Below are 134,662 nucleotides of genomic sequence, written 5' to 3'. Positions count from 1 at the left end.
CGGAGTGTGTTTGTGAGTGTGCTGGTCCATGTTCATCACCAGGTCTCAGCTCTAATTCCATGCCAATCATTTGTGATCTTTCATTCCCCATTATCTCCTCCAGTTCCTGTCTCTGGGTGATAGGGAAACAGAAAGAGAAATGGAAGAGGTTGTTTGAGGCTGGAGAGTTAGAGAGGAAATAGAGACAGAGAGAGGAGATTAATTATCGTGGCAAAACTGAGCTGAGACTGCCAGACAATGCAGTCAGCTGTGGAAAAACTTAATGGATGTCTAGACAAAGTCTCAGTGCGGTTCAGTGTTCGGTTCAAATTCAATCCCACAGATTTAAAATGATTGTTAGTATTTGATTCTACTTGTAAAAAAAGCTGTGCATTGAAGCAAAGTGAATTTTAATTATACAGACTAAAATGATACATTCGACAAAGAGTGCTTAGCATCCGTAAGACGCTAAACCCTACACCCTTTGATTTTTATGCTATCACTGAACTCATCTAAAATGTCGGGAGGGGGGTTTATCAGTGTGATCACATGAATCCTTCCAAGCTGCAGAATCAGAAACAATGCTTTTTTTTGCATTGAGAACAGATTGAGTAACTGTCACGGAATAACAAATATCTTCAGGCAAAAGTAAAAAGTAGAAAAATGCCAAAGAAAAATTGACAAGTTAACATATTTAAAAGGTTGATCATTTCTAAGAGTTATACATACGCTGTTGGAAATGGCCTTACATTGAGTCATAATAGCACAGGATTATGGGCAATCCTCAAGGTAACATGGGAGTTATTAAATTACTCATTCATATGAAGAATAGACGTCTCTCAAAAGTCTGAAGGCAGGGAAGACGTCCGATTACGATAGAAGGGAATAAAATAGTGCACACTGAACAGTTGATAGACAGGAACTCAAAATCTGACAGCCAGATTTCTGAAAAGGCACACGTCTGGATGATGCTCTCTGTCAGGACATGTTCATCACACCATGATCATCCTGTAACACTGTCAGCCTGTCTCAGTGGGAGGCTCTATCCTATTCTCACTCTCTGTCTTTTGACATAAAAATGATATGGCAGGAAAAACCCTGCTGTGTGTGTAGTTCTAAAATTAGAAAGCAATAACCAACACGCATCCTTCCCCTCTGCCGGTGTAAAAAGGTTACATACAGTGGGGCAAAAAAGTATTTAGTCAGCCACCAATTGTGCAATTTCTCCCATTTAAAAAGATGAGAGAGGCCTGTAATTTCTATCATAGGTACACTTCATCTATGAGAGACAGAATGAGAAAAAAAAATCCAGGAAATCACATTGTAGGATTTTTAATGAATTAATTATAAATTCCTCTGTAAAATAAGTATTTGGTCACCTACAAACAAGCAAGATTTCTGGCTCTCACAGACCTGTAACTTCTTCTTTAAGAGGCTCCTCTGTCCTCCACTCGTTACCTGTATTAATGGCACCTTTTTGAACTCGTTATCAGTATAAAAGACACCTGTCCACAACCTCAAACAGTCATACTCCAAACTCCACTATGGCCAAGACCAAAGAGCTGTCAAAGGAGACCAGAGACAAAATTGTAGACCTGCACCAGGCTGGGAAAACTGAATCTGCAATAGGTAAGCAGCTTGGTGTGAAGAAATCAACTGTGGGAGCAATTATTAGAAAATGGAAGACATACAAGACCACTGCTAATCTCCCTCGATCTGGGGCTCCACGCAAGATCTCACCCCGTGGGGTCAAAATGATCACAAGAACGGTGAGCAAAAATCCCAGAACCACACGGGGGGACCTAGTGAATGACCTGCAGAGAGCTGGGACCAAAGTAACAGAGGCTACCATCAGTAACACACTACGCCGCCAGGGACTTAAATCCTGCAGTTCCAGACGTGTCCCCCTGCTTAAGCCAGTACATGTCCAGGCCCGTCTGAAGTTTGCTAGAGGGCATTTGGATGATCCAGAAGAGGATTGGGAGAATGTCATATGGTCAGATGAAACCAAAATATAACTTTTTGGTAAAAACCCAACTCGTCGTGTTTGGAGGAGAAAGAATGCAGAGTTGCATCCAAAGAACACCATACCTACTGTGAAGCATGGGGGTGGAAACATCATGCTTTGGGGCTGTTTTTCTGCAAAGGGACCAGGACGACTGATCCGTTTAAAGGAAAGAATGAATGGGGCCATGTATCGTGAGATTTTGAGTGAAAACCTCCTTCCATCAGCAAGGGCACTGAAGATGAAGCGTGGCTGGGTCTTTCAGCATGACAATGATCCCAAACACACCGCCAGGGCAACGAAGGAGTGGCTTCGTAAGAAGCATTTCAAGGTCCTGGAGTGGCCTAGCCAGTCTCCAGATCTCAACCACATAGAAAATCTTTGGAGGGAGTTGAAAGTCCGTGTTGCCCAGCGACAGCCCCAAAACATCACTGCTTTAGAGGAGATCTGCATGGAGGAATGGGCCAAAATACCAGCAACAGTGTGTGAAAACCTTGTGAAGACTTACAGAAAACGTTTGACCTCTGTCATTGCCAACAAAGGGTATATAACAAAGTATTGAGATGAACTTTTGTTATTGACCAAATACTTATTTTCCACAATCATTTGAAATAAATTCTTTAAAAATCAGACAATGTGATTTTCTGGATTTTTTTTCCTCATTCTGTCTCTCATAGTTGAGGTATACCTATGATAAAAATTTCAGGCCTCTCTCATCTTTTTAAATGGGAGAACTTGCACAATTGGTGGCTGACTAAATACTTTTTTGCCCCACTGTATGTTATGATTGTGTGGCATCCAACAGTACTTGTTTCTTTAAAAGTTGTCCTCATTCTCAGTCTTTGTGTGGATCATAATCAAGCACATAATCACTATTGATCTAACTTTTTTGGAGATATTAGACACTTAAAAATTACATTTGGAACTAACTCCATCACTCAATAAATAGTAATTTAACAGCACTATACTTAAACTGTGTTTTTGGACCTTATTTAATAAGAAACACGTATTTTTCTCCACTTTTTTCTCCATGGTTTCAGCTGTATTGATGCTAAGATTAAACACAAATCCATTTTATGATTTTTTCTCTGTCTGACCGAACAAACGTGTTTGCATCTTTAATTTAATTTAACATTGAAAATAAGATATTGCATAATAAATGAGATGAATCAAGTCACATTTACATGTATCTATTACACTTATTTTATAGTTATTCATGTAGGAACTATGCATTACAGTTTGCTGCAGAGGTCTTGTTGCTTAAATCGGTTGGGTAAGTAACGCCACTGTTTCCTGTCCTCCTGCTTTTCCTCTCTGCCGGTTTAACGTGTTATCATCGATTTATGTGGGGGCGCAGGAAGAGGCACAGACTAAGTCATAGAGGTAAAGCAATTGGAAAGGAGGGAGTGATAAGACACAGAGAGAGAGAGATGATTGGATGGATAACACTGCACTCAGTCACACACCAATCTATCTGCTTCTTCTCCCACTTTATCCTCAGTTTCTCTTACTTACCGTCTCAGTTTTTCTGTTTTATTTTCTCACAGATGTTCCGTTTTAATCAAATTCCACTCACTGTATCCTCTCCACTGTACCCATACACCCACAGCAGTGCACCCTGTTGTTTTCTACCCCTCTCTTCTTCTCTGTTTTCACTTCCTCCTCTATTTCTCCTCGATAAACATCCATTACACTCATCACCTCTCCTCTTCACCTCGCCACCTCTCCTGCCCTCTCATCTCCTCGTCTCCATTTCTCACATCCACTCCCTCCCATTCCTTCCTCTCTTCTCCACTGTCCTTTATCTCCTCTCTGCTTACTGCTTAATCCCTTGCAGTATGACGCTTCATAAAACTTTAATGCTATATCTTTATGTGGCAGAAACCCTGTTAATTTGCTGACTGATAGCTCTGTATGGTGTAGCAAATCTACAGGCACGGATATTCATTATCTTTCACTTCAGGCTCATTAACTGCAGATGGTTGGTAAAAGGTTAACTATTTTGTTTCCTTTGCTTGAAATTTACTGGAAACGATTAAAATTCCCCTCTCTTTTAATTATTAGATGTGAGGTTGAATATAACATTTACTCAAGTCTTGTAGTACTATTATTACGTAATTGTACTTTACTTAAGTATTTCCTTTTTATGTTACAAATACTTTGACTCCACTACATTCTGAATGCAAGTAATGTACTATTTACTCTGCATCATTTATTTCACACTCATAGTTACTAGCTACTTTGTACATGTACAAACACAAGATGTGATGCATACTCACATTTTGATTCTCAAATTGGCTCCAAATTGTAAAACTATATTAAAAATCATTAAAAAAGACATTCAATTTCAGTCTTTAAAGTCATACTCCTGAATATTCTGGATTGCATATTAATCTACCAAAGATTTGAACGTTTTCCGGTTCAGTTGATTTGTTATCCATTTTTTTTATTTCACGAGAGGGGTACATATTCAAAGAGCTTGATATTGACAACAAATGAAACATTACATTACGAGGAATACAAGGGCATTCAATTCAAGAGTTCAAGATACTTCACTCTGACTTGCTCCTGATGGCATGCCTCGTGTGAATGTTAGATAACTTGAGCAAGCGACACATTGCTCTGCCTGAATGGAGTGCTTCGAGGGGTTGTAAAGACTGGAAGAAGCAGTATATAGATACAGTCCATATACGATTTGTCTTTTATAATAAATGTTCACAACCTCTCTGTGTGTGCACACTTGAATTGAATGACACATGAGTGCCCTGACAGTGTGTGTGTGGACTGTTCATGTTTGTATAACAGGTGAGAACTCATCAGTAACTGAATTTTCTTTCTGTTATATCCAGTCTCCCCTTTACTCTCTTTCTAACTAAGTGTATAAAGTCAATTTGTGAAGCTAAAGGATGAGAGAATTGTTTTACTCGTGCTCAATAATTGTCCCTTGTGCGGAGGCCGTCTAGAGGGAATATTCATTAATTCATTGCAATCACACTGCTTCAAAAATGTGTACTTCATTTCATCATTACACTTGTTGGCTATGATAATTAGCACATGATTAGCCTTCAGGGTCTTATTTACTGTATATGATAATAACATGTTCATTAGTACAGTTCATTTCTGTTAATTGAATTCACATTTAACTGAACTCAAATTATTTTCTACTGGATGAACAAAGATTTGCTGCTCTCTTGAAATGGATTGGACAGTAACGAGGTTGAGTGACTGGAGGCCGGCAGAAACATTAATGTTTACTGACGTCCTTCTGAATGTCCTTGGTACAAATGACCCAGACGCTCCTATCGTCCAATGGCAAAACACATCCCCTTAATATAAAGTGACCGTGACATTGGACCAGCATCTTCATAACATGTTTCCTCCTGCACATTAAAGCATAGAGGACAAGTCAAGTGTGTGTGTGTATGTGTGTGTGGGTATGCAACTGCATGTATGTATCTATTTGTTCATCTAATTTGTGGCCTATGTAAGAATAAGTCATTATCTGTAGTACTTGCAGCCTGTTTGCGTGTGTGTGTGATTGAGTGTGAGCCGACAGACGAGACTGAGGGGGAATACTAAACAGGGCGCCACACAGCACCGTGACTGACGGGAGAAGATAAGGGTAAAGAGACATACATGGAGAGACGGACAGAGAGACAGATGGAGGTATGAAGAGGAAAAGAAGCATGGCAAGAGAGCAAATGAGATGGGATGAAGGAATGGTAGGGAATATTGATTGAGAAAGAGAGGAAGACGTGTACCAGCTTGTAAATGTAAAGTAGAATCTTTATAGAGTCACAAACGGGCACATAACTGGTCTTCTTTATTGGTTGTCAACGGTCATATTGTTAAGTTGTTGTATTTTTTGTTGTATAGAACAGTAATGGTGAAAAATGAACACAGTAGAATCACAACAGATGGTAAAGGGGCCCTATTATGACCATTATCATGATTCATATTTATATGTTGTGCCTCTACTATGACATGTCTCCATGCTTTAATGTTCAAAAAGCTCTTTATTTTACTGCCTGTGCTGCGGCACCTCTTTTCACCCTCTGTCTGACCGTGAGGGTTTGTGAGGCCAGATGGGATATGTAATCCCTCTCACTTCTTCTAGTGCTGCCCACATTGTTGTCTTCCCACTTAAACATGAACAGAATTCCTTCTTATGATTAGTACAAAATCATATATCTTGTCAGGCAGTGGAAGATCATTTCAGGTCAGGAATGATTTCTTCCGACTGTAATAAAAGATGTCTTTGTGGATCGATTACTTCCTTAGCTCTGCAAAGATTGAGCTGTTCTTTAGCCATCACATTAAACCTCTGCAGGGCCATCCGCCAATCAGGGCGATGCCCTTTAGTGCTGTCAGTCAATAAAAAATAAATAGGCATGGTGTTATTTGTGTATGGGAGGAACAAACAGGAGTTATACAGAATAATTGGCTCAGACAATAAAGATGTGTGAGTGTGTCGAACAGAGTCGCCAATGTTTTACAATGCTTCAGTCAATTTCTCAAATCAATACCGAGTGAAAGTGCATAAAATACTTCCTGACATTGAACAGGAGGGATTTGAACACACACACACACACACACACACACACACACACACACACACACACACACACACACACACACACACACACACACACACACACACACACACACACACACACACACACACACACACACACACACACACACACACACACACACACACACACACACACACACACTCAAGCACACACACTGTTGTTTGCCTTCTATACTTTAATATTTCCATCAAATAACAACAGAATTATCCGTGACTGCCTCGTGTGTTATCAGGATGTTACATTTAGATGTAAATGGAGGTGAAGGAGAGTGATGCCACAGAGACCACTTAAATATCACAGTGAGTACGCCCACAGGTGACTGGAACAACAATAATGAATGAAAGAGTCGTGTGTCTCCAGGCAGACTGACAGAAAAAAAGGAAGTGATGGAGAAAGTAACAACGGTGGATGAGGGTAATTTAGAGGCAAAGAAAGGACTGCAGACAGAGACGGAAATAAACCAACAGCCAAGGAACAAAACAAAATAAATAGATACGAAGTCTAGAATCAAAAGTGCATGTAATAAAAAGATGGGATGAATGCGTGTTTCTTTAGTACAGATGACAAAAAGAAAACGGTGTAAAATAATGTGAGAAATTGCTAGATAACGGGGGAACAGACTCAAGGGCTTTATGTCATATTTGCGATAGCTACACTGTAGAAATGACAAGGAGAATCTTGAGTCCCGAGCTCCGCCAAAAATGCAACATAGTATACATAGGACATAAACAATAAGACAATTAAAGAAACAGAAATGCATTACTTGTTTTTTGTAATTGGACTAACGCTTCTCTCTGCCTAGTTGAACCCATGTGAGAGAAGACAAAGCATACTCTCCTCATTAATCTCCTTTCCATACTGCTCTGCCACTGAGCTGCTTCTCTTTTGTTTTTGTTGTCTGACTTCAGCACTGCAGAGAAAACCGCCTGGGAATAGATGACAAAACTGCAGCGAATAACATTCAGTGTGTCAAGTTTGTGCAACTCTTTCTCACTGCGCTGAAACTTAATTATTTTTTTGCCTAATGTGGATTTTCCCTCCACAAGTTATTGTACTCTGCAGCATCATAAATCAGCATAATGAGACACTTTCTCTGCAGCAGCTCAACTTTCTGATTCAGATTTATGTAATTGCGCCTGATGTTCATCCTTGTTGGAGCTTTAATTGTTACAGCAAGGCTTTTATATACACCATGGACTCATTAGAGAAAAGGCACAGAGACAGTTACATCCAGAAGGGTATTTTTATGTGGCAGGAGTGACTGGAGATAAAGGCATTGTGGTCCCAAAGATACATTTTCCAACACCTTTAAAGTGCACAACAGTTGGACTTCACAGATACATGTGCTACAGACAGAGGTGTTTAGAAGAAATGAAGAAAAGAGCAGCAGTTGATATTCAAAGACCAGGGTAAAAACATTGAAATACTAAGAGGTGGATTCACTGGAATTCGCTGATCTAGCTTTTCTTTTGACCAGCGAGAGAAAACTTTGATTTTTGAGACCTCCAGAGTAGACTAACTTTGCTACAAACATCTTTGTGTCCTATTTGCTGAAATTGTGGCAATATCCTGACAGTAGTGTGTGATAATAAAAAAGAAAATCACGTGCCTATATTTCTTCCGAGCTCTCCTAATCACATCTGGGTTCCTGATGACATTATCATCTAACCCCTCCAACCCGCAGCATTTCATCTTTGTTTGTTATGTGACATGTTTGTAACCCTAAACCTTTAAATAGCTAGACAAAATGCTATATAAGTTAAGTGATTTATGATTATTATTTATATTTATTACTCCTGGCATTTATTTAATCGCAGCTCTCTGCAATAAAATGCTTCTTATGACCCACTTGGGTTGGTTTTCTCTTTGGACATTCATCCCAAAGTGCTCCACCTTCTCTAGTGTAACTAATATCCAGATCATTGAGACGATCTCAGATCTGTACCTGTGTATGGCGCCAGGCAGCGATCCAATTACCTGTCTGGGTTTGTGAGGCTTCACCTCCCTGCCCTGCCCATCTCCAGTGTCGCAAACGAACAACGTCTCATTTTCCCAGCATAAATTCATTATTATGTTTCACGGGAGAGAATGGCTGTCAGAGAAATAAGATATTGGCAATTAAATCTGCTCCCCTGTCTCTGGTGTTAACAGAAATGATGTTCGAACGCAGAAATGGCCCCAAAACAAATAGACTAATGTTGGATGCCACAATATCTGTTTATGCTTTTGTTGTCATGTGAAGAAGCTAGGTCAGACACTGCTGCAGAGAACTTCAATACAAATGTAAACTCAAAATAATAATAACAAAATAACACAAGCTAAAAACCGCATGGCATAATGTTCATTGCATCATCATGTTTTCTCTTTTACACACACACACACACACACACACACACACACACACACACACACACACACACACTGTATTTACTTCTATGTACTGCATCAGCAAATCACTGAATTGCACTTGATTTATGTTACGTGTGTGCCTGCCTGTGATGTGCGTGTGTGTGTGTGTGTGTGTGTGTGTGTGTGTGTGTGTGTGTGTGTGTGTGTGTGTGTGTGTGTGTGTGTGTGTGTGTGTGTGTGAATGTGTGTATGTGTGTGTGTGTTGTCTAAATGGTCGGGTGGGGGTTGGACCCTTCATCACTTTCTTGTCACCTCAGGAACAAACACTAGACTTTGATCTACACCGCTTCGTCAGGAAGAAACAAGCTGATCAAAGTGAGCATCGAGTTGAGCTATCTCCTTCCCCTCTCCAACCCCACACACCCACGTATACACACATGCTATGTATTTTTATATGTTTTGACCTGGTAAAAGTACACACTTGCACTCCTAGAAGAAATTAGAAAAAAAAGGTCGATTTAGAACCGCATCCAAACACTGCAGTTTGCCGCATGTTAGATTTGCAGTGAAAAGGTTTGAAATTAAATAAATACTGTGAGCTTAAAGTGCTGACTCGCAGCTTTAAGGATCCTTGAGCGACATTGAGCGAGACATTTATTTTGAACATACAGACAAAGCAGCCAAGACAACTCAATATTTATTGTTCCGTCCGAATCATTTTGGTTCATTTCAATGGGGGACCTATGAACATTTGCATAAGCACAGCCAGTGAAGCAAAAGCAGCCTGTTTCTCTAAACTACAGGTACTCCAGGCATCCATCTGTGATGACACAGGATGGATAGGGGAAAGTAATAAATGAAAGGCCACTTGCACAACATAAAAAATGTAATTTGGGCACTTAATGCAGTACAATATGGTAATGGTAATAATGAAACATTAAAAACACAAAGGAAGAAAAGGCCACAAAAAAGTGAAAGCGTTAGGTCAACCTAATGTGGACCTCCAGGTAACAGTCAACATGCTAATGATTAGGACGGCATGTCCACCATGTCATCATAATAACATCTTCTTATTAGTGCTAAACCTTAACTGCACCTGATGCTGGGAGTATGTAAGGGAAATGGTGCAACGAGACATTAAAAGAAACAGAAAAACCGGACCGGGTGATAATGGAGCCCCCGCAAATTGGCCAGACTTCGTTCTGCGAATATTCCAATGAGCCTAATAAGCAATGGTCATGTTATCCCTAGCAGCACGTATTAACGACCTCTGAAATATCCTTATTGACCGATCAGAATCAGAAATAAGCTGTGTAATCACACAATTGAGTGGGTCAATCCTAGACTTACAGTAAATCCTGAGGCAAACATTTCATACCAATCCACTAAACAACCTAGTGGTGACAGTAACAGTCAGGGGATGTCGACAATCTTAAGAATTCATTATCTGGGAATCAAGAATGTCTCCACTAAAGTTCTTGAAAATCCTCCTTAATTGTTGGACCAGCAAACCCACATCACTGTCCCTGGAGGCAAAACTACTAGTGTGGATCAAACTCTGAATCGAAATGTCTGCAGCAAAGCGTCCCAGTTACTCTGGATGTTCCACAGACCTCACTGTCACCAGCCTTTAATTGGCACTACTGCAATAATCCCCATGAGAACGGTTGATAGTGTCCTACGGATTATCTGGGAAGAGAGAATGCTTCCAACGTTTTGTTTTTTTACGTTTTCAATGCCGTGAACAAATTGCATTAATCTCCAAAGTGTTGGAGTGGAAGTACAATATTTTTGAGAGAAAGATATCTGAAAAGCTTAACAATTTTAATGGCTGTGTGTCACTTGGGTTAAGAGAAAAAAGACTGAATAGTTTGTCATATGTTTTATCACCTCATGTTTTAAGTTCTCCAAAAGAAATGCTGTTAATATTTGAGAACCAAAGGCAAGTCAAGTTAATTTATCAGCACCTTTCAACACAAGTCAATTCAACGTGCTTTACAAAAATGAAAGACATTAAGAGCATAGAAGTTAAAATAAACACAGCAGGTATAAAATACATGATTCATAGAAGTTACAGTGCAATGTTAGATAAGAACAGTTCAATTAAAAGCAGATATTTGGAGCATAATAACTGAACTCTGCTTTTCCTTGTTTAGTTCTAAGTCTGGGGGCAGAAAGCTGAAAGGTCCCAGAAGACCTGAGAGTTCTGGATGGTGTAGCAGGAGATCAGAAATGTATTTTGGGCCTAAACCATTCAATGCTTTATAAACCAGCAGCAGAACTTTGAAATCAATTCTTTGACAGACAGGAAGCCAGTGTAAAGACCTCAGAACCGGAGTGATGTGATCCACTCTCTTAGTGTTAGAGAGTGGATCACATCACTTGAACCAAAGTGAACCAAACCAAAAAGACAGTGAGTGTACAGTAGATTGTAAAGCTGTAGTGGCTCATTCTTTTAAATTGCACCAAAGACAATCACTGCACACCTCTGACTGTGAAGCATGATATGTTGTCTTTAGAAGTATGCTTGCTTCTTCCAACCTGGGGAGATCGTCTCACCAGGCGATCTAAATATTGACTTAGATACTGAGCTTTGATCATCATGTCTCTCCTTCATGTTGTTTAAATTTATAAATGTATAGCTTTAAATATTGTATTTATTCCTCTTTAATCTTTCCATCAACGTCTCACTGTTCACTGGTAATTACACGGGAGATTCACTGCCCTCGTAACAACTTTGGGTCAAAAAGTAGAGATTGGAGCATGAATCGTTACTGGGCAAATCCACCATATCTTTCTATGGGGTTTCCAGGCTGCATGGTTAATGCAATGAAGACGATTTGATTCTATAAAGGGAAAAGGGAAGTGATTTAATAAAGGTGAATTGGTGCAAAACAGCAGAGATTACGTTCGATAACTTCTATCACTCTAATCAACATTCCTTTAAGCCATTACCATAATCTTTCCATCACATTAACCTAATTAACTTGGATGTCTACATTAAGAAATGCTTACCCATGCTGGCTGCATATCAGAAGACATTAGAAGTAGGGGTCATATTAGTTTGCTTTGAAAGGCAATGAAATGTTAACAATGTGGTCCTTAGCGAGATCAGATCCTATCCTATAGCTATGATGACAAATTAAAATCACACCTAGTCTGAGATGAAACAGCTTCACTAAATTCCCCAACACTCTCCACAGGGAGTGTTGGGGAATTGTTCCCTGAGGCCAAATTGGAAACTCTCTAAGCTTACTAAGAGGTTAAGAGTGCTGCAATGAGGCTGTCAACATTTTCAACAATTACTTCAATCAACGTGTTGGCAGCAAATGCAAAGTTACTGAAGGCTTTTCCTATTGATCGAGTGATTCATAGGTAGCATTGCTGCAGAGAGGTTAAAATATTTTTCTGTATTGCAGAGGCGAAACAAGGTTAAGGAACCAGTCTCCATTTATCTTCCAGCTGACAGTCGGATTTCTACACTGCTGGACAGTATGTACTAACAAGTTGATTAATGGTTGTGGTGTGTGGTTTAAATTTCTCTCCCTCACCTTCTTCTCCATCCTCCTTCTGCCAACTACTGTACAATCGGCTCAGTATGAAGGATGTTAGCTAACAGAGGCAAATGAGGTGGTGTAAGTGTGAGGGTGGCGTCTAATGAGACCTCCAATGCAGTTATATTTCTTTCTGCAGGATTAAATGAAGGATGGTCACTTTCACCTCTTTGCTAAAGGACACTAGGCAAGAGCAGACACAGGATGTGCTACATTATTAGAAGTCAACCTGCTAATGAAGCCAGTCTTCGAGCTAAATGTCTCTGCATCCAGACAGTAATCGCAGCATCCTCCATCATTTTTTTATACCATCTGTGCACACGAACACAGATGGTAAAAACAGATTGTCACATTGTTAATTATTGAAATGAGGTCTAAAGTGCTGCAGTAAATATGATGAAAAATGTAGTGGTGAGGTTTCATTTTTGTGATTAGTGTTCTGTTGCGTTTGTTCGATCTACAGCACCGAAGGGTTTATTTCTCACATATTTTTTTAGGTGTTGGAACCAATCTCGCCGAGTACAATTCAGAAATCCAGTCTCCATCCGTCTACTTCCTGCTAATTATTGTGCTCCAAGTGATGGTGGGAGATCGCAAAGTATCCCAGATAAACTCATCTCCCTCACTGCTCCTTCCAGCTCCTCCTTAGGGACACCAAGGCTTCCAGAGATGAGATTGGGTAGATAATCACAGTGTGTTGTAAGTCCTCCTCAGGTCTCTGGATACCTCCACAGAAAGGCATCAAGGTACCTTGACCTGGTGTTTTTTTTGCCTGCAAACGCCTCATTGTGCACTGGAAGTAACAGCTGGTCAGCAATGCCATCAGCAAAATGCAATCTTAAGGTCAGCAAACTGGATGCTCTCCACTTCTGTAGTGATACAAACTACCTTACCATACCTTATTGATTTTTGTCAACAACGCAAAAAACACATTGAAGCTTTGATACGTTGATTGATTATACATTCTAATAAATGCCAGTCACGCGCTCACACTAAATATTTCTTTTACATTTTGCTGCATAGAGAGTAGTATAGTAATGTGAAAAGCTGCTGCCTCGTTTATACGGCAGCTCCACAAAATGAGAAAATATCCGGGGGCGAGATCGCAGTGCATTTGAATCAGTTCTGAAGAGGGAGCTGCAGAACAGACAGGAAAGTACATGTGTGTAAGGTGAAAACTGCAATACAGCTGGGTGGTTTTACTTCAAATAGGGAGTGCTCATTAAGTATGAAAAGTGAAACATTGCTCCCAGATTTTACAGACATGGAATATCATCTTATAAATGTGTTTCTTGCTTCCTGACTTCAAAGATTGTTAAATATTTAAGGTTTCTGAGACATCCATTGCTACTTTTTTGGATTAGTTTAAAGAAAATCTACTTTGTTTAAACAGTTTTTGTAATAGTGCAATGAAGACAGCAAAGGTTCAGGCAATGATAAATATCATCAAATATTTGGAGTGCTTGTTTAGGGTCCCAAACCAGCCCAAAGCCTTGACCCTTGTTCTGGCCTCACCCTCAGTGCAAATAACAAATCCTTTCTAGAGACCTTTATTTTGTGCCCCTTAATGCAGTTGCTTCCCACACCTGATCCTTAATGCCAGAGAAGTGTTGGCTTTCTCTCCTCACAGTTTGTCAAGTGCTGTTCGCCTTTCATCTCAGTTGTAAATGAGTCCTGAATGTTTGTAAGGCTTCGGTGAGACCATTGATGTTCACATTAAAGAGAGTAGGAATAAATAGCAAGTTAAAAACCAGAGTATGGACAGAATCAGACATGAGCAGAGAACAACTGTGAACTGTAGAGAAGAGAAAATAAGAGACAGCAGGGGAGTAGACAGTTTCTCCATGTCAATGCTTCTTCAGTTCATGCTGTACCATTCCTATCAACTGACACAGCTATCAATTTACTGTCTCTAAAAGGCATGTTTAGAGGTAGAACAAGAGGGTAATAGTATTCCTTACTTCCTTTCCTGTGTGTGTTATTTAAGCTTTTGGGCATGTAAATGGTCTGCAAAGGCTAAAATCCCAAAGTTCCCCCTGCCTGAAACGACTCTATTGGACTCCTTTCTTTACTTCTATAACATCGTGACATCACTACGCAACACTTGCGCTTCTATTGGCTAGTTCTGCAATAAATTGTACATGACAGTCTAAGGGGCGGGACATCTGTAAGGAGTGGACCAATCGCAACAGAGCCGGCCAGCTAACCAATCAAAGCAGAATGGGCTCTGGTTTCAGACAGAGGGTGAAAAGAGATGCTGCAGCAAAGTAAAGGCACCAATTACAAATATGAACCTGAAAATAAGCATAACAGGGTCCTTTTAAATTAATATGGTCTGTAGTCATGGAAGCTTAATGCATACCCTATATTTCTCAAAGTTATCTGCAGACCAGTGGCTCAAGCTTCCTGCATTGAGAACCATGTGTAGGGAATCACTCATTTAGATCTATGCTCTGAATTTCATGTAGAGAACTTTTCATGTTACATTTCTGTGTGTCAGAGAATATTCAGTGTGTTTGCTGGAGGCTGAAAACTGAGTCGACAAAGAGATGCTGACGCTGAGAGATGGATAGTGGAATGAGGGATGGAAAAAGAGGGATACAAAGAGGCCACAGCTGTGAAGTAACAAGTGTGTCTCTGTGTTCATCCTCTGGCATCTGGCAACAAACCAGACATCTCTCCTCTGATTCTGTTCATCTCCCTGGCACTCTTTAACGCAGTGCCAAGGTTTTCAAGAGCCACTTTAACACCACCTGCAGGTGCCACACAACTCTTAACTCAAGTCTTTACAAACAGATTGAGTGCTTCCTAGTACGATGCATTGATTAATCAACATGTGAAACAAGTTCTATCTATTCTTCCGTAATCAAAAGATACAACAAGAAATACTTTTACAAAACCACCGACGTTCAAACGTTTGAATACTGCGGGAATATTGACAAACATTTGCATTTCCGTCCATTTGCGGTCAATGTTATTTGCATTAAAATGGTCTATTTCTTATTAATGGAGCCATCTTGAATTAATAACGTATTTACCGATCAAGCTTCACTTTTGTTGTTTATCCTCCCCCAATATTTAGTGTCCTTATCTCCCTTTGTTCTCTCAGAGTGGGTTTCTTTGTCTAATCATATCATGCTCGCTCTCCAGGCTTTTATCAGGAGTAGCTGCACACCTGAGAGCACTTGACACCTTGATTGAAGATGCATCAGGTGTTTCTCCAGAAAAAAAACAGGGCACAAAAACATAATCAGCACTCAAGGTGTCTAGTGGGGGAAAAAAAACAAAAAGCACCAAACATGTTAGAAAGTGAGGAGAAAATCTGAAGTACAGCCCAATTACAAAACTGTTAGAGGTACACACCTCCATTTCAACACACACCTTCCTAGCTTTAACAACCTTACAAGGTTTTAATCTCAATCAGCTTTAAGGATTCTGGGAGATGAAAAAAGTCTGACAAGAAGAAATTGAAACATGTTTCAGTGTATTTGTTTCAGTGTGAACGTCTCTCAACTAGGACGAGTTACATTCTTAAGTCTTTACATTTTTTGTGTCTGTAAGTAGATGAAGATGAAGATTCTGCAGCTTCAAACTGCTCTCCTTTGTCTCTCTGGTTCTTGGTGTTGATTTAGGATTAATGACGCCAACTGGCAATGTAAGGTGGGTTTGATTCCTGCCTTAGGTACAGTATTCCACACATTTATGTTTCATTTATTTGTGGTTTCAGTCTAAACACCAACAACTTCGAAACTTCTGAATCCTAAAGCTGTTAGTTGAGGTTTTGCATCGATTTCAACTTCCACAATTCCAGCATGGACGAATCAGGAGGGATCACCAAGTGAAACCGAGGACCCAAGGTGTTCAGGCTATAGCTAGCTTAGCCAGCTATATGGCCATTTTGTAGTTTGCACTTCTTAAAGGTCTGATCATTTTTTTGCCATTCCAATTTGAAACCTCACAAATTTCACCTCAAACAAATCATTTTAAGGACTAAATTACAAAGAACATATTTATTATCATTAAAAGAGTTTAATCGATGTGGGTTTCAGTAGTGAGGTGTCTGAATACAGCCCTGCCCAACAACAGCAGACAAAACACAGCTGTCATGACAGCATATGATTTCAACACAGTCTTGATGGCTATCTGGAAGTCAGGATGTGATGTCACTGACTGTCCCCGCCCCAAATGAGCGTAGACCAGCAGATGTATCTCAGCAGCCGGTTGACCCTGCAGCCAGCAGTAATAGATACCTAATAAAAACAATTTTAAACAACTTGGAATAAAATGAAATGTTCATTAAAATACTTTAGTATGAGAAATCACACCAGGTTGTGATGAGACAAAGGCAATCCAAACAGAAAACGGATTGAGACAGGTACAGAATATAACACAACTACATGGATGATCGATGGCAGCATGGCTTCTAAATATACACTGAAGATAATGTGGTAATGAGGGACAGCTGTACAGGCAGTGGATGGAGTCACTGAGGTGGGAAACTCAACAGTGACGGCTGGTGGGCAGGTGGGGAACAAAACGATAACGTTTTAAAACAAACACTGGAAGAGGAGTGCGCCATTTTGTGCTGGAGGGTGGTTTAACTGCACTTCAATTCATCACTAAGTTGACCTGAATTTGCAGCTTGGTGAGTAAAGTAAACAAAACACCACTTGCCCAGCAGCAGTATGCATTACCTGAGTCCTGAGTTTTAGCAGGTTTAAACACCAGGTGGTGTCCGGTGTCTATCATCAGCCTTGGGGGTGTGGTGCTGAGGTTAAGACCTGCCAAGTGTTCATCTCTGTAGATGGGTTTAGTTCCTTGGTCCCAGGCCACAGCCATGTTAGGATGTGCCCCGGGACAGCCGAAGACCAGGAGACGGTCTGCGGGGTGGTTCAGGTAGAACACTGGTACCTCCACTGAGGAGGAGGCAGAACTATAATACAGAAAAATAATGGTTTCTTTGAGCGATCAATTTTTTTACCTGGCGCAATCATCAGGCAAAATATGTCAATATCTAAATCTAATGCTATTTTCTGACATTTACTGCCCACATTATTGCTCTCCAGTTGATCAAATATCCCCATTCTTCATGACGATTCCCAACCTACATGCTAAAATCAAATTGATTGCCCAGGAAGTTGCTGAATATCTCCTGACACTTTGATTTTACCGCATATTAACAAGGCTCTACGAAGCAGTCAGCTTATTTTTCATTCCCTGCAGCCCTTTTAAAGAGTTCAATGGCTCCATTTATGTAGTGCTGTTATTGAAAGCGCTTTACAATTCGCCTCTCATTCACCCATTCACAATGATAGCAGGTGGTCTGACCGGAGCAACTTGTTCCCTTCAATATGTTGGCTACCTTCTCCACATCCTGTCTTTCATATCTGCTTCTATATACTTATCTATATACTTACTTGTACCCAAGAAATTCCATCAGAGCACGGATTTTGGAGTATCCACCAGCTTGAGTTTGGCAAGTGACTTGACAGCTTTTGACCTCCAGCTCGGCTCCAGCTCTCCTTTGCTTCAGTTGTCCAAACCCCTTGGGCACCGCCCCAGACCCACATGACGCAACTGTCTGATTGGCCCGTCTGTAGCGTACATGCAGGTAGAGGGAGTGGACGTAGCAGAGTCCCACACGAACCTGCTCTCCGGGTACGCCACAGCGATCGCAGACTGTCCAGGGCCGGAAGCTGATGAAGACCCGGTACAGAGGCTGAGAAGAGCCGAGGTCTTTTCTTTCTGTCTTTTTCTTGCTCGTACTTTCACGAATGAGTCTAGAAACATATAACTTTGCATTAGATTCACCTTAATCAGTGGTTCATCATGGATTTGTCCGTCTGTTAAATTAAAATATAGTCGATTAGGATTAGGGTTAGGGTTATGCATTTGAGAGGAGACACTCACTATAACACTGTACATTTTGCAATCATCGGTTGTTCAGTATCCTTTGAAATGTATGCCATGTAAATCACAAATCGATAGGCCTCTCTTATCCTGGTCTTTTACCCATCAGCATGTTAGGGGTAAAAGGTCCAGTGATGATCGGATGTCTAAATTAGTTTTACCATTGATAATCGACTTTAGATGTCAATACATGTTCACTGGAAATAAGATTTGCTTATCAGTCAAAATAACACAACCATCGCCAGTGTCAGAATTTGACAGCCACAACGTCTGATTTCCAATAAAGCCACAGTCATTGAGTCTTTCTCATCACCTCGGAGTGAAGCTTAGCGTGCGGGCCTCCTGGATGTCCAGGTCATAACCATAGAAGAAGTCTTTGTGGACAGAGCCGCAGATATAAATGCCTGAGTCGTCGAGCCCCGCTCTGAAAATCAGTAGGCTGAAGAGACGTATAGAAAATCGACTCCTCAGATCGCCGCTGTGAGGGACACTACGAAGGTCCAGAAGACTGTTGCCATGGTGATCAGTCAATGCTCTGGTCTCCTTGGAGCCGCCTAGGTGTTTCCTAAAGAACCACACAACTGATTGGATCTGAAACACACAGGTGACCAAATATATATCTGCCGATGGTAGATTTTTTTTCCAGTATATCAATCTCACTCTTTTTCTCTGTTTTGGAAGCAAATTACCCAGTCCTCTTATTCTCTCTTACTCCTCTTTTACCCTGCTCTCTGTAACCATATCCGTCTGGATTCTGCAAAACCTACTGATCTGTACAGCTTAAAAAGGCTGTGGATTTCAGCAGCGGAGCAGTTACATAACAAGTCCAGCCATTTACACAGCTGGTACTGCACAAAGAAAAGAGGATAGGATGTGTTATCTTGCTGTATGTTATATAACTATGTGATTATGCTAATACATCGTAACGTCATTTCTGATTTGAGGATCAGGTCCTCTAAAACTGTACATGTAACTCTAAAATTCAGAGAATACATTTAAACATAAAGTATGATAATACATGCATTAATATGCTGTTGCACACACCTTTTGACCTGCAATTTACAAAACCAATTATTTTTGGGATCCTTTCGTCAAGCTATCATCAAATAATACGTCTTTTGACCTAATATATTTGAGCATTGTTGAAGTCATGTCCACACTTTCAACAATGAATTCGAGGGTGCAAAAAATAGCGTCTGTATTCTGAAACTGGGCCTTCAAACGATCCGTCCGCCCAGGAAATCTGTGATGTCACAACATATACATTGACCTATACTGTTTTTCACAGTCCAAGTTGCAGTGTATGTGAATGACATTAGCTGACAGGAAGTCAACATGAACCCAATAGCTTGCCTGGCATTGCAGTTTCTTTAAAACAAGCTAAAGCAGAGCATATCAGACAGAGGGTCAATACAATTATATTCAGAATCATAAATCCTTTGTTAGTCTCCCAAGTATAAGTTATTAAAGCATGTAAACATATTCTAAGAAACACAAAATCAAAGTATGAACCTGGAGACAAGGGTTAGGGTTAGCATAGCAGACATAATACGTAAAATGTCTGATAAGTTTTTCCATTTCTTACCCGTGTTCAGGATTACATAACAAACCAAGATTCATTGTGATGGATTCTTCAACTTGCAAAGGATTGCCAATCAAATAAAAATCACAAAGACATAAACGTAGTCCAAAACATTCGATCAAAAGTGTTTAAGTTATGGTTGGTACCTGTTCTGGTTTGCAGTGGCAGGGAAGCTCCACAGTGACACCGACCAGGTAGGCCGCATTGGTGAAGGTCAGGAAGGCAGGACAGGCTTTTCCAGCAAACACATCCTGCTTATCCTCTGGAGCCTCATAGCTCAACACCTCAAGACACAAGAAGAGGAAGAGGGGCAGGAGGATGGGAGAGGGCGATGGAGGAGGCATTAGGCTTCTCTGAGGATGAAATGTTCTGACAAGCTGCCACCTAAATAAAATACTTATGCACAAACCCTGAGAAACCTCCAGTGTTTTTGTTCTGTCCTAATTCACATAAGTTGAAATAAGTTGTTTCAAAACAAAACAGCTTTGATTGAATCTAATCAGATCACCAAGGACCCGTCCCCTGTTGTCAACGCAAACATCTTGAAGTTGAGAGCAGTCTTATTACTGTTAAAGCACAAACACAGGCCCTGTTTGCCAATTTCAAACACTTTTGTCTTTTGTCACATCATTCTAGTCAGTTTTAATTAGAATCATTAAAATGTCCTGCTTTTTTCAGACCTGTTGTACAGATTTATGTGGTTGTAAGGCTCTAGGGATGTTCTGTTTGTCAGTCCACTATTTTGGTCCAACTGAAATATCTCTGCAGGATGATTTCAGATTTAAAAAAAGCCTTTTCAGCCAAGGTGCAGCAAACAGCTCATAAAACACACTTAAGAGTTGATATGAGGTGAGATGTCCTGCACGTCTTAACATTGCTGCAGGAGGAAATTTGCAGGAACTTGGTATTGTGATATCATAAGGTAGGAAAAAATGAGGGCAATGAAGCTGCTCCCTGCTGAGCTGCAGGTCCGTGTATCATTGGGCCTCCAGCTCAATGACTGAACACACTCCTGTAAAACTTCACCGCCTGGAGACACAAACAAGTACTGTATGATGTAAGATGGCAGCCTCAGCTAAAGGCATGCATTGGAAGAGGATTTCATGGTGTGTGTGTGTGTGTGTGTGTGTGTGTGTGTGTGTGTGTGTGTGTGTGTGTGTGTGTGTGTGTGTGTGTGTGTGTGTGTGTGTGTGTTGGTGCGTGTAAACGTTGGAAACATTAGTTTCAGGAAGGGATTTCTCTTACAGAGTGTCAGGGCTGCAGGATGACTAACCGTGTGTTCAGAGGGGTACACACTCCGGATGGCCCCTTACAGTTTTCCATAAACAAAATACAATTTGGTATAGTTCCAAAAATCCAAGCCAAGGGTATTATGAAAATAGAATTGGACCCTGGATGTTATATATTTTTTTGCAGATGACACATATTTCTAATTTTGAAACCAAGATAACAATAGTCCTTAAATGTGACTCAATGGTTCAGACATTGGATTATAGTAATTATAATAAGAGGCAAAAATACATCCTTAATAGCAGGTCATTCTAAAACTACTCCATATAAATAAAGATTAACATTTAGGTAAAACATACTCGTTTGGAAATTCATTGACACGCTTAAGAAATGTAACGTTAATACCTAAAGAAGTCTTTGAGTAACAGTATTGGAATAAAATGTCCTCAACTGAGAACATTACATCAAAGATATATCATATTTATGTAATGTCATATTTTCCAAAACTGCTCTACTCTTAAAACACCTCTGATTATTTCTAAATGCGAGGATGTACACACATTTAATCAACTGCTTTTTATGATGAAAATCAAATAAAGCAATTGGTGAAATTTGTTTCTTTCTCAGAAACTCTTGATCTTTAAGTGTTTCCTGCCTACTTTAGCATATAAAAAGCTTCCTCTTGTTGCTTTACTTTGTGAGTGATTACAGAACTGGATTTAAGTAGGGAACATGTTCGCGTTTGCAGTCACGTACCTGCTTTGAAGGATGCAGGAAAAACAGCTATTTTTAAACTTTGCACCTCTTAACACACACAAGTAGTTGTCAACACTGAGGACATGTACCAGCCCAGAATCCCAAGTGGGGACCAATGCAATAACAAAGTTCCTTTCGTCTCTAATATGTTTCAAAGAATCACATCACAGGCTAGAATTATCCTTTCTCATAGCCAATAATAGGTCCAGAAGTCTTCTCTCAGGCCTCTTTGAAGGGATTTGATTACAATAATAACCACCTAGGCCATGGGAACAATCATGCAATAAGTGGTTATTATAGAAAATGCATACTGACTGTTATCAATATTATAATATAATATAATATAATACATTAATATTCATGTTATTGAACTGGTAAATTGAAAATAAACAGCCTCCGTTGTGAAGGACTTTAATATTTCTCTGTTGTAGACAAACAAAGTGTTTTTTTGATTATGCGTGTACCTGCCAATGGACTGCAGAGGGATCTTTTAGCTAAGATCTGGCATATAGTTTCTCTCTTTGAGATGCATGCATTTTTATGTATGTACCTTGATCATCAAGACATACAGCATTACTGCCTTTCTCTCACCTTACAACATCCCTGTTTTAGGGCGCTTGCTTGCAAAGACAAATGCTGTTGTATATCTTGGTGGGATAGTGTTGTGAGGACCATATTTGCCGTAATGCAACCCCAGGTGGGGATGGGAAAAAATGTCCCAACTTTAAGAAGAAACCTCAAACTAAAATAGGCCTCTCAAAGACAGGATGAGCACTCATACACTCATGCACAACACACCGAGAGGTTTTCTACATGTTTAACTATTTATCTTTTTTCCTCTAAATTGTTTATTTTTTACGCTTTCCTTCTCCTATTCCATTTCCGCTTCTGTCCGTTTTCTTCATTCTTCTTGTCCATTAGCTGTAGCCTTAATCCAAACATCATTTACTATCCATTCTGCGACGCCATATAGGACACCATCTGTATCTCATCAGTTTCAATCTTATCCTTTTACTCCTCTCGTCCAATCTGAGTAGCAACAGCCCAATCCCAGAACTCAGCCCTTCTTCCTTTTCTCCTTGAACATTTATCTATTTGATCCTTAACAGCAAATCCAATCCCTCCTTTTTGCACAACCTTTTCTTCATCGTTTTCATCTTCTGTCCTTACGTTCGTCTCCTCCTCCTCCACCACCACCGCTTCCACTTATCGACTCCATCTAATAGCATCCATTCTGAGGCCTGATGTTGAATACCGCCTACTGCTCCAATGTTTGTCCCACTGTTATTATCACCCCTCCTCCTCCCACAAAGGTCCATTAAATGCTGGGAGCACCAAAACATGTCAATATGCCCAATATTTCAGCCTCTTCTGCAACCACGGGTATACAATAAATTTAATGTAATAATTAGTTATTTAAAATGTGCAATTTTGGTAATCATGTATGGCCTCTACATGACTGCCCAACACTTTGGTCCAGATGAATTTATTGTATACATTAATGGTTCCCATCGGATGCATCATAATGTGGTGATCTCACAAATGATTTTGATCACTAAACTGTCTTTTTGAGTCAAGTAAACATCAAACAAATGTGTTGTACATAAAAAAAACACATTTAAAAGAGGACCAAATATATTAATTAGCTTAAACTGCGATGAAAAGAGAAGCATCCTGCCAACACACTCTTCATCAAGCTGAGAAACACGTACCATTAGCTGAAAGTATGTGAAATTAAAAGTGCACAATGATAAATGTTTGCATGTGCTCATGCAACAGTCTGGGGTAATCAAAGAGAGGACTTTTAATTGGTAAAAATAAATGTAATGGTGTAAAAAAGGCCACAACAAAAACAGTTAGAGGGAAAATCAAAAACATGAGAAGTCTGGCGCTGAAGTATCTTTCATTTTATCTTGATTGTATCCCATCAGAAAAAAGCAATTTGCCACCTAACGTTTGTAGTTTGCTTGATGTTGAAAAAAATGATAAATTGTCAGTAACCACAAGGGGAAGAGGGTACATGTTTAACGTACAGGTATGACTATGAAACTTCCTCAAGTTATTAGATAAACAGATGAATGAAGGTTTATTGTAAAATTCCTCACACTTTTCAAGACACTAGCAACTTAGCCTCTTTAGTTGTTGAAGTCTCACTGATATCTCTCACCCTCTACATCACTTCATTTATTAAAGCACCAAATATATTGCTTACATTTACACTTTTCCCCTTATTTATCTTCCTCTAACCTACCTCTTCTTCACCCCACATGTACACCCTGTTCAGACCAAACACACAGTATAACCAACATGTAATTACCAAACCTTTAGGCATACAGACATGTTTATATAATTGGCATTTACTCCACTGTTTAAGTTCAGGTTAATTAGATCTAATATGTGACCTTCTCCTTTCACAGGTTTCTCCTCCTGCTCCCTTTTGGATTTCGCAATTAAGTTGAATGTCATTTCAGCGCTTGTTTTGGGAAAAATGGATTAAAGGTGCCATAGAATGGAAAACTGTGTTTACCTTGGCATAGTTGAATAAGGAGAGTTCGGTACATTGAACTGACATAGGCCTACCGTGAACCTCAAACACCATTGTTTCCTCCTCCACGTGCAAATCACGAATATGCACATCACAGCGGTAAAACGGGCGAATTACAACAACCCCTGTGTGAGGTAACACACGGTAGTCCAGCTCCAACATTTGCATGCACCAGCTGCTGGAAACACTAACGCTAACACTTACCACTCCGTAACGTTGCTCTCCAATCTCAGACCAACTGGCTGTTCTTCAAATTCCTCGGTTTCCTCCTCCGATAAAGGCCCAAACATGTAAGGTTGGATGCCAATAGCCTCCATGGTTCATCTCTCACAGTTTTGCGAACCTCACTTACTTCTGTGTGCTCTGAGGCAGCCATGGATCGCTCCTTGTAAACCAGCCAATCAGAGCAGAGCTCGTCATCATTATTTAAATGAGCCCCCAAATAAGGCCATTCAGCTTGTTTCATTCTATAACCAAATCATAGGGCTGTAAATGAGTCTGTGAAACCACATCTGGACATTTTTTGGATCAACCAAAGTTATATACCTTCTTTGTAGACATCAGAGAACATTTAAATTACCAGATAGATGCTTTCTGTGGCACCTTTAAGTACCATCTACCGTCTCTATAAATTGAATGAATCCACTACAGATCTTGTAAACCTAAAACCATTGCTGAAAAATGTATGTCATACCAGCAGTATTTCATTATAGCCAAAGTCATCAATTACTTTTTAAGAAATGAATTGCAGGCACATCAATCCTTCCCTCAATTTCCATCGGGATAAATAAAGCTTCATGAATCTTGAATCAAAATCAACGTTTGCTGGTGGAAAAGTGTTACATTGACATCTAAAATACTTCATATTATCTCATAAATTAGCAATAAAATGCTAGGCTTTAAAGAAAAGTTTGGACGCCAGGTTGTCATTGGATATACCATGAGGAAGCTTTGATGGCTGTTCAAAATGAGGGAATCTTTAAAAAAGTTCTAACTTGATTACATGTATTTTGGCGTCACTGCTGTGCAAATCACCACTGAGGAACACCATGAAATATGATATCGACCAGGAGGGTTATACAAGCTAGGTAGAAGTTAGATAAAACTGAATATAAAATAGCTTGGATGTTGGGAATGGAACAGTTATAGATGACTGTGGTGGAAAGTTCTGGAGCAATGGAGACGAAACTCAGAGAGACACTGGGAGAGCTGGAACTGTAATGGCAAACACTGAAGGTTTATTCTGGAGTTAACGGCCGGAGAATGGACAAGACATTTGCTGCAGCCACGAGTTGACAGAGCGGTTGCCCGACCAATTTTGAAGATCTCTACTACAATACGAGGTTTTAACCAGTTCCGAGTGGGCAATCAACATTCTTCAGTCGCCAGACTAAACAAATATGGATCCTACGTCTAACTAAAACTGTCATCTAGGTCAATAGAGTACGCGTACAAGAGCACCTGGTGCCAGATAAACCGGCGCCCAGCTGTCCCAAAACAACAAAACCAATCTTAGGTCAGCACGAGCTCGTACCCAGTATGGGAACAACAACGCTCTGGTAGCCCAGGCTGTCCCTCCTTAATGAAGATAACAGCACCTCCAAGGCTGAAAAACTATGCCATGGGAATACAGACAGAGGAAGGAGAAAATGATGAACTAGGTCAAAGGTTAAACACCTAAGCAAAATATTCCCTAACAATGACATGAAGAAAAAGAGGAGGCAGACCAGATGCACGAGGAGCTGTTTTACTTGTGTGTCAATGTTCTAGTACTGTTTGTAATTTTCATGCCATTCATTTAATGCTTAACCATAAACAGGTCATAATGTAATATGTTATGGCGCATTATGCAAACAGACAGAGCTAACACCTTACATGCTTGTCTTTGCTTCCATTCAAATGGACATCTTCCTAAAAAAGTCTTGGGGTGGGAGATTGGCAGCTCAGATTTCCCTGAATATCTATCCCTGCTTCCATATAAACATAAACCTGTGTAGGGCATGTTCCTGAACACGTAAGGGATAGAGCACCTGTGTGAAAGCTGCCACAGGTGGGCTTCTGTCAGACGAATCTAGGGAGAACACGAGAATAGAAAAGCACAACAACCATCTGTCATTTTCGTGTCCCTGGTTATTTGAATCTTCACAACTCTCCGGAGTGCAAACCAATAACAATCTTTTTAAGCAGCCTTGCATCAGACTTGCTTCTTTCTGTACCTTTTATTCATGAGCGAGTCAGTGAGTGTGCATTTAGTGCAGGGCTTGATAAGATTTTGGATTGGTCTGCCAGACACTATTCATCGATCTGTCCTCTCTCTGCTCTTTATTATTTATTTTCAGCCGTTCTTTAACATTCGATGAGCAGAGCCCGGAGACAGGGCTCGAACAGTCGGCATTAGACTCAATCAGTAGATTTGCATTAACCTTATAGTTGTTCCTCCAGCCTCTCTAATGGAGAACTTTGTTTGCTGAATTGAAATGATGCTGTGTGTATGGAAGGACATCTGAGCTGTCTGCAACAAACTTGAATTTTAAAGATCAATACATCGTCCTTCTAGCAGGGTGTGTCCAGAGAAACCCAGACTGATCAATATTAGATTTTTATTCCACAGTCAGGCCTTCAGTATCACCTGGTATAATGTTCTGTTGCCAGTTTTTCTTCCGAAAGTCTAAAAAGCACAAATATTACCACATTATAAAATCGTAAACCTTATTGGTACAACCACAACGATGCAGCAATCTTTCCTTAGAATTGAGTAGTCAAACAAATTGAGATTGCACACCTATTACGGAGAGTTTTTCTTCCTTATGGCCACTGTCAGTCAGTCAAGTCTATTGGACACATATATATATCAATATCTCACAATAACGACCTCCCTCAGTCACCAGCATGGCAACTGAAGACCCTCACTTATTTCAACATGTCCTTCACTTTCCCAATTGCTCGACTTCTTACACACAGCCCTCCACTTGAGCTGTTGGCAGTATAGCAGCTTCGATCAAAGGCCGGTGAAGAGGAGCTGTTGAAGGCGGAGGAGGAGGTGTTACTCATTCATTCTCTGCACTTAACATTTCCCAGCTAGTACTGTGGAGCCTGCTCCTTCGGGGATTTCATTTTCACAGCCTGCACTGCCTTAGGATAGTTGTGATTCATGTTCAGGAGTCTGTTTCAGTGAGAGAATTGACTTCATCGTGACACCTTAGATGGATTGCCGTTAAACTTTCTGTGGATATTAATGTTAGCTCGTGATCCAATATACTATAGGGTTGTTTTCAGGGCCACCATCAGTCTAATGTTTCTCCTTGTAGACATATCCAAATGTAATAAGAACTGTTTGATTGCAAGAGGGTAAACTTTTACATATCCAATAATCTGTTGTGTCAGTTCCTAAGCCATATTGGTTTCTAATCTATTGGCAGAATTTAAATTGATCATTACACCTAAGACAATGACAATATCGGGGCATCTCTAGGGAAAAAAAAGTTAATGAAGTCTTTGTTTTTGTTCAGATTCACAACATTTTAGAGATAAATGTAAAAAATGTAAAAAATGCATATCTTACGTACCTTCACTGCCACCAGTTCTCAATCCAACCGAACCTAAATGGGAGATTTGGGAGCCAAACACATATTTAACACACACACACACACACACACACACACACACACACACACACACACACACACACACACACACACACACACACACACACACACACACACACACACACACACACACACACACACACACACACAGTTTATTGGATGGCTACCGAGTCTTCAGCAGATGAATAGATTTTTCTTTCTCCCTTTGAATTCATCCCATAAACTGCCTTTAAAGGCATTCAGTATTTCAAGAGCACTAATGGAAATGGGCTCTGGTTACAAATGATAGAACGCTGTGGTTATACTGGGATGCTCCCCGACTGAGTGAGCAGCAGGGAACAAGAACATTTCTCAGCTACGTAGTCAAATACAGAAATGCTTATATGTATTCTACCTGCGGCTGCTGCGCTGATAATGGAGGATGGATGCATTTTGTGGAATCTCATGTGCTGGCTGTGTAGCTTTGCAGAGGATGAAAGCCTCGATATCAAGTTAATGCAAGATTCTGCGCTGTGAGGTTGGAAGGAGTCCAGAATGGCACAACCTAATAGAAAACCGTAATGGGAATAATGTCTCTTTGTTTTTTTTTTCATAAATACCTGAAAGAGCTTTTCTTTACTTTGTGGAAATGTTTCTGAAAATACAAGGTTTTCGAACCTCACAAAAACAGAAACGTTCACATCTATAATGTTTGTGGTTTTAAATGTCTGTATTTGTTGTTTTAACCGAGTGGTTCTTCTCCTAGAAGTTTTGTGGCATCTTATATCTGTTAAATTCCACAGTGTACAGTACCTGCTGCTCACCTTACTCAACCTCCAGAATGTTCTTTACATGTTATACTTTGATTCAATCAATATGCAAGACTGAATATTTTTCTAATCGGCATAGACAATATCTCTATTACACTGGCAATCAACTTTGTTTACATGTCATGGGGAGTACTGTAAGTAGCTTTCGAGTAACTTAAACTTAGATGTTTTCAACCTGGAGAAAAGTCACATCATATACAGTATAATGTGGCTCTGGTTAGACTGTTCAAAAAGGATTATTAGGAAAAGGGAATGGAATTGATTAAATCAGGCTCATCTGTAAACTCAAAAGCTTTTCTTTCTAACCTGGAGGTGTAGACTTTGAAAGCAAGGCCATGTCTACCCGGGGAGAACGAACATATCCTATTGTTTTTCATTATGGAAGTGCAGGATCCAGTTTTTTTGAAAGCTAGGGAACTGGTTTTAATTGTTTGTAGAAATAAAAGATGATGCCTTCTATTTATTGCTGGAGCACTTCTTGCTGGTTCACCCACAACCCACTCGTAAAAACCCAATAACAACTAATAAATAATACATCTAATGGAAAACACATATTTGTGGTTGGTAGTTGTGTTTAACGAAGTGCCTCTAAAAGCCAAATTGCCAATGGTTGTTTTTCCTAAAAAAGACCATGTTGTTATGATGCTGCTGGAGATGGTAGGACTAATGCATCACTTTAAAAAGAAAAAGAAGGACTTTCCTCCCAGCCATTTAAAAAACAACAGAGAACAGCTTTTAACTTCTACTAGTAGATAATATATAAAACATAACTTAACAGGGTCCAATGATATCAAAACGATTCATATTATCTGAACAGTTCAACAAGGCCGGAATATACAGTAAGCCTTTAACAGCTGAACCGAACAGCTTTGGACATCAAGTCTGAATCCTACTTTGGGGAAATCTATCTCAAGTTCTCCAATTAGATGCTGCTCAAACCAACATAACCAGCATTCACAAACAAGACTGCAGCAAAGCACACATGGACGCATGTAACAGCAGACAGAGCAGGGAGATGTCCTGAGAGATAGCTCAAGACGGCTCATCAGTTTATTCTTAAGGACTCTTTTTGTGCTTTGTCAAAGTGGATAAATATGAAACTCTCCAAATGGACAAATACCCTGTGGAAAGACTGAAGGACAGTTTACTGTGTTTGTGTGAGGATTCCAAAAGGCAGCCGAAACTCCTAAGGCATGTCCTAAGTTTTCCCAAGTCTCTCCTTCCTAGTTGAAATTTCTGGAATTCCTCCCCAGAACCAACTAAGCTGGATCCTTTCGACACAATGTTTTCTCCCTTCAAGCTATGAAGCAGGGGTGAAAGCCACCAGTCACGGAGAGTGGAGGAGGTGGATAACGTTGCACATGGAGCCTGAACTGACATCAGAGAGTTTAAAAAGTTTGTACACACCAAAGATGACAGGAATGCAAATTTAAAAAAAAAGAAAACTTAAAATCCTGTGTACTTTTCTCCACTTTTTATTGATTTGAATCTATTCTTCTGTTCATTTCAATACAACCCAATCCCCTATGCAGATGCAATTATGCACAGAGGATGTTAGCCTGTTGGGTTAAATATTACTGTTTACTAAACTATGCTCTGACACCATTCATTTAATAGAAACGCCGTTTTCCTGTTTATTTTGTTTATGTTTTTGGGTCCAGTTAGCCACTTCTAGCTGAGGCTGATTTCGGTGATTGGATCTATTATTAATGGTAAAATTCTTGAAAGTACAGGTACTGCATGAATGCAAATCTCACATTCAAGGAACAAGAGACCACTGAGAGGCAATGATTTTAATGATGGCTTTCAGTGCCACAGGTTCACCATCAACCAATCATAATAAGGAGATTTTGGAGCTAAGAAAAAATAGAACACCACCAGCTACCTGGAAGAAATCCAGGTGGGAGGCACAGCAATTGCACTCTTACATTCACACACACAGACACACACACTATATATAATCACCAGGTAATATAAATGTCATTTTGAGAAAGGTCAGTGGGCATTTTCCTCCTCTGCAGCTCTCACTAAGGACAGAACAATCCCAGGGTCATTGTTAGGTGATGTTGCTGCTTCAGGGCAGACGGGGGTCTCAGAGGCTGTTAGAAAGACCTTTGCACCCGACATCCAGCTCTCTTTCTGCTTAACTGGTTTATCTGCCACTCACTTTGTCTCTGTCTGTAGCGGAGTCAATCTTAACAAATGATGCTTTACCTGAAGGAAGGTGATTATAAAAGACTAGTCAGTTACAGCCTCATTAAAAGTAGACATTAGAAGCAATGTAGCCAGTGTTTGCTGCTAGAACCAGCATGCCAAGACTGTTAGCATTATATGTTAGCATGAATCTAAATACTGGATTTTTTAAAAAGAATTGAATCATTCATAGGAAGTTGTTTTACAAAAGATTTGTCAGAAAATGCTCTTTGATGAAACTCCCCCTCAAGGAAAAAAGATATACTGTTTAAATACATCTTTGTAGAGTGCATTTATGATCATATATTATCGCATGAACACAGCCCAACTGAGGAATTGGACCAGGTGGGGAGAACATGAACAGATCATATGCCTTGGTGGAAGTCTGCGCTATAGTAGGTATTGTATGTGTTTTACTTTGGCAGAAGAAGATTGAAAATGTGAAATAATTAAAAAGGACATTTCTTTCTTACCATACCTTTCTCACCATAAACACGGAGGCTCTTTTTTTGTAGTTGCTCTGCAGTTCTAGGCTTCTGTGTTCGTATGGTATAAGAAGAATTGATATTTAATAAAAAATATAAGGCAATCACACACAGCTAGCTAGCATTGACTGTATAGTTCTGTCAAACTGTCTGTCTTCATCTGTCTTTCTCTCTGCCTCCCTCCATTTTTCCTCCTCCCTCCTGGCAGTCATCATTGGCTATTGGTCATAGCTGCTTCTATTTCTAGATCTGCTAATTGCATGGTTACACAATTGAAACAAATACATATGAGGATGTAACAATGTGAGCGACTGCAAAACGACGTTATTGCATCCATGCAAATATCTGTTTATTACTTCTGTTCCAATGTCAGGGTACATGTCTCTGTGTGGTGATGATTATTATGTTTGTACATGTGTGTGCAGGGGTCATATGAATGAGAGACCTTCCCCCACAACCTCTCCAACTCTTCCTGGAAATTATTTCAGCGTAATTGTATTGCGATAATTGTCTCATGGCGACAACTTGGCTCCAGCGTTATCAGTCTCAAATGGAGCATGTCATGTAACGTAGGCGGAGGTACATGGACGATCTTTGTTTGCAACATTAGGGACAATATGAGCAAGGAAAGTGAAAGAAAATGAACAGATACAATGGAGCGAGCATGTCCTTTATTATTGGCAAACTGTCCCTTGTTGCTGGGAAAAGATCTGCTGCCCACGGGGTGAGCCTCCTGGTGCTGTGGTTGAATGATGGTATAATAAAGAGGACCTTGAGATAATAGATCACAGTGGTGGACAAAGATGTGTTGGTGCTGAATGTGTACAGCCCCATGAAGGATCTGTATCTGAATCTGCAATTTCTAAGCTATATAACACAATTGCTTGACTTGAAACTCCTTTAAGTACACAGCAATATGGAATCACCACTAAGTAACCTGCCAAATCCTGTTCACATGTGTTTATCCCTCCTCTTAGCTCACGACACTCTCAATTATATCTCTCTCGACGCTACAGACAGTAGGATAATTACATTTCAAACAATTATTGCTTGTCATGCTCTACACGGGGTGTTTAAAAGCTTTTGACAGGAAGTCATTGAATTACCATCAAATGCAAGTTCAATTTGTATTCAAGATCAATTTATAAGCTACTGTAGGGTTCTAATTTCTATAGTAAGGTGGTCTAAAAGATCTAACTTTAACAGGATTTATTAACACAGAGGTCTTCTCCTATTTTTCTGGTCCACACTCTACTCTAAGGTCCTTCTGGTCTTGTCTTCTCTTATTGGTTAGTAGCAATGGGGCGGCCCGTCGTTGGCACATCTGACTTCGTTAGAGGCGGTGTGTTTAGTATGTAACTCCATGCGTCATTCTCCCTCCACTCATAGGCTATATAGAATATACTATTATCTACATGCTAAACGAGGCTAAAAACAATAACTTCAAATATGAAATGCCCCTCACACTATCACACTATGTGATATTCCATGTCATTCGCCTCTCAGGAGGGCGTTATATTTTCCTCTTAAGATCATGCATTCATCAGAATGTTCCAGCAGAGCCCCAATTACCGAGGACATTCACAATAGCTCCAAGTTCTTAGAATTTGCATCACAGTTATACAAGTGCTTTAGTTATTTATGAATGAGGTGCTACATTCATGCAGATTGAGATATGCATGACTCATTCTGGATTTATATGACTTTGCGCACTGAGCAAAAGATCTCAGCCTTTTGATCTGCTCGCAACTTAAACATCCCGTTGGAGCGGTCTGCCTTTACACATTGAGTTTTTTCATTCAGGGCCATCAAACATTGGAAGTTTGAGGGACGCTATTATAAAGCATGCACAGACTTTCATTTAGTATGTTATCAACTTATATTTATAACAGTTTCTGGATGAATGTGATGTTCTTATGGGAGTTTTTGCATGTCAATATATCTTTGGGCATGATACTAACCCCAAGGCATGGTCAATGATTGTGTGTGAATGTTAGCTTCCTTGAGGCAAAAGGCCCCTTGCTCTGAATGAATGGGTGTTAATGAGTGAATGATGACTTGTTGAAATAGCTTGTTTCTACACGGCTAGGGCATATACAAATCACATGCTAATATGGGTCCAAGGTCAGACAGAGCACTGTAGGTGTACTTTAACAAATATGCTGATTAACCATATTGCTTGGACATTCGTCACAGTTGCCTGTAAAGAATTAGTTCACGACCCCCTGTTGAGGTCAAAGGTCAATATTTTAACGTGTCAGCAGATAGATGAAAGCAATCTATAAATGGTCACATCAGCCCTGTGTGTGTGTGTGTGTGTGTGTGTGTGTGTGTGTGTGTGTGTGTGTGTGTGTGGTGTGTATGTCTACATTTCAAAGATACAATTTCTTCTGTATTTATATTGAGACAAAACTGCTCTTTTTGGCCTCATAGATCATGTTTTTTATTTTTAAAGGCAAGTTAACTTAATTATTCAATATTTTTTTATGGAAACTCTGATAGAATCTACTTACTACCTCCCAAATATGAGGCATAATGCAGCAGCTATAAATCTTGGTAGTGAGGTGGTGGAGACCAAAGCTGAGCTAAAAGAACAGTGAATATTGGCCTCTTTCCTCAGATAGGGAGTCTAGGTGGCTTTCAATATATCAGGAATTTGTTCCCAGCATGTTTTTCAAAATACAAAATACAAATCTGCAGCTTTTAGATTGTGTGAGTAGTTTCTGTGAAAAAGAAATGTTACAAACTAAAATGCTCAGATCTAGCTATGCCTTCTGTGAAAACTATTTCCAGGTAGATTTGGGATGTCAACAGCGTCATAGCTGCAATGTCATTAATAAAGGTCTGACTTTGTGTTCTGTATAGATCACCCATTTATAGCAGATACAGTATGTGCCACAAAGGCACTTAGGCTCTCTGCTACAGAAAAACTGTAAGAAATACACATGTTTTGTCAGGGATACACGCTTGTACTAATGCACAAGTGTACAGTAGGTGCAGTGTTGTTCAAATTGTATTTGAATTGTATTTGAATTGTATTTGAATTGTATTTGAATTGTATACGTTTCCTCCTCACAATTCTTAACAGCCCCCTCAGTCATTTCATCCTGGCGCCTTGCCTGATAGAATGAATGCTAGATGTGGGTTGGCTTTTGTTTAGAAGATGTGCAATACATGCAGATATTTTGTATAACAGTGATAAAAAAGGAGAAAAGAGAAAGTGACAAATACCCCACCAACAGCAACTACTCCTTGTTCACTTTATCCTTCAGCATTGGAGCACTTCATCAGGCCGCCTAAAGCTGATGAATAAAATTGTTCATTATGAAGCACTTAGTCAAATGCTTTTCTCTGCTGAGTGTGTCAAGAAAATGCAAATGTCCTCAGATGTGCTGGACAAGAGTGAGACGGATGTCTGGATAAAACGCGCCCATCAAATTGCAAGGAGAGGCATACAGTATATATAGGATGTTTTCATTAGGGTTACAATATTCATAAAGTACAAGCACAAAGCACCTTGGATGAAAGTGTCTGCTGAATGCACAGGTGCAGGTATAACAACAAAGGTGAGAGGTAAAATTGGACAAGAGAAAGCCAAGGAAAGGGAAAGAAAAAGAATACGCAAAAGTTCTTACAGGAGGGAGAGAAAGCAGGCAAAAGCAATAAGAAGAAATTAAGTATACAAGGTAGGTGAGACAGCTGTCAGAGAGGAGTGTGTATGTGTGTGGGAAAGGTTCAAATCGGTAGAGCAGGGCTGTTATATAATGAAAACAGAAAAGAAGAGATAGAATAGGAGATGGATGATGAGGTAGATCAAAGGGAGAAGCAGAAGAATTGATGGGCAAGGATTTTTCCTTGTGAAGTGAGAAGGCCTTTGTACTCACTAGACACTTGAGAAAGGTAGCACGTGTTTATTTTTTATCAGGCCAGCAATCCGAATTTATGGATATAAATTAGATATGACGAGGGACAGAGACATAGCTGTGAGTCATTTCGTGGAGGTATAAAGTGCACTCAGGAGCGGATCTCTGTCAAGCGCCTGACACAAAGCAACAAAGACGTAAGATCTCCCTGGCAGAGATCATCCAAGGGATGCCTGGGCAACCAGGATGTGCAAAGATCATTGGCTGAGTTCATCTTACGGAATATATACTGATCAGAATCACCAGCCTTATCGATTGAAGTATTACCAAAAGGGGCTGAATCTTCCTGTGACATAAATGGGTGACCAGACGAGCTGAAAAGCAGTAAAGAGGCCTATTATTCATAAGGTATCTACAAAGAAGAAGTCAGTAATCAGTCATTTAAGCATGTATGGATGTGTGAAAATGTTTGCAGCTTCATGACAGCGTCTGCAAAGGAAGACAAAAAGCCGCTCTGTGGGGTGTGGTGAGCTTTTATCAGCAACCACACCGGGCCCAGGTGTGGCTCATGAAGCTGACAAGCCAGCAAGACCAACAAACACAGAGACAACTGGTGGAGACAAGGGAAGAGATTATTGAACAGAACCAACAGCATAACATTAGTTCAGAAAATATGTTTGTGTTGTGTTGTAGATGATGTCTTATTAGGGTAGGGAATGAGGCCTTACCCCAAGTGAAGGAGTTCAAGTATCTTGGGCTCTTGTTCTCGAGTGAGGGAACAATGGAGCGTGAGATGGGTCGGAGAATCAGAGCAGTGGGTGCGGTACTGCAGTCGCTTTACCGCACCGTTTTGACGAAAAGAGAGCTGAGCCAGAAGGCGAAGCTTTCTTTCTACTGTTCCATTTTCGTACCTACCCTCAACTATGGTCATGAAGGATGGGTCATGACCGAAAGAACGAGATTGCGGATACAAGCGGCTGAAATGGGATTTCTCCGCAGGGTGGCTGGCATTTCCCTTGGGGATAAGGTGAGAAGTTCAGTCAACCCGGGAGGGACTCAGTGTAGAACTGCTGCTCCTCCGCGTTGAAAGGAGCCAATTGAGGTGGTTAGGGTACCTAGTAAGGATACCACCTGGGAGCCTACCTAGGGAGGTATTCCAGGAACGTCCAGCTGGGAAGAGACTGAGGGGTAGACCCAGGACCAGGGATTATATCTCTTCGCTGGCCTGGGAGCGCCTTGGAGCGCCTTGGAATCCCCCAATCAGAGCTGGTTGATGTGGCCAGGGAAATAGAAATTTGAGGCTCTCTGCTGGAGCTGTTACCTCTGCGACCCTGACGGATAAGCGGGAGAAGATGGAGGGATGGATGGATGATGTCTTATTAAACATTAAAACCAAAGGGGATCATCTTCTGGGTGTTTGAAGGAAGGGTCAGAGGATCACAGCGTTCATCCTTTGAGGATCCTGAGAAATGTCATGGATATCTAACCAATTGTTGTCAAGGTATGGTGTGGTCCTGACTTTGTCAGATGAAAAATGTTCTTGAAAACAAAGCTATGTAAAAGGAAAGGGGTCATGATCACAATCTTATGTTTATCTGCTCACTTACATATCTCACTGTGCTCCAACTTAAAGCACACACATTTCACAAGAAGCCAACTACAGTATCCGTCGTGCTGCAAATGCACGACAGACCTGGCTAACCTTCAGTGCTGAAAGGGCGACTTGGGGAAATTACTTTAACCTTTATACTCCCACAACCATTTCAAAAACCTGTTACCAAGAACCCAGGAAAACTATTTTCAAAGGTCAAATGGTGTTTATGAAAAACTCCCAGTTGATTATATTTCACATTCTCCTGCTGCTTCCCCTCTGACCCCTAACTGGGCATCGTTGTGAAACACTTTTTCGTTGTCGCAAAAGTAATATTGATTCTTGATTTGTTGACTTCATTATAGAAGTGGTTTCTGCTCGGTTTGCTATGTACCAGTGTCCTAATTATATTCATCAATCCACCCGCCTCCCGTTTGAAGATCATGGAACGACATAAAGTGAAGGGACATTTGCTCCCTGTGTTTGTCCTTAGGCGTGATGCTATTTTATGGGTGTAATTATGTTGCCTGCTAGGAGGCAATACTTTAAAGGGTAAGTCAGGGAACTAAAGTCTCCAGGGCACGGGTAACGGCACTTATTACATGAAAGCCTGTAACATTATGGCCTGCAGTGTTGCTCAGCGGGATGTGCACTGATACCTTCCTTTGGCTATATTTAGGTTAGGTTTAAGTTAGATCTGCCTGCCAATTTACCCATTTCCCCTCAAATTTAAAGAAACTGTTTCATGATATAGAGGATCATTTTAATTTAGGATTATCTGTTAAGTATATCTCTAAAGTGTAAAATGCAACTCTTATCTGTAAAGATGTAAGGATGTGCACTGATTGCATTGAAACCGATCTCTATGAGTGAATTTCTACACCTTTTTTTCCATGATTTCCATTATTAAAAAACAGAAAGCTATGATCAATAAAGTTTCGTTATTGTTGCTCGAAATCTTCCAATGATAATTGTTTGGCCTGCAGGGATAAAGGACTTTGCAACAACATAAATAAATCTGCTTCACAAACACGCATTAATGTGTAGCTGTAGGCAGCGTTATAATATTGATGTAGATCCGAATGCTCACTGAGCTACTGCTGCACTTTTGTTATACCTCCAACATATTGTTAGAAAATGTGAACCTTTGCAGATTATACAGACAACAATTCCTGTTGAATTGATGAAAATCGAGTCGATAAAATGTGAGTTATGTGTCAAAAACAACGGAGTGAACAACATTTGTTGGTGTGCGTCAGCTGCAAACTGTTCTCCATCATACAAACACATCACCATCAATCTTAGTTACATACAGCAGAGTCTAAGCATGTATACCTTTGTGAAAATGACTCAAACCTTTGTCTTTGTTTTAATTTAAAATATGTTGGTTTTTTTTAGCTGACAATATTGGCAACAGGTTTGATTGATTTGCATCTCCCACGTAAAATTGTCCTCCTCCAGTGAGCTGTTCCTTCTTTGTGTGTGTCAGTCCACTGAGACGTGCGTGTGACAGCTCATTATCTTGACAGTTAATTACAAAATGAATTGTTAAACAGCACAAAGTAACCACTAAGCCAAACTTTCCTACAAGGTGTGCCCGAAGTAAAACAGAATACTTGATGGAATAACCAAACAATTTAATAGTAAAAGTTTATTAGTAAAGATATTTGTTATAATTAGCTTCCCTATGGTTGAATACAGACATATTGTCCCTGTATCTAAACATAAGGAAAATGGTAATATATCTCAAAATACTAATGGTAAAAAAAGGAATAAAAAAGGAAGTGTGGTACTTACAGCAACATCGATTGAAAAACTGAAATATATAAATATCTATGTATTTATTGTGAACCATGCATGATGTTTCAAACAAGGTGAATGATGCTATCTGGAGTCCATACGACAAACAGTCAAAAGAATAGATCAATGACTGATACATGGCCATCATTTATTTTATTTTCATTTCATATGCAGAGAAAAATATACAATTTCAAATTCAAGCTTCAGCAAAAACTCTCTATGCATCGACAACAAGCCAGTTAGCATGGTAGTTCAGTCTGCGGTTTGCAGAACAGGAACAAGTCATTTTATGCAGCTTCAGCCAGAGTCATGTGATACAAACAGCTCTGTCACCTGACCCCAACCAATCACAAACCATTATTCAAATCCCACTATCAGCTAATTTTGACTAGACAGCATCGGTTCATTTAGTCACTTAGATATTTCCATCACATTTTAAGCATTGAGTCGATACTCTGATCTAGTCCCAACCCCAGCGTGAGATAAGCAGAGTGAAACGTTTTTGATCACAGCTCAATTGTGTGTGGATTTATGGTTGAAAGTGAAGGAACGTTTAAAAGTGGGGCCTTTTAAGCAACAACAGCAACAATGTAGTTCATTTTTAAGCCTTAAGAACTGTTTCATTTCATAACTCAGGCAGCGAGCAAAATGCGGTCCACAAGTAATACATAAATACATACCAGACAGTCTCCGCACAGCAAAAAAACACTAATGCGATACTGTTTTCTCTTTTGATAGCAATAATATTAAAAACAACAACATCAACATTGTATGTTTTTTTCTTCCTAGATTTGGATTTTCAACAGGTTTTTCATTTGACATTCATGTGGTCTGTAAAATGTAAACGAATGAAAGGACTCTCCCTGCGATCAGATGCACGGAGGTTACAATACGTACCAATACGGTTGGCGAGGGAAAGTTTTCATTTAAACACCAAGAAGGACAAGAGAAAGAGGTCAGACGTTAAAATGATGATCAGAACCATGTTTTATAGTTTCACATAAGTCTAATATTAAACAGAATTTTATTACAGAGCTAACAGACGGTATAATGCACTCTGCATTGTTAAACAGAAAGATTTTGCCCTCTTGGAGTCCTCTTTGTGTAGTTTTGTGCTACAAAAAACATCAAACAGTTATACAAAATATGGTAGCATCTTCAGTTTTAACAGCGACAACAAAGAGCCTCACAGCTGCGTTTATAGCACGTCTTCATAAAGGTGAGTCACGTCGAAGACAGTGTCCTTGGTGCTCCGGATAATTTTCCTACACAAAGTCTGCTATGTTGAACAAAAGACGACCAGTATTCATACAACTATCTCAAAACAGAACAACCAGACTTGATCACCAATGATAGCAGGGTTGTGGCAAAAAATGACAGAGCTTCAAGAAATGATGAAGAATTTAAAAGTGCCTATTAGAGACGGACTATTTTGGAAAAATGTGAACTTAAAAGAATTAAAGTTTCTTCTATTACTGATTCTTTAAACTTAAATTCCCACTCCCATCCCACTGCTGATAATATGCAATTAAATGTACTGTTTTTGAGTTACAACACTCTATATATTTGGGGGTGTCCATCTTCTCGATTAGCATTTTACCAGTTTGTGTTAGTGTTACAGGCAGCATACTTAAAGTTACAATACATATGACAACTTTGTTTGTACTGAGATTATGTAAGAAGATAAATGCCCAATTCTCTAAAATGCCAACTGGTTTACATAAACAACCTCTGATATTTTAGCAATCGGAAGCCCTTAAACCCTTATATAAACTCTCAAGACAGCTTTTCCAAGAAAACACAAACTCAAAATAGGTTTCTGGTCTAGAAGCTCTGTCTTCAAGGGCTTTATGAATACAGGTCTGGACTAGTATAAACTAACAGCGAAGCACCAGTAAAAACTAACACATTTTTATCCAGCCGGAGAGCGAGCTTCAGTTAACAGACTTCACTTGATAGTTAAGGCAATGTAAGTTCATAGAATTGTTCCTCTCAGATAAAAGAAGACAAAATAAAGATTTATATGTGCTGCAACGTTTAACCGCACCAAGTAATTGGTTTGTACATAACTTAAACAATTCAATTTACATCAACAACAACCCTTCATGACAGCAAATGGTGCCACCTTGCTATTTGCAAATACATCCTGAAAAAACCCAACACATATGGTTTGAATTCAAAGTAATTATAGTACATGTTGATTATCAAACCAAATGACCATATAAGGCCTTTATAAAGAGACACACATATAAAACTAAAGGGGAAACCAACCCTAAAACAGAATCCACAAGTGATTCTTAAAGCCTGGACAGTTTATCTATCTAAGTGCCTCACTGAAACTGCAGCCAAAACTATCAGAGCAGTAGCAACATCCAAAGTGTGAAATGGTGTATTTGTTGTTCAGAGTAAATAGTTAGCCTTGAAACAAAGATAAACAATACTACTGAATGATCCACTGTCCTGAAGATGCAGGATGTACACAATATTAAAGGTGACATTCTGTTGTTACTGCACATTTTCAATGCCAGCTCAATGTGTGAATAGTTTTGAGAAATGGTTTGTCCTTACGTGCTTTATGCAAACATTACAGACCAGTTAAAGTGTTTAGTAAAAACTGAAGTGCACAGACAGTATACAAAACTACAATAAATAGAACTACAACTGCGAAAAGGCCTTTTTGAAATTGTTGAATTATGTGAGGGACACATTTCTATTTAGGAGTAGATCAAATGTAGTGCATTTAATTCTAGTAATCCCTATAAGATATTGGCATATCGCATATAGCATAATGCTGTTAGTGTTATTTCCAAAACTGTCCAGGAAAAGAAGAATACCTTATGGTTTCTAAATCAGTGTTGATTTCCATTTTAAGACACTGAGAAGAGAGAGAGCCCCTTTGTCCCTCGGAGTGGGGTCAGACCACTGTGACCCCGTCCTCCAGCTTTGCCACTGTAGCACTGGGGGTCAAAACGACTCACCAATAGAACCCCTACCCAACCCCGCCCAATGTAAATGTCCCAACCTCAAAATACCTTAAAGCATCAATCCAAAACCCCACCACAAACCCAATCCGTTTCAACTCCAATTCCCCAATCCTGACAGCAGCTAGAGATCTATATATATATCTTAAACACTTTGCTTGTATCCAAATGTCTAATTACCATGGTAGGTATCACAGGAAATTTAAATAATAGTAGGAGTCAGGGTAAAATGAACCACAAGCTGCAATACTGCTTATAGGGTATATCAGCTGGTATGTTCCATAACATATGATAGTGTCAATATTAGAACCAATCAGTCAGTTATCACAAAGTCTAAAATGTAGTAGTTTGGGTGAAACTGAAAAGTACCTTCTATAAAACCTGTAAGCGTAAGCCTGTATCAATTACTAGAAACGCATCATGTACCAACAATTGATAATTAAAATGGCCTTACTGTATGTCCGCCATGTTACCCTCAAGACAAACAGAGATTGAGCTGTTGGCAAGTAACCAATTTAGTCCCAAATTCATCACTTGGGCTGGGTATCACATTTTTTTTGAAAATAACTGTACATACATTGAGACGAACCAGACTTTAGAGCTCTACAATTTCACTTGCTAGAAAGTAAACTTTGGTTTCTTTATGCTAATCAACTTCAGTCAACATCGCTCATTATGACTGTGCTTACAGTATGGCGGGTCAGAGTTATTTTTTTTGGTTGTTTTTCCAGGTAACTCTTTCACCAATCTGTGCCCAAATATCCCACGCCCCATAGTCTATCATAGAAAGTCAAAAATCCAAATCCAAAGCTTTACTTGTTGGACAGGGTTTCCCAGGCTACTTTGCTTCAGTACCGCTGAGAAATGTTGCTCCTACAAAAAAATAACATTCATGAGTTCCATATACACAGTTAAGGAAACATTGTTCAATAGTAACTTTTAGCATATACTTCCATTACATTAAACCTTCTGTCTACAGGCTGTAAGATCACATTATACTTTGTGTGCCCTTTTAAGTTCTTAAAAGGGCTCAGCAGCATTTTAACATTATGCATACCCTTTTTTTAGACAACAATAGGGACCCCATAATGGGATCAGCGTCGTACAAAGGGCATTTAAAGTTATTCGAAACTGAAAACATCAACTGTTGAAAATACAATAGACTGTAGTGGGTATTACATATTTCACATTTCATGAAAGCTTTATTCTTCCTTGGCAGGTCTTCAGTCTGTGGTGGTTTCAGAGATGTTGGTATCTGCACTCCTTTTAATCCTGTGCTGCTTCCATTGTCTCTCCAAATGTCTAGCCCCAACACCTACCTTCTAATATACAAGTACTGAGTCAGACATCTTTCTAGAGATGCAGCAACTGGGTACCAGCCTCAGTTGAAAGATTCAGTCCCTTTCAAATATGTCTAATACCCCTTTTGTGTTTAAGTCCACCTAAAGATTGGGTTTGATTCTTAAAGTCTTACATTCCAAAATGCCACTTCCACTTCAGAGGAGTTAAGGCCATAGTCATTCCAAAATGGTTTGGGCTATTTAACCCAAACCCTAATCCAATATCAGGCACCGTCGCATACACAGATGTCCACCACCCATTCTACAGAAGCTTTCAATGTAGCCCATTCCCCTCCCCCTATACTATATGCTTGGCATCACTATCCATATTCCTAAATCCTTTTTCTTTCGTCCCCGTCCTCCTCATCTCCCTCCCCCCCACCCCAGGCCAGTCTTCTAGTTGGGGGGCGGGGGGGCTCGTGCCGCTAGAGAGCTGTTATCTGCGTCAATTCTGTGTTGGAGTTCCCTGTCCCGTGGTTCTCTCCCCTTTGCTCGGGGTCTACCCCAACCAAGGGAAGCTCCACGCCTAGTCATGCGGGATTAGGTGTCCCTCCTGGACCACTACCATCATTCTTGCAACTGTATGCCGCCGCCACCTCCCTGGCAATGCTCCTCATCCTGCCCGACTGCTGGGTGTCCAGGCGGAATGGCGACGGGTTGCAAAACTCACGGAAGCAGCGCTTGAAGTTCTCATCAAGGAAGGCATAGAGCACAGGATTCAAGCTGCTGTTGACGTAGCCCAGCGCGATGCAGAAGTGCATCAGGACCAGCGTGAACAGGCTGCTCAGGTTGAAGCCCAGTGACTGAGCCAGGACCATGATCTGGATCGGGGTCCAGCAGACTACAAATGCCGCCACCACCACCAACACCATCCTGGTGATGCGTCGCAGGTTGCGATCCTTCTCCTTGGAGCCAGACAGGATGCGGACGTTGCGCAGACGCTTAACCATCAGGCTGTAGCAGATGCTGATGATAGCCACAGGGATGAGGAAGGAGAAGAGGAAAACGCAGGTGCCGAAGACAGGATCCCAGTGACTCCTTGGTTCAGGCAAAACCACGATGCACTCGACGCCTAGATGATTTGAGAGGGATGAGAGTTAAAAGAAAAAACATAAACATGTGGTCAGAAAATTGGGAGTCTGGCCTAGAAGCAACAAGGCAGGTTTATGGATGTATTTGGCCTAAGGCTGCATAAAAAGTAGAAGCAGAGACAAAATGTGTCAATCATATGAGCAGTTAATATTGAGCACAACCCTTCCTCAAAGCTCTGGAGACTCATAGATGCACTGGGGATCTAGTTTCTTAGATGATTAATGGTCTAGTTTTTTGCTTTAACTTCACTTTCTTGCTTCCAGTCTAGGCTAAACGGTCTGGTTGCACAAAGAGTATAATCTTCTGATCTTACCGAAGCGCATTTTCAAAACTAAATCTTTGTTTACGTATTACGCAATTAAACCTCTTTCTCAGGTAACAGAGAACAATGTGGGTGAATACTTGAATAATAATTGGTCATTTAAAATGCAAATTGCTTATGCAGATTCAGCAGGGACACTAATACCAGCAGACAGGCACACACTGTGAAAAATAAAACAAGTATGCACCTACAGTGGGATGTGATGACAGAGGTAAAAATGGAAACAGAAGTGTGGAGGAAGAAGACAGAAACATAGTTGTAGAGGAAGTAGAGGTACGCAAAATAAAAGAAAGACTGAAAGGAGTTTTCAGATTTTGCATTGAAAGGTGAAATAGATGTTATGACAGGCAGTAACACAACAGCAAAGCATTGAACAAGTCATTTGCACTGCTGCATATATTTTAACTGTTGTAATATATTCATCCTCATCCGTTTTGAAGGGACTGTTATTTTGATATTTTCTATATTGACTGTTGTGCCTTTTATTTATGCTTCCTAATGTGTGCACATGTATATACTGTCTATGTGTGTGGGTGTACAGTTGTGTATGTATGTATATATACATCTAAAGGTATATTTAGTATTTATTTAATTTATCCGGATTATGAGAAACACCATTTCTATCTCCCACGAACTGAAAATTGACAAAAAGTTGACTTTGATAGAAGTACACATTGTACAATATTTGAATAAAATTACACTTTGTTTCCAGCTTGAAACCCAACAGTGAACACCATCCTAGTCCTCCTGATCACACTGAATAAAATCACACTTTGAACACAGCTGTTGGGTTTGGACACCAGAGGAAAATCCTCTTATCATGCAGGAAGCAATGAATAACAAATTGAAGAGAAAACAAAACGATGACGCCTGAAGAGCAGTGAGCGACGGCTAGAGAAGACAAACACTGTGAACGGCTTCATTTCAAGAGGATAATCTGCTGATCCGAGGGTAGTATTGTTTACAGATTGTTTTAATAAGATCTCTGGAAAATGATGAAACCTTACAGATCATAAATCCTCACTGTCACTGCAGTAGTGGATACCTTGAGACTTTCATTTGATGCACGCTCTGGATGAAAACTATAAAAGCTTTCATCATAATTAATTAATACAAATATTTGATTGCAGTCCATCAATTTGATCCCTTCAGATATTTTAGATTGGGACTCAAGTGGTGGACATGTGGACCGACCGTCAAACAGGCAATGCCGTCCAAAGAGCCATGGTGCAAGAGTCCAAAACCAGATTATACCTTGTAGTACAAATACAACACATATTAAGGTCTAATGTTTTATGTTTGACCATTGATTAACATTTATGTTAAATAAACAGTGTGTGTGGACATCATTCACAGCAATCGGATAAATGTGGTTTTAATGCGGATTAATTCTCTGTTAGAGTAACTGTTGGAGAGAGTGTGTTGCTGCTGCCATGTTCAGATGTTAATGTTACACTGGAAAACCTTGGAGCAATTCGTTTAAGGAGCCCTGCCTTTCACTTTTGTACGCCTCGAGAACATTCTGTGAAACGTCCTCTTGTGTTTTGATAAAAGAACCATTTTCGAATTATACACACAGCTATTTCTGCTGAAAATCTGACAATTTGATCTTAAGTTGTTCAAAGTTCTGAACTGCCTACAGCAGCAGTTTTATACTTTCTTGCCAAGTCAGCCTAGTGGATCAAACGCACACACAGTCTGGTGAAGCACAGAGGGGTGAAAAGAAAATATGTTTTATTTTTTGACTATCTATTTTTCGGAGGATCAACAAAAGTTCTAACCGGGCAACTGATTATGTTTTAAATGTGATCTGTTTTTGGGGGGTTTTGCCATTAGATGAACATAATCATAATTGAGCAAAGCTTAAAGGATTTTTCCAAAGCCAGGATGCTGTTTGTAGGGACAAGAAGTCAGTCTGCCTTAAACACAGTGGCAGAAGAACCGTTCAACCACTCTCTGTGAGCCTTCTTGTGACTGATTATAATATTTCCTCTGCACTAATAAGTATGCTTTAATGTATGAGTGAAAAACCCTCAAGAACTCCTAATACATTCTACCTAAAACATTACTATTCTGCACAGTATATGCTTAGCAGTGATAGTTCTCATATTTCTGAAGCATTATGCTATAAATCAAGCGGTATGTTTTGCCTTATTTTGCTTCCGCTGAAGTCACCAGAAGCTTGTCATATTTACGATGCAGTGTTTGTGGCTATAAAAGAAACATAAATGGAGGGTCTTGTTTTTGAATTAAATCCTTATACAGTGTTTGCAATGGGAAGATAAGGCAAGTACACACACACAGACACACACACAGACACACACACACACACACACACACACACACACAATAAGACTGCATAAATAGTCGAGATAAAGCAAGATCAAACGATAGAAATTGTTACTGTTGAAAAAAAAAAAGTGATATTCCCCTTGGGGGATGCATCTCGCTGGGCAATGAGTGTGCATGATTTATCGTGTGTGTGTGTCCCCTGTATAAATGGAAGCCATATCCGCAGCTCCATTACTGCCTTAATCCAGTCATTGATCAAAAACACAGTAAAGCCCTTTTGAAAGGACAGGAACAGTGCTTACCTTCTTGATGGAGCTGCGATGTTTACATTGTTTATAAGAATTGCTCTCTGGTGGAAATGAAGGTCTTAAACCCTAATGTCAACTACACCAACGTATATAAGAAGAAGAAGAAGAAGAAGAAGAAGAAGAAGAAGAAGAAGAAGAAGAAGAAGAAGAAGAAGAAGACGACATGCTTTATTAATCCCTTACAGGGAAATTGCTTTCTCTACTCTGTTGTGTTGACACACATTAAACACACAGAGGATATACATGCACAAACACAGAGGAAATACATGCACACAACCACATGCAGAGGAGAGGTGGCAGAGCAGAGAGGTAGCCAGGTACCCGGCGCCAAGGGAGCAGATAGAGGTTAGGTGCCTTGCTCAAGGGCACCTCGGCAGTGGCCTAGGAGGAGAACTGGCACCTCTCCAGCTACCAGCTCACTCCATATTTTTATTTTATTTTATTTTTTTCTCTTTTTTTTTTGGTCCGATCGGGACGTGAACTGGCGATCCTTCGGTCCCAAGACCAAGTCCTTACTGACTGAGCCACTGCCGCCCAAATAATAATAATAATGGTATTGATCCCTGAAGGTGATTAATCCTTCCTCAGGGAGGGTCATGGTGCAAGTGGACCGGCAGCCATGGTAACCACCTCTAAATTCAAGGGCAACATCCTTTGAGGGCTGTGTATGTTACGGCATATTGGTTTGAATGAGTAGAAACTAAGAAAAGCAAGGCTGCAGCTCCGATTTGAATCGATCGACCGGTATTGTTTTCTGCTAAAGCATAACCCTAATCTCTGCCTTACTACTTGTGACTAGTACGCTCCATTTTGAATCCATCCACCATTATTGTTTTCTGGTGTGATGAACAATGCTCCGCTGCCCAAATGAAAATCCGCTGTTTGGTTTGGACACCAGAGGGAAATCTTCTTATCGTGCAGGAAGCAAAGAGTTACAAATAGAAGAGAAAACACAAAGATGACACCTGAAGAGCAGTGAGCCACGGCTAGGGAAAACAAACACTGTGAACTTCTTCATTTCCAAACAATAAGAAGAGATAATCTGCTGATCCAAGGGTATTATTGTTTACCTCTAACCCTAACCTTCGCCTTACTGCTAGTACGCTCCATTTTTAATCCATCAGTATTGTTTCCTGGTGTGATGAACAATGCTCGTCTAACATGACTATAGATAATCTCATCATTTCTGCCTCCCATTTCACCTGAGTTCATCTTGAGGAAACTGCCTTCTCTAAGTCTCTCTCCCTCTATTCTTCACCAGGTGCTGACATTTTTTGACAGAGAGCCTTACAGACACCTGATTTATTTGAGACAAGCTGACAGCTCGCCAGTACACTGTTAAAGATCAGAGCATAAAGACCTAAATAACTACAGGTCCAGCTTCTAACAGCTATATCATAATCATAAAACACTTACCACGGATGTTCTAAATCCCTTCTGATGTTTGGGGCTCAGGGGAACTAAATCTCTCAGGACAACAGGCTTTCTACGAGGGGTTTTCTGATGTCATTTAGATTGTAAATAAATGAACAAACTCTCTCTAGTTTACCCAGATGGTCCGCAGAATGAATGCACCCACATTCTTACACAGAAAACATAGGAATTCCCGGAAATACTGGAAATACTAGGTGCGCACAGAAGACGTACACTTTTCTTTCGTTTGACGAGAGACGTTGATTACCTCTGCTTTCATCTTCTGAGGAGCTTATAGATAGAAATCTCAGAGATCGGATTTATTGCGGTGCCATTAAAGCTTCCCTGCATCGCTGGACCCTGCATGCAAAAATGTCACGCAGCAATCACTTGATGGCTGTTACAGTCAATCAATGGCTGTTCTGAAATATCTCACCTTTTGAAATGTCAATGCCTGCCGTTTTCCTTCCGTCCATTTTCAAACCAGGGTTACCATATTTTTTAAAGCCTGCAGTGAATTAGTATTCAAGATTAGTCCAGGTTAACCTTCATTATGCAAGGTTTATTGTCTCTTCGTCATGTTGGAAGAAGCATTGAAGCTGCTTCTTCTTGCTTGCTACAATAATGAATGTTTGGCTCCGGTTCTTTCCACTATGGTCTTAAATGTATTCATCATCATTTCCTTCCTTCTTTATAGTTTGAGTTAATTTGTCCACATTAAAAAGTCAAATTCAGTTGGAACTGTGGTCTTTAGTACTGCTTTCTCTACTGTTTTCCTGTGGAGGACTTTCGAAAGGTTTTACCTCTGTGACACTTGACTTTTCGAGCTGCGTCTTTTTGCCTGTGACTCTGCCAGAGTAGTTGTACATTGATACATGGCATTTCTGGTCTGCAAACACATGAAGCACAATGCAACCCAACCCTTACAATCGCTCGATAAAGCTACCGGTACCATGCCTATGCACCAAACCCCTCTTTGGATTTGAATTCATGCAAACCATAAACATTGTTGCATTCCAATCACCATACCTTACTCGACCCTTTCTCCTATATATCTGCTGTACAAACAAACTATTGAATAGCCAGTGAAGTACGCTAAGGATATATGCATGTAAAGCACCCAATATGTTTGGCGTACTGCATGTGACCCTTCAACTAAATATTACATATTTGTGTACACAGTATAATGCTAAAACTACAGTATGGTAGTATGTCTACTGGAACACTTGCTTAGTTTCAGTACAAGAAGCATTCTCCAAATCTTTCCTTTTATGTGAGCTTTTCCCTGCCCACTGTTTATCCTTTTTTCCTACATATTTCTGTCATCATTTCCCTCCATACTTTTATTTTCCTTTTGTTTGTAACAAGAAAAACTGTGTCTCATCCTGGTTTCCATTTCACAGTTGGCGATTCTCCGCCTCTTCTTTCTTTTCATTTATCACTTCTTTCCTCTGTTGCGTTTTGCCTACCACTTATTTGTCTTTTCCTCCAGCAGTGTAAATTTCTCTCTCGCTGTCAGTGCTCTTCCCCTCTTTTTTTCCCCATTACTTTCCTCACTTCTGGTTTAGACCTGTCATTTTGTCCTTTAGCACATTTCGATTGAACCTCTGTTCACCAGCGTATTATCTTGTGTCTGTACCTCCATTTTCACATCATTTCTTCTCTCTTTTCTTTTGTTTTTCACTTTTAAACCTCTGAACTGTTTCTCTTACCTTTCTCTCATTCCTTCGCTCTCTCTTGCTAAAGAGAACTATGAATTAATCTAAATAAGTGTATTAATGATCATGACATAAGTGCTAGCTAGTATGTTCTATTCTGTATAGAACTGCAGCTCTTTTCAGGTACAGTATCTGAACTCTATTCTTTTCGTTTCTATGATTTCTTCTCCCAGCTTTAAGAGGACAAGGACACCCTATAGTGTGATTTAAAATACTTTCTCAGACAGTGACACAAGAAATGTTTTTCAGTGGTAAATGAAAAAGGCTGAGGACAGAAGGAAAGAGAAAGAAAGAAAGAGCATTTCTATAAGATTTTTTCATGGACGCAAGGCATGCACTCAACAAGCCTAAAGCATTGTTGTTTGTACTTGAGCTCATCCACATATAAAGTATATTTCAGAGGCTTTCATGTGTGTTGGCTCCTTTAGCTCCTGGCTGATAAATAGCTCGAATAGCTATCTTTTGGTGTATTTCACAGATCACTAGGATGCTGTCTGAATTGATGGATTCTGATCCGCATATCAATGAGTCAAATGAGAGTAAAACATTTATTGTCTTCTTTAAAGTTTGAGAGCAGTATGAATGACAACCACTGAACTACTTGATCAATAATTTATAAAACCACAGCCTAGTGAGCAATTCCGACCAGAAATAATGAGCCAATTTCAAAATAAAAGCGGATCTGATGTGATCCTGGCGACTGTCTCCTGTGAAATCAAGAATATATTCAGCCTTATTGAATTAAATGTCTGGTTTCATACCTATACTGCACCTTTTACCGGACAAATGGATTGTAGCAACAGTATTTGTGACTGGACAGTATGAACTTGTTTTTCTCCCCTGTATCCTGAGTTGTGTGTGTGTGTGTGTGTGTGTGTGTGTGTGTGTGTGTGTGTGTGTGTCTATCCTCGGGCTATACAGCACTCTTCATAAAAGTTTTATCGGGTAATGTCAGTAGCGGAGAGGGCACAACATTCTTTCTCACACACCAAAATCTCACACACACACACACACACACACACACACACACACACACACACACACACACACACACACACACACACACACACACACACACACACACACACACACACACACACACACACACACACACACACACACACACACACACACACACACACACAATAAATGGTATTTCTCAATTGCAGTTTTGTGATGGCTTTCTTCCATCACACTTTATTGCTGGAATTTATATTGAGATCATTTCTCTTCAAGGTGTCATCTCTCTGCTGTTTTTTTTATAAATCCTGTAGAATGTAGGATCATGTCCAATGAAAAAACTGTCTTTCTCGTTATTGCTTCATACACCATTACTCTCTCATAACCCATTATATGTGGAGTCAATTCAGTCAGAAACACTTATATTCAGGAATTAACTATTTAAAGCTAATGGCTTGAGAGGGCTCCCAAGGAACTCAAGGAGCAGCACAGATTCTGCTGGGAGAACAACCCCCCATGATGCCAGCAAAACAATTAATTCAAAGCGGTAGGTGTTGTCTGCACGTCAGTCTCTCCGAGAGCACCTGCTATTTAAAGTTCATGTATGAGCAGCAGTGCAAAAGCAGCCAGGGTTCATTTGCGGAGGACTTAATCAAACAAAACGCACTTGACCGCCGTGTGAAATAACCATGAGCCTGGGTGCGGCACATCTCTGTCAGATGTTTCAACACGTGTGTTCTTCTGCCTTCCAATGGCTGCAGGCATTTAATGAAATGAGGAGGCAGTAAGGTTGGTGCAGTGAAATGGCTTCCGGATATAATTGCCTTGGTGCACAGTTGTCAGAATCAGAATCCCTTTATCTGTCCACCAGAGGGGAAATGTGCATTGCATTGTAACAGCAAAGAGACAGTGATAATAAAGACAAAAATTAAACAGAATAAGATTGGATGTTCCCAGTCTCAAGAAAGCCAGATAGCTCATAAATGAACATGTACTTGTGAATCACAGGTGGAACACTTGATGTTGCTCCAACCCTATGGTCCATGTGACACAAACTAATCTTGACTTAAGTAAATGATACATGTGTCAGATCCTTAGAGATAGGTGGGATTGGGATAACTTTGTTAAGCACATTTCTGGAACCAATGTAGCATTAAAGCTAGGGCGATATCCCCTCATGCTTTAATGCTAACCAGTAGCAGATGAGCCGCTTGGTCTTTTGTTCCCTAAAGGAAAAGCTCCCTGGCTTTTAAATAGCCAGCCCAACGTCTCTGTAGCTACATGTCTGATGGTTTCCCATTATTACAGGTAGTTGAGGTATATTTGGTATATGGAAAGTGGACTGCTACTTGGAGAGGTCCCAGTTCACCTCCTAGGCCCTGCTGTGGTGCCCTTGAGCAAGGCACCGGACACCTCCAATCCCCCCTCCCCATTGCTCCCCGGGCGCTGCACGATAGCTGCCCACTGCTCCTAGTACTAGGATGGGTTAAATGCAGAGGACTAATTTCACTGTGTGTGCTCTGCTGTGTGCATGCATGTGACAAATAAAGAGGGTTTCATCCTCCGATTCTATCTATCTATTTTGCACCTGAAAAATCCATCTTACTTCTTCTGCACATTATTTTACTGAAGATGTAACAGAGAGCCTTACAATATTTAACAAGCATTCATACATAATGATTATATTGGGCTGGGAACTAAATAAAGAGTCATTCAGAATTGATAAACGTACAGTTTTTCATCTATGGGGACCATCTACTGTCAGTCAATACTGAGAACCTCTGACCTCGGCTTGCTGAAACCCACATGTACTCTGAAGGTTACCCCTAAGACTCCAGCCGTAAAAAGTGTTGGTACTTAATGATAAAATATAATATATCATACTGTATGTAATGCGACTTTTACAACGACTAACTCATTAAATAAATACAAGGGTAGAAACAATGAGGTTTATCATTCTACCGTGTCATACAAATCTACATTATAAACCATGATTCAATAGACATAGATAAACAGTTTTTATGAAAGCTTGAAGTTATCCTTCTTCCTGTTTGGCGGACATTATTCATGAGTGTGAATCCTGTTTGTTTTTCCTCGGCTCATTTCCTTTTCAATAACTCTGGGTTCAATCAAATATGATCCCTACACCCACGCAACCTGCCTTTTTGCATTTATTTGTGCATACGTTGGCCTGTTCTAAATCTGTTTGAGCCTGGGCTGACTTGAACTGCAGTCATAGTTTGCACTGCTTTATGAAACCATTTTTCTATCTTGTAATAACTAGTAGTACTTTTTGTTTTTGATTGTATTATTTAGGTTATTTTTATGAATATCAAAGTCAAGTGTATGTTATCCTTCCCCTTTTAATCGTGTGACGTTCGGATATATGAATGCATTTACAGCAGAATACTGGTTTTGATGACAAATTCTCTTTCCTAAATGAAGGATGTTAGATAACGGGGTGTTAAAATAACCACTAAATGACAAAATAAATGGTCATCATTCTCCTGCAAATATAACCTTTATGGTTTTGTTGGCTTTAAACACACATCTTGACCAATGCGGTCATTGTTAAATAAAAACATTACAGCTATCTTGGTTGTAAATTTGCCACACAAGGTCTAATGAAGGACACAAAGGATAGTTCATTTGAGGATTTCAAAAATCATTACGATAGTCTTACTCAATCCAGGAAAAACAGACGAGCACTGACAGACATCTCACTGCTGCCAGGAAACACACTGTGACACATTTCATACAAATCTTTTGAATGGATTAGTCAAAGCGTCTATTAATGACAGTGTGACAACTGCTGATTATACCCCTTTTCCTGCCAATGTGTCCTTGGGCAAGGCTTTTGACCACAATTACTGAGAGCGGCGTGTCCCGACTCTTCCTGCAGCTGTCGGGTTACGAAGCCACTCTGCCCCCTCCCTGTTTGTTTGGAGGTGATTGGAAGAAGAAAGGAATAGATGTGAAGTAAAAACCTTAATTATCCCTGAATGTCATTTTGTGGTACAGCGAGAAGGCGTGTGAGAACACAGACGAGAAACCAACAGCTACAGGACCAACAGGTTGTATACTGTACACATAGGAAGCAAAGGGAGAGGAGGGATATACAAAAACATGTACAATTATAAGAATGGAAGATAAAGCAAAGACAGGATTGTGGCAAGGAATGGAATTACTAAAAATGATGAAAGTTGATGTATCTATAATTATTCAAATAAGAAATAACCATATACATCCATAATATACTGTTCTAATATGAATTAAAGTCGACATCACGCAGATGTCTCGAGGACTCGGCCGCTAGCAAACGCGGGAAGTTTCAGGCCGAACGCACACTGTACTTTGGAGTTACAGCAGTAACACAAACATTGTGTTTGATGGAGAGGGATTTGTCGCCATGGCAACGGCATATGAGGACACCCCATACTAGGCTTAGATGTATTTATGTCTGCATCCTCATCAAACAAGGAAGTTGTGGGCCGTTTGGAGCATTTCCGCCGAAGTTATGAGAGAAACTGTGTTTCATGGCAAGCATTGCGTTTCCATGACAACGGCATATGATAATACCCCATAATAGGCTTGGATGTCTTGAGGCTTGCGTCGTTATCAAACACATGAAGTTTGGGGCCCTTTCGGAGGATGTTCAATGGAGTTATGAGAAAAACCGTGCTGCATATGATGAGACCTCTGATTTGACGTAGAGCTGTTGAGGCGTGGACCGGTGATATACATGTGCAGTTTAAAGGCAGTTAATCGGCCATTTTCCTCTGAGTTAAGACAACACTGTGTTTTATCGCGAGTTAGAGTTCCATGGCAACATCATATGTCTAAACCGCACAATTTGAGTATTGAAGTCTCAAGCATGGGCCGAGCAATTACAATAAGGTCTTCGCCGACCTCTGATCTCAGGCCCTCATTCTCAATTAAGTTTTAGGAAACATAATTAGTAAACGTGGACTTTTACTTTCACACGCCACACGGAAGAGGATTAAATTAAAGCAGTTACAGAGGATGACAACAGAGGGACCGAGATGAGAATTAAAGTGAATATCATTCCTACGAAACACAAGTTTAAATACGGTTAAGGAAATGGACTGAGACTAAATAATAAAAGAACAAGGAGAAGGAAATAATTGTGGTAAAAATGAAGGAAAGAGGATAAGCAAATAGGAGGTATAAACTGTAGAGAGAGAAGGAGAGCACAGTATAGCTCAGCTGTAGTGGAGTAGACTAATAAAAATGATTATAGGATTAGGCCGCAGCTGCAGGCAGAGACTGGATCAATATCTAACCACTAGACCTCCCATTCCCCTGCAAGCGACAACATATTTCTCAATTTAACGGTAAAATAGTCCAGATTATACTTGTTCTATGTGTGGGCATGCGCTAAATCCCTGGCTGTTGCAGTCATTTTCATTTGGTTTAACGCTTACTTAATATGAAAGCACATTTATTTTACTTCCCTCTCTTTGTGGCCTACCATTCAATCTTTCAATTTCTCTGTATTAACTTTAATATGTACAGTTATTCACAAAACATCCTTACCATTGGACTGACATTACACAGAGCCATTTGGTCTTCAGATGAAATGGCTTTTTTTAAGGATATAAGTAAAAGTGGTCACCGACAGCAACAGGGGCTCCCAGAGATTCTCCAGCCTCGTTCAGGCATGGAAAGAATATCAATTCACAGACGAGCGAGAGCCTGACCATGCAAACCTTTAAAAAGCAGTAGGAAGATCAATTGTAAAAATTGACAGGCAGGCGGTGAAGGGCAGAAAGGATTGGAATAACAAGAGGCCTCTGAGAGCGTGTTGGCAGTCTGGAAGCAGTGTTCTGCACAAGCCGCAATTGGAAAGTATTTTGCTTGAGGGGTGGAGAGGAACGCTTGTTGCTGTAATTAAGCTGGGAGGACCGATGACCACCTCCAGGTCCGTGGGTGAAATGTTATCTTGACATTAAAAAGAGTCAAGATTTCTTGGAAAATGATGGGTTTCTAACACATTATTCTACAGGCAAACCAGACTGAAATTAGAATCGGAGGATGAAGCCCTCTTTATTAGTCACATACATGCACACAGCAGAGCACACACAGTGAAATGTGTCCTCTGCATTTAACCCATCCTAGTACTAGGAGCAGTGGGCAGCTATTGTGCAGCGCCCGGGGAGCAGGGGATTGGAAGTGTCCGGTGCTCAAGGGCACCACAGCAGGGCCTAGGAGGTGAACTGGGACCTCTCCAAGTAGCAGTCCACTTTCCATATTTCAAGTCTGTTCGGGGCTTGAACCGGCGACCCTACGATTCCCAGTCCAAGCCCCTACTGACTGAGCCACTGCTGGACATTGAAAATATGATAAATTGCAGTTGAATTACTTTGTACTGGTGTAGGAAATGACACAGACCTCTGTTATTAAACCACTTCTAATCCAACGAACAGATAAAGATTAAAGGACCCAAGATTGAACCATGGGGGATCCCAAGAAAATGGAGCAGTAGTTGATGAGGATGTGCTGCAACTAAAGAACAAAAAACCTGATGTGAACTAATCAGAAGCATTTTCCAGAAAATGTAACAATAATTTGTGCATCAGTCGTGTTTTCTTAGTCCGTCCTAACATTCAATAACATCCTCCTTGCCATACGCATGAGCCATTGCAACCCGTTACAACCCTAACTATTCGGTGGGGGTAGAATATATACAATTATAATTGGAATCCTATATTCAGAATGAAAGTGGCCCAAGTCATAACTAATCATTAGAAACCCTCTCTCTTTTTCCCTGTCAATCAAACCAAATCCATTTTAACAGTGGTCAGTAACTATGTAAATGTGAAACAGCTCAAGAGAGTGCTGCCAGGGAAGCACCAGGCATGTTTTCAGGCAGCAGGCAGTCTTAATGTCCGCACAGCATGCCAGCTGGCAAACATAGGGTGCATCATAAGTCTACTAAATGACATCTACATTTCCCTAACCTGTCTTTATAGATAACCACGTGCCTTTATTAGTATTGGCACAGTGCACATTTGTTTTCAGCTGTTTTCGACTACAGTGGCTTCATGTGAGGCCTCAGAAGAAAGGACTTCTCACTTATCTAAATACAATGTTCCGAGTTTTCTGGCGCCTCTCCATGCATCCCCTATGGGACGGACTAAGACGCACATCATAACAACAGCATTATAAATTAGAGCATGAAACTTTCCTCTTCTTTCCAACTTGCTAAACAAGTCATAAACCGTAAGATCACTTTGTCATAACCCAAATGAGTAATTGAGCTAAACAGGCCGTGTGTTCAAACTGCAGTGTGTGGGATTTATTTTGTTCCAAAACAGAGTAGAGGCTAAAAACAAACTGTAGTTTTATAAGCCAGAAGCTGCTGAAGAAACATGTACTAGTACAAATGTACAACCCTGAAGACATTCTTTGTCATTGATGATTTGTTTTTGTAGAAATCTTTATACTACCCCATTGAGGTCATATGAAAGTGTCATAAAGTGCACCTGTTACCGTAGAAACTGAGCAAAATTCTTTAAATTGTTTGGCCTTTTTAGGGCAAGATCTGCCATCTGCGAGCTGTAAACTCCAACAGCAAGTTTGTCATGCTATCCAAGCCTGCTAAACATTTAGATCACACACACACACACACACACACACACACACACACACACACACACACACACACACACACACACACACACACACACACACACACACACACACACACACACACACACAAAGGCTCATCATCACTCTCACACAACCCTATAAGGCAAATGCACTGTCTTGAAACATACACACACACACACACACACACACACACACACACACACACACACACACACACACACACACACACACACACACACACACACACACACACACACACACACACACACACACACACACACACACACACACACACACACACACACACACACACACACACACACACACACATTGTAGTGTGGGTAGAGACAAAGGACCCAGCTGGATCCACGCAGCAGAAACTGATAAGCAGAGAAATTAAGTGAGTCTATTTCGAACTGAGAATGAAGTTGCTGTTATCCTTCAGGTCTGATCGGGTGTTGAAAAAACTGAAATGAACAAAGGATGTGCATAAAGGTCAAACCTCCCAACATTTACATACTTCTTATATATTTTAGCATTTGGTTTGAATCCTCCAGGAAGTTGCAGCCTTTTTGCTAAAGTTCAAACTTAGTTGTTGACTTTTTCACGTAATCGAAATGTAATAACGCTGGTTTTATGACTTTGTTAAAGTAATGGCTCTTTGTCCAAGCATAAGTGTTCTTTACTGAAGTGTTGAATTTGTCTTTATTCAGAAAGAGTATGGAAAAATGGTCTTCTCATTCCTCTTACTGTTTGTTACAGGAGTTTCCCTTTCCTCCTGCAGTGTGTTAACTATGTGTTTGTGCATCTAAATCATCAGCATGAAACGCCTTCATTTCACTCATTTGTTTACATCTGTAACATACTGACATCACTAAGCAATGCTCAAACATAGTGTATGTGGGCGGGACATCTCTAAGCAGTTGACCAACAACAGACCAGGCCAGAGCAGACTGGCCTCTGGTTTCAGACAGAGGGTGGAAAGAGGTGCAGCAGCACAGACAGTATGAGAAAAACAAAGAGCTTTTTGAACATTAAAGCAGGTAAACATGTCACAGTAGAGGCATACAATACAAATATTAACCTGAACATGAGCATAATAGGCCCAAATGACCAACACATGTTGCCATTGAAGCCTTAATCCATAAATCTAATAAATGCAAGGGACACTTAACCTCTCCTACCACTGTGAATCCCCTAAAATATCTCCTCAACAATTTCACAATTTATTCGATAGAAAAGATCTGCTGCCTGTTTTATGATGCCTGACAGTGCACATGCATAAAATGACTAGACATTAAGTGCGCTCATATTGCTTGATGGTCATAAAAGAGCACTGACAATATGGTGAGGGAGTGCTTTCTGATTATTACTGTGATTACGCTAAATTGCCTCCTCATATCACCCATGCTGTTTTTTTCATTTATTTTTTTTCCAGGTTTGCCTCAGCTGACTTTTTGTTGCATGATAAATGGTATTATAGATGTATTTACGTCGTTTCAGAAGGCAAACAGAATTTTAAAATGTATTTTCCTATTTGGACCTTGTGCTGTTGAAGCTGTGATGCTTAACTAAAAGCAAAGAATTTCGACTAGCTCGTTTTGAGAAGCGTTTAAAAATTGTTGTTGCAACAGTGACACTAATAAAACCATAAGCACATTTATGTAAGATGCTGCTTTTAGAAGAGTTTTTTTAGTACATATTTGTAATAACCCTAATCCCAAACCCTCCTTTAAACTCAGTTGACATTTCATGCTCTTATTCCACTTTTCAAGGTTGTGTTCCTCAACCTTTAACAAACCTAAGTGACAGGAAGATGAACCAACCGGACCATAGAGAGAACCATAATGATGCAGACTTCATACAGGCTTCACACACTAGTGGAAAATCGCAACCAGGAATGATGATGAAAACTAAGTCAGGCATTGCAATCTGCTGCAAGAGCAGTTATTCCAAACACAAGATCAACTGTCAAACAAGTGCAAACTTTTAATAAAACAATGGGATGAACCAGGAAGATTAAATGAACCTTGGTTTAATTAAATCATGCAAGTTGTAGGAGATGGGCAGCACACAAGAGGTTAACCTGCAGGGAGAGGTTGAGCACCTGATGGACGAGATCTCATTACAGGAAATTAAATTCAGCTGTGCATCTTTGAAGGGAGCCCGCTCGATTTATTTATGAAACTTCAGGAGAGCCTTGATTCAATTCAGTGTGAGTTAGATTTCCAAACTGAGGTGGTACAAGCTCCTTTTTGAACAACAAGCCAATATACAGATCAATTTAAATAAAAATCAGCCATTAAGTAATATTAAATATAGTCATAAGCTAAGGAAATCTAAATCCTTATCATGGTTAATTGTTCAGATGATAGAAGGAAGGGTAATATAGGCGTTACAACTTTACTCGAACTTAAAGTTTGATCCTCTGTGTATTGTGTCGGAGCTGCAGGTCGACAACGTTATTGAAATACTCATCTCCTCCTCGGGTGGAAACAAAGAGAGGTGTAATTTAAACATGTAATCGTAGAGGCACATTGAAGGAAAACATATTGATTCCTTTTTTAAGTTTTATTCGATCCCTTTCTCTTTAAATGATACAATAAAGTACTTTTTTTTCTGATGTCTTGATTAAAAAGTGGATTGGCCTAACATACAGCTCTGGAAAAAATTAATCACTCTAATTTTTCTTAAATCTTTATCTCTACATGTATGGCAGCCATTCCAGTGTCTGTTGAATTCCAACACAGAGAGATTTTGTCAGTAGTTTATAAAATACAATAGAAAATCATTCATTTCAAAGACATACAGTGGGGCAAAAAAGTATTTAGTCAGCCACCAATTGTGCAAGTTCTCCCATTTAAAAAGATGAGAGATGCCTGTATGAGAAAAAAAAATCCAGGAAATCACATTGTAGGATTTTTAATGAATTAATTATAAATTCCTCGGTAAAATAAGTATTTGGTCACCTACAAACAAACAAGATTTCTGGCTCTCACAGACCTGTAACTTCTTCTTTAAGAGGCTCCTCTGTCCTCCACTCGTTACCTGTATTAATGGCACCTTTTTGAACTCGTTATCAGTATAAAAGACACCTGTCCACAACCTCAAACAGTCATACTCCAAACTCCACTATGGCCAATTCCAAAGAGCTGTCAAAGGACACCAGAGACAAAATTGTAGACCTGCACCAGGCTGGGAAAACTGAATCTGCAATAGGTAAGCAGCTTGGTGTGAAGAAATCAACTGTGGGAGCAATTATTAGAACATGGAAGACATACAAGACCACTGCTAATCTCCCTCAATCTGGGGCTCCACGCAAGATCTCACCCCGTGGGGTCAAAATGATCACAAGAACGGTGAGCAAAAATCCCAGAACCACACGGGGGGACCTAGTGAATGACCTGCAGAGAGCTGGGACCAAAGTAACAGAGGCTACCATCAGTAACACACTACGCCGCCAGGGACCTAAATCCTGCAGTTCCAGACGTGTCCCCCTGCTTAAGCCAGTACATGTCCAGGCCCATCTGAAGTTTGCTAGAGGGCATTTGGATGATCCAGAAGAGGATTGGGAGAATGTCATATGGTCAGATGAAACCAAAATAGAACTTTTTGGTAAAAACTCAACTTGTCGCGTTTGGAGGAGAAAGAATGCAGAGTTGCATCCAAAGAACACCATACCTACTGTGAAGCATGGGGGTGGAAACATCATGCTTTGGGGCTGTTTTTCTGCAAAGGGACCAGGACGACTGATCCGTGTAAAGGAAAGAATGAATGGGGCCATGTATCGTGAGATTTTGAGTGAAAACCTCCTTCCATCAGCAAGGGCACTGAAGATGAAGCGTGGCTGGGTCTTTCAGCATGACAATGATCCCAAACACACCGCCAGGGCAACGAAGGAGTGGCTTCCTAAGAAGCATTTCAAGGTCCTGGAGTGGCCTAGCCAATCTCCAGATCTCAACCCCATAGAAAATCTTTGGAGGGAGTTGAAAGTCCGTGTTGCCCAGCGACAGCCCCAAAACATCACTGCTTTAGAGGAGATCTGCATGGAGGAATGGGCCAAAATACCAGCAACAGTGTGTGGAAACATTGTGAAGACTTACAGAAAACGTTTGACCTCTGTCATTGCCAACAAAGGGTATATAACAAAGTATTGAGATGAACTTTTGTTATTGACCAAATACTTATTTTCCACAATAATTTGAAAATAAATTCTTTAAAAATCCTACAATGTGATTTTCTGGATTTTCTTTTCTCATTCTGTCTCTCATAGTTGAGGTATACCTATGATGAAAATTACAGGCCTCTCTCATCTTTTTAAATGGGAGAACTTGCACAATTGGTGGCTGACTAAATACTTTTTTGCCCCACTGTACCTATAAATAACAAAACCAGAGAGCCTGATAATGCTGAAGTGGTCTCTCAATTCTTTCCGGGGATGTATATAGACATTTGGCAACATATAAAGAGTATTAAAAAAATAGTATTGGAAAAAAATGTGTGGACATTAATGCACAAGAGCAATATCACAAGACATCCTGAATGATGCAGGACGGCTCAAAGAGTGAATTAAAAAAGAAGCAGGGAATCATTTTTGACCAACACCAATGCAATGAGGTTGTGTTTGGTGAGTCTGACGTATGCAGAAATATAAACATTGACTTTATTATTTCTTATGCTCACAGTAAATGTATGTTTTGTGAAATTGAATAACAAGTGTTATGTATATAATGTAAAATAGTTATCGCAAACATGCTTTAATTATGAGCTTCTGCTAGTTGAATTGATATGTGTTTTCCTGATTCAGTTAATCTCAGTCATGCATATTTATTTTATGTAAATATCGGTTCTCGCAATTCATATGTGTGTTTTTTTCTGCCACATTCATTCATGTGGAGTAGAGGTTGATTCAAATCTTCCTTTGTATCTCCTGAAAGTGATTTAGCTTTTAATAATCAAAACACAGCGACTCATGCTGTTGTTATCTCATCACCTCCGCTGATTGAACTCAAAAAAAGAATGGATCACGAGCTGAATGTTTTTTCTATTTTGGTAGATAAATATGCACCTGCTGTGGGAAAGTTCATAACATGGAGCACCATGTGGCGTATTGTATAATATAACAGGCAGACGGCTGACAAAGCTCTGTATTTGTTTGATGGGAAACAAAGAGAAGAAAAGGCATCACGCGATGATGTGTGCTAAACCTATTAGTCAGACGCTGTGCAAGAGAAGCCATAAAAACTGGGACAGCTTCTTTCAAATGTATTTGTGGTGAAGGTGCAAGAACTTTACGTGCAGAGGTCAGTGCATGCATGAGTGGGTGGGTGTGTGTGTTTGTGTAAGTTTGTTTTCATCACTATTTGGGGACATCAGTATGTTTACACAATGACGTCATGGGGAGCTCTGACTCTTAAGGGACAAAAAATTGTGCCGAAAAACCAACATGTTTGTGTGTGTGTGTGTGTGTGTGTGTGTGTGTGTGTGTGTGTGTGTGTGTGTGTGTGTGTGTGTGTGTGTGTGTGTGTGTGTGTGTGTGTGTGTGTGTGTGTGTGTGTATTTGTGAATGACTTACTGTCATGTTCTTGTTCCACCTCAACATTTCCCAGGACCATGGCTGGAACACCAAAGGCTGAGGCCAACACCCACACACAGATATTCACCACCTAAAGACATGATAACATGATGGTCAATGATAGATTTACAACTACTTACACAGAAAAGTGGTTTTATATATATATTATTCAAAAACACTTAAATGTACAAGCTTGAAACGTCTATTTGCATGTGTAAGAACAACAAGCACTCTGAGGGCAGTAAGTCTGTCCCATTTTATTCCCGGTATTCACCAGTAAAACGTCACTACTAATAACAATAACTGTGTTTACTTGAGGCTAACCATTTGAAAAGTAGTAGTTTGAATAATTTGTACCTTGTTTAGCAATGACATCACTGTTCAAATGCACATCAGCTAACTGGTAAACCTAAATCAAACAATCATTGTGCCTCTATACCATTGTGGGACCACCTACATTACCTCAAACCAACTGCAGACATTTCCGTCATTGGGGCGTGCAATGATTATATCATAAGCGAGTGACATCACTTGAAGCAATGAGATAGACATTGCACTGATTAGTTTGAAGCCACAAAAGGACTTTGTTCGAATGTGCATTTGTATCCCCAACAAACTTTGATGTGTAAAATCCATTTCGTTCTAAGTAACGTGGTTTAATCTCTTTATAGCATGTGCATCATCAGTGACTCTGATGAGGAGGATTGTGCAGAAGAGCTGTCAGAACCCTGCCAATCATCTTCTGTTTTGTTTCAGTGTTTCTTCATTTTGTCAGTTCTTATCAGCACGTGAAAAGGTCTGTTTCTCGCAAAGTCATCACATGACCAGAGGCCTACTTGTCAAAGTCAGTTGGAGGAATTGGTCTAATTGATTACACTTTTATTTTCCTATACCCTTATATCTAGAGGTTACCACAGGAATTACAGTTCATGCCAGTATATAGATGTATAAACAGGCCACAAATATTATGTAACACACTGCAATATCAGTTCTGCATTTCTTATTTACCACAATTACTGCACAGCTGTAGACACATCAACAGCTGTGCAGTAATTGCATTAGATAATCTGAGTTATTTGATTATGAAACCTCTTGCTTTATTTACTCTCAGCTTTCTGATTAGGACTAAATGTAAAGACTGCAAAAGCGCATACACACATTTAAAAAAACAACAGGCAGCTTGGCTAAGACATATCATACAAATCGGAGTTTTTCATTCCATTTATCATTCCATCGCCCTATCGCAATTTAAAATGATTTCTAGTTTTCAAACATCTGCAGCCACATCCGCTTGTTCAGCATACAAGTCTGTGGTATTATATCACATTTGAAAATGATGCCTGTATCAGTTAATCTTCATTTTCTTGTGAGTTTCCCAACATGAGAGCACACACAAAGACATTGTTATGGATTCACGGACTGCCACTGCAGGGACAATACTGAAGGTGTGAAGGATTTAAAGAGGGAAATATCTCACTCTGAAATGAAACAGTTTTACCTTGGCCTTGTGAGGAGTCCTCATGTCCAGTGCTTTGACAGGGTGACAGACAGCCACATATCTGTCCATACTCATCACCGTCAGGGTGAAGGTGCTGGTGAACATGTTGTAGTAGTCGATAGACACCACCGCCTTGCACAGAGCATTCCCGAACGGCCAGAAGCCCAGGAACACGTCTGTGCCCTAAAACAAACATCAACAAGTCAAAGAATGAGCATAGAAATACAGCTGCAAGCAGAAGAGAGAACATTCTCTCCTCTGTTATATAACTTTTGCACTCAATTATCCAATGAAGTGGAAAAAACTCATAAACTTGTAAAAACCCTGATGCTGGCGAAGCAGCAGAATCAAAATGAGATTTTATTTTCTCCACAGAACATGTAAAATAAAACGATATCTACATAATATATCACAGTTCAAGTCTGAGTGAGTAGTTATGACCAGGGTAGGACACAATACAAGCTACATGTTTAGTAAAATCAAGGACTCACTAGATAATGCTGCTTTTTTAAAGAATTCAATCATGTTTTAATGCTTAGTCTGCATCGCTTATAATCTTGTTCCCTAAGTCATCAATCATTAATAAATCCTGATTAAAACAAGCCCAATTCTGGTACCAGAACAAGGGTACTTTTTTAGTGCTATCACATAGAGTTACTATGAAACCACGCTGAAGGTGAAAGACATTAGGCTTTTTTCCAGCTTTGAAAAAGATGCCATTACCACGGTGACGAATATTGATGTCACTCGTAATCTTGTCAAACTAATTGAACCAGCAGCAGCATCACACATGAGCAGAATGCCAATTGTACAACTTAATTAATGGTTAGGCTGTGATGGTGTTTGTTGACATTCGTTTGAACTTTCCATCTTTAAACACAGCAGCCCCTTTGGGTATTAAAGCAAAGTGATGCCTGATATGAATGGTAAGCAAATGCGTCTACCACATCTGTACCAACATTTTCCAAGATTAATCCCTAAGGGGAGATTCAGTTTTTCACTCTGGTGTTAGTTTATAATTACAAACATAGGCCCAAATTACACACATGCACAAATCCTCTGATGAAGAGGTGGCAGAGCAAAAGTGACACCGGCAATGTCCAAGAGGCTAACTGGCACCTCTACAACTACCAGTCAACACTATTTTGGGACTAATCAGGACTTTAACTGGCCAAGCGAAGTCCCTACAGACTAAGTGCCTATTACTGCCGCCCAAGATCTTATATATCAGCTACATTCTGAGACCTCATTAAACATTCATTTATATTTTGGTTTTAATTTCATCTTAAGAGTGGGCAAAAAGAGTAGTTGAGGAAATGTGTAATAAGTCTACTTTTAAATACTTGTGTTGTGTGTGTAGTCGACAGTAGGATTCAAGGGTTTTTACTCTGAGATGCACAACAGCTACAGTGTAGTTTTGGAATTGAACATCTTGAAGATCCCGAGCTCCTCCAACATATTATACGTATAATGACATAAGACAATAATAAAATAAAACTAAAAAATAGTAGTAGTTATATTAAATCATCAATCCTTAGAGTAAAATAGTGCAGATATTATGTTACACCAGTCTAGAAGTAGTGCAGATGAAGTATATACATGTAAGAATAATAAATATACACAATAGTAGTACCTGGAAAGGTAAAGTCGCCAAGAACAAGGAGTCAGCAAGAGCCAGGTTAAAGATGTAGATGTTGGTGGCTGTCTTCATCTTTGTGTATCTGTGTGGAGAAAAAAAAGCACAGAAACACAGAAGTTCAGTCAGATGAGAAAGATGGTAACAAGCCGCTTACTGAAGGTCACAAACACATTTTATGTAACACCTTATTCAAGCGTCTGCAGCCAAGTCCAGTCTGCAGTCTGCACAACAGAGACACCCTGGGTCTGTGCTTCGTGCCATTACAATGCACAGAGTGTCTTTGTGAGGTGATGCTGCTAAAATTTATGTTTGTTTTATCTAGATCACCTTGAAGGAGAGTGAGGACATTGTTACCATGAACGTTGACTACTGGTGTAGATCTATCCGAGCAGCTCGTTAGACATTGTGACTTTGGGCTTTTATTTTCAGTTCTGCATTTTACGTTTTATAATATTCAAATGAGATGATAAGTAAAGGATACTGCCACAAGTTCACACAAGACCGTCACTCGCCAGAAAGTCATGCAATGATTCCCTAGTTGTAAAAAGTACAAAACAAATGATCAAATATTTCTCAAATCCGGCCAACTAAAGTAACCTCGACAAGACTCTTCCTAAATCAGGTAATTGGTAAAACATTGAAAGACCTCTTAAGGCATCTATTCAAACTCAAGGTTTAAAGAGCAAGAGGATTTCCAGTGAGCTATAATTGCTTTAACATGTTGTGTTGTTTTGGTGGCACTAGACGAGTCGAAAGGTTAAGTGATCATTGGTTATATGAAAACGGTTCATCCTGTGCCCCCAGGAATTAAAAAAAGATATCCTAGGGGATACGTGGATTTTTTGGACAGACTTTTGTCTTGACGTGTCGTTTCCCCTGAAGTGAGTTCTTTTTGGTTGGGTAAAGGCTCAGCAGCGGTCTGATGTAACCCCGTGGTTTTTGTTGCCACTCTGTTTGTTTGTCTCTTTTATGTGTTCAAGGGTCTGATGGTCCATAGTCTGCGCTGCCCTGAGGGATCCCCGGATTTTATTCAATCTTGTCTCGCTAAAATAAAAACAAGAAATTCGGGTGATAGTTTCTTGGATCATACACAAACACACACACACACACACACACACACACACACACACACACGATAGACATAGATACACGTTTCTCCTTTCTGCCTTTGGACTATGTTGGGAAGAATATTTGACCTGACTCTTAAAAACTGAATGTTGAATTGAAGTAAAAACAGGTTTACTTTAAAAAATGTAGATAGATAATAAAAGAGGCATTCATTTTGTGAGTGTGTGTAGATTGTATCTTGCTGCCACTTTCTGCTTCAGCTGCCCTGAATAAAAACTTCACAAAAACGCATTGCAGTCAAATGTTTCCGCCTCACCCCTCCACCCTCTACTCCTCCCCCACTCCCGTATAGTTTGGCCTCGGGCTCTTTAGCACTTTTCGTTTTTTCCTGAAAACCTCCCCTTATTTCTTTCCCTCTTTTTTATCCATCTTCCCCTTTGACTCCTTTTTTTCTTTCTCATACTCGTCCCCCTCACCCCATCAATTTCAAACTTTAGAAGACGTTCACTGTACTCAACACCTCCTTCCCTTTTTTCAGGTCCTTCTCTCATCTGTTCCCTTGCGTCTCCACATCTGTCTCTTTCAGTCTGTAATCCTTTCATCCCTTGTATTAACCTTCCCCTAACTTTTAGTTCTCTGTATCTTTCCTGCTCTTCACTTGTTATCTTTATGATTGCTCTCATCCTTCCTGCCTTTGTCTGCATTGCATCTGCACATGTAAGAAAGATTACTTCCTAAGATAAGATACTTTTATGATACTCGATGCCTAACATATCTAAGACTCAAAGATCAAAATTAAGAGACACTGAAGAATATGCAAATTCCACACCAATTGTCGAATTGGCAGCATAAGAAGGACAGGAGTGTGTATAGGCACCTGTTGCTTTCAATTTGATTTGACTTGTATAGAAAAAACCTTTTAAAATAGTCAAATCTGAATCTTCTGCTCTTTTGCTTTTTACCTCGTCTCTTTATGTGTTTCTTTTCCCACTTCTCTCCTACCTTCATCCCATCCTGCTAAACCTCCTCAATTGTGTTCAGTTTATGTCCTTCTTCTTAACCTCCCATCACTGTTTCAATTCCTTTTTGAACCCTTTCTCTTCATCTTGTATATCCTTTTCCACCTCCTTCACTTATCCAACTAAATCTCCTTCTTTATTCTCTCTTTTATCGTGAGTATATCTTGCCTCATCGCCTCTGATTCTCCACTTCTCTTTATGGCTTCATGTCCTTCTCCTCTTCCAGCTCTTTCCATCCCAACGTATATCCCCCTTTTCTCTCTGAATACTGAAGACTTGCTGGCAGGAGATTCTTCACAGAGAATATTTCATATCTGTCCGTCTTCCCTCCCCTCTTTACATGAGGGACCAAGCCAAATCCACCCGACCCCTCTAAATCTGTCTTTTTCTCGGCTTCAGAACATCTTGTCATCTCTCTTCATATGTCGTGAGGTCTTTCTTGTCTCCTGCCCTTCTGTCTCTCCGGCTCGAGAGCGATATGCTCTCTATGTCTATTGGCATTTGCTACCTCCCAATATTCAGCCCTGTTCCCTAGACTATGTAATTTCCTCTTACTCCCTTCCTTTCTTTCTCCCTCTTTGTCGTGCAGCGAAGATTTGATTGCATTAAAATTACGAGTTAAAAGCTCCTGGCAGGAAAGGCAGCAGCAGAGAAGAGAATACTAGAAGAAGAAAGGACAGAAAGGCAAGCCCTGAGCAAAGTTAAGAAACAGTCTATAAAGGACCGTGTGTATACGACAAAGATGTATAGGAAACGATCACATATGTTCTTTTAACTTAGCTTCAAGAGGGGAACTTTTGTGCAGCTGTACAGTCGTAACAGCATGCAGGAAGTTGTATCATCGTGTTCTCTTGATCATAAAGAAACGTGTTGTTTATTTCATGAACACTGGAAAGCGTTCAAATATAAAGAATGAAAAGGAATAAAAAATAAGTATTGATGAACAACACTTTTCTGCAAAAACACACCTTAAAAAGCAGAGAAATACACAAGCAAAAGAATAAAGAATAATCCTTACATGTTTTGAAAAATGTGTTTGCCATGCCAAAGACAAGGACAATTTTGCTGCAGCTCAATTAGTTGCCAGGAAGTGTTTATAAATGTACTCACGCATGAGCTTGGTTTTTTTATTGTTCCAAGATCAAGAAAAATAGCTGAAAACCAACTCAAACATGTTCGGTTTTTCTAGCTTAATCTAGCTGGATCTGATCCTCATCCATCAAATATTTTGATTTAGGTTTACCACCTCAGCCAGAGACTGCATGATGAGCAGCTTGCAGAGACTTGTGTACTGATACCATGAATTTGACTTTGTGAGGAGACCCTGTGTATAAAGGTGTCACAAAGGTGATGTAAAAAAAGGAGTAACTGACGCAGGATTTGATCAAAAACTCAGGCTTCAGAAGAACTCATGTTCATCAATTCATTCATTACCTTATTACTTTCATCTGAACTAAACCCCATCAAGGATTAAACAGAGAATCGGAGACGGGATCAAAGTGTTGCTGTGGATTCAAACCGCTCCATCTGTGTGAGCACAGCAGTCAGCCCGGATCTCTCCCCCTCTGTGCATATTACTTACATTCCTCAAAAGCAGCGGTAGCACACTAATCTGTTAGACTCAGTCTTGTTAGCATTCACTGTCTGCTTGCACTTAACGAATCCCACCATCTCCAAAATAAGCATGAAATATTGAGAAATCCTTTAAAGCCGGTTTTCTGCTTGGTGCCACTGCGCTAACACTCCTTCAGCCAGCTAATACCTCAGCTCTCACTCTAATTCTTTTTTGACTACTTGTTATCATAGAAACACTCAGACTAAATGAGATAGCATGAGACAGGCTGCTTATTTTGCCGTACTGTAGGTCACAGACACACCCAACATCTTAACTTAGCGTCGACAGCCAAGTCACATCTGCATGACAGGTAAACACACTGTGGAACTGCAGGTATGTGATTGCTTGAGTTGACACAATTAAAACTATAAATAGGAGAAAAAATAGTAAACTGAAGTCAACTCCACATGTTCTCCTTTGATTAAAGCAATAGAACTAGCGCTTCTGGGTCCCTGCTCTCAGAGACAAAACAACCTATGCATGAATGTTTACTTTTCTGTGTAAAAAAAATGGTTGCTAACAGGTAGCTAAATGAGAATGCTAGATGTCATCAAGCCGACATTAGCCGCCTTTAGCTTTAGAAGTGGTGACGGGAAGCCATGCGACTATTTTGTAGTTTGATTGTAGTGTTACGTTAGCCTTTTACTTCTGATGATCGCAGTGCCTATGCAAAATTATGAAGGGGCGTTAATATGTGGAATTAATCACATCATAAACCTTTGTTGGCCACAGTTGCAGGATTCCAATATCGAATGGAAAAAATGGATTGCTTTGTGTTGAGGGATGATTGGCCTATGGAAATGATTCATCTCTTCAACACTCTATTGGTCTTACATTAACAACCACAATTTAAAAAAAAAAACCTTTAAGGCAACAACAGTTCTAACAACTTTTAAAAGCTTTCTCCTAAAAGTCATGAGGTCTTTAAAACCACATCCTCTCGGGGGCAGGAGTGTTGTCAGAAAACAGTCATGGCATAAAAGATTATAAGATTGGTAGGTTAGAGATGTTTTTCAAAGGAAAGACGATGTTATATGCAGTATATAAAAAAACTTGCAAAAACTACCATGAGGCAAATGCATGATCTGGGGTATGGGGCTTCATAAATGAAACAGATTTGACTTGACTATACTCCCTTTCCCTGGGTCTTTCTTTGTTTCCCCCCAAGAGGTAAAGTGGTCTCAGCCAGGTTTAAGCTCAGCAGCAGCCTGATGTTTCTGCTCTTTGTTTCTGTCATGTTACGTTTCTTCAGCAATCTGTTGGTAAACTGGAGGCAGTATTCCCAGTCCTATGTTCCACTTTCTGATTCACTAAGGCCTGATAGCATTCAGAGGCTGTCTTTATTTCAGTAATACCACATGCTCTCTAAAAACAAAAGCATGAAGTATTGAGCCGTTCATTAAAAGGGCTTACTGCCTCATGCCTATCTTACTCTGTTTTCTCTCTTTGCCGGCTAATTCAAAAGATATCTCCCTAATTCTCATGATACGGGTCCTCATATAAACACAAAGACCGGTATTATCCTTTGAACAAAATGCAATCTGCAGGCTAATACCAGCATGGCTGAAGCTCCCAGCGGTTTGGACAGAGACCAGTGAAATTCAGCTAAAATAATAAACTTTGGGGAAGATAAAAACCCATTTTGAAATGAGTGTGATGTAAGCTAACACTACTTAATTACAGGACAATCAGTGAGCAAATGTACCAAGATGAGCTTTTCATAATTGAAAAACATGCGTCAAACATACCGACTTGCAATCCTGTTATTTCCAGCTGGACAGTAATTATAATTGTCCTTTTGTCAAAAAACCTTTAGCTAATTCTAATCCTAATTCATATCTTCTTTTTTTTTAACTCTACTGTATTCGTTCTTTCTGTTTCCCAAGGATAGAGCAGCCAGCTTTCTGCTCAGATCCCAAATAATTTAATATCCCTCTGTATTTCACTTCTAACCCGGAGCCTGTGATCTATGTTAAGTTTCACTCTCCCCCCTTTGACTGCATCTTTCCCTTTTTTTATATATCACCTTTCATCTTCATGTTAATGACACTGATGTTTGTAATTGTAATAAATGCATTTAATGGATAACGCCTATGAACACATTGATAGCAGATAAGGAAAAGCTTCATGGTGTATAATTGTGTATGGACAAGATTTAGGTATTTATTAATAATGCATATCTACAAGAAGACGGAAAACTTTTAGAGATTATTTTAAGAGACTAAACAGTGTGGGTTTGTTGGAAGGTGTTGTATTTTAGATCCTTATCATAATTTGTTAGGCAATAAACAAGCATATTTTTATATTAATAGCATTTAAAGAAAATTAAAAAACGTAGGTTCAGAAATACAGGATATGAGGGCAAGATGGTTTTAATTGAGAACAAAATGTTAAGTCATGGTTTGGCATTGTGATCTTTATGTATTGTTAACAAAAGATTACTTTTTGACCAGGAACCAATTATTATATCAAGGTGTTTCTTCCACCAATTCAAATCATGTCTGCCTTTCATGCTACCTATAACTTGTGTGATCCTTTCTTAGCAGAAATAATCACACAAGTTATAGGTAGGTCCTTACGACTCACTGAAACCAGTACCATCAGAGGCTCATTTTCTGTCCCCCTCGTTCCTTTCTTCCTCTCTTTACATGTGTATCTCTGACAGACTTCTCTTTTTCTCCATTTCTCACCCCGCTTCTTCTCTCCATTTAAACGGGGAGGAGGAAGAAGGATGAAAGGAGTCGATCAGATGAGTCTTTCATCTGCCGTGCTGTTCCGTTTCAAATATTAATAATCACTTTGAATTATTCACAAACTGCCGGTCTGCACAGTGTCGGCTTGAAAGAGCTGTCGCACACTGGCACAGATGTGTGTGTGTGTGTGTGTAACAGGACATACTCAACTTAATAGGGATCGCTTAATATAGCAGAACATATGGATAAACTACTAAGTAGAATATCTAAGTAATCATCCATGACATTTTGAAAGAAATAAGTCCTTTTGCGTGTATATAACATACAGACAACAGGGAAGCTGTACTCGAAACATAAAGAATGGGGAAAAAATACACCTAAATAAATGATGCAGCAAAGGGAGTAAAAAATTCAAACACTACTCATAGTCTTTCTAGAGGCCATATCATTGAGCCTAGTCAGAACAGGGTTATTGTGAAATGTATAACATGTGCATTTGAGCAGCAAATGTCAGTATTCACCACGAGTTGCATCGACGAAAAAGTCCTGAACGATGGTATCCTGCGTTGTTCATTCAGGAATATATAAGCATTAGCTACTTGGCTCGTTTTGGCACCAAAGAAACTTGACAGCCTCTCAAGGATCAACAACTAAACTTGAGAACATAAAGTCGGCCCCATTTGAAATATCTTCAAAATGAAGATGAGCAACCGTTAGCTCATGTTCAATCAAGACTCCTATGAACAAAAACACAACTGAACTGCTTATGAATGCTACCGGCGTTCACTGCATAAGATCCTTAGAATTAAAGGGAGCACTTTAATTCATCCATCAAGCTTTGTGTCTGACTAAAACCATCATCTCCTCTTTAGTCTACGTCTTTTTTCAGTGTTCTGAGAAAAAGGGCTTCTTGCTGCAGACGAATGCCTCTTTACAACACAAAAAACACTTCAAAATACAACTGTCATCTGACACATTGAAGCAGACAATGAACTGACCCTGGACACAAAGATGAGTTCAAGGTGATCAGAGTGAAAAAAGTTTCCCCACACTTCTTTTCAGCTTTGTAGATGCAGAGGCTTTCATTATCTGGCAAAACGTAATCGGCTGCGAATGTGGAAAATATTGTGTTATAACTCTGAACACTTAAACCACTTTAGTTTGTTTTAATGATTGAATAAGAAGAGGTTGATGTGAGATATCAGCTGCATTCAACTGAATAAATTGCATCTTTTCTTACAGCCGAAAGCTCCAGAACAAAGTATCACCCTTATTTGACGGATCCATCTACCATTAGCCATATTACATATAGAAAGCTACAAATCCCCTTAAAGCCTTGCAGGATATTGTTGTTTTATATATCCCTTGGTTTAAATAGTCACAATGTATAGGAACCAATTAATAGTAAATGTTAATACATGTTTTATGTAGTACTAGCTAGAGTGGATAGCAGACAATGAAAACTGCTCTCCCAAAGACGATCATGGCATGCCCTTAAATTTGTTATTTGACTTCAATGACGAAGGGTTGTATAGAGTAGAATAAAACAAGGTCAGTCTATTATTTTTTTTACAGTCTAAGGTAACTGTCCCCCTAAAGCCCCATTAGAGAGCAGAAGTCTTACATTCTCCCAATTGTTTGCTGAACAAAAATACATTTCACAATAAATCATTTTCTTTCTGCTTTGTCTCTTTGAGCCTTATCCAATCCCTCCCTTTGTGCTTTCATGACAGATTCATAAGGACTTATTATCTGTATCCTGCTCCAATTTAAAGCCCTGTGTGCCTTCGGAGGAAAGAGCTCCTGAAGAATAGCCTTACTTGATGACAATCACAGTATCCAATTCACGGTCCCCGGCTGCAGCAGAGGTACCGCTGCAGTGTTATTATCACAGTTCTCCTCTGGTGACATCGTCAGCCCTATTCTTCAAGGTCTTTAAGAGTCTCTGAAAGCAATCCAAAGGATGTACGATTATCTCTGCCTAGCTGAGGAGGAGGATTCAAGGTGTCGAGCAAGAAGGATTACGGAACATGTATCCTGATGATGCAAATTCAAAGTGTAGGCACGTTTTGTGAGGATTACAATGATCACAGTTCAACCATACACACTTAAGGAATTAACTCATGGATGCTTACAGAGCTGTCCTTTTGTTTTTGTGGCAGCCAGAGTGTTGTACTCCCATAAAGTTGGATGCTCTGGATGTAAAAGGCCATTAAATCTGAAGGAATAGCATCTTTTTGTAAGACTTGCACTGAATCAGTCAGGGGTAGGTGCTCTACCTGATCTGCCCCTGAACTATGGGACAACAGGTTGCTGAGAGTCTGAGAGGGCCGCAATGGAGCACAATATGCATCCTGTGACCACCCGACCTAACTTTAACCTGTGTCTTGCCAACACCTATGCCATTACCATGCATTACCTTCCCTAGTACATTGATCATGGGAGTCATTAAACTCAAAACAGACTACACTTACTGTAGGTATTTTCCCAATTACATTTGAACATTTAATTTCCAGTTTTAATCCCATTGAGCCTCATTTATAAATGGCTATTAACCGTTTGGATGTTGATTCAGTGGCTAGTAATTTGAAGTTGTTCATTGAGAGTAAAGCTCCACCGTTTCCTCATTCATCCCTCTCCCTCTGCAGTCCCACCGGTCACAATAATAGAGCACACACACACACATGAACACACACATGAACACACACACACAATGCTTATACAGACATCGAAATCAAAAGCCCACTTTATTATCATTATCGGAACTTAATCCAGAGGAAAAAAGACTTGAGTAGCTGATAAGCACATGAGAGGACACAACAAGCATGCACACACATACACACACACACACACACACACACACACACACACACACACACACACACACACACACACACACACACACACACACACACACACACACACACACACACACACACACACACACACACACACGATAATTCACCTTCAGGGATAATCACAGATTGAATTAATTCTTTGACACTACTCTACCCACCAGGATTGTGTTTCTTCATTTAAGTATTACCAGTATTTCTACAGTTACAATTAGTGACAGGTCTTAATGACTCCTGGCAATATGAGTAGGAAGCAAAGCCCCAAGGGAAATGTTTATATAATCACATGTAAATGTATTCATAAAGTATGAGACAATTACCTAACGTGTAGCAAGTCTTACTTATCTTAAAAAACCCTTTCATAAATTCAAATATATAGCGGAGATGTATCACACAATTCCCTCTAGCAAGTGAGGTGTTGCTGATTAGTATGTACCTGAGGAACATGGTAAACATGAAGGCATCCGAAGCCACCATTATATTTTCCTCATGTCAACCAAGTAACTAATCAATCAGTCACACGCACTCACGCACACGATTCCATCCACTTCTTGTGTCTCTGTAGTGTTCCTTCCACATGTAATCGTCAATGACTGCTGCAATATAGAATCTTCCTCAAAAGGAAGCTCCAGGGGTGTGTACACCATTAATATCTCTTCGGGTCTGTGTATTGTTTGTGTTCTGGTTGTGAAATGAGAGTACAGGCTGACAGTGAAATGTTGCAAACAATATGGAGCCATAACACTTGATCTACAAGACAAATATCTCAAATGATGCTTTGTGTGTACTGACCATTTGACTCTATGTTCACTTTGTTTGTGGTTAATGTCACAGTATTCTCAATCTGAAACAGGGCTAACTAGCCTGCCTGCTTATTAACTGATTTCAATTCAATACAAATAGCTTTATTGGTATGACCACAATGACATACAGTATTGCCGATAGGGTAATTCAGTTTATTTTCCTCTGCAAGTTATATTTACAGCTACGAAAAGCAATCAGGCTCAGAAACTGTGACGTCTGCTGTCTGTCTGTCTATCAATCTCCCCATCTCCGTTTCAGTAGTGCGGACAACAGCGTACCTTCATTTCACAATTTATTTTTCCTCGTGTCAACATAATAACAAATCGATCAATCACACACACAATCACCGTTCAAACCACTCGCAGTGTTGCTCTTTCATGTTGTCTCCTTTTATCTCAAATTGCAGTTTAGCTGCAATAAGAGCCTTTCTGTTAAGAAAGCTCCACTCGATGATCCGTGTGGAAGGATGGTAAACATCAATTTATCAAAGGCACTGCCTAGTTTGACAGAGACACAACTTTTTTGCATTTCAAATACAAATGTAAACCACTTCTAAGCTCAAAGCCTCGGTGAAACGAAAACATGTAACTGACACATTGATGAAAGTGAAATGTCACAAGTCAGAATGTTCTATTGTTTTTGCATACCTCGATTTCAGGTCTTAAGTTGGGCGTTTTTATTCTCCCATGCAGTGTTTAGTTGGTGTTGGAAATTACCCCAAAATGTTTTCCAAGACATGGCTTAATTGGCTGTTTTAGTTCTTTGTGTGGCCTTTTTAGGCCTGATACATGTGATCCATTTTAATGTGAACAAACAATCAAAACTCTACTTTGTTATTCACCATGGTGCGATTTAAGGTTGTGTGATAAGGACTTAATTGTGTTTCTTACATCAACACATAATCCCAGTTGATAAAATAACAAATTGCCAGCAAGATAATTTTTTTTCTGCGAGAAGATTCTTGAACAACACCAGCTGAAAGTGATTTCCCCTGATGCTTTTAAAGAAGGCTGTAAAAGAACATGGGAGATAAGGGAGAGACGAGCTACTTTTTGTCCTCAAAGAAATTCCTACTACCGAGTGTTTTATTTGGGAACTTCACTTTTAGCCCAGTGTTCAAATGTGCCCATCGCTTGAGAGGGAGCCACAGCGACACAAAACAAGATTGTATATCTTATTGGTTTAATTCTCCAAGCACGGCTGTGAGAACAGGATCTTGCTCTCATCCTTACAGACTGAGATGATGAAGAGCAGCCATTGCTAGCTACACTGAAATTTGGTGTTCGGTAAGGACACAGATGGGACATTTTCCCTTCAAACAGAAGTTGAAAATTGAAGGATAACAGGACTGGAATCACCAGTGTTAGATCTTTTTCCCATCATCTCCCTCAGTGTAAAACATCACAGACTGGCAGATTATAACGCTGACATCAACACTGAAGACCTTTCAAGCAGTTTACCATGATCCCATTTGTTTTATTCAGTGTTGTTCTTCGCTGTACGTAAAACGATGCAGAAAGGCATTGTGATTAAGGCCTGGTTCATGCAAATCCCTGATTGGTGGTTATCTAACTATAAAACTATGAAGCATGTGTGTGTGTCTTTGTTTGTGTGTGTCGTTCCTTCTTATATTTCCTGAAAACATTCATCTGATGCATAGGTATATTGTGTGGGAGCTAAAGAAAAGAGCTGTTGAAATTGGTTACATTTTCCCACACGACAGATTTAATAATATTAAACTTTGAATAAACAAGCGGAGAGCGCTCTGAGCTGCCAGATGCTGGGTTTACAAAACTGAAAAGAAATGGTTGCCATATTGCCAAAACAACAGACGTTAATTAACACACGTCAACACTGCAATTCAAAGAAATGAGCTGCTATTCAGTCTGGCTGGAGAAGATTCTAAATGAGCAGCTAGTCATCCATTGAAATATACATTTAGCTATCATATTAGTCCATATGAAAAAAATATTGAGTTACAAACTAATGTTTTGATCGTACCAGAAGGAGACTCAAGCTTAATTAACAAAAACAAGGATAACGTTTGACTTGAGACAATTCTTAGAAAATATTTGCTTTTGTCACACTTCAAGAAGATACGTAGTACAATTAGAATTTGATTGATTTCTTTCAGCTCTAGTTCAGTCTCTGCTGAAGCGAATATACATCCATGCTTGCCTACAATTCCAGCATAACACTTATTCACACAGGGAAACATTAAAAACGTCAACACTTTAAATTGCATTTAGAAGTTGGACATTCCTTAAATTTTATAGGTCACATTCCCCAAAAGTCGGAGAGTGATACTGGTAAGACGTTTACGAAAAGGTTAAGTTGCCCTTTAACACTGGAATGTTTATATAAAACAGAGTGATCATTTAAATCAACTGACCATCTGTTCATGTTCAATCTGCAAAAAGTGACAAATTAGTCTCACGCTCCTTTCAAAACGATCACAGCTGTGACTTTGCCGCTCGTCTTTCACTTTAAATCTCATGGTCCCGTTTAAGGCGTGTGTCACTTTGACTACCTTCTTTCTTTTTTTGTTCTCTTTCTGTCTCCAAACAATGACACAAACACTCGGCCTTGTCTATTCTTATCTTTGTTTGCCAGGGAATCATCTTAATTGGCGTTAAAACTGTAAGCCATGAGCACAGCACGGAGCTATTCAGGAAACAGTGAGAGGCAGAAAAATGCATTGAAGCTGTTGAAGCAGATATGACTTAAGTGTACTTCAAGATGTTAGACTTAACATAACTTAACAGTAAGAGCTAGAAGTACTAGCTAGAAGTACTAGAGCAAGCGAAAAGGGAAAGGTAAAAACTAGCGAGCAACAAAGTCTTTCCTGTTTAATACAGCAACAAGTACACAAGAGGGCAAATTAAAGCTGATAAGGCTGGTACGAAATTAAAGCATTCCCTGTCAAAACATCTTCATTGTTACTTAGTTCTTGAGCTTCTACAAAAGGCCCAAACTATTTCAGAATGACTTCAATTCATGGGCAGGTTAGCTCAGAAAATAGAGCTTACCAGGAAAAAAAAAGACAGCATGTGAGCCCAATTTATTCTAGATGGCAAAACATTTAAAACAGGCACTGAAAACCTTTGTGAGAAAAAGACCCGGGCTGTTCTGAAAAAAAAGGTAAGACATTTCACAGTGAAGATATTGACATTACTCAAGCAGCCTTGATTTATTCCAAGCTCAGACCATACCTCACTGCTTCCTAATGAGGCCTGCTGCTAATTTATAACCCCTGCTGAATAACAATATTTTGATTAAGTATGCATTTAGAGGCTTACAATCTAAAGCAGGCAAAAAAGGCAATCAATAAGTGTCTCTTTTACAGTGCGGTCATTGGAGAAAACTTTCTTCAAATGGGATTCAATGCTTTCAAGGTCTCTTTAGAGGAAAATTACCTCTCAGCTGAATGTGTTTAGTAAATCATGTGGTGTTAGTGTGCATGCACTGCCTGTCAGCATCAACGTGTTACTTTGTCATACTGTGATTGTGTTTGAATTACTAGAAAGCATTTGCTGCCACATCAACAAGTCCTTCCAATCAATCCCAGACCATGCATAGGTTCATTGGATGGATTAGAAAAAGGGGTCATCATTTTTCTTTCTACCCGGCTACATTAAACGGTGGCGATAATAACAAGGCCTTTAATTTGAAATCAACCATACCAACCCAAGATTTCCTGCAAGGTAATTTAAGTTAACTGATCCTTTAACCAGGACCACTACTACATGCCAGAACCCCAACCCCAATCCTAGCCTGATTATTACATGTAAAGCAAACCTTAACTCAACAGTACATGGTTTATAATAACCAGACTTGGGTTGATGGGATTGGAGTCCCCATAATGTAACTTTGTGAGAAGCTCTATCACAAAAATACATTGAATGCAGTATTTAATCAGACCAACATTTACATTACTTGCTTTTTAAAGCTATGTGATTATCTCTGAAATATAACAGAACTATAAAGACGATATTCTTTGCATTAATCTTATACCCTGACTTGTGTAATATTGAGTTAAACTGCATGTCTTTTGCAACTTAGACGCCTTGACACACAAAGGCCTGATTAAAATTTGATTATACTTGATTAAATCAGTTACACGTAACTGAAAGGGCCCTTGAAGGGATACAGAAGACTTCCTCTCCATCTGGTTCACGCACATCGTGTCATGAGAATGTAAAGCGCTCGCCTCATTATCTTAAAAAGGCAGGCACGAACTGAGATCTGAGGACATTACAGAGAGAAGACTTTACCCTGGGATGTGACGTTCATTAGAGCTTCACCTGCCAATCTGCCATAGTCAGCATCTGCACATGTGTGAGCGTGGACATGCACACACACACACACGCAAACACACACACACACACACACACACACACACACACGAGTCATGCAACACCTCGCACCCACACAGCAGTGCAGCCTAGGTACAGCCATGGCAGCTTGTAAATAATTAACGATTTTCTTATAAATCTCGGTGCGGGATATGGAAGCGCTGTGAGTGCTTGGTCAGCCGGCATTTACTTATTTGACAGCTTTTTCATTGCAGTTGCCAGCAGGCCAGCCTTGCTCAAAGCTCTGCCAAAAACATTAGAATGCCAACTTCCTGATTGCTGACTGCTGTCTCCTGGAATATATTGTGCATTATCACAAAACCTTTTAACTCCAGTGGACATAACACCCAATGCTTTTAGCCAGCCAGGCCCGGGTAAAGGACCTCATCAAGGTTGTTGATGAAGACCTACGGCCGCAGGGAAACAGACCTGTAACCTTTATGTTAACGGAGAGGATGAAGCACCATTAAAGCAACCTCTCACCTCACCTCTTCACTTTCAACCACACACATTGTTCTCTCCACCTCTTCACTAAGCTCTAGCTGCTGACTTTAGATGTTACCACAGTTTATCTGAGCAAGGCTACTCATTTATTTTATTCCATTAAAAGTGTTTTTCAGCTTGGTTTCTTTCAAACATGTGCCAATTGAATTAAGTTGCCCTTACTCTTTTTTTATTAAGCTTTACTAATCTTTCATCTTGCGTGTTTGCATGAACATATCTGGACACTTCCAAAGACCAAAGCATAACTGAAATTCTCTCCTCTCTTCTCTGTTTTTAAGGTAGAAGAACAAAAAAACTGGCTGTCTGAATTAACCTGAAAATGCTCAATTTGATCGGTGCCTCTCTTTAAGCCTAGTCCGTCCTGATTGGTTGTCAAGAAAAATGTTGCACTCCTTTACAAATCAAGTTCTCAAGCCCTTGGTTGAGACACTCACTCATATGATCAACCTCAGAATTACATGGGAAGGGGAGGGAAATCTGATCTGAATGGCCTGACAAAACCTGTGATTTTTTATTTATAAAACGCACAGAAAAACTGACCACAGGTTGTCTTATTTTTCAGTTTATGTTAAATCTCACCAAAAATAGTGTCAGCATGGGTATAGCATATAGTGAACCAGTCTTTGCTTTGGATGATCCTAAATGAAGGGGTGTCTACAGATCCGTTAGCAGGTCGAGCATTGGCCAAATTTCCTCGCCAGTAGCTATGTTGGACTTTTCTGTGAGAATTGAAGACAAAGGAAAAAAATACAAATGAGCACTCAGAGATGGCAGTCGCCACTGCAGACACAGCATGGACAAACAGCAGAGAAACAATCCAACAGGGATATAGTCAATATGCAGCAAACTCACGAGGACAATAATGCCTTTTTCTTTCAGACGTATAAATATGTCAATTTAGCAACCAAAAGCAGAAATTAACCATGCATTTATTACATCACAACTCAGTAACAACTATTTAAAGCGTATCAAGAAATTTCTTTCATTGATCATGAACCCTTCGTCATACTCCCCTGTGCTCACGGTGATGTCAAACATCTAGACAACAAAAAGCAGGTTTTCTGCTTGATCAACAGCAGCTTCCTGCTTGTGAAAATGATTTCAGTAGTCACCTCGTTTAACTCTCAACTTATATCGATATGGCATGTTTGAGTCCAAACATGTCCACCATCACCCTATCATCACGCTATTGCTGGCATGCATCAGAAATTGTGGAAGCGTTTTTGAACCCTGTCATGGTGCTTTGAAGAACGTGTGAGCAGTACCTCAAGTTGTGATGCTTGCAGATCCTCCAGCTTGGCTTGAATGGTGAAAAGTGTTGGCAACAGCTCACCATAATAGCATGCAGATTGCCCTTGAAGCCGATCTATTGAGATGGCAATCGGTCGTAACACTCTGCAAAATTCCTCAATGTAGTCCAGTTCGACTTCCCTGAATGGTGGAAGTTGCAGGGCAGTCATGGCATCAGGGAGCTTGTCACGCAAGAATGACAACTGACTCAAGGAGTCATGCAGAGAATTCCACCTTGTAATGCAGGGTGTCTTGAGTTGCTGCTCGATTACTTTGCCTAGCGTTTCAGCACTCTTTGGTCTGCCAGATGCTGTCCATAATGCTGAGCACTTCGCCATCGTTGAATGATTCAGCCTGCTGAGAGTTGCATTGCTAGTGATCGATTTCTTGACATCAGTAGTTGAGATTAAACTCAGAGTATGTGTCGCACACCGGAGGTGTGGTGGTAAAATGATGGAACACTCAGATGCTTCTTCTCTCTCAGGATCTATGACCAGGAAGGACAGCTCATCGTCCAGCTCTTCAACTTCATCTGGGTCATTTGTTTTTCCAGTGACACTGAACTCTTTAAAGGCCTTTGCAAAGTTGGATGCATTATCAGTAACTGTAGACACAATGGTGTCTGAAGACAGCCCATATTCTGTGTGAATCTCATCCAACAGTTCTGCTATTCGGTTATAAGTATGGGGGCTGGGAAAATGCCTAACGGCAAGAGCGGCTGACTGCCTTTCCAGCGTGTCTCCATTGATCCAATGTACTGTTGCTCCCAAATAACTGGTTTTCTTTGTTGACCAAATATCCACTGTTGTACAAACACGGCGAACATTTTTAAGCGTCTCTTTTAGGAATGCTTTTTTTGTTGCAAATTCTTCATCAATCCGTCGTCCGAGTGTCCGTCTGGACATTACATTGGCACCTGGGTGAAGTCCCTGCACAAGCTCGATGAATTCTGTTTGTTCAACGGTGGCTAATGAGTGCATTCCTTTGACAACAAAGGATTTCACAAGGGAGTCGACTTTACTTTGTGATATTGTTGGGCTAGCATGGTCAAACAAACGAGTCTGCCTTAATGATGTTTTGGCTTTCTTCTGCTGGCCACTTGCACTTTCCTTTTTGTAATTTTCAAATTCCTGTAGATTCTCTGGGTGTTTTCTTTTCAAATGTGTCTTGAAATTTGTTGTTGCTTGATAAGAGCCACAAATAATGGCTTTCTTGGTTGTGCACAGCTGACACTCAGCTTCTATCTTTCCACTTGGATTTTGAGATACTACTTTGAAGAATTTCCCATCCAATATGGCACACCTAGGCCCAGTGGTACCTTCTGAAGATGTGGTGGCTTGAGGCTCACCTGACGCCTCTTCATCATCATGATTGTCACTCATCTCAGTTCAGTGGGACATCCTCTATTTCAAACGAAATTGTCAAAAAAAAAGTTGTTAGTCAGTTACTCTTCAACAGACACACACTTAAATCACATCATAAAAAAAGGAAAAACAATTAAATCCGAAACTGACTACTATATGCACTTGCATGAAAGGGCTCTTCTAACCTGCCAAGTGAAATATTACCTAGGATACTAATGATAAAGCGTTTGGAAGTGGAAAAACTAAAAGCCAGAGGTGTCAAAAGTAAAAGTAAAAGTACATTTTCTGGTGTAAGTACAACACTAGCACGTGGTAGCCTATTACATAGCTGTTAGACCATTTACTCCATTGTACCTAATGGGATAGATAGACTGCGTTGTTACTGAAAAACACTTCTAACAATCTAACAAGGACCCACCACAAACTTGATCCAACCAGTGTAGTCAGCTGATCGTAAGACAAGTACACAGGTCTACTGGTTACTCAGATAAGTTACCTGTGTTGGAAGGAAACTGTGTTTCTTTTCTTTCTTTTTTTTTTAACTTTTACTTTTGACATCTCTGCTAACAGCTGAGCTAAGCTCCATGCACAAAACTAACTACTATGCGCCATAACAGGCAGTGACTCCAAATCTAGTGATCTACAGATACTGAATTAGTTTTCAATAAATACAAATATAAAATAAATAATATGCCCTAGAAATGCTTAATACAGCCTACTGTATTGGTCTCTAATGGACTATTAAAAAAAAAAAAAGCCAAGTGTGAATATGATTTTAGAAGCTAAATGTGTAGTTTAAGATTATATAAAAGTGGGTTTTCAAGGATCCTCCCTAGCTTTGGTTGGAGCTCTAACAGGAACTGAATCTCCATATAATTAGTTAGTATGAATCAACATAGAAGACTTAATATTATTCAGAAATGCTTAGACCTAGCCTACTGCTCTATGATGGACATTTGTCAAGTGGCCCAAGCCCCTAAACAACACAATTTTCTCACGTTTTTTCACAATAAATAAATAAGTACTTTATTGACAGGTTATAGTTATGGATCGTTCTGGGCTCAAAACATTGTTATGAGCCCAGTTTAGCCTATCTCATTCTTTCGTTTGGTAATAGAATTTGGTACCGAGTGGAAAAGGAATTCGCCAGCTCGAGGTCTTGCCGTGGGAGGGAACATGCCTGCGAGGGCTCCTACAACATCACTAGGCCGATACAGGGGCTATTACGGGTTTAAACACAAAACTGGCGTTATTTGTTTTATTGGGGGTCATAGAAACGGGTCCTTTCTCGTTTAACATCAAATAATATGGCCGTGTTCCTCTACCGTTTCATCCAATTTAAAATTGGATCTCCTAACTGTCCTCAGTGAGAGTGACTAATTTAATCACCATATCTTACGTTTAGTACTAGTTTACCTTTTGCGAGTCAAGCATTCATGTTTGACCTCTCTGGTCTATATTTGATAAGCTACCTAGGCTACACTCTCAGAAACTTGCTCAATTTCGCTGACCTAAGCAATTTGACTGACCGTCATTTATCAACCCCTGCCTATCAAACACTCATCATTCAAGAGAAAGCTAACACTCGAAAATAGTCTAGTGCTTATGGTGTAATTCTGTTGACAATGTGTGTGGGAAGACTGTAGCATTTTTTTTATACAAAACATTTCACCTTAGTGTTGTTTCATGCCTCGAAAAGCCAGCAACAGAGCCGTGTAGGTGCAGGTCCTCTTCACTGCTGTAGTAGTGATGACTGCTGACGTCGCGGAGAAAAAATGGTCGCGTTCAAGTCTCGATTGGGCGTGTCACGTGATTTACGTCTTGACCCAAAGATCTCTGGTGATTCGCTTAGTTTTACTGATTTAAAAAAAAGGTTTTTTGCAAAGTATTTTTGTATTTAAAATACCCAAATACAGCACCTCAAAGTATTTAAATACAAACTACATTTCATTTTTTCCAATCTTGTAAAAATACAAAATGCAAAATACTGAAAAGTATTTTAAATACGTATTTCAAATACATGTAGTTAAAATACTGCCCAGCTCTGGGTGTTGGTAGGCACTCCATATTCCCAAATGTGTGTGCAGAGTAACTCAAAAGTGATCTTGGATTATTGTTCAACTCTATATTGGTTTGCCACGATGTTTCCATAACAACAGAACAAAATTCAATTACTGTTAGAAAGTATTTGCTATATTCATTTTTCCTCATGCTTTCTCTATCAAGTGTTTCTAAAGCCATACATAGAGATAGGATGATCAAACTAAATGTATGTGTGTCACATATTCTTAGGACAAAATTCTATTTCTAGAAAACAGCTAACAAAAAACGTAAAGAAAAGGATGTTTTGAAACGCATAAGAGATCTGGAAAGACTTGCAGTCTGCAGGTGAACAGTTGATGCAAGATCAGAACCTAGAAGACAGTACCTTTAATCTCACCCTGTATGTTTGACAGAGTGTGCGTAGGAGGAGGGAGAAGGAAGGTTGCTGCAGTCTTTGAAAGTTTTCATATCTGTGATGTTAGAGTTAGGAAAAAGGTCAGCAAAGGTTTAAAGTTTTCCTAAGAAACTTTCCCCAGAGTTTGATGGTAGACATTTTTTTTTACATGTTTCTAGATTGATGACTGCACCAAATAAATATGAGCTGAGTGGTTATAGCTATAGCTTCCATGCTTGGCTTGATGATCCTAATTTGAAGCGGTAGGCGTTGATTTACTAAGGCAGATCCGTTAAGCAGGTCCGAAAGCATTTGCCATAATTTACCTCATTGAAGTTTAAGCCTAATGTCATTTGGGTTACTTTTTTTTAGTGCGTAATTAAGTATGGAAGAGGGAAATGTAAATTTATACAAATGAGACCTGAAACTGATTGTCGTCCCCGACTGAGAGACGCAGCAGGTGAAAACATTGCATTGAGAAAATGCAGCACTACAGGAATATAGTCAATTGTACAGGCACTTATCTACAGGTTTTATAACAAATGCTATTTCTGTGTTTGTCTTTTCAGACGTTCAAAATGACCAGCAGAACATTTAAACCATGCAGGTGTTATTTACATCACAACTCTCAGTAAACACTACATTTAAAAGACTCATCGTTTAGCAGTCATTTTCTTCTTCATTTATCATGACCCTTAGCTCATACATCCCCTGTGTTTTAAACATCACACAACACAGGATGGATGTACAAAGCACATAGGAAAACAAACAAAAAGCAGGGGGGGTTTTTGTCTTTTGATCAACAAGCTGACCTTCCATCTTTGTGAAAATATTTCAGTCAGTCTCCCGTTCAGTCCAAACTGTATTATCCTCGACTATCACCTGTTTGAGTCAACATTCCCCACCAAGCCATCATCCTACCTATCATCACGCTATTGTTCTGAGGGCATGGGTGTAATCATGTGTGAAATTAGTTTGGATAAGGTTTGATGGTCCTCTGTGTCCCAATGGATACGTTTCAAAGCCCATCTAATTACATACTGGAGCAGAAGAGCAGGAGAGCACGAGACCAATGACCTGTGGCCTGCTTATCTGCTAATGAAGATCATCGGAGAGTTTTGGTACCAATTATTTCTTTCTGTAAATTGTGTAACAATTCAGGGTTGAAAATGGAAATGTAGTTCCAATGTTTACAGTTCAAATGTTTACTTTTTGGACAACTGATAAAAAAGAAAATACAGGAGAGCTCATTTGTAGAAAGTGGGTTTATCTCAATTAAATCTGTATTTTTGTATCACCTATTTGGAAGATCCTAGCAATTCTACTAGATCTGTGTTATAATTTAGCTCAGGTTCAAAGTGCATCAGACCATCACAAGGAACAAACACACAACATAATAGATCAGTAGGATTAGTTGAACTGTGATTGTATGCTCATTTCAACAAACGTGCAAGGTTGTTGTTTGTCTCCGTCTGGCCTAGGCTATACAAATCCTTAGGAGAAAGTCTGCCTGTTTCTTAACCTTAACCATCTCCTGCTGCAGAAACTGTGAATCCTGTCTTCACCCTCCTGAGGGGCTCCACACCGCCCCGTCCTCTCACATCTTTATCTTCCGTGTTTTGTCTTTACCTCCTCCATCTTCCCCTTGATGTTTCCCCTCTGCCTCTTGTCACCTCCGATGTAATCACTATCCCTCGCTCTGCTTTTCGCTATGTCTCTCTTGACCTAAACCTCTCCTTTCCACTGGCTCCACATCTTTAACCTTTCCCTCACTTATCGTTCTTTTTCGTTCTTCAGTCCTCTTTGTCTTTTCTCAGATTGCAGGATTGGAAAACAATCTGAAAAGGTCTTACACCTTTCCTTTTCCACCATTATTTTTCCTCCTGTTTGCTCTGTCTACCCACCACCTCTATCCACATAACACTGAGCCAACAAGTACTCAATTAGGGAGGATGACCCTACCAATATTGGACCAACAAGTACCCAATTAGGGAGCAACAACCTTTCCCATTTGTCCTCTCATGCTCTCCTTCAATCTCATGTATTAGTTCCCTGTTATCTCCTTCCACTCCTCTTTAGTTCTCCTTAGCCCACATAGAGATGATTGGAAGATTTTGGAGGTTAGATTATGGACAGTCTTGGTTTGTGAAAGTGAAAATCTTTTAGCTCGCTTCTGACCACAAACACCTTCCAGGGACCATTGTTTCTGGGACAAGAGAACCGGAAGTGGTTCAATGCTTTGTCTTTTTAGGGGTTTAAGGACTCATTACTGCACTACCTAATTGTGTTTATAGGACGCAGAGGTGATTCATACTGTGAAAGGTGTTCTAAATATGAGTGTCCAAATTATTGTTATGTGGGTAGTTTCCACCTTAATTGCTAAGAATTAAACTTAAATTCAATCCGTGACCGAGACATCTTTGCTCGTGCTTTCTTTGTTCGGAAAGCAAATAATGCAACTGTTTATTTCCCTAATATATTTATATTACTTGTACTGAATAATTTCAATGAAGTACATATTTGTTGCATACGCTCATTAACTGACTCATTCACATATTTGAAGGACTATGGTTTGTGACTATATAGATCTATACTGCTGTCCATTCTGCTGTGTTCCCTCTCTCCCCTTCAGCTTTCCCCTGTCCCTTCCTGAAGGCCTTAATCAGGTGTGCATTGGACTCAGGTGGAGAAAAGGGGTCAGGGCCCAAGGGGAACAAAGGGAGATGGAAATGTTTGGTAGAGGAGGAGAAAAAGAGTTTTGGACGGTGAGGAAGTCAGGAAAAAAGGGGAGCCTTTAGCTAGAGGGGGTTCTTTAATTGTGGAGAGAGTTAACCTGTATGTTAACCTGTATGTTAACCTGGGATATAGGGCTGGCAGGAGGAGCCTTTAGAGCCCCGGAACCAGACTCAAACACAGCGTCAACCCCTATTTTTCCTTTGGACAGCGGCCGGTGAGCATGGTTTTTTTACAAGTTTTTACCCTCCTGGAATATATTTGTGTTGAGTGACTTTGGTACTTTTTTTCGGCCTATCCTAAAGACTGCAATTTAAGTTGGATATTTTATTGAGAAATGTTTGTGCTTTTGTTGGAGGTGTGTGTATGTTCTGGGCTCATTAAACTGTGTATTAGCAGCCAGACCTACATTGATTCGGGTTTAGTTGGGGGGGGGAACATTATTAGTTAGTGGAAACTGAATATCTCAGCCCCACTCCTTGCCAGGTTGAATAACCCTCAGTAGCTCCTGAACCTTCTTTCTTGGGTCATTAGGCTTAGAATACAAGCTGATTTGTTACAGGTTCATACAACTGGTTCTCTAACATATCCCTAAAGGCCAGTGAAAACCTCTAAAATTAAGTGTTTATGTAAGCAGTACCCAAACAGACTCTCCGTACACAACCTGTCTCTCAGATTAATTTAACACTGCTTTCCAGGTTTAATGAAAAGGCTTATAAATGATTAGTTAACTAGCTATCCAGCCTGCAGAGAGACCATCACAGTGCAGTTTTTACAATGTTTGTTTTGCAGTTAGTTCCTCAAGCTGAGGGCAAGTGTTCATGTTAGTAAATTAGATAAAAGGAAGGTAGCAGGAGATCTAAAGCGGGATGTTGTGTTGCTGCTTGGATTAACAACTCCACATACGAAATGCAAACAAGGTTCAAGTGAATCTGTGCTCCTTCAAAGGGAAACATTCCTCTTTCACCATATTTACATAAACTTGTCTGTACCTTTGTGTCTTTTCTTCTTCCATCTCTCATCAGATCTTTTTCTTTTCCGGCATTACTCTTCTTGTTACGTTTCAATTTGCTAATGATTTCCTGTCTCATCCTGTGTCTTGCCTCTATTGGAAACCATTTTCTGTAACATTAAAGAACATGTTGTTGCATTCCAGGCCACTTTGCAGACCCGTCTTGAGCTCAACCGCTTACACCAACAAGTCCCAATTAAGCTGACGGCCACAAATCCACTCATGTGTCTCTTTCTCCTTCCCCTCTCATTTCTGCTCCAAGACATTTTTCCTTTATGAACCTTGTCTTTTTGTTCCCATCCGGCTTTTCTTTTTATACCCTCATGCTTCTGGTTCCTGTCTTCTCTTTGTTTCCTCAATGTGTTTATCCTCCTTTTAATGGCATGCAGCCACACAAACACAACTGATGGGATTTTAATGAATTTCAAAATGTTGTTAATTAGATTCACTAAAAGGCGTGCGTCAACGTCACTGAAAGCGTCACACAGCGCTTTTTCTCATTTCTCTTTTATGTTGCGGCTCGGCTCTTCTCTTCTCCCTCCTCCTGCCTGTATCCCGGCAATCAATCTCAGGACGCCATCTTGAAGGATGTCTCAATTCCTACAATGCATCTCAAGGAGAGAGAGGACGCTTGCTGGAGGAGCGATAAGCAGGGTTGCAGTTTTCATTTTTTTGACTTGCATAAAAGCAAAACAAGCCAGTCATATAGACAACATTTTCTGTTTGTGTTGAATACAAAAAAGATCTTAAGGTGCTCATATTGATTGCATAAATCACCATTTTATTCCATTCATTCGCCATCAAGCTCCATACTTCGTCTTACTGTAATGTAAATGTAGCGCTCCCTGATCACAAATCAGCAAGTCCATTGTTAAAAATCAAGTCCAGATCCGGGAGCCTGCCGGTAAAGGGCGAGATCAGGGTTGGAAGTGGCCTGGCCTGGCAGATACAGCGTGATGATGGTAAATGGGTCTGACTGTTTCACCATCTGAGTCTCTCATTAAGGGAAATGGCTGGCAGAGGCCCAGAGTCGGGATCGTAACACACGCCAGTTACACCATCACAGTTTCGTCCTGTATTCTGTGTGTGTGTGTGTGTTTGTGATTATGATTATGACAAATTAGCCTTCCAGCCAAGGCAAATCTTTTTCGCTGGGTGAACAACTGATATTTCTCTGCTCTGTCCTTAACTACTGCTGGTGAAACACTTGTTTCTGGCCAAATGTTGAGCAGGGATGCCAGGTTTGCACATTTTAAGTAAATAAACAAATGAATTCACCCGACATTTTACATGAAATAGATTTGTCAATGATGAATCCGGTCTGTAGAGCGCTAAATTCAACCTTCAATTTAACTACGTCAATTCTCTGCACGGCTTCATTCTGAAAGTTTATAGATGCCTCTTTAATTTGCTTATTTTCACTTTATCATGATCGGGTTTGTATTCAACGCAGAGTATTGCCAAACAGGTGCTCTTGCTTTCTGCTTATGCAAAATCTGAGTGTTGTTATGTTTGTCTATTACTGTCAAGTGTTCTCCAGTCAGAGAATTATACATGTAGCTCTCAACAATTTCTCCCCTGTCTTTGCCATCTCCCTGCCACGCAACTCAGACTAAAAATATGTGCTGGAATTATAGGAGGAAGTTGGGGTTGAACATGGTAATCTGATTAATTAACATCTACAGCCTGATGTAAAACCATCCAGCTCAATACTGCTTGAACATTGTACTCGAGTTTGGTAATGTGCTTCTAAAATCCAATACTTTCACAACAGTTTGACAGTCCAATTATGAAATACAGTATGCTGAGAGCGACTCTAAGAAGGAAGTTCTCTACTATAACAATTATTTAGCCTGGATTCTCTTTGAATAATGCTGTTAGATTTACCCAGACATGAAGAGTGTTACATTTTAGAACTGTGCACATAGCTGATTAAATGGAACAATGCAGCGGAGCACCCACTGTTGAATTCCTGTAAATGTTTCAATGGGGATTTCCTTTATTCCACCAATAAGCCATATATAGAGTTCTTGTATTCACACTGACAGTCATTTCTGATGTTAATAACTGAAAGTAAATGTTATCAACTGCGCTGATGTTGGAGGTAAGTGCTGACTTGTAATCAACAGGTAATCGCTCAAGTCGAGAAAGTTCCTCAAGGGTGTGACTTAATGCTTATCTGACAATATCTGCAACTAAAACATAATTTAACTTTGATTAAATATTAACACTAGGAGCAATGCTGCTCGTTATAAATTCCCTCGAAAACTTGTTAGGTAGTATAGGTGTGAATTTGCTCTGAGGATGCCAATACTTCCAGGAGCCCTGTGGGCATCTTTGGGTCATTAGGGAGATTGACAAAACTAAATGAGCTGTTGGCAGCCCGTCTCTCTCGCTCTGCTGGCTTACAACCTCTTGTTTTGTTTTTTTAAACTCATGTGCTACCCTCTTTTTTCCAGCTTTTAGCCGAGTGAAGACAAATTACAGATAATTTATTGAAGAGATGGGGTTGCAAATTAAGCGTGACTTTTCCTCTCTCCTACAGTAGTGCACGGCCTCACTGCTTTACTTCTTACACTCCACCAATACACACATACATACGAGTAAGTCACATCACAAGGCAGTTTTAACCCTGATATTTTTATAGAAAATGGAACAATTGGTGAAGTGAAAAGTGAAACAGACATCTTAATATGGCTCAAAAACTGAGGAATTGGATACAGGAGGACTATAGAATCTATTGCTGTAGAAATTACTTTAGGATATTGTTTTTCTGATATTTAAATATGTTAAAGATAACATACTTTAGATTAAACAGGACTGGACTCAGCACACTTTCCAACTAAATTAAAGGCCTGTTTTTCTCTTCCGCTCTATATAAAATCCTTGTATCAATTTCAACCTCTTATAAAGCATGACTGTGTGGAAGCACTTCAAGCACTTTCAACTAAAATCGACAGTTGAAATCCACTTCAACAAAGCATTAGATAATGGACCCACTTTTATTATATTAGACTGTTAAACGAGCCAGAAATAAACATATGGTGAGAAAGAGATTTAGCCAATTATGGAAAATTAGTCCTTTATTCACTAAATACATGTTGAAGAGAACAAGAAGAGGGATACAAAGGAGAGCCCTTTATGAAAACAGTATCATTAGAAAAAATCTCTTCAAGCAAGTGCCATCACTTTGAATCGGATAAAATGCCTTAATTTTGGACCATATATCCATTATTTTAATATCTAGCATGCACAAGAGGAAAAGGAGATGGAACCAAAATTGAAAAGGGAGATGAATATAACAATTACTGTACATCTGATCTGACATAAAAACCAGAGGATGAGCAGATGTCTTACTCAAGTGGGGCTTTTATGACATTTAATACAGGATTGATGTGTCTTTTGTTAATCACAAGCATCTGTATTTTATTTCACAGAATCAAATGTAATGCATTACCAAGAAAGAGAAGAAGAGCTTAACCTGATTTAGGTTTTTCAGAGGAAAGTACATTCTTTCGAATACTAAGACACCTGACAAAAAATGTTGAATAATATCCCAAAAAAGCTGTCAATCAATAACATGTTGAATAGTACTAAATGCCTCACAAAAAGCCTCCGATGATTCAACTTCATTGTCATCAAATAGACAGTTAAACAGAAGCCAGTGAAATACATTTTTTTTAAATGAAGTGTAACACAAAATACACAATTCCAATAAAGCCACCATGTGGAGACTGATTAAATAATCCAGCAAAAATAAACATTGATTTATAAAACTGTATCTGTCCAGCTACACCAACCTAGATACAGAGTGCAGTAAGCTCTCCAGGGTGCTTAGTCATGCTGCAGCAAAATCCAACAAAACAGGCCCGAGACAAAAAGAGACGAACAGATTACTCACAGCACCGCGTTTGTACTCCTTTAGGCACAAACCTACACACCAAGTCTCTTTGACAAGGTGAGGGTCTCGCAGCTGTTCTGACGGGAGCTTTTACCTCGGACTGCGACACAACCTTGCAGCAGTAAGAGGTGTCCTTGTTGCTTTTCGGGGTTTCAGGATTACACAGACAGTGTGAAAGCTGTCCAACCTGAAGGCTGTAAGGTCACTTAAAGGCTTTCTATGCCACAGTCAGTCAGTTAATTGTACAACTGTCAAGCGTCATCATTTCCAAGCCTGTGAGTTAGAGTGCTTTCTGAAAAATACTTAGGACATGAGAGAGTGAAAAAGGAGAGACCCTCCGTTTTAAAGACACTTTTACCATACAAAGTGTGCCATTTATCGTGTTTAGTGACTTTAATGAGGGCGTTTATTTTAACATGAACTCCAATTAAGAGTGAATTGAAAATAAAAGTGAATAAAGAAAGCTGTAGGAGAGAGGAAGCTAGACAGAAACAGGAGCTACAGGCAGGACATGGAGAGTGTGCATGTCCTGAAAATATGCAAATGAGAGTCTGTGTCTGTGTCATAAAGACAGAAGTCATGTGACAAGCAGTTATATTTGATGTCACACACATACACACATGCAAACACACACACACACACACACACACACACACACACACACACACACACACACACACCCTCTGTTCTCGGTACGAGGGATTCATTAGCAGTGCAGAGTAAATGACCTCATAATTCACCGTGGTCATTAGGAAGGAGGAAGGCACAGTCATTAGCTTGTGGAAGACACACACACACACACACACACACACACACACACCCCCACACACACACACGAAAAGCACCTATCAGGTAGAAAGACTTGACGATTTATGACGAGTCATCTAACTGTTTTGGTTTTGATCGAATAATAACATCATTATATTTGCTGTTGGCAGTCTGATGAATATTTATATTGCCAATAAATTGCTTAAACTTTACAACGAATGGACACACACACACACACACACACACACACACACACACACACACACGTCATCAGTTGAGCTGCAGAACAGTCAGGCCACGTGGTCAAGGTCTAGCAGATATGCAATGGCAGTAATTTTTCTCTCTGTGAGCTGTTTCAGTTATCAGGGACCAAAGGACATGCAGTGTGGACTTTATCAGTCGAGCATGTTGTCCACTGAACATGCCGAGGCTCATTGACCAGATATACTGATGTTAGAGCCAAACTTTTCTTCGCAATGATTTAGACCAGAAAAAGCACCACTCTGTGATCGGAACTAAAAAAAAAGGTTAACGCTTTTGCGATGCTCACACATTAGCAGCGATACGGCAGACAGAATAAATTCATGCTGTTCTTTAAACTAAAGGTGTTGCATCAAAGCAAGCGACTCATATCCCTACTTCAAATGAATTATATTACAAGTGGATTTCACGTCTGCTTCTGCAGTCTGCAACGACTCAGGTTTTCGACTGGAGAACTGTGCTGCCTTTTGATGCTCCGGACCAAAAGGAAGGACATTTGTCGAGGAGGGATTCATTTGTGTGAGCATTAATTGCAATTAGCAGTACCAGTGCAATGGTCAACATTTTTACATTTCTGTTTTGAGCACAGTTTTAATAAATTACATACATTGAAGTAGTTACTGTTAATAAATGCTGGTGGGTGTTGGACTTGCTGTTGTTTCATTGCAACCACTGTATACGCTTTGCTATGCTAACCATAGCTCCAGCTTTACGTGAGCCACAAATGCAAAATGTATATTGACATTTTCATCCTACTCTCGGAAGGAAGACGTGCAAGAGCGTTCCCCGAATAATCGATGTGAAATCATATTCCTTTTTTTTAATTTGTATTTCATTCTACTTTGACCTGAAACCTGTGTGAAGGCTGAAGAAGCAAATTAATGAAAAAACAGATTTCATCAGGAGGAGCATTATAATGGCTCTCAGTGAATACAGATCACACACACACACACACACACACACACACACACACACACACACACACACACACACACACACACACACACACACACACACACACACACACACACACACTCTGATTAGTAAAGGGAAGGGCAGATAAAAAAAGAAGAGGATATCAGATAATGCAACACTGGATACTCTCTCTCTCTTTTTCATTTCATATCTGTTTCTCGGTGCCCTTTATGTGTCTCTCCTTCCTTCTATTTTTACCTCTGTTCCCATCTGATTCAATCTATCTTACCCCCAAAACTCAGAATAACACTCCCAGGCTCAATGTCCACACACACACACACACACACACACACACACACACACACACACACACACACACACACACACACACACACACACACACACACACACACACACACACACACACACACAGAATGAGATTGTTCCAGAGAAAACATAAAGATGGTTGTGACCGTTTGAACTGCTGCTTAATGACAACAACACACGCCAAAATAAATTAAATTTCTTTGAAGTCCTCTCAAGAGCTGACTAATGAGGGTCAAAATCGACACCACGGTTGTCCTCAGGTTTTTTGTAGATCCAAACACACACACACACACACACACACACTCCAACTAAGACCATCTGTGCATAATTAACTATTCAGTCAGCTTAATGTCTCTGAGCCAAAGTATAAATGTGTGGGGTTTTCTTTCTATAAAGAGAAACTACTTTGGCTTGCTACACGGGGCCGATGTAAACACAAAAACAACAGAAGGGAAAGAGAGATTGTCATCATGTCTACACACATTGGAGTGCTAAGAATTGGACCCCGCAGATCTGGTTTGTATGCAAAGCTTTTGAAGCCTTATTTTTAGACTCTTGGATTTTGTACAACCAACTGCTTAAGAGGACATTTTAAAGTTTTAACTAACTTTCAGAAAGTGGGAAAGGGTTAAAGTTGCTCTCAATCACAAGCTAGACCCGTTCTAAAGCATAAGAACATATTTAATGATTTAATAAATATCGTGAGAAGTAGGGTGATTTTCTCATTGAGACTTCTCTATTTTTGCAGCCAGTGGAGTAAGGAGATTGTACGCATTGGTTTCATTTCTCAGACATGGTGGCTGCCAATTGCACAAACCAAAGTATTGGACACCAGCAGTCACATCCCCTCAAATAGGCAATGCGGTAACATGTATGAATGCTTACCACAAAGGATTATCTGTAAGCTAGCATGATCAGGGATCATTTGCTGATTTAGGTTTTAATCATTTGTTTTAAAAATGTAACAACAAAAAAACAATAAACTAAAATTAGGAGACAAATCGGATTTTTCCTGTTCAATCAGTCCAACTGAAAAGTCCAAGTTTTACGAGAATCGGCTCATGATTGATACTTTGTGCAGAGAGTTTTTATTTATTCTCGGAGTGGATTTCATTTCATACAAAACAAACCCGACACACCGTCCTTCAGCTCACAAACCAGCAGCCAGTTTACCATTGGAGAGCCAGATAATTGGGCCACTCAGAGCAGCTCAGAGCACACACACACAACCTAATTACACTCTCTGGTACCAAAAGCTTAGTTCAAATGCCAAATATGCTCTACAGCAGATGGTCATAACTGACACAAACTGGGCTGTTGCTTTGTCATTGAAAGTCTGGTCATGTTTAGGGGATCTTAGGCCAAGATCAAATGTCTAACAGCTGGGTTTATACTTTTACATTAACATCAATCAATAATGGCATATTCAAAACAATATGTGAAATAGCTCCATGTTGACAACCACTGTTACATTAATGGGTATGTTGTCATAGCACCCACAAAATATAAGCTCTCAGGAGACGACAACTCACAAAGCTCAGCCATTCTAAGAAATGTCATAGCTAGACACTTTGCTTGTCATATGTAATTGTAGAAGCACAAGACTCATGTCAAAACACTCCTCCAAAGATGATCTTTAAAGGGCAATGTTTAAGCACAAAATCACAAAGGGGCATGATTGAAAAGTGAAATACAGCAGGCTCTAAACATCACGCAATGTAAAGACGAGTTTCAAAAAACCGTGCTTTTTTGGTATGTAAATATCAACTATATTCCAAAACCTCAATAAACATTTTCTTTTCAATGCAAAAGTCCTCTGGTTTGAGCTGGAACCAGACATTTTCCTTTAAGATTTGCTTGAAAAATAACTGAAAAGAATCATTCATATTTATTTCATTATTTAATTAACTTAAAAGTTGTGGCTTAAAACTTCCTTTTCTGTTGATCCACTAACAAGCAACAACATTAAATACAGTTAAAACTATGCTCCAATCAAAAAGCAATCAACAAACACAATAGAACTGCACACTGTGACTAGATGTTTCTTATCGAAATGCGCTTTGGGAGTTTTAGTTCAATTATAATTAAAGAAACTGATATTTGCAAACACAGCTGCTTGTACTGACACGGATTGTACTGATTATTAAACAGTTGGAGCCTTGAATGTTATCCAACTCCTGTTCGCTTAACATTCACAATGAGATGTACCTGATTCAGTTTGTTCAAGGGGCTGGTGGTGCAGTCGTCTGACACCTTAGGTTTAGTGTTGCTCCAAGGAATCACAACATATCGAGATCTCAGAACTGATGCTAAGGGTGATGACGTCCTTAAATTGACCACATGGATCGGTCTGTTGTTATGGTAACTGAACCCTTTTCCAAAATTATCCATCCAGTCAGCACTGCTATGAGCCAGAGAAATGCCTGCACTGCAGTGCTCTGCTGTTAAAACGCTTTGTCTTTGATATCCGATAGAGAAAATGCTAAGCTCGCAGCACCGTCCGGTTAAAATGCTTAAGCAAAAACAAAAAGCAAAAAAACACTGAAATAGGAGTTTGCTGACAGACATGCAACACCAATTAAAGCGGCTTGATGGCTTTTCCTTTGTGGCTTTTATTGTTTGTTTTTGTTTACATGGAGTAGGTGGATTGGACAGCCGCTGCGGGCTGCTTTTTCCTTCCATCTGTTATTTACAGCAATTAAAACATGATTTGCAGATGCTCACTTTAAGTAGAAAAAGTATTGTGTTGAAGCAATCCTCTGCATATATCTGCAGTTTGTTTACCAAATTATAGTCCTGTATTTAGTGTGTGTTAATTGACAAATGAGCATACGTGTGCATGAATGTCCTGCTTTTGTTGGTCAGCGGAGCTTGTGTCAGAACAGGTCAAAGCTTGAATGTAAAAGAGCTTGTTTCATCTAACCTGGTTTGAACTGTCTTCTCACGGATTTTATTTTCTAAAGTATCAAAAAGTTGCTGCCGTCAGAAGACGACGTTCTGCTCTTTATATAGTAAACAAGATAATCTGATTTTAAGGGACAGCTAAAAATACTTGAAAAGAAACCTCAGATAGCTGCTAATGATTATTTATAAATGAGTTAAAATAGCATTAAATGTTCAATGGATAGTTTAGATTTGTTCGACAGTACACAAGGCACCTTGGGAGTTCCTGTTTTCTTCTTCAGCTCCCACCGACCAGAAGGGATCCTTTTTGGGGGACAGTCTACAGAATGCATTCAAAAGTTCAGCCAAAGATAATACAAGGCTTAGACTGTCTCAATCAGATTAATCATGTGGATATTTTTGGCCTGGTAGTCAAGCAGAGGTTTACTGCTGGTGCTATGTTCCAGTAAGAAACCAACATGTGACTAACCCTAGTCCGTTATTGACCATTCTGATCAGTGCAAATTATTTCCAGTGACTAAATGCTCTTAATGGTAAGAGGCCCCCAGTTATAGTGTGGTGGGCTCAGTGATCAAATGTATTTTCCATATAGACTGTTTGAAATATGGATGTTCTCCATCACATCACCTATACGTTTCTTGGCACTGAAAGTTTTTCCAAAATTTGACAGCAGTGATGGCACCGACCTCAATGCCCTTAATTATGGAGAACCTTAAGTCTTAAATTTACAAAGTTTCACATGAATAGTTAATAATCTATTTCAGATTGTCTTTATTTGAAACAGGTCTGTATATAAAACTCCTGTCAGCATATTGATCCATCTATGTTTAGGGTCAATAAGTAAGACACCAACTGGACGAATCCTAGCGTTCCTGTGTGTCTTTGTCAATGTTTCTGTGTCTTTTTTTGTTGCTCCCTAACGATGAAGAACTCCCGGGATCCTTTTATTCCTCCCTCAGTCAAAGGCATGTTAGCCTCGGACTGATCCAGTCATTGTTTGGTTCTGTCCTCCTGCTGATGTACCTTCACCACAAGGGAGAACTTATACAGTACTTCATTATTTCAGTGTAAGCTTGTTTTCTTTGTGGGTGGAATGTCACATGTTTCCATCTGGCTTTTAGTGTGACTAAACTGTCTCTGCTGCTACTGGGAAGACATTTCAAAGGCACCACAGTTTAAGAAAACTAAACAAAGTCTTTGAGATGTTACATTTCCAAGACTTCTTGTGTAAATAGTTTAGGAAAGCATGTTGTAATAAATCCTCCAGACCGAGACAGCAAAGATTTCTGAGCTTAGCTTTCCATAAAAATCGCAATGGATAAAACTATGATTACCTGTAAATATAACTTAAAACCACTCATTTGTGATCCTTATCAAAGCCTGTGGGCTTCATTACCCATAATGCAACTTGATCAACAACATTAAGGTCATAAACGTAGATGTGTTTTGCAAGTAATGACTTTTGTACCCTCCAATGGGCTACTGAGGTCCAGAAAGCCCAATCCTTTTTAAATCCACAACCCCAGATTTTATTGAATTTTTCTAACAACCAAAAATAATATCCCCCTTCAGTGAGGTAAAAATATGCTACAGCTACATTTTTCAATGGTCTCTGGGTAGGAGGCAGTAACTGTGGGAGTTTTACAGTTATTCTTTGGTAGCTTTATAAAAAGAACCCTGGTTATGTGTACACAGTAGTAGTAACATGCGAGAAAAGAAAAGAGTGTGTCTGCGTGTGGGCATGCTTTTGTGTAAGTAAAATGTCACCTCTAGCCATCTGCTTTAATAAAATGACTCAGCTTTTTCAGAGCTGTGACTCTTTCCATATCCAAATGAAAACAGACTGTATCTAAATTAAAACAAATCTCACCCTGCAGTCTCTCTACATGAATAGGAGAGTTGTATATGTATCCCACTGTTATGAGATAGAACCTGCTAAATCCCTCCTGGAAAAAATGCAATTCCATCTCAGGTTATAACCCACAATCCATCACGTTGAAACTGAGTATTGCAGAGCCACATTCAGTCCGGATCTTTAGTTTTCTGTGATGATTATCTTAAATATCAGAGCATTCAGATCTTGCCCCGACCTTCACTGAGTCAGATATTATTCTTTAATGCCTCAAAGCTCCTCGACAGATAGTATTATTCAGTGTTTCCCATACATAGGCTTTACTTCAGCAGACCGCCAAGATGTTCTTTTTCTACTCACAGTTGATTAAATAGCGCTCTAGTGACGACAGGACGCCACTGATGCATGTCTAACACATCTCAATTCTTCTTATTACTAGCATCTGTGAATATTTACGTTTTTTTTTGTTGCCTGAACCCTTAATCTCATTAAGGTGTTCAGAAAGCTAGACGTGTTCTTGTTCTCTTTGGCACTTAACTGCCTGTCATTCAATTTGCTGTACACCTTAGAAAATCTCTGGAGCTGTGTTAGTAAAGGTATCCGATACAATAACAGGAATTCACTGACTGTTTGCTGTGGATTCAAAGCCAAGGAGGGTTGAGACCTGTCCTTGGTCTGCATTATTTGGTAGTGGCAGGCGAGGTTGGCCATCTTGTGTAATTAGCCCTTTCATCCAACATGCCACAGTTAAATAATGGAGCATGCTGCCTTCTGACATTGTAAATGTTGTGAAGTTGTCGAGAGCAGTCATCTGTACTGAGAGGCAATGGCTGAGAGCTGACATTGTTAAGCAGGAAAGTGAGCTGTCTATGGCGGTGAATCATCAGTATGTGTGTGTGTGTGTGTGTGTGTGTGTGTGTGTGTGTGTGTGTGTGTGTGTGTGTGTGTGTGTGTGTGTGTGTGTGTGTGTGTGTGTGTGTGTGTGTGTGTGTGTGTGTGTGTGTGTGTGTGTACATCTGTCCATCTATCAACTTTTTATTGAGAATTCTGACAACATTTCCATTAGACCGTCACTATTCTCCAGAACGTAAACCACAACCAAGGAGAGTGCTGTCAGTCCTGGTTAACACTGCTAACTGTCTGTCTATAAAAATAAAAGGCCTAAATAAATAGCAAAAGTATCCCAACAATAACATGGAAACACACATACATACTGTACTGTAGGTGGGGCTGCTGTGACTCAATGTAGACTCCACCAATCGCAAGGTGATTTTGTTCTCAAGTCAGCATATTATTGGGCAAGGTTCTCCCAATGGCATGGCCAACTTTTGGGTGGATCTGTGTGAGTGTATCATCTTGTATGGCAGTATGAATGTGTGTGAAGAGGGGGCTTCTATATGGAAAAGCGCCATATAAATGTGGTCATTTTCCGCAGGCTGCGGAAGTTCAACATGGACTCCAGGATACTCTGCAACTTCTATAGGTGCACCATCGAGAGTATCCTGACTGGCTGCATCACCGCCTGGTATGGCAGTTGCACCGCCCTCAACCGTAAGACTCTACAGAGGGTGGTGAAAACTGCTCAGCACATCACCAGGACGGAGCTGCCATCCATGGAGGACCTCTACACCCAGCGGTGTAGGAAGAAGGCCGGTAGGATATTAAAGGACCCCCATCACCCCAGCAACAATCTGTTCTGTCTGCTGCCGTCTGGCAGACGGTACCGCAGCATCCGGACCAAGACCACCAGACTCAGGACAGTTTTATACCACAGGCTATAAGACTGCTGAACTCCTGAGCTCTGTGAATGTCTACTCACATCTGTCCAAACCTCCTCATTCAACAGTGTAAAGTATTTAAATACCTCCAATGTATTCCACATATGTATATATTTCACATCCTCAAATCTTTATTGTTGTTATTGTAAATATTCTTCTCTCGTTTTGCACTATTTTATTTATCTTTTGCACCATGTATGTTGAGTTGTTGGAGGAGCACGCGACATAAGATTTTCATTGCCAACATATACGCTGTATCTGCTGTGCATATGACCAATAAAACCTTGAAACCTTGAAATCTTGAAACCTTGAAACAAAGGTAGATACTTGCTGACGGTTCCTGTTGTGCCCTGGAATATCACATTGATTTGTCACAAACGTTTTGAAGGTAGTGCTCTCATGCTTTGAACTGGACAATGTTTGGTCTGGATCAATGTTTTTTGCTTTAATCCCTTGAACACATTTACGGAGAGGTATAATAATTCAGAAGTAGCCGCAGTGACGGGGACTGAGCCTCAGACTGATGAAGTGAGGCAGAGCAGCTGCTTCAACACCCAGCTGTTACTTGAATAACATTCTCTCAACATATTAAAACAACTGAATCAATCTGACAGACTTTCATTTTAAGTATTTTGTCCTTTCCCTGTGGATTGTTATAGCAACAGCGGTCATATCATCAATTCTGACTCCTATATGAAGTCACTAGACTGTAGAGACTTGTTTGTGGAGACCATAAGGACCAAACACAAATCTTCTACAACAGTGGAACACAATTGTAGTCAAGGCGTACTGTAAAATATATGGTATTCAGTCCTTTGTGTAACTTAAATGCTTTAAACAATATCAGGTTAACTTATTTCAAGAGTTCTCTCGAGGGTAGTGTCAGTCTGCCTCGGTCGTTCTCCAATAACTGATGATTTAATTCAGAAAGGTTCCATTTTGTGTATTATTTACCTGAACAAACATATGGTTTTCATACCTTATGATGACATACATGACCAGGAAGTTTCCCACCAGGCCGATGACACAGACAATCATGTAGACGACCACGATGGTGACCTTGACCCCGGTTGGCAGTAGCGCGTCGGTTTCGTTGTAGATACCGCTGAAGTTGTTCTGGAAGTGCGAGTCGTTGAATTGGAAGTGACCCAGCTGGGACAACAGGAGGTAGTCGTCCGGGTACTCCATCTCCAGAGCGAGGGGCTTTACTTCACCTGATGGAAAGAAGAAGATGGGTGTCACACATAATGTCATCATCAAGCTACTGTCAACAATAATGCCATACTGACTGTCAGTTAGTTTGATGATTTGAACAAACATTTGAAGGTAAATTCAATGAACAACTCAACAGACCATCAAATCTTGTTTTGGCTAATCTAAAGTGGTTCAACTTCCCACATTGCACAGTTTTGAACAATGCTGCAGTCTCATAGTCATAAATATGATGTTGTCATGGCCTCACCTCTTTTTTGCTTGACCTCGAAAGAAAACGTCTTGAAGTGAAGGAAAAATGTTAAATAGAATTCATAAGAACTTGGGAAAAGGTTTATTTATAGTACACGTGTTTGTTTTAACTTTATTTAATATGCATGCAAAATGAGTACTCCTACCACTAAATGAAACACTTAATTCTAATCCTTTCAAGTAAAGATTCTTGTCCTGAACACTATCATCACTGTTCGGCATTATAGACCAGGTTGTTGGTACTGCTCTCTTTAATGATATAGAATGAAGGGAACTAATGAGCAATGCTGAACACATAATTAAAACAATAAAGCAGCATATGCCGAGCCATTAATTACTTCTTTTTCTGGATGTAAAACTAAATGTTTTAGGTCAAATGTAGCCACTTTGTAAAAGGCAGAAGCTCTATGAGTTACCACAAGAACTCTTCTGCAAAATTAAGGTTAAGTCTAATTGGTTGAGGTCAGATCATTTCCATGGTTTAGAGAAGCTACAATGATTGCAGGCACATGGTTCTTATCCTGATTTTTGATGTCAGAGTCACATTTTGTGCACACAAGTCAACCTTCACGACCCTGCACTAAACAGTATTACAAGGTCACACTGCTTCCGACTTTTTTCAAATTTACACAAAGGTTGCTTTAAGCGGAAGAAAAGAGGGAGAGGTAAAAATATGAAAAGGACTTAGAAGATAGAAGATGAAGAAAAGCCGAGCAAGATGAAGTTCAAAAGACAATAAAGTAAGAATGGAGAAGCTTGAAAAGGAATGCAATATAGGGAAAGCAGAACGAAAGGGTGAGTAGATGTCGATCAGGGGAAAGTAAAAAAGATTTGAGGGATGAAGGAAACAAAAAAAAAACTAGTACAATAGGAAATAAAGAGGGAAAGATTTGACTTCAAATGTACTATTAATGCTATACCACGTGAGGAATACATTAATGCCAAGATGTGTGGGGCTCAGGGGAAGAATGGGAGGGAGAGAGATTACATGAATATGTATGTGTGTTAATGCAGTGAAAAGAAAAAGAGAGCAAATGCAGTGGGCTTTTACTTTCCCTCAGCAACAATTCTACAGCCGAGATAAAGATTTACATTTTCAACCACCAACCAAAACAGTTTCTGCATTTAAAGGAGTTCGCTGCGTAAATGTTTCCTATTGTTTTATGTATATCTTATTACGTTTACCTTTTATCATCTAATTAATAACATCTAAGAAACGCAAAGCTGTCCCTTAGCCTTTTGTTGTCTGGCCATTAAGAAGCATTACCTTGATCTGTTTGTATTCTTGGCTAAATGAAGACAGACTTAACATCTTTTTGTCTAAAAGGGATTTTTTACTGCCGCCTCTGATGCTTATACACATATTGTAAATATAATTAAATAACATATTCCAACTTATTGGACTTGTCAGAGTGCTTCTCTGACAAAGTCAACATCCGTCAATGGCAAGTAGGGGATACCAAAAGGTAAATTAAATAGTCTGGGTTTGAGGTTACATGATATATTTCATACGTGTTTAACAAAGATTTCGGAAAAGGCAGACATAGCGGACGGGAACAAATACTCATTGAGCTGCAACAGTGATGAGAAACAACATTCATTTCAGACTCTGTTGAACAAAACACCAGATCTATTTGAATTGCTAAACAAATCTAGGATGTTGGCCGCATTATTGAGGTCTGCAACATTAGTATGCAAGTCAGTTTTCACTGCACGGTAGGGTTGACAGTGTTAATCTCCCATATAAAGGAGTAAAAACATTTTGAGTTGTTGTTCATGAGTATAAGTAAGATCAACAAGTGGATTGGCATGGTGTGAGTGGTAACACAGAGGCTGTACTTTGACTTAGTGAAGAGGATGCTAAGCCTAGTCTCCGGTCTACTGCCTAACCTTCATTTACTATTATGCGCTTTTGATGGTCTTTTGAAGTATAAGCTCAAGCATACAAGTAGCTGATATTGATTGTATTTGCACAGAGACTGAGCTCAGACATAATCTAGGATCAGCCTTTGGCTACAAAAGCAACACACTCTTTCTCAGCAACACCTCTTCATGCAAGCCGCAGCAGCAACACCTCAATATGCTGACATGAACAAGGCTCCCTCCCTCTCTCTGCCTGATCATGAATATTCATCAAATCAAAACAGCAAAGTAATTCTGCTGTGCTTCTGAATAGCACAGCAGAATTACAGCAGGGAATACACGTATACTGTATGGGCACCAGAAAATATAATGTTTTCCCATCTCATCCGTTCAACCCTTCCATCTCTCCATTAATCTCTGTTGAGATCTTGTTTCCACTCCTCTTTCCTCTATAATCAATTGTCTACATTTAAGACTCAGTGTATATGAGCTAAATCTCTGATGAAGTAGCAGTGTGTGTGATTTGGCTGCCTAGGCTTTGATGAATAAGCAGTTAAACTTAGAACATGAAGTGTGTGTCCATGTACGGCTGTAGCGGCACTCTGGGTGGGCCTCCGTACCACCAACTACTACGTGTGAGAGGACTACATATCACTAATGAGACTGATATTTTTATTACGGTTACTGCATGGATAGCACAACATAATAATGTAAGGTCATGGCAACTGGTATTTACACTACGGCAATGTGATTTCCTGCATGAGGATCCAACAGTATGACATAATGAAGCAGAAATAACTCTGATTCACTGGGGTATTTCATCACTGTTTCCAACCTCAGATGGCATTCGTGCTATCCCAATCAATTCATCAGTCCCTCTGATGCATGTGTACCATGTGGTGTTTTCATCAACTGCTATTGTGATGGAAAACGGGGGTAACCTGCAACAAGTGTCACCAGTGGATCTCAAGCTGGAGCTTATTAAGGTCCATGTTCTTGGTCTTGAGTCATGTGTCGCAGAAGGAAAGTTTAAGTAGCCGTATGTCAGTGTTGTTTTGAGAAGTGTTGATATATGAGCACATGAACATTAATATAAAGGGAGTGATGTTAAACTTTTGTGTATGCTGCATTCAGATAAGAGTGAGAAAATTGTCAAAGTAGGCCCAGTCAGTTGTTATTTATTTTACTATATAGACACTTGGTAGGGGTTTAGACCCAAACACAGCCCTACAACAGGTGGGAAGGGTCTGGGCACGATATTTTAGACAGTATCACACCATTGACAACCAAACCTATTCAGTTAAAAAATTGACTATTATCCTTTTACACATATTTGAACAGCCATATTTTGTCAAATGTTGATGAAGATGCAGTAACTGTGTGGTTGCTCTAATTGAAGACGTTGACACTGAAAATGCGTCAAAATCATTATTTTAATCCATTGCACGTTTTTGGGCAGTACAGAAAGGCTGCAGTGACACAGAACATTTTCTAAAACGTTGTTGACGATGCCAATGTGTGTGTGTTCTCAGGTTTTGGTATGTTCTACAGATCAATTCAATCTAAATAATATCATTTCTGCCACCATTGAGCCCATTTTCTGTGTATGGAAAACCATAAAATGATGTTTTGTGTGAAATGTTTTGAAGAAAACTGATCTTTTAGATGATTGCAGTTATTGGTAATACAGTTGGTAGATTTATTGATACAACACTGTGTTTTTTTCTAGACTGGCTCCATTCATGTGAATGAGGAGGCTGGATTTTTAAAACCAATTATAAAGTTTATGTGAAAATGGCTCAACATGAGGATGTTCACAATACATGAATTATCTTGTGAAAATGCAAAGACCATGAGTATGGAATCCTTGTTTCAAGTATAAATGTATATATAAATGTATATATTGTATACACCACAGATCAACCAGAACAATTGTTAGAGTTGAATACATGCAGACTCAAAAACCAGCCGCTCAGAGGAAACACATTATACAAACAGCTGTTAATAAGCCCATACAGTTCAGGTAAACTATGGTGGAAGATGTAGTATCTGCTTATTTTCAACCTTCCAGCTTCTTCACGGTAACATAAAAAGCCAATCTTTGTCACTTCTTTTGTCTATGTTGCAGGAAATTGTTTGACTACACTGATAACAAATGCCACTGCTTCCGTTCAGAGTGGAAGTGCTGTTGGTTTGCACAGCATTGTGGACCTTATAAACATTTACTTGTATAATAAACAGTTTTGAAGCTTTTCAAAAAACTGTAAAGTTTTTATACTTTTTTTCCGGGCAAGAAAAGTAACAGTTTATAATCCCAATATGTGATTTGTTTATCCACAATAACACATATTTGGGCATTTCTGTGCTGTGAGGAGCTGCTGGCTGTGTGAGTGTGACCAGTCAGAGTAAAAAAAAGCATGTTGAAAATGGTTTTTATAGTAATTCTTACTGGTAGAAGAGAAGACACAGGTATGCACTTTCTGTTTAACCGTATTAAATCATATTTATATTTTAAGTTATGAAAGCCATCATATGCTGATAGCTAGCTAGTTAGATAGATAGCTAACGTCTGCTAGCTAGCCTGTTGTATAGGCAGCTTTTGCTTAAATACTGCACAATTTATTTAGGATTTGATGGGTTTACTCGCTTCTGTAGCATTGCAAATTTCAGTTTTAATTTGTGGTTATTCTGTTTGTCTGGCCTCTGCACATATAGGAGCAGCAGGATAACATGGTGTCAAGTAGGCTATGACCAGATACAGTATACAACTTGTATCTTTGCTGGTCTCTCTAGCTGATCAGTTCATTTCGCTTTTGTAAAGATCTTTTTCAGCAATTAGTCTCTACAACTTTCTTATGTGGGATTAGTTAATTTAATACATTTGCTCTGGATTCGGTCTAGACTTGGTCTTGTTTCCTTTGGATTGGTCTGGACGCAACTGGTCCTGGTATTGGACTTGGAATACGTTTTACTTTTAAAAAAAAGCCCTGATACAGAGTCATAGGTAGGCTATAGTATAACTTTTGTTTCTCACATTCAAAGTTTACCTGACAGCAAAACTCCACTGGGTGTCATATGTATGAATGTCAACCGTTCTGTAAGACTCCACCTTCTCAGTTGTGTGCATGTACTGGGAAATCATTTTAGACATTGTCAAGACTCATTGAGAACCTGCTCAAATAAATTGCATTTACTTATGTTCTGAAGTTTGTTTCTGCAGTTTGTCATAAAACATATTCATACAGAGCTGCTGCAAAGTCAGTAGTAACACGAGCATTCCCAACTCAGACAAACACACAAGTACAGTAAAGACACATGAGAAAGAGTTACAAATAAGTGCATAACCAAACCCTCCTCTTCAAACCTGACACAACATAGAGACCCCAAAATGCACCACACGTGCACACATACACCACTCACTGATCAGTGCAGGTGTTTGAAGTTAGCACACTTAGTTAGCAACAAACCACTTCCACATGTCTTGGCCATGCAACCTGTCACTAAAACGTACCACAACATGAAGCAACTATAAACACACTTAAATGCACCATGAATGCGCAGACACAGCACTTTGAAATACAAGCACGTCATGCACGCGCTGCACCACGCGCCATCAGTATCTATACAGTGTGTTATGGCAACCTTTCAGCTGAAGCAGCCCAACATAAACACAGTGACGGACTGCAGGCGGACAGAGGCGCGTTTTCACACGCAGCGCCAACAGTGGTGGTCCAGGACAGACAATTATGTCTACATGCATGCACATATAAGTACAAATTGCATTGTTGTAGCAGCCTGTGATATTTCGTACCTTTCAGGTAGAAACACCTCTAGAGCTTCCCTCAGACCACCCCGGGGACACAACCGCTGGAAGTTGTTGTGCTTCGTCCTGCGTTACTGTGCACTGTCTGCTTTCTGTCCGCTTCCTCTTTCGGTGTTGGTTTGCTGTTTTAAATTCGTAGTTTCTTCCTGGTTTCTTCCTGCTGTCAACACCAAGTAGTAACCGGTGTCAACATCCCAAAATCTCCGTCAGTCCGTCCAGATTTTCCCTAAAATGACGAGGGGGAGAAAAAACCTATAGCTCCAGTCAGCATCAGCTGGCAGGCAGACAGAGAGACAGAGGGGGAGAGAGAGAGGGGAGAGTGTGGGGGAGGTGGGGGGGAGGTGTGTGAAGAGGAGGGGTCTGCTGGGATGAAGATGCAGCCAGGCGCTGCGCTTTCTTCCATTCCTCTCTCTCTCTCTCTCTCCCTCTCTCGCTCTCTCTCACTCGACAGATCGATGAGGGCTTTCTCAACAACTCCCCCCTTCTTCCTCTCTCCCTTCTCAATCTCCGTACTTGTAACCCATCTTCTTGTATGAGCATCGGGATCTGCTCTTTCTGTGTACGTGCATAGCTCCCGAAATTCTTTTGCACCACCAACAGGCATTTCCATGTGTGTGTTCGTGGGCGTTTGTATTGTGTTTCTGAAGGAGCAGAACCTGCTGTTAAACATCTAAAGAGGAAGACATGCACTCATGATTAGAGTACTAACTACTGTCATTCCATTTGTTAACATTATCTAAATGTCCAGAGAAAAAAGGGGATGTTCCGGGGGTATTAAAAAATGAATAGACGTTTTGAGCACAGTAATTAGCATGTAAACAGCATACAGTGTGCAGCAGCTTGCAGTCTGGTCCTGTGATGTACTGCTAGATTAACAAACTTCTGATCTTTTGCTGGAGACCGAAACATGACACACATGCTTGAAACTGTCAGACAGAATGTATATTTGCATGATCTCTATGACTGTACTGTAATGCAAGGTTGTGGTATAAGACCAGATAAATAAAGAAAGGACTTGTAATCTAAAATATATAAATCTGAAAGGGACAGTTTTTTTGCAGCTGTTTTTTTGCATCTGTTGCAAGATCAGGCAAGAAGCGCGGGATCACATACTGTATCATTTGAAAATCTATCTGGTCTTGTCTGGGCTTAAAGTTTTCAGGTTACCCTTTCACATGCTGCATTCTCCCACCTTTCATTTTTTTCACCCTCATGTTTTATAACTCAAATATTACTTGTTACCTATGCGATCATATGCCAAGGCCCTGTAAGACTTGAACATATATTTACAAGTGATCAGCAATCCTTTTATGGAATGCAGAGGTGTGTATTTTGTGCCTTTACTGTGACATGTTTATATGTGGTCCGGCAGTGGCCCAGTCAGTAGGGGCTTGGTCTGGGAATCGTAGGGTCGCCGGTTCAAGACCCCGAACAGACTTGAAATATGGAAAGTGGACTGCTACTTGGAGAGGTCCCAGTTCACCTCCTAGGCCCTGCTGTGGTGCCCTTGAGCAAGGCACCGGACACCTCCAATCCCCCCTCTCATTGCTCCCCAGGCGCTGCACGATAGCTGCCCACTGCTCCTAGCACTAGGATGGGTTAAATGCAGAGGACACATTTCACTGTGTGTGCTCTGCTGTGTGCATGTATGTGACTAATAAAGAGGGCTTCATCCTCCGATTCTATCTATATGTTTTAATGTTCAAAAAGTGAAGGCCGTTTACATGCTTAAACTTCTTATTTTATAAGCTGTTTCTCAAAATTAAATCTTGTTTCGTTTCGAGAGGTATTTACTGTGCATGGTGAGAGTGTACTGCACAAAGCACTTACCTACCTGACTCATTTAACTCCTCTGAACTGTGTGAGGTTCGAGCGGCATGCAGTCGAATGGGCAACACTGCAAAACACGTATTTGAACACATAGGTAAAACACAGGAGACTAAAGCATGCGTAAGTGGATGGAAAAGAGCACATATACTCAGTGAACCATCCCCAGATAGAGATGACAAAATAAATAATGGAGTCTCCAGTGGGAATTGGTTATGTACGGCTAAGGTGTTGTTTATTTATTGGGGCTGTCTAAGGGCTGCAAAGGAACCACAGAGGAATCATTAAATACACTTCTTCTGAAGTCAACTGCTGACCTGAGCTCAAATCTCATCTCAAATATTCCCTGGAGATTCTCGTATATTGTCACTCCACCTAGATATGAATAATGTATTTATATAAATCTTTACTGTTCATGGAGGGCTATACATGTGACGTGAGCATTTGTAGAACTGACCTTGGACAAATGGCAAAGACAGACAAGTCAATATTAGTAAACATGACCAATTACTTTATTGTAGTATTCACATACCTTCTGACCTTCATATTTGGATTTGATGGATTACACTGTTTGTGTTTGTTTGGTGAACCCAAGGGAATCTGGGTTGAAGCTTATGGGTATCTCTAAAAATATTGTGTCTTGAAACACAATTTTATATTTCTACTGGGAACGCATGAATGATATCTAAACAAACTCTCCTCGGCACTTTAGTGTTTGCCCTCAGACTTCTGTGAACCCCCGAGGTCTCTGAGGACTTTGAATAACCTATTAATTAAATGTACATCTTAAACTTTTATTTGGAACAAGAAGCAAAGAAGAAGCAGGGAGTACAATATAATAGTCAACGCTTTAGTTGTTAGATTGATTGAGATTGTATTAAAGTTGCATGCAGCCTCTCAGGTTACACACATACGTTTAAATAAGGCTGAAAAATGTTTCCAATATCTTCAAATTTGTCGCCATTTTCTGTGTTTGTGTTTCTTGAGGAGTCTCACGGATCCAATCATTTAATGAAGCCAGAATAGAACAATTTCCTTTATAATTGTGAAGGACACAAAGAACATACAAAATGTTCCGCTCCAGTATTACTCAGCGTTTATCTTCCCAAACTGTTGTATTTTTGCAGGAATCACTGCTCTAGTTCTTATTACAGAACAGGTTGTGCTGTATCAGGCTTCTAGCAGTCTACAATTTGACTTTGTGTGCAGACATTTTTTGCAAGTTTTCTGAAAGGCACACTCAAAATTTATTGCATTTACAATTTCGTGTAAGTGGCAAGATGGATTCAGCAAACTCATGTTAATACCATAAAATCTTTGATATTCTTTGAGAAGGAATATAAGGAGGATCTTTATTTGTCGAGAAAATTAAGTGTTTGACATAACTCAAGTAATTCCAGCGTTTTAAGATGACAGGAAGTGATTTAGTGCAGCTTAAAAAGGGACATTTCCCCTATATGGCTGATGTGGTATTCATGCAATGACTGTCTTGCTGTAGCTCAGACCTTCTGTCTTCTGCGAGAACAGTCTGACAGGCACTCATGAGTAAAAGAACAGGGAGGTAGAGGAGGTGAAGGGCGTGCACAGAGCCAATGACAGAGCTTGCTAGTGTTTTTCTGTAACAGCCATAGGGGGCACTAACGTTCAGCCTTAGTGGGAGGTATAGATTGCGTGGGGCAGGTAGGGTTGTTTTGATGTTTACACATGTTGTGTGTCCTTAATGTATTATTTAGAGTAATCTGGAGAACAGAGGTAGGTAAGGAAAAAGGAAGAGTTAAACAATTCACACAGAGAGATGAGGATGAGGTAGTGGATGTCTAACTAACCTTAGATGACTATCACAGGCTGGATGGCAGATGGCTTAACAGCAAGACATGAAAATAAGATTGCAAAGTCAGAGATGCAGTGAGAAAGAGCTGGAACCTGCTGCTTATGTTTTTATCTGCTTGTCAGTCATGTTGGATAATTACAGAATCTATCAGGATACAAATACCTTATATTAGGAAAGCCTATTCCATGTAGACTAATACAAATATTATAAGACAATTCAAGACAGCAGTGACTCTGTCTCTGCAAGGTATTCTAATGACTTCTTTTTCTGCCCAAATGTAAAATGGTAATGCTATAATGAAAGACTTATACAACACAAAATGAGATTCATACATGTTTGCTGTTGACAAACCTACAACGATGTTCTCTTTCAGGCTCTGATCAGACAGAGCGGGAAGTGCAGGTTGAAAACGTGAGACCTTTGAAGACGTTCAGACATTGTTCTTGCACTTTTCCTTTTTTTTATGTTGCTAGGCAACTAAGAAGTCAGTACTGAACTTTAGCTTAACATAAAACATAAACTGATACCTATGGGAAGTTGAGTAAACAACTGAACTGGAATCATGTAACTGTAACTAAGAATCTGCAACAGCCACAAGTCCCGCCTCCCAAATCATTGAATTGCACAAAGGTTAAAAAAAAACACACAGATGAGGCTGCAGATGCAATTCCCCTAATGGCCCCTAGTTTCTGGCAGCATCATTTGGGAGAGTTGAATGTTGCTCTCCTTCTGTTCAACCGTTTGCAATGTATTTTCTCCTGTGATTGTGTAACAGATAAACATTACATGTTCTCAAGCCAGGATTGCCTGTTATATTACATTTCTCCTAGTACAAGTATTCAAGTAAACAAGTGTAATTAGTTGGGTCACACACGTAATAGTGCATTTTGTAAAACTTGTTAGCTTTTTTTCCCAGCAGACTGCACATTGCCAATCTATTATGTAGCTATGCAATGCATTTCCTCACTTAGTAATCCACACAAACCATAGAATGAGTAATTAGGCTTTTTATCCACAAAGAGCATAGTGCAACTAAAGGTCACCCTTTCGTTGCACAAAGAACAAGGACGCTGCATAACTTCAAGGGTAAAATAAGTAAACTTATTGCAGTGGGGATGAATGAATGAATTCCTGCTTCTTAGTTATCTTGTGTTAAGGCAGCGTGAAGTGACGCCCGCGGGGACACACCGCAGATTTAGAATTTAAATTAAGGTAACTAACAAAGTGAGAAAAAGGGAGACGAAAACCAGACCTGCTGCTTTTGATTTTTTACAGTTGATATTAAATGCGGTACGTCATGCTAATGAGGTTGTTTTTTTTGTCTGGATAAAATATGGGTGTTAATAAAAGGCAGCAAATTTCAGTTTTTACATCAGACTGATGTTATTTTTGATTATTTCTGTAATATAGGCTTAAGTCAGTGACATCATTGTTTGCTCTGATGCTCACTCATCTATAGGTGAAGGTTACTCAAAAAGAAGATGAGTATTTTTTTGTGGAGTGACCAACAGAGCAAGGTAAGAATTGTTCAAGTTATCATGGCTTATCCAATTAACTGGTTACGGATTGGCTAAGATGTGCCATTAATATACATAAAACACCCCGTGAAATTTAATTCTGGTCATCCTCAGTACACAAAAGCTACAAAATCTGGTTCAGCAGGTACACCTCACAGTCTTACAACAGTCCTGCAGTACATCCCACATTCATTGAGTTAGAATTTATTGTTGTATTAAAACTTCATCACTAACGGCTGGTTGCACAAGGGTTGCGTTACACTCACAGCAGGTTAGAGAAAGCTGCTTGAGACTGCATGTGTCCCAAAGGTATTGCATGTCTGTAACCTCCACATGACACCTCTGTTACAGCTTAACTTAACTTCTCCTCCAGATCACACTGCACTATTTCATTCTATGCCACACACACAGCACGGCATGGGATGGCCAGATAAATCGGAAAAGTTTGCCTTCTGACACGAACAACATAGCAATAGGACAAAAGGGGCCCAGTGGGTGAAACAGCAGGCCTCCTGTCCCTCCTGCTCCGGCCTCATTACGCTGGTTGAGAGCTGTTTGTCTTGATGCACCCCAGGGCTGCTCAGAGGGAGAACACATCATCGCTTCAGGTCACTCCGCTGGAGTCTACAGGCTCCACCGTGCTAACAACAGGTACAGAGGTGGCATGAGCTGTGATATGCTTTAATGACTATCAATTTTAGGTGTGGATGTCTGCTCCCAAATATTGCAAGCTCAGCCTTGCTTATTTCTCTGGGAAGCTGTACTAACCAATCTCCAGAATTGAGCATGGGATGGGTTCAGGTAGGTCATGGAGTCAAAGTTAGCTCCATCAGCCGATTGAAAGGCTGATACGCTCTTAGCATCTGGTAAATCTCATGAAGGGCCCCTTATTTCAACTGCTTCAGCATTCATACTTTTTCTCCTCATCTGCAATCAATGTCACTTCTGTTGTCATTGATGCCTGCTGTGTTCTGTAGCCTATGGGGGTCTCTTGCTGGTGCTTTTTCTGCCTTAAGCTTTTCCAGGTGGTTACACGGAAAGGTGAGGAGGTGCTCTCTCTGCCTTAGGCTCCTGTGTATGCATGCTGAAGGGGGACAACTCCAATAATGGAGCCATACCGCAAAATGCAACCTATTGAAAAATAATTAAAGTTACTTTGACTAAAGTGGTCCTGACTGAAAGGTATTTAAGTGCAACGTTTATGGACATGCTCTTTACTGGATTATGTATGTTGTTGCAGATTTTACCAAAAAAGCAACTGTATACTGACAAATAAAATACCCTAGACAACGTGACGCAAATAAAATAACCCAACAAATCATAGCATTGAGCTTCTGCTTTCAGATACTGTAATAACCAAATGGTAACGTACATGTTTGAAATCATTTTTTACTTAATTGCAGGCTGAATTGATTTATCAAGAATTCAAATACCTCTCCACTCCTCCTCATGGATTTTAACAGACAGCTCCTTCTCCTATGTACCTTTGAGATACATGACAATTGAAATCCAAAAACTTCTTAAAACCGTGTCTGGAAATCAAGAGAGTATGGTCGTAGTGCGAATTACCTCAGTTAAATCCTGAAGCTGGACCTGCTGAAGGCAACTTATTAAGATTTGTACCCGTTTCTGTTGAACAATATTACAACTATATTTGGCATAATTTGTCCAGTTATAATAACATAACCATTTACTTATACTTTAAAAACTGTTTGTGCAAAGCAGGTTTTCCTTTATCTACAGGCCATTTCATACCCCTAATACCTTAAAATCAAACGTCTGAAAAGTCAAGGACATATTAGCCCTTTTTCTCTATTCAGTATTCAGGTACCTGTTTAGCTGCAGTAGAGAGTAAGTTTGAATGGCTTGTTGAGGGAAGACATGAGCAGATTGGTAACAACTGGTAAACAAAGATACTGTCCATAATTCTCTTGACATTTTCCCAAAGTTTAACAACCAGACACTAAAGACACACTTTATGACGGGGGTTTCCGTAGAAACCATTTTCTAATCCAGCTGTAGCAGCCTTCCTTCAGCACACATTAAACATTAATAGCTATATCTACTGTATTTGTTTTAAACATCTTTCTATTCATCAGTTTTCCACTCTCGCCAGGACATGAGTGTTTGATGCGTGGAGCCTGTTCATATTAAACACCTCCAAGTTCCGCACAACCCATTTCCATTAGCGGTTAATGATTACAAAGCTGTCTATATGCACTTTTAAATTAGGGACGTTTTTTTGAACCAACCAGAAAACATCTTAAGACAACAAAACCTGAACTCCTACTGAAACAAATACCCCCAAAGGACAAAAACAATGTTAAGGCCCAGGTTTGAACTGTTGGAAACAAAATAAGTCACAACCCTGAACTTTCACTACAAAAGTAAAGCAAAAAAATAAAATACATTTGTTAAAGTGTTTGTGTCAAATGTGTTGAGTGTGTTAAGGGTTTTAGTATTCGAGCTGAAGGAATATAATATAATTTGGGTAAAAATTAAATGGTTTGAAAAGTGGTTGTAAATACTTAATTTGTAAAAGGTACAAAAGAGAGCCTAATTGCAGTCCCACAGTACATAGAGAAATAATTGAAATGAAATTCAAAGGGTAAAATATAACAAGACTGCCAAGATGCAAAACATGAAGAGAATAAGAATTAAAGAGTAGTAGAGATGTACAGGCCTTTTTATTGCTTCCAGTTTATCCCCCAAAACGTTACATTTGTTGAACAGGGATTGTTTCAACCACTAAGAGGACCTATTAAGAAGGAAACCATCCCAAGGCTGAATGTTGTGTGTTAAATGGATCATGGTTGGCAGAACAACACAGCCTGTCTGATCTGTTTTCACTCCATTACCCTGCCTGAGTAAGTGTTTGGCAGCGTCAGCCACAGGGCCATTCAGAGGAAAGGGACTTCATCAGTCAGTCTGTCAGTCTCTGGAGTCAACAATCTGTAGTGACACGGCAACAGGACCAAGGAACGGTTTTTCTGACTGCTTCTGGTCTGGACTGATACAGGTCATGGCTTAAGAGGAAAATGTCTGCACAAATGTGGCGAAGCCTGCGAGCTAGTTCAGGCAGTCAGCTCGAGCACCAATGACACATTCGTACATAACGCCCCTCGTCACTCTTGCAACCAACCAAATATAGTCTCCTGATCTGGCGCTCTATTTAAGCTGTTTGATCCACCTACCTCTGCCTCGCTAATGCAGCTGCTGCTACTACAGCTGTTTCCACGCTGTTAATGCGTTCACCTCAGTGCTGCTGCTGCTGCTGCGTTCACATTGGCGATGCTCGCCTGCCCCACCACCGGTTCCTCCCTAGCTTCCACTTGTAGGCTCGGGGGGTAGTTATCTAATCATCACTCAATGTTCTATGTTAATATGTGGAGTGATGAGGCCCGAGCCTAGACGCCACACTCAAACTATATACTGCTTCTAATAAACATATTAATGAAACACGTGAGTTGTCTGACTGAACTTAATGTAACTTGTGTCAAGGTTTTAATTTTGAATGAATAATTGTGTGAGAACATGAGCTGTGGCAACATATGAATCCAAACTACTGGCCAGTGTGCAATTAAATATGCTGGAAATGCTCATGGTACCCAAAAGGTTATGTAAGTTTCTGACTGGCTGGCCTTTCTTATAAGGAACGATTTTCAAATGCTTTTGTTCATGACAATGCACAAACATATTGTCTGTGCTTTAGATTTGTAGCTGACATGTATGATCTTTGGATTATAATCTCTGAGAGATTTGTTGAATTTTTCTCTTACACCATTAGGCAAAAGTATCCAATTGTACACAGTAAATGTGTAGAATGGGAAGAGTGCAATGAAATTCAACTAGCAATTTCATGCTCCCCTGAAGAATATCTGTGATACTCAGAGGTCACACTCCAACTGAATTGAGCCCTTTGTGAAAATGGCCGCTTGCACATTCATTTGATGACTTTGTAACTTGGGTGTAGTTCTTATCTTAAATATTAAGAAATATAACTTTTGCTGGATCATTTCTCACATCTTGCTCGTACAATATACGTGCTGTAGGAGCTCCGAACAACACAACCCCCATGCCATATTGATGCTGTTTTGATCCAGAATCCCACATATCCGACAGATTGGCTACTGCCTTAAGGTCTATAGAGGCTTTTAAGATGGAGTTTACCTCAGCGCTAGGCTGGCTGACAGCTCATCAACATGAGTGACGAGTGTTGGGACTGAAACTGGACCAAGGGGATAAAGGCAGAAGAGAATACAATTTCTACCTCAGGTTGACAAGACGCAAATAGTTAAGATGATGTACGAATCAAGCATTACACCAGGAGTAATAAAAAAAGAGATAATTCAACATAAATTATTGTTGCCCCTGCAAAATGGATAGGCTTAAATTGGAAGCACATATACAGAACAAGGATACACATAAGCTAAACAAACAATGTAGGCTGCAGGCAGTGTGAGACATGGACAGATTTTACTGGCCATTACTGATCAGTTTAATAACAATCGACCTCGATAGCAAAGGAAACAATTTATAAGCTCCTTAAGCTTCCAGTACATTGCATACCAAGCACTGCAGCCAAGACTTCATTTTTAATGTGTTGCACCGCAGTGACCTATGTCTGCTTCAATGAACAAATTATTTATGATGGACAGAGAAAAAAAACATTAACCAAGGAGCGAGAGGTTGAGAGATAGGTGAATAGTGTGATAACCGGTCAGCATAAAAATGTAATGCTGGTTTAAACCTGCTTTCTGTTACTGTCATCTAATACGCTGGATGATAGAGGTAAACAATGAGCTTAGCAGGAATCTGTCAGGATTCAGACAAGAATGCCAGAATGTAACGCAGGGTCCTGTAGGTGGTTTCAATGACACAGGCTTAACCTGATGTTGATTACCTGGGTCATAGAGACCGCCAGGCTTACCATGGCTTCCTCGCCTTGGCCTTTGAAGAGGTTGTTGGGGGAGCCCATGGATCTTCAGAGCAGCCTTCGGCACAAAAGTTCACAATTCAATTCTGAATCAAATTTTTGTTATATTCAGCCAAGTTTATCATACAAAATACACCGGTCTCAGACACTGTACCTGAATGGCTGTCTGGTGGTCATTGTCATCGATAGCTTTCATGAAATGTAATGCAATTTGAATAGCCTTGCAGATGAAAAGTGCTATGAATCAACTAGCCTTGCTTTTTCTTATATAAGTTACTCTGCCTTTAGACCTCAGCCTACCTCTTCAGAGTTTTAGGTTAAACCTTCAATCAGTCACCAGAAACACCTTTTGCACACCAACTGCTTTGTGTCACACACACTTTTATATGTAGGTTCATCATGTAGTCTGTAATACTGAAGGATGAAATTAAAGGCATAGAAATAAAAGCACTGGGAGACAATTAACAATCAAATAATGGCATACAATATTTCTGACACTGAACTAGCAAAAAGGTTTAGATAATAAATGGAAAGAAGTAAAATGCAATTCTTAAAACCATGTGCGAGGTGACTACTTCTGAGCCAGATGTACTACATTGAAAGTACTTTTAACGTGTGTGTTCCTTTAGTGACAGTATGTGATGTATTGTGTATATGAAGATCCCATCGCATCACATACAAATATGAATTTGATTTAATTGCACTGACATTACTGCACATTACACATACATTCACCATTTGACATGCCATCCATTTGATTCTTAATTAATTATGATTTTACCTTCAGTCTTTTACTCCTTCTCCCATCTGTCATAACAAGAAATTAAGTTGGTTCCATTTTCTCATATAAACCATGAATAAATCCAACTGTCAGCAAATTGTGAAATGCTGCTCATTTTGAACAATGATTGTGTTTCCCTGCGGTGACTTTTCATGAAACCGGGCATTAAGACAGACAAAAAGAGAAATAGACTAAAGATTATAATGTCTGCGGGTCGTAAACACGCCTCCAGGAAAAGGCACTGAAATAGATGAAATAGGAGCAAAAGAGGAGGGTGGTGGAGACAAGAACAGAGGGAAAGAAGAGAGCAGGATGGAGAGAAGACACAGTAATTGTCGGAAGGCCTGCAGCCTGGAGGCGCAGCTTGTTACTTCTGCGTTGGCGCTACATTTGTCTGGGATGCCTCAAAATCCAAACTGATTAGCATATAAAGGCACACACATATATTTGACAAATTGGCATCGGGGGCTGGTGTGGATACCTTGGTGGAGTGATTAAACTGCAAAGATATGCTTTGTTTTACACTTTTTCTCTAATTAGGAGATGTTGTGGCCAAACCAAACTGACTGACTGTTTAGTCCAACCATAGCCTCATTTCTCTATGTTTTGATCCCATATTGTTATCCATTGTTCACCAGCAATTTCATCCACCAGCAATTATTGTGCTGCCCATGGCCTTCAATATACCTTGATGTTTTTTACATTTTAAGTTTGGCCCTTTGTGCTTGCCATAGCTGAGTAATACAAGTACTAAAACAGCAAAACAAGAAATTGCCAGCTTTCAGTTGTTAACTCTTTTCCATAGAGATGTACCACTGTCGTCCATGCTCTTACTCCAAATATGAGTCATTTATAATTGTTTGAAATATACAATTGTTCCTTTTATGGGTTGCATTTTCAATTCAAAAATATGAAATTAAACTCTGGTTGGTTTTCAAACTGAACCGCAAAAATACCCAGCAGAAGTGTTGTTGACAGCAGTGCAGATTATATAGGGAAATTAAACTTTCCACTGTAGTCTAGAAGACAGGAATAAGGAGCATTTTTGTTGTTGCTTCTGAAGTGAGAGCAGGAGCTTTTTACACAAAGAGGATGGTATAAAACAAGGAGGACAGTGAGAGAGCATTTTATTTGTATTGCAACCCAAATAGGATCATTTTGAAAGGAAAAGGGGATGGTGGCTTGGGTGTATTGTTGCTGCCAAGAATAAAAGCTTGAAAACATGAAATGGAACTTATAGAAGGGCGAGTAAAAATATTGAAAATGGTTTCATGCTGCTAAACTCGGATAGGATTGTGTTGCAAGGGCAAGATAGCAAAGGGAACGGAAAAGTGGTTTTGATACTGGCAGCTGTTATCTCAATAGAAACTAGAATAGCACTAAAGAAGAACAGACCTCCAGCAAGGGTAATGGTGCATTCACATGCTCCTAGGGTAGACCTATTTACAGTCGGAAAGTTTTTCCACACACATGAGCTTTGAGACATGATGTGGAAATGCTACAAAGATGTGCTGTATTTATTGGAAGACATAAAGAAATACAAATATACAATGTGTTTAGGATAGTTGTTGGCTAACTATACCCAATAGTAAACTCCTTTACTACACAGGGTGTAAATACGATTGGTCTTAGAACGGAAACATTCTGAGATGCTCCATTATCTCCAGCAGATCTGAGAAGAAAAGTTGAAAAAAGGGCCAAGGACTATTTGGCATAAATGACAATGAGCAGTATTAGACATCAGAGAGAGAAGGAGATGTGTTGAGGGAAAAGCTGATCCGGGACAATTTAGCAGATTGTTTTGGACAGCTCCCAGACAGCTGTAAACAATCTCCTGGCTCTTCATGTTTCCCTGTCACTTTTCATTCGGTCTGATGAGATTTGGATTGATGATGACAAGCGGGGTTATTAAAACAAAACCCTGACATTTCCCGATTGTCCAAAACACTCCTGACAATAAACACCAACGGCTGTTCATCTGTTTGTGTTGTGGGTGGTGTTACGTTGCAGATGTTGCTAAGGAAGACAAGACAAGGAAAACTACTTTCTGTGTTCCCAGGGTTAGGGTTGGGGTTAGTGTCTTGGGTTAATAGCAGGTGTGACTGTTGAATTATCAGGATTAAGGCATTTATGACGGGCAAAGTGAGGCAATGAAAATTAGGCGGCACAAAGAGAATATATTGAGTGGGGAAAAATTTCATTCTTGAAAGCAATCTCAATGTTGTCAATGTCACCTTCCAATTTTGTTGAGGATAACAAAGCAGACATGAAGAACACACACAAAAGCACTCAACAATAAATGAAAAGCGACTTTCACTGAATGAAAACTGAAGGAGAAAGAGAATGTGCGGTAATAATAGGGACAAAAGTGTCATGATAGAAAATATGACACTAAAAGATGGAAAATGACAAAGACACTCAGCCTCTAGCGGAACATCATTCTTCTCTGGGATCCATTCAGATACAGATGGTGTGTAAGCTGTCTTTGGAGATGTAGAAATAGCATTTTTGTGGGACATCCCACTGTAATATTTAACAGACGTATGTTTCTATTTGAACCTGAGCTTGTCCTACTACCCTATGTCCAAATGATAACCATGATATGTTTGAGCATTTGATTAAGTTTCCAAAAAGTGTTGTCCATCAGTCCTATGAAAGCTGATTTTCATGTAGCCTTTATACAGTATATTCTAGCCAGTTGTTGAGATCAATTAAGTGTTTTACAAGCAAGATGTATTTCACTCAAATGAAGTATCAGAACAGAAACAGCTTTCCATGAACCATTGCTTCAAATATTGGAGTAATAAACACTGTTTTGATTATCAGACTTAGTGTAAGGGACCTTGTGATATTTTACTGTCACTTTAAAACTTTGTGAAATGTGCTACACAATTGTTTTTCAATTAAAAAATAATGAAACGTGGGGTAATTTAGTTGTGTGAAGCACTCCTCTATCATTACCATCATTGTAAGCACTCTCAACTGCTTCATGAATAGTCAACCCCACACACTGTAAGCCACCCCCACAAAGTTCATTCAAAAGGCAAGGTCTTTAATTACATCTTTCTTTTTATAATGCGGGGGCCGACCATTAAATGCACTTTAGTTTGATCCATCTCTAACCTAAAACATTGGATATAAGTCGTGCGAAAGGATGGTGATGCTCTAAGGATAAAACGTGCATGAAAAATGCTGGGAGAAAAAAAAGGTCTTTCAACAAAGAAGTTAAACTTTTGCGAGAATGCTTTGCAACAACTTCAGAAATACGCACTGTTTTGGGAAGCCAAATATGTATAAGCACACATTCCTGGTAAAATATCTTGTGAACTAAGGACACAATGGGTGTCACTGCAGTAACTTGTAACATAGTGAAATACTTTTAATGGCAGTGTCTTTCATATGACTTGGCTTCTGACTCAAAATTGATTAATCAAATGTGGACTTCCTGAGTGTTACTTCTCCTTTCCACCTAATCAACCAGTGACAACAATGCAAACCCTTACCGTTTTTAATTCTGAGTTTTTTACAGTATAAGGTTGTACTCTCATGTGCTGATGCAGGAAAAAGATAACGCAGACTTTGGGGGATGATGATGCACTAAAATGGGTCAAGCCGATCAATCCTCTTATGTGTTGGCTAGATTGTTTGCTAAATGAACAGCTCAAACTTCAGAGGAACTTACCCTCAAACCATGTTTTGTTTCCCCTTCCTACTGATCCAATACAGCATTCAATGGAAAAAATATCGTCGCACAGATAAAAGTCTAAATGAATTGTGCGGTGTGTTAAAAAAGGTTCTTCATAGCACTGATTTAGCATTCATTCTGTCAGCTGCAGTCAGTGATTAGAGGTGACAGCCTCCCAGGCAAAGAGCGTGTTACTCTCCCCTCCCGACTGCCACTACTCCACTTTAATCGTGTTTGTTTGATCTAAAGAAAGACCCAGAAAGTGCAATAAACACTGCGCCAAACAGACAGTCTTAAGACAAGTCTCTCTCATTCTGTCTCCTATGTTCTTCCTTAAGTCATTTATTAATCCTCAGTTTTATATTCATTAAGTAATAGTAGATGGGACGAATTGATGGGGATTATCTGCAGCTTTGTTTTTGACCCTACTGTATATAACTCATGGCACATCTGGGCACAGTGGGAGGTGAACTTTATCAATTTGATTGAATTACAAAATAAGCAGCCTTGAGTTCCTGAACCTAACTTTGAAAAATATTGCAAAAGTCCCTCTAGTACAGCCATGTGAATTTATTTTTCCCTTTTGTCTATTAGATTCCTTTACAAACTGACAATAGGATTGACCAAGTGAACCAATGAAAGATACTGGAGTTGTTATCGTGACTTATGAAGTAAGTAAAGGCTCTAAAAGTCTGTGTTGCTCCTTTGTTCTTCAACCAACAGAAATTTCTCCAACAAATAAGGGCCAGTTCTCAGGGGGCAAGTCCCTGTCCAAATCTAATATATTACAAATCTAAGGGGACCTACGGATGGGTAGGTACAGAGAAAGTCACTAACAGCTTCAGCTGTAAGCTCATTATTTGCAGTTTCTATTCTCTAGCCCCTGCTAAGAGATTTCTTTGACCTCAGCTCTAAAATATTTCCTCCGCTACCAGTTGACACACTCTCTGGCAGGCATATGGTTGACCCTTTATGAGTTAGATGGATCATCAATGTGTCAACTTTACATGTAATCGTCCATTTATGTCATTATTCTCCTCTTTCCTTTGCTAGTTTTGTTTGTGTAAGTGTTTTAATTGATGTTCTCTGTCAACATTAATCTGTATTTACCATAGCAGGATTCTGAGTACAATATCTGGATTCAAAGAATGGAGGGAAATCATGCAGCAAAACATTTGTGAGACAATGTCACTTATTTTGTTCTGGTGTGATGATACTAGATTAAAGCCCAGAATAAAGAGCAGAAATGAAAGAACAAATGACATCAATAGGTATCAGATATTATTTGAAACAAGTTCCAAAACTGTGATGATGAAAATTGCTTTCGCACAATGCTACCATGTGAGTATGTTCACTGCATGGTGCCATCCATCAAACTACAAAGCTCTGAACATCGAGAAAAAATGTCAGGTTCAGGAGAACTGCCTGTACTGAAAACAACAGTTTCTGTCAAGTTTCTTTGGTAAATCAAAGAATACAAATATGTTTGGTTTTGTAGCTTTGTTCGTGCGGTTATAGGAATCAGAGTTAGTGAAATATCTTGAAAAACAACCCTTTGTTATAGTACAAAGAAGAACTATGTACTATACACATAATCACAAAGACTCATGTTGGTAAAGAGGTGGTTTTAGCTAAAATACCGTGTGTAGGCTTGGTTAAACGTGATACAAACGTAGACACCAATTACATAACTACATTATCGGCTCTTGCTCTAATTAAAAATAACAGTTTGTAAAATATGTTTGTATTTGATCGGTGGTTCGTTGGTTGGTTGTTGACACACGTTTATTAAGACACCGGGATATTTGCTTACTATAGCATCCTTTATATTATTAAAAAAACAGCCTTTCATGCTAATTACTTTGTAGGACTTTGAAAATATTCTGGGCCCTCTCTTACAAACTTGAGAAAAAGATAGGACTCCAGGGTTTATTACAGTTGCAAATTCAAGTATAGATGATTTGACTTATAGCTGCTGGGAGTTAAAGCGAGCCCAGTTAGCCTAGCAAGCCTTAACAATGGCAAAGAGTTAATGTACATGCGTACGACATTCATTCCGCTTTAGTAACGGTAATTGCAGCACAAGGGACCGCCCATGTGCTCTATAATATAACAAGTTGTTTAGTACTGACAGTCAAGTTATCCAGGATAAATGGCATGGCTATGCACCCCACACACACACACACACACACACACACACACTTTGAGCCTTGCTCGGCTGCAACACAGGTACACACAAAGTGATGTCGTGAAAGGGATCATATATGTGTTTCTGGGGACTGTCAACGCTCCAGGGGGCGCCCTGTTTTCCACAGTAACTCCTCATGGCTGGTTAACTCTGACTACTAGCAGAGCGGTGGCACTTACTCCTACAGTTGTTGATGTGCTTTTCCCTGCTGCATTTTCTAAATGTGCTAGGAGGGTGTAAAGGCTCTAAGGTATTCTCTCGAAAGCATATGAGCAATCTGAGCATAATATCTTCACAGAGACTCACAGCCTACAGTATGCAGCGGCATGTTACAGGACTGCAGCAACACGTAAACACATCATCTAAATATGACTGTCACTTTTTTGGCAGTTAGATTGACTAACTGCCGGGACACTGTTGACAATGTGGGATTTCTGAATTGACACACACACACACACACACACACACACACACACACACACACACACACACACACACACACACACACACACACACACACACACACACACACACACACACACACACACACACACACACACACACACACACACACACACACACACACACACACACACACACACACACACACACACACACACACACACACACACCTTCATTAGAAAAAAGCCTGTTGTGAGTAATGTATGCTAAAGCTTCAGAGTGCGCCGTAGCTGTTGTTGTTATTGTATTGATGGATTCCAGGGGAAGCAGCATGACTCCCTTGAGACAAAAACACCAGTCGAAGAAGGCTGCAATTAAATACGCAGACCTGCCCACGCACAGAAACACACACACACACACACACAAAATGTATGGTGGGGGAGATCTAAACACATAAACACTCACTTGTCTATAAGGTAGACGCTAATCACAGTTTTTCCGAATGAGGAGGTGGAGAGAAAAGGGGAAGATGAACGAGGAAGAACAGAGGAAGAAAGGAAGAAATGTTGAAATAAGATGAGGTATACAAGAAGAGAGGTGAGAGGGAAGATCGAGAAGAAGAAAAATAACATCAATTTAAGAATGTATGAAACCAGGAGACAGTGCAGTGGCTTTTCATGAATGTCTAATATGTAGTTGGTGGGCATTCAGGTTGATTTCCTCAGGAAATCCTGAGCAGGAGGTATTTAAATGTGTGTGTGGTGCGTGTGTGACGCATGTGAGCCTTAATTAAAGGTGACCCTTTGTGCAGTTTGATTATATTTTGTGTGGGTGTGTTTGCATTTTAATTGGCTCTGTGTCATACTGTGATTATCAAAGGTGGCAGTGGTTCCTGAGGTATTAAGACTATGCTAACAGACTGCTTAGCTTTGTAACCAAGCTTTTACCTCATTGGCTTGGATTACTACCGGAAAGCCTTTCACTTATGTTACCTTTACGATACTGTATACTGTATGTGATTCAAATAACAAAACAGTCATGGCTGGTTTACTTTGCGAAACCCTCAGGGGTTTGCTTTGACCCTGAGATGGTGTGTAGAAAATAGGAAAATGTGCTTCCTTCCTAATTTAAAAGATATATAGGCAGAGAGTTGAGGTTTGCCTTTGAAATAAAAGACACTCGAACATCGCAGAGAACATTTCAAGCCTGCTTTGTTTCCAGGAAACTGTGCTCTTACATTCCCCATCACTGTGACAGGAGGCACACTACGGTGCAAAACTCACTTAGCAGTCACATGATAAGATCACTGAGCTCTCCTGAGCTCTCAAACGTTGATCTGGTCTCAATTTGAGCCTCATTGTTAGAGTACAGTGAAATTGAAAGAGATAATTCGGCGGATACAAAATTGACGAGGGGTGAAAAAAGCAAGATGAAATAGGAAAGGGTGAATAAGGATAACAACCAATACTTACACCCAAGCAACAATATAAACTGACAGCTTTGATTTGATTTATGTGTAACAATTGTACAACACCATCATTTGTCTATTCATAATTCAATAAATATTGATGATAACACATGAGTTAAATGAATGACCTACAGTGATCACCATAGCACAGTTCTAAAGATTTGACTGAAGCAATCTCTTTCTCCCCATCAAGGAGCTAATGTGATTTCCTTCATTGCGTGAACCACACACTTGCTGCTGCTCTGATAATTGAAGACGTATCAAGACAGACCTCTTATACTTTGAGGAGCATCTCTTTATATTGCTTTTGTGAAATGCTCTGCTTTCCTGCTTTTAAAAAAATCTGCTGCATGGTGAAATGGAAAGGAATTGAACCGGTTTCACAAAGTACAAACTCACAGTTCCAATTTGTTACATTGTGTCTATATTTCTCGTACCGATAAGGATGATTGGCTTGCAACAACAACCACATAATAAAACTAATTAGCAAATAATGTGATTTCAGTCAAGACTGCATTATTAATACTGTGTAATCTACTTCTGCTGTTTCTGCAAAATCCAACTTAAATTGCATTGATATATTTCCATTATTACACATTTTCAATCAACCAAAAAATACGCAATTTAACAAATAGGGCCTCGAAAGTAAATTATTTAGTTTAAATTTATTTGAGTCTTAATAGATGATGAATATTCTGTGTATATTCCTCCTGAGGTGATCATGCAGACACTGGAGGCAACTCAATCAGAGCCAGTGTGAAAATGGCTTGCCATCCTATGTTGTGTACCATTGTGTTTCTTTGTGTACCTTGTCCTTGTAGCCGTATATTGTGTTCCTTTTGTGTCCTTTTATTGTCATACCATCGCATTTCTGCATCATGTAATAACGGTAGTACGGATGAAAGGTTGTATTACGCCATATGATGTTTTTCGACTCAATTGATAATGTTCAGCTAGCCATCAATTCTCATAAAGTAAGCACTGAAAGAGCAAAGTGAAATGGAAAAGACTGAATGAGTCAAAGTTTGGGTAGGCAGATATGACGTTTTAATCTTTATCTAAGCTAGGGGCATGCATATTTAAAAAAAAGGTATATTCTGAAATGCAATTGCCCCATTAGTCAAGCCGCCCATGGGGAAAACTTGCTCTGAATGGCTAGTCCAAGTACAAGTGCCGGAGTCATGTAGTGAAGGTGATACCTAGGTGTATTGTATGTCTAAGAATTTGTTAGAACCCTCAGGGGGGCTGTATCGCTCATACAGACCCAACTATCGAATACATGTGTCCATTGTGTTGTTAAATATGTATTTCCTTCCTCCAGAGTCTGAGTCATAGGGTTTCCCGGGCCAACCTCACACAGGAAACTCTCTAAGCATCGCTAATAAGCTAGCCAGAAGTGGATACTGTCTTTGTTGCTATGTCAACAAAGACAGTATCCACTTCTCTTTGTTAAAAAAGAGGGCTAACAAGTCCCTCAACACCTTGACATAAATAAAGATGAGTCACTGTACTGTGTTTACTATGCCACTAAATAGGAGAGACAAAACAATAAATGATTAATACAGGGTTAGAAAAAGTCATTACAAGATAAGGGAATACTAGAGACTGAAGCAGAGTCTCCACCAGATAACAGGTCCCTTTATCCCAAGTTACCAAAGATGAGAAAGATAGTAGTGACTAACTTTTTAAATATGGCAAATTGTTCCCCTACCCTAAGGCCAATATGTCAGATGTGCACTTGCTGAGTTGCTATGTTGATGCTCACCTAAGGATAAAGTCGGTTGGTTTAAATAACTTTTCTGTACCGCTACCTTTAGCACAATTTTTACCTATATGGCCAACTGTGTGTGTGTGTGTGTGTGTGTGTGTGTGTGTGTGTGTACGCACCCAAGTGAGTATGTTTTTAGGAAACTGCATGCCCTTGATTTTCAACTGTCTTGAAATGTTTCACGCTCCTGTAAGCAAACACTGAATCAGCTGCACAGGGCTTCTCCACACACACACACATACACACACACACACACACACACACACAGTGAAAAAAACAATACTGCTTGAAAACGTCCTTCTGAAACATATGCAGGATAAACAATAAGCGGAAACAAGCTAATTGTGATACAGATATGCAGCATTTTAAGCTTTGCTAACCTCTCAGTGGAGTGATTTATTTAATTTGGCAGCACATTACAGAGCTTGTGGATGTTTCTCGAAGTGGATGGTTCTGGTGTTTATTTAACTTAACAGCACTTGGTCACAAAGTTGGCTGCTGTTGTTGTAAGGTGAGAACTGATGACAGGAAATTCATCGACTGAAGGAACCTGGCTATATTTAGGGTCACAGTGTGGCCTCTACAATACTGTCTCTTCTTTATTTGGATATAAAAAACATATCATTTCAAAGCAACAATCAGAATGAGCAGTTATGTTTAGGCATGCCCTGTGCTGTGATTGACTGAAAAACTGAAAGGACGTTGTTGGTAGCATAAATAAAAGATTGAATCAACCAAGGGATTAAACTGTTCATGCTTCTCATATTCACACCAGGAACGGGTTGTCCCTTCAAAGCAAAGTTTTTGATAGATTGCGGAAATGTTGCAGTCATGGCTAAAGGAACATAGAGGTTACAATTCAAGGAGGCAGGTGTCCACATACAGAGAGAAAAGCCATGGCAGGACGCCGGGGGCACCTCATCACAGCAATTTTCTGAAAACTCTGACATTGTGAACTTGAAAGGCTCGGTGGCTGACGCACAAAAAAGTTGTAAAGCTCATTGAAAAGGCTTCAACAAACCATAACACCATTCAGTTGAGGATGAAATCCTTCAACATTGATTCAATATGGACAGAATGGAAGCTACTATATATTGATTGCTTCTAATTATAAGTGATGAAACAGCTTGGAGAGACTGGGCAAAAATTGTGATTATAGGAGGTTAAGAAACACAAACCCGTTTTAGAGGAAACTGATCTGCAGTGAGTCTCTCTAATTAACCCTCAGGCTTGTTTATTTGAAAACAGAACCTATTATCCTAATCAGATTCAGTCCACTATTACAGCCCAGTCAGATTTAATTAAGAACCCAGTCAATATGATTTGCTGTTATTCTAGTATAGGCCCTTTTGGGACCACAATAGAAATATGATGGACAATAATTGGTTACATTAAAACAAATTAATGACAAAGTGGAAGAGTCCGTCTGGAGGAATAATTAGGAAAAACTTCCATGTATTAAACCACATACCATAAACATGCCCGTCAATATCCAACAAAAGGCTTTCATTGTGACAGGCTGTCACAATCAAACATCATGTCATCTTTAATTCTTGGACAACACTTTGTCATTCCCAAATGGTCACGTCCGGAGGTTTGATCAGGACCACTTGGCCTCACTTTTTAACGCAATCCATTGGTACCAATTTAGCTTAGTTTTTCAACAGGCAGGGTTTTCTAATAACATGGTCAATAGTACGTGACACACTTGGTGTATGTTACATACGTTGCTTCTGTACTTAGTTAGGTTGAGGCTACAAAAGGTCTTGGTTGGGTTTTGGATTCCAATAATTGCATTAAGTACATTAAAAACCTGATGATATGGCCTTACATTAGCTCTTGGTAGATCTAGATCTCTGAGTTTAGCCATCCCCTATACAAGCTAATCACACGAACACTTATTTAAAATCATTGATTATGTGAACTATCAAACTAACCTGCTATTTAAAAGACCTAATGTTTTTTACCTAAGTTGAAAAAATATATGTGAAGCCTTTTTCGATCTTAATCCAATCAGACAATCACCAGAAAGCATTTTTGGGGATTGCATATTTCAGTTGAATATCATAGTTATAATGCGAATAAATTCCTTTGCTCTTCATTGTTCATTTTAATTCATGGCCTTTGCTTTTTTTTCACATGGATTTTCTGTAATATTGGTAATTTAGGAAGCTTGTTACACTGACTAACGTTCAATCTGCTCCTGAAACAAATCTCCCTTTCTATAAGTTCAGCAACTAATGCAGTGCGACTATTAAAAGTATAACGATGACTTCAGTGCTTCAGCAGGATAATGGAACATTATTATTATTATAATAGTCCACATGCCTGCTCGTCACATTGACTATGGTAATCAAACCTCCTCCATCTGCACTCATACAGATGAACATGAAATTACATGTTCTGTGAGGTATATATTCATACCCTCTCCTCTTACCCCGGAAATACGCTATTTATAACGGAACAAAGCTTCATCAACCTTATCGAGCCTGACAAGGCCAGAGTGGACTGATTGTCTTTGAAATGTGATAAATACCATTAAATATTTAATGGTATAATTATGGCCTTCAATATTATATAAAATACAAATACACGGCATGTTGGCAACAGCCCTGCAGCATTATTATTTTTATTAAAAATGGATAAATAGCAAACTTTAAAAGTTCTTTGAGATTATGATTTTTTTTCACACCATTAAAACATACCAACAGCCTCTCTCTCTCTCTGAATGAGTACACTTGGTTTCCACCAACGTGATGTCTTCAATAACTTACACAAAGGCACGACACAAAGTCCCAAATGCATGTTACGAGTACCATTTACAGTACATCCAGGATGTATATATATATATATATATATATATAGTCTTCGAATCCATTTAGATGCTCCCTGCATGAAGACACACACGTTAGAATAACAAAGTACTCCATCAGTTATGGATGAAATCCTTCATATTTTATTTTTAGCCCTACACGCAATTACACTGCGTTGAAAATCAAGACAAGTCAGACGCAGAGTTACATAAATGTCAAGTATTTTTGCATGTTGGTTTCATGTTCGAATAAGTCCCAAGAGTTATGATCCATTAAAGTTGCAGAAGCAATCTGGTTGGTTAGACGTAGTTACATTTCCAACACGACTTAGTCCTGAGTCAAATGCCATCAAATCATAGTATACAGAACAAGGTGGAATTGAAAAAAAATTGAAGTGCATGATCTCACCATCTGAGGTAAATGTAAAACATTACCATGTTATATGAACTTAGAAAAAACAGCATGTGCTTTAAGATCATGTATACTGTGTCCAAGTCAAAGGAAGGAACATGTCTATTGGAAGGTTAGTTAGTGTGTGCAATGACCCAAATGAAAATAACATGATTTGACTCTCAAAATGATGTTTAAAATCGTTCCCTGGATTCCGAGGCAGCTCTAGATTTTGGACCTTTGTATTTGTTACAAACTGTAACATGAAGCTTTGATCTGAAAACAGATCACAACTCCTTAAACTGCTTCCCCAGCAGGATATGTTCAGAACCAAAACAAACCAAAACACAGTAAGCAGCAGGTGGTTCTTACATTTTAGAATACAGCTGATATTTAAGGAAATCGGGCTGCTCACATCAGTTTCATTGAAGAGGACTACATGGAACAATGGCGGGTGGCCTGTATTGACACAGAAACACTGTTAGATGGATAACAAAACGGTGATATTACTGTAGGTGGGTCTGAAATTATTATTAAGGGCTGGAAGGGGGGGGGGCAGATAAACATGCAATGACACAAGCAAGGTATCAATCCTATGCTTCTCTAAATCCGCTTTTTCAGCTCATTTCACATCACAGATCTCATTAAGCTGATGTGATTTCCTGCTCACCAGACAGCCACACACTGTCGTCTCAGCCCACACCTACATATCACAGAGGAGATTATTCCCTTATCAATGCAGCTGTGAACACACACACACACACACACACACACACACACACACACACACACACACACACACACACACACACACACACACAGTAAACAA

At 39.7% G+C, this 134,662-nt stretch overlaps 2 protein-coding genes across 2 annotated transcripts; both read right to left on the bottom strand.

Moving 5' to 3' along the window:
- Window positions 1-16,511: 16,511 nt before the first annotated feature.
- Window positions 16,512-20,318, bottom strand: LOC134868876 (Ig-like V-type domain-containing protein FAM187A). Its single transcript, XM_063890235.1, has 5 exons — window positions 20,121-20,318; window positions 18,706-18,983; window positions 17,900-18,262; window positions 17,177-17,415; window positions 16,512-16,732 (listed from the first exon to the last, which is right to left on the bottom strand). Exons 1-5 carry the CDS (start codon window positions 20,316-20,318, stop codon window positions 16,512-16,514), a joined length of 1,299 nt encoding a protein of 432 aa, XP_063746305.1.
- Window positions 20,319-41,871: 21,553 nt separating this feature from the next.
- Window positions 41,872-110,495, bottom strand: oprl1 (opiate receptor-like 1). Its single transcript, XM_063886333.1, has 6 exons — window positions 110,216-110,495; window positions 104,057-104,291; window positions 66,617-66,704; window positions 64,984-65,166; window positions 63,486-63,576; window positions 41,872-44,244 (listed from the first exon to the last, which is right to left on the bottom strand). The coding sequence occupies exons 2-6, from the start codon at window positions 104,263-104,265 to the stop codon at window positions 43,703-43,705; spliced, it is 1,113 nt and encodes a 370-aa protein (XP_063742403.1). The 5' UTR covers window positions 104,266-104,291; window positions 110,216-110,495; the 3' UTR covers window positions 41,872-43,702.
- Window positions 110,496-134,662: the final 24,167 nt, after the last annotated feature.

Source organism: Eleginops maclovinus, chromosome 1, assembly GCF_036324505.1.
Source record: "Eleginops maclovinus isolate JMC-PN-2008 ecotype Puerto Natales chromosome 1, JC_Emac_rtc_rv5, whole genome shotgun sequence".
NCBI lineage: Eukaryota > Metazoa > Chordata > Actinopteri > Perciformes > Eleginopidae > Eleginops > Eleginops maclovinus.
Note: the sequence above shows the minus strand (reverse complement) of the source record. Positions and strands in the feature narration are given on the sequence as shown.

Coding starts and splice junctions, on each gene's coding strand:
- LOC134868876 (XM_063890235.1), bottom strand. CDS start 20,318: ATGCCTCCTCCATCGCCCTCTCCCATCCTCCTGCCCCTCTTCCTCTTC. Junction 18,984..20,120: donor GCCACTGCAAACCAGAACAG/GTACCAACCATA, acceptor TGTGTGTTTCAG/ATCCAATCAGTTGTGTGGTT. Junction 17,416..17,899: donor ATGGAATTTCTTGGGTACAA/GTAAGTATATAG, acceptor TCTGTATTATAG/TTCTGCCTCCTCCTCAGTGG.
- oprl1 (XM_063886333.1), bottom strand. CDS start 104,265: ATGGAGTACCCGGACGACTACCTCCTGTTGTCCCAGCTGGGTCACTTC. Junction 63,577..64,983: donor GGACTCCTCACAAGGCCAAG/GTAAAACTGTTT, acceptor TCATGTCTTTAG/GTGGTGAATATCTGTGTGTG. Junction 44,245..63,485: donor GGTGGAACAAGAACATGACA/GTAAGTCATTCA, acceptor CAAATCATCTAG/GCGTCGAGTGCATCGTGGTT.